Below are 121,684 nucleotides of genomic sequence, written 5' to 3'. Positions count from 1 at the left end.
AAAAAACAACAACAACTTGGCAATAATTCAATTCTGAAGTAGGAAGTTTCTCTGGCTAATTTCAGCCGATTTTAAGATAGGTTTGAAAATGTTGTTTGTATAAACCTATTAGAGCTAAACGAAATAAGTCGCATAGATTTTTTTGTTAAAAAACATCCCTGTTATGTTTTGATTTGCAAAAACCATATCATTACTGATCAAGGCATGGAGGGATGTCAACATCTAGAATTATTGGCAAATTAAAGGATACACACTAGACGTGTTTTTCCCCTATTTATGTCATGTGCCTTTGAAGTTGAGTTTAAGAGATACTTTGCATTGACAGATTTCCTATGCATTTGAAAAATGGCTACGTGATTGTACAGGGTTGTGTCTTTGTACCATTTCTTCTGATAATGTTGAATCGAGTTGCAAAGCACCACCAGTGTCAAAAAGTTTTCCAAATACATGCCAAGTTCACCGCATCTTCACAAAATCTCTTTCAGAAATGTCCAATAGAACTCTTCCCCCTTGCAGTGCAACATCCCAGTCGCCAGGCGTGGCCCTTGATGAGCTACCTCTGTGTGACCGCAGTTGTCTCAGGTGGAGCAGACTCCTGGGAGGCCAGGGAAAGTACACGATGAAGGCCGTGGGAGTCCTACTTAACAGGTGGCAGATGAAGCAGGAACTGGGAGCAAGGGGAGAGACGAAAGAGAGGAGCAGCAGAATTCGATACGAGACCACAGAGGGGGGGCGGCGGGGAGAGAAGGCAGCCAACAACCAGGGAGTAACAGAGCAGATGCTACATGTGGGAGGAGGAGTAAGGGGTGGACGGTGGAGTCCATGAATGCTGAGAGCTGTCAGTTACTCTCTACAAATACAAAGATGGCTCACTGAGTACAGTCCTCTCAGTTCACATTCACATCTGGTCAAAACTTTAAGACAAGTTGAAAAATCACACAAATTAATATTTTGCACTGTAAGATCTTATGAAAGTTCTAGGTAGAGCTTCAAAAGATGAAAAAGGAGTGAGACCAAAAATGAATATGCAGTTTATTGCAAAGAAAAATTAAAGAATATAGTCTGTTAATGAACTTATTGAAAGTTTAAGACAACAGTTTTTAAAAGCCAAACTCTGCTCAAAAATATGGATTCTGTTGGGTATTTACTCTGTCATGACCTCCTGGTGGAAAAGGTTAAAAAGCTTTCTTTCTTTGTAAGTGGTCGGATTGTTGAGCTGCATAAGCCTCTCATATTGCTCCAAAAACACAACAAAATTTAAAGTAATCACAGGAATGGTAGAGGTACTAATTACTGAATACTTTTTTCAAACTTTTGTTTCTACTTTAGGGTATTTTGGGGGTTTGGAGCTGTCGCCTTAGACGCCACATGCGGCTGGGTATCTGGGAAAAACGCTTATATTTTTATACGTTTACACCTGTCATACACACGAAAAACTCCAGCCAAAGGAAAGATTTTGGAAAAGTCCGGTTTCATAGTTTTGTGTGGACGACGATTAACAGAGTTTTCGGTTCTCAAACATCAAAGGTCTTGAAAATACCCGGCTATGTGTGGACATGGCCTCAGTTTAACTGCTTTCAATAAATTTCTCACTCAAATTTTTTGAGTCTCATTCCTATTTTTCTTTCAACATTTTGAATCTTGACTTTGCAACTTTACAACAGTGCGAAAAGTTAATTCTTGCAGTTTTTCAACGGGCCTTCGATTATGATCAGATGTGTATTTACTTTCTCACAGAGAGAGAAATCAAACACTGATTCCAACCAAAAAACAAACACCCAGTCTGACCATTAAGCTTATTTCACTTTATGTATAAAAAGTGTTTCAAACATGCAGTACACAAAAACATGTTGGATGAAACCCTTGGCGTTGACTTACAAGCATTTTTAACAATAAAAAACAATGATTTGATTGCATTTCAATTAAAAGTGACATGTTTCAGTACAAAGTATGATACATTCAAGAATCCAATGCATAATTTAAGAATGACAAATAATTAAATAAAATAACATAAAAGTGGCACTGAAGGTGCTAAATGTTGATTAAGGTTGAGTTATATAAACTTTTTCTTCATAATTATTATAAATTATGTGTATACGCAGCAGTATAAGTTACATATTAAGCATCTTCCTATCAACACACCAGCGCTTCCAGTTGCTTTCTTCATCTGCAACAGCGTTATCGAATAGTGCAACAACAAGCAAGCGTGACATATCTAATTAGCACTTCATTAGCTGAGCTGTTGTTCTCTCATCGCTATACAATTAATGCTTCATGCAACGACTAATTCACTTCTCAGCTGATCCCAGAACTGCCGTGCAGATCGTGTTTCCTTCAGAGCATATGGCTTAAGGAGGAGGTTAGTTGAACCTTGCAGGTCTATACTTACATACTGTGTAATATCTTATAACATGATACAAGGGAGGCGCTGTTAGCGGTGCAGACGTGCTAAAAGGGGGTTTGGCTTTTTGAGGTGCAAGATGGAGAGGGTTGTGTTCATAGTTTAGTGTGTCTTCATCAGTATTATTAGTAGTGTTAGAGCGGCGTTGATAAGTTTCATTCTTGCAGAGTCTCAATAACCTCCTGGTGGTGGGATGTGGACCGCAGTTCCCATGCTCCTCAGATGGCGGTGGCAAACAGGAAGACCTGGATGAGCGGCATCACCTTCAGAGTTGAGAGGTCAGCGAGGACAGCCTGCCAAGAAAGAAACGCGAAATGTCATTCGTCATCAAAATCCACTCTCGTCCCAAGTGGAGCGGCCTTACCTTTCGTCCAGGAGCGGGGCTAAACCCCACCCGCCCCCTCGCTTCGCTTCCCTGGAGACATATTTCAGGATTTAAAAAAAGCCACACACACATGCATGATGATGATGATGATGCAGGATCCTTGGGAAGCGACAATCCTCGCTTAAGAGTACATCGCTCCCCCTGCTCTGTCCCTTTTGGGAGGGGTGGGAGATTAAATTTAGGGAGCCTATCGTGTTTAGAGAGGAGGTTTAAGATTTCAGTTCTAAATATAAAGATAAGGAGCAGTATATTATGATATCCCCTCCTCTGCTAAGGGTGGAGGGGGCAGGTGGTAAATGAGCAAGCGAATGGTGCCAGTTAGCATCCTGGAGGAGCGAGAGCGGGCAGGTCGCGCATCATGTGGTAGTTTAACCCCCTCACCCTCAGGGAAGGGGAGGGGAAGCAAGTCATGGGTTATATGATAGTGAGAGCATGGTATGGGTGTGGTATAGAGTGCAGGCATGCACAAGAGTTACATTACTCTTACTGTAATTATGTAACATGAGGGGGGGTGAGGATGTGCTCTGAAAGCTGAAATTCTAAGCATGGAAAGTGTGTTTTATAGATTTTGCAGCAGTGCACGAAAATCTTTCAGGGTGATAACTTTGTTTTGTTTGCAGACGACTTAGCGACTTCAAAAGTGTCCAGCAAGCCACTTTCTCAGACATGGGTTACTGGCACTGGCTGTGAGTCAACAGCTATTTACAGCCCTCCTGGGGTATGTAGGGGTACATGAAGAAGACTGAGAGAAGCATTTAAGACACACACACACATACAGGAGTCTAATGTGAGATGGACATACCTCAGCCGAGGCCAGTGATGTCACTTCCATCAGGTTCTCGGCGCGGAAGGCAAACACAGCAGCTGCGAGGACTGGAATCAAAAGGTGAAGTGGATTATGGGTGGAATAGTTGGAGAGTGGCTGTTACTCTAGCATCAAGGACAAATCTTACCTGCAACCACTTCCAACGAATCGTAGCCCAGGATCCGGTCCCAGAGAAGGAGCAGCTGGTCTGTGGACAGATAGCCTGAAAAGGCCCGAACCATCCACTTGAAGGCGATTCGCAACCTGAGGACAAACAATCCCATTAGAGCAAGGATCTGGATATCTACAAGGAGTCAAAAAAAACATTTTAAAGCTGGAAATTGATGATAAGGGTTGTATTTTTAATTAATTTTGCATAGCTTGTAATTCTTGTAAATGAACACTAGATGGCAGCAGCTTACAACTACAGGAACAGATGTAAATCTGTCTGCAGTGTTTGTAGCTTCAACTCCTTGATACAGAGATTTAACTCCAGAAAGTGAAATTTTAAACCTATTAAATGAACATATTGCTCATCTATGTTGCTTTTCTACTCTCAGTCACATTAATTATCGTCGAGTGACTCATGTACGCCTCTACACATCACAACAAAGGCTGGAGCATCAGGTGTTTGGCCTACTCACGGCTGCGCCCCAATCTCCCTGAGGTGGTAGAAGAGCTGAGGCAGGTGTGTCTGCAGCAGCCGCTCAAACTGCAGGCACAGAGACACAATACCCTGCAACGGCACACATGCACAGTGTGAAAAACACACGACGGCGAAGTATGCACATTTTATATCTTAGTGTTTTTGTGGAAACTCAGGCTCACCGAGTGAGAGGAGGAGATGGAGTGCAACCTGAAGAAGTATCGGATGTACATTTCCCGGAACACGCTGTACAGCTTGGACGGTTCGTTGTACAAGAAACACAAAGGTGCCACTGTAAAGCCACACACAAACACACACACTCCTTGTTGATGTGTTTGCTGCAGGGGTTTTTTTCCAAGTTCAACATGAGAAGTGAAGCTGTAAAGTATACTCACCATACATTGAAAAGCCGTGGAAAGGGATCACACCTGTTAGGATTCAATGGCACAGTCAGGACAAAGTATCAAAGATTTTTGTTGTTTAGACTCTAAAAAAACACAAATAACAAAAAAAAATGTTTAAATGAAAGAAAACACTGATTACTAAACTTTTGCTAGCTCTTACATTCATACTCTGAGCTAGCAACACACTGTTGTTGTATGATGATTAGTTATTGTATCAAAACTATTTCAGTCTATTAAAGCTGCCAATACAGATACTAGAATTAAAACTGGTATTCATATTGTTTTTTAATATCATGGGATACACATATTGAAAATGCATCAGTATTGGTATTTAAAGAAGGGGTACTTTGCTTTCCCATATTTTAAACATCGGTATAAAGTAAAAATGCTGGATGTTAATACTTAATTTGTGCAAACTTTCAAACTGCTTTACATTCAAATGTTGTAGAAATCCATGAATCTGTCAGTAAACAGCTCAAAAAACAGCCTGTTCTAATAACGAGATCTTAACGAGATCTTTGCCCATAGCTTTTCCTCCCTGATGGGCCAGATAAAGCTGGCCAATCAGAGTGAAGGAGGTTTGTGAAGCAGGGAGTCTAAGAGACAGTAACTTAAACAAAAGTTTCAGACAGAGGTCGGATTGAGAGTTTTCTAAAACAGTGGTTTTCAAAGTGGGGGTCGCGGCCCCCTGGAGGCCACCAGGCAGCACAAGGGGGGCCTCAGAAATTTGGAAAGAAGTAAAAAAAATAGAGTCTAATTATTTTTTCATTCATTTTATATCGTCAAGTTTACATTTATGTGTAGTTTTTTGTTGCTGTTGCTTTTTATAATCATTTGTCCTACAGCACGTAAAGTCCCGTAGTCATCAAGTTTTAATGTTTCCACATCAACCGTGCAGCTCGTGACAGCTGCAATTTTGGCATGACAATGTCAAAATCTGTGTTGACCTGGTGGTTTGCACCTTTTCTTGAGCTATCTATAAAACTGTTCTGAACTTTAAGGCTCTTCCCCTGTCTAACTACTAGCTACATGTAAAAAAGGAGGATCGACCACCTACTTTTGTGAACCTGGCTTTTGTTTGCTTATAATTTCATATTCTAAACAAATGTGATAATTATTGAAAGGTGAATAAAAGTTTTAAAAAAGTTGACATTTCTTTACATATTCGAAAACATTGTATGTTGGTTTCCAGAGTGGGTCCACAGCCAGAAGCAAATGCTGTTTGGGGGCCTTGGTAAAGTAAAGTTTGGGAACCCCTGCTCTAAAACACTACTGTAAGGGAAATAGGGGTGTTTTGAGCTGTATAACAGACAGTAAAAAACTTTTTTGAAAAAGCACAATACCCCACAATACCCCTCTTTAAACAAGATACCAATGTCAGTATCAGATTTTGGGTCTGGTACCAGTCTCGTTATAGGAGCACAGTTCTAATTTTGGGATAGGATATTCATACTGTTATCAAATCCTGGTGCAAATATTAGTAATAGTTTTAAGTATAAAGAATTTTTTATCGGAGCATGTTAGAAATATTTGTATCAGTTCGAATACCAATACTGATTCCATCACATCCCCATATGAGAAAGAAAATATCTGAATTGAAATGTTTAATAAACTCTCTGATAATAAAAGACAGGACAAGTAAGATCCTCATGCAAGTTCATGTGTTAGCCTCATTTACATGAACTCATATGATGTAAAAGTCAAACTGTTGCAGGCTTACCATTCGGGGGATACACAACTGCACATTCTTCATCTCCAACCTTTCCTGTGAACAGACACACTCCAGAAACTTAGTGTGGGCTTCCTCATCACGTCTATGATGTAAATTGTGCAGTCATATGTGTGTGAAAAGGTTGTGTAATGATGTGACGTGTCTGTAAGTGAGTATGAGTGTGTCTTTAATCATCTCACCCTGGATGTAGGATTTGGGCGGAGTGGCACTGTTGTATTTGAAGTGGTCCAGGACGGCCGTGTCCCGGGAGAAACAGAGTAACACCTGCAGAGACGTAGTTTGGGAGATTATGTGTACTTTCATTCTCAAAGATTGAAGATGAGGAGGAAAAGCAGCCAGGACGAAGTGAAGTAGATTGTGACAGATCCGGACATCATATCAAGTGGCAGCGGTTTCCATTTCCGTCTATTAATATAATATATAATTTCCATTTCCACTTCAGAAAAATTACATTTGGGTTGAGGGATAATGTATTATGGTCGAATGAGGATAAAGATCAGGACTATATTACTTGTCTTTACATGACCTTTATTGGTTTCGTTAGGTGAGAGAACAAGGTGGTCCTATTCCCCACCTAGTGTGTGACAGATTGCACACAGGAAGATACTCTATCAGGACAAAGTTGAACCCATGTTGTTCATCCCAAAATGTTTGTCAAAGAGGGTGTAAACAGGCTTCACACCCTTGACGTCAAAGCTCAGCGTGTGTTTTCTAGCCTGATTTCCTCTTTGATAACATCTGTAAATCCACCACGAGTGGATTCAGATTATCTATCAGTCAATACTGTCAGTGATCTCAGCACTTTGTTTTGCTACACCTGTGTTCTCAGGAGTTATGGTGACGTGTGAACAGGCCCTGAATACACTCGGTGATGAGGAGACAGAAGCGGGTTTATCAGATCATTGTAAATAGAGCAGTAAGTACAACAGAAGCTAATAATAACAGGTTGGTGTTTGATGTAGTCCAGGTTGAATCAGGGTAAAGAGGCGTTGGAATAAACAACTTTTGCCTCCATTGGTGCGAAACATTTGGGTCAGTCAGATAATTCATGTAGACTAAAAATTATCCTACAATTAGTGGCTGTAATATAAAGTAAATTATATTAATCATGAGAGCCATGACGTAATGTCAAATACTACCTTTTAAAATAAAAAAAAGTTTTTTTCTTCCTCAAAAATTCATTGAATAAAAAAGATTGTGGCCTTAATGATTGATGTTGCTTCACTGATTAATTTAGCTATTTTTTAACTGTTACTAAATGTATCGAATTACCTGATTTTTTTTTTTTCGTTTTGATCATATTTTTGTGTATTTGCTATGTTATTTGATCATTTTTTGTTGTTTATTTTAAACCATTGTTTTACATTTCTTTTACACTATTGTTCATTTAGCAAACACAGCTCTTTATTTCTATCTAAAGGTTAATTTTTTGATTGTTTTTTTTTTTTCATTTGTTTTGTGCTGTTCCTGTAATTTATTTTGCTGCCATTGGTTTTTTTTTATTAATTAATGATTTTATTGAATTTTTTCCTTTTTTTTCTTTACAAAAAAAGAAAAACACAAATAATATGAAGTATGACATAATCAACTAAATGAGTAATTATGTGAGTAATTGCAAACAAAAAATGACCAAACAAAACAAAAACAAAGAAAAAACATGTTGCATTTGTTCTTACATAATTATGACAGTACATTTGCCATGCCCCTCTAAATTAAATTTCTCCTTCATTCTGTTGTATGTAATAAAGTTGCCATCTTCAAATAAATCATGTACCTTGTCTCAGCCAGTGGTCCCAGTATATTGTCTGTTTACCAATTTTTTTAGGGTGCTGCCATTGTTTTTTCAAAATTTTGCAACGATTACTTTATTTGTTTATCTAAGCAACATTTCATTGCTTATACCATTGGAATTGTTTGTTTCAGTTTTGTGGATACTTCTGTTTCGTCTTGTGCTATCCATCCGTTATTTTTTGTTTTGTTTAGTTGATTTTTTTTTAATATTGGGTAAAATTTGTTTTGTGGCATTTTATTGTTGGTTTGTTTATTTGTACAATTCCCTTTCATGTTTATTTTGAATCTATGTATTTGTGAGTATTTGTGATCTGTTGTTATCTCGAGTGGGTAAATTTGACTTTATCTGCTCACCTTATATCAGAGAGGACAGGACAGTGGATAGAGCAGGAAATAGGCCAAGAGTGGTGAATGACATGCGGGAAACAGGCCACAGGCTGGATTTCAGCCTGATCCACCTGCTAGAGGGCAAACCTCATGGGATACGACTCAGACCCCGGCCATCTGCGCCCCATAAGCTCATTGGCTTTTAACATTTTCAGGAAGCTGATGGAGTCAGTTATGAAAAAACATCTAGCCAATGAATGCTAAAAAACAGGAAAATTGTGTGTTTTCTGTCAAAACACTTTCATAATTACTTTGGTGTTGAAACAATTTGAGTTAAGATTTCTTCTCATGGGTATGAAATGGCTTTTACCAATGTTTTTTTTTTTTTTTTAAATCTAAAACATTGAAAAAATTGTGGAAAATGAAGCAATTTTAATCTTCCATCAGAAACTACTTTCATTTTCAGTTCTCATCAGTACAGGAAATGATATGAAATGATACAAGGGAACAATACAGTGGTCGTTTTTTGAGTTAGATACAATTAAAAGAATAATTAGAGGCTGGAGCACAGGAAGAGAAAATTGTGACACATGAAGAACTGAAATGTGAGACAGAAGACGCCTACCTGATAGAGGAAATCTTCAAAGACAAAGTAGTAGTCGTCATTACTGGCTGTGAGCTTCACATCCTGAGGGGACAAGAAGTTAGAAAAACACTTAAATAGATTAAAACAGACATATTTTAAAATGATAATCTATCAGAGGATAGCTTTGTTTGTGAGTGATTACCTTATAGATAAGGTTGTCCACTAGGAGGTTATGCTGTATAACTCCGGCTCTGAGCTGTTCGTAATGCATCACGTCCTGTAACAACAAAAATCTGACTTATAAGATGAATACAGTAAAGACAAAATACACTGAGGGAAAGTTAAAATTAATTCCTTTGTTCTTTTTGAACACTGATAAATCAATATAATGAGAGCTGTTTTAAAGCAGAAGGATGATTACACTAACTAAATATTTACAACTTCATGTTTAAACTCAAACTCGTCTCCGCTTTGAGACAGATTCTCATAAAAGAACCAAAGCACAGACGCCTGAATGGACTGGATGGAGCAATAAAACCGTCTGCTGTGACAGTCCTGAAGCACCTTGGCAGTGAGAAGCGTTGAGGATGTGAGGAGAACAGAAACAGAGACGGTCATTTTGACAGCTGAAGGAGGACACTGTGAGAACATGGACAATGTCAGAGGAAGGGACCATGGGTAAGTTTGTGAAGTTTGATGTTTTTGCCAGAAAGAACAAACTGCAGGTTATGTAACTTTTTGATGTGTTTGCCTTTGAGGGACCCAGAGCTGTGCCAACATCCCAAGGGCCTGATAACTCTTCCTCAGAAATCAATCTGCCTGTCACAAGCTTGTTTTATGAACTTGGCAGCACTTTTCACACACACAGAGGCATCTGCTGTGTTAAGGCTAACTGTGCTACATCACTAGCTCTTAGTTATCTTGGCATTTGAACACAGCATGAGCTAGAACAAACAGCACAGTAAGAAGAGAAATATCTGCTGGGAATCAACAAGAGGCTGAAAAAGGACATGACTGCTAAGAGAGAAATGACTGCAGTTGATAACAGGCAGTTTGAGAATCAGTGCAGCTGTGTGTGTTCGTCGGCTTTATGACAAACACTGAGAGCTGACAGAAGCCACCAGCAGTGTGTGTGTGTGTGTGTGTGTGTGTGTGTGTGTGTGTGTGTGTGTGTGTGTGTGTGTGTGTGTGTGTGTGCATGAAGTACCTGAGGCTGGTTGGTAGAGTTAAGGATGAGGGCCCACAGGTCTGCACGGAGCCCAGTAGGGCAGCCCTGTCGGCTGTACTGCTGCGCTGCTGCACTGTCCTGCTCCACAAGCACTGGAACAAGAGGAGACTGAGGTTAGACTTAACTGTAACAAGAAGACAAAGATAAGAGCGAGTCTGAGACAAAGAAAAATTTTACTGAAAGAACAAAACTAGAGGGGATTTTAAAAAGTTAGCATTATAACTGGTTGAAACAGCAACGCTGCTTTTCAAAGCCTTGGTTTGAAAAAAAACCTCTCTTTATAATAATAATAATAATAATGCATTTTATTTATTTATTTATCACATGATGATGTCGTTGAAACATAGTTAGGCTAACTATTTGAGCTTTCCAGCTATTTATGCTAAGCTAGCCTGACCCCTTTCCAATCGAAGTGACATACCTAGGCTGGTTGAATCCCTATTTTCCCACATCTTTATGCTACATTAAGCTGACCCTAATGTAGCTGTAGCAATAACCAGGTATGCCAAATCTCTCAGTGCTATGTCTTAATGCAAAGCTAGGCTAACTTTGACAGACTACATTACAGATTATCTCTGTATGCTAAACTAGGGCCATTTCTAAAATGAGTTACCAACCCAGGCTTGTTGATTCCCACCTTTGTCATATCTTTATGCTTAGCTAACGCCAATCCTATTGCAGCAGTAGTGCTAGCCTGGCATGCTCCTCCTTTCTATGTTACATCTCTATGCTAAGCTAGGCTAACTGCCAACTTGCTGCAATGACATTGGAAAGTTCAATCATCCCTCGCTTTCCTACATATTACTCTAAGCTAGGCTAATGGTTTTGGAGTTTCTGCAATACGGGTATATTACCTTTTCATGCTAAGCTAGGCTAACCATCTTCTGGCAGAAGTGACTTTCCCAGGGTTGATCTCCCTCTTTTTATATGTCTAAATACTAAGCTAAGCTAAGTAGCTGTAGCAGTAGCCTGGTATGCTCACCCCCTGTGACATGTCTCCATGCTAAACTAGGCCAAAATTTATTTTTATTTTTTTAACAACAGACAGAAGACTTGAACTACTTTTCTCTTGCTGGGATAAATTAGCAAAGTAGCATGCTAATGCTACATTAATGCTAGTTTTTTTAATCACAGGTTTAATTTTTCAAACTGAATTATTTGCAGTTTGTCTGTAAAATCAATGGAATCAGTATCTCCTACAATCTGGGAGTTTTGCAAGTATTTTAGGATATTTTTATGTATTTTTCAAAAGGCAATTAGGGGAATGATGCGTAAAAATAGGCTACAAATAACAGAACTAAGGGTATGTCCACCAAATTCTGTCTTGATCCTGGTTTTCTGTTTAAATGACATGATCTGTTTTGTACTTCTAAATGGTTGACCTACATCATGACAGAATGTAAAAATCAGTATGTCACACAGGTTTTAATAAGGGAAGGAGGGGGCAGGGTAGTTTTGCTTATATGGGTTTCTGTTTCATGTTTTTCATTCTACCTTTACTGAAAACGTATAAATGTGGTATATTTATAGGTAGACACTCCTATTGTCCACATTGTGGTGGTCACTGCATGATTCTTATCTCTACTCTGCCCTGGATCTCTGACATTGCAATATCTAAAAACACAGAAGCCTTGACTTCAGGTGCCAGATTAGACATCATACACCTATAAATACAGCTTGTTTCTGTAACACTTATACATATACTCACATTTTTCTTCTTTTTTAATAGCAGTGCCTGAAATAAGTACTAAATCCCTTCTCTTATGTACAATTCTTTAAACACTGGTTCAGGATGGGTATTTTTAGCTTTTTTGATACTGATGTCTGGAATGAGATTCTTTTATGTAATAATAAACCATATTTCCAATGCTGGGAACAAAGTTTAAATATTGAGCAAAATACCTAAACACAAGATAGACCTAAGGATAGAAATGTAGATAATTCAAGTTCAACGGAGAAATGATACTGAAAACAGCATCAACAATGACCATATTTAACAAATACAACAGTAGACCTCTTTGTTACTTTCTGTTATGTTAGATTTATGTATATAAATTCTCTGATTGGATGATAAAGATAACAGAGAGGTACCCAAAAAACAAGAACCAAATACGTACCTTTTTTACCGATTTGTACATACTCGTTTTCAAACAGGTCTGTGGAGAAGGAAAATGTTATTGTCAGTAGTTATCTCACAGTGATTCAGTATTTTTCTAACTAATGTTATCTATTAGATTTACAAACACAGAGACGGCAGACACTGCACTATTTAAAGTCCAGACACCGCACTCTAACACTGTTAATACCTGTGTGTGTAACAAAGATACAGACTGAGAAAACCCAGACGGCAGAGTGGCACAGGAGACGAGCACAGGCTGATATCAGAGCACGGTGTTATTGTAAAGCATGAGACACCTCGCTCATCTGGTAAACACATTTATTTTAGAATATTCAGTTTTTAGCGTTGGTTAAAAAAGACAAGGTTTATATCCTGAAAGTGGGATTTTTTGTTGTTGTTGTTGAATGGAGCAAGCAAACCAAATAGAGCATGTTATTTCATAGGAGTCAGAAGTAAATCCCTTCCTTTAAGTCGTAATGCTAAGCTAATTGAATTTCATCTAACATGATTGGTCCATTTTTAGTTAAAAAAAAGTTTACACAATACGTACATGAATCTTTTTAAAATCAATCACGCTATCTTTTATTTATTTATTCATTTATTTTTTGGGCCACTGTGTTTGTGACTGTTCGGGCTCTATTTCCCATCACTCCTCTTACTATAACAAGCCTTGAATTAAATGTCATTTAGCTAATTTAGCTAAATTTAGCAAATGAAAACACATTTCACAGCTTCCAAAGACAATAAGGGAGGAACAAGAAAAACATAACTCTTAATCCTACGTACATTAAAGAAAGGATTAGTTATAAATGAAGTTTAACAAAAAGAAGTTTTTAATTGATTTTTTTATTTGATAGTATTTGTATAATTTTTTGTGGGTACCTGGACGGATGTGTGCATGATCATCAATCCCAAGCTGACCCGTGGTCAGGTTTAGCTCTGAGTAGGCCTGTCTCTGAAAGTCAAACAGAAAATAACATTACAAAACATGGGCATAGTCTTTGTGACATCATTCATATGTTTTCAATTGGGAGTTTTGAAGCCTATCGTCGGCAGAAGCCATATTGGAAATGCTGAATTCAACCTAGTTTTGTTCCAGTCAGGATGAGGTCTTTGCAGACAGCTACAGGATGCCTACCTGTCAGCTACATCAGCCACATGGGCAAAACTTTTAAGCTCAAGAACCCTGAAAATGATGAGTTGTAAAAAAAAAATAGCCTTACTCAAAACAGTGGGTGCTGATAGAGAAGTTAGCTACATTTTATAACCAGATCTGTAAACATTTTTGATGTAGTACCATTTTTTAAATGGGTGTCTATGTAGTTTCTTATGCTTTCTGAACCAGCCTCTAGTGGACTCTCGAAGAACTGCACTTTTAAGCACTTAGCATCATACTTTTAAACCTTAGCTTCCTGCAGACAGAAACACATAAATTCATACATTTAAGCTAACACTTCAACATTAAATTAACAGGAGTGCCCTACCAGCTGTGGGATGTCCCTGACGTTGAGGGGAACCTGGATGAGCCCCCAGTGGCTTCTGGCGCTCACGTCCTCGCTGCTGTCATGATTTGGGTTACGCAGGCTGATTAGCACCTGCATAAAGAATGAAGGTTTCTGTTTTTAGCTTAATTTACGATATAAAACACCCTGAGCTGTAAGAAGTCTGCTTACCTCGAGGAAGTCTTTGGGGGCATAGACGGGCCTGAAGCGGCTCAAATCTTAAAAGAAACAAAGGCGTCAGTGTGTATCCATAGCAAATGAAACAATTCCACAATGTCCACAATGCAGCTTCAGAAAAAGTCTACACTACATATAAAAATCAAACCATAAAGGCAAAATTTTTTAAAAAGTAAGGAGATTTGTGCTTGGTTGATTATTTTATATACATATTTAAGCTGTTTGGCATTGACAAAGAAGATTTTGCACATTCTGCTTTGGTACAACCTACATACTCAGCTCTGCCGCTCATCCAACAAATGAATGTTGCTTACAAATGTGTCACCATTACAAAAGGGAATAAACAGGCTTTACAACAGTATACGATTTGCTGCCAAGAGGCCACAAAGACACATCCTACCAAACATATAATGACTTACTTTTTGTGCTAAGTACAGATGGACTTCATTTTAAACATACTTTACAATGTGAGTGTGTAAAACGACTCAAGTGCGTCTGGAAAACTCAGAGGATGAGTTTTTTTTATGGGACTTCCTCCACCGTGTTCATACGCAGCAGTAAATTCAGGTTTAAAACAAGGGCACACTGAGGTTTGGACAGACGGAGGAGAGCTGCTTGTTATCGCAGCTCAGTCTACCCAGGAGTCTGGACAGCTTCTATATTCACAGACTTAAGTGTTTATAACCAGGGAACGGTACGTTCTAAATGTTATTATACGACTCTGGGCTGTGATATCATTGTTGGGACACAAGGTTACCATGCTCTTTGGAAATTTAGTGGGAAAGCCAGAGTAGTTGGTTTACAGCCAGCATTGAACTGAGGGAATGATTCCTTAGAAACACAATCTAATAATTACCATTTAAGTTTAATCTCTGGCAGAATCAAGCTCTTGTTTCACACCTAGGGTTCAAATGTTATGGAAATGTTGACATTTCACTTTCACATAGGACTAAAACAGTTCAAAGTGTCTGAACTATTGAATTTCTAAGCCAATCACAACAAGGGGCACAGCAGCTCAATCGGATATAAAAATAATAATCTCCACATGTTAATGTTTCCACACTCAATGTGGTATGTGAGTGATCCTGACCTTCAGGGCCTGTGTCTCCTACGGGGGCATTTTGCACTGGCAGTGTTTATTTTCGACATGAAACCAAAGCAGTTCTGAAATGCCCAAAATAGTTTTTATTGCTGTTGTTCTCTAAAATAATCAAACTTCCAATCCCTGAGGCTCTCATTTAAGGTCCCCTCTTCCTCAAAATCCAGCAGTAGCAAAACTTCTGAAATGAGCTTTTATGGCTAGAGTGGCAGAAAATCTAATCCCTGCAGTCACTTAGTGGTTAATTATATGCAATTATTCTTGTTTTTCTGGGTGAACATTTTCCAGATAGTGAAATTTTTATTAATTAAATTAAATATTAATCACACAGAGCAATTGATAACAGACTCTACGGTAACTGCAAAGGGACAGGGAAGTGTGGCAAAGTAGCTTTAATGATCTGTATGAGCTGAAGTATGTGTCACCAGAAACTGAATTTGAATAATTATGTTAAATTTGAAACGCTGAGTTGGAAAAATTTACATGAAAACTGAATTTGAGCATTATGATTTAAAATCAAATTCAGTATTTTGAAATGGAATTAATTTTTTGTGAAACTGTTTTCTGACCTACGTGGACATTCAAGTCCTGATTCTTCCTAAAACTCAAAAGTTCAATATTCAATACTCAACTCTCAAAAATTCAGATTTAGTTTTGAATAAAATGCCACCTCAGGGAGACACACTATGGGTCTGCAAGGTCAAGTAATAAAGTGTAGAATCACAGAATTTGGTTTTTTTTACTTAGTTGTGATTTTAGATAAGGCAACATATAGTCATTTATATGTTTTTTGATGTAATTGTTATTACAAAAGAAAACAAAATTTCAATCAGGTTAACTCACCAAATTCAGTTTTTTAAAGCAAGTATTTAAACTGCACAAATTCAACATTTTTCAAAATTCAGTTTCCAGAGGCTCATGTCTCAGACTTTAGATGAAAACGCTGAAATAAGGTGAAATGAATGCAACCAGCAAATTGCTATTGATTGACACAGACCTTTAACCCCTTGATAGCGTGTGTTGCAATTATGCGACATACCTGATTTGGCACATTGGATGACCTTTGCATCCCACTAATGCCGACTGATTCATATTCTACACTTGTCTCAATATTTTGGTCAGAGGTCGAACTTTAATTATACATATACACACACATACAGTTTGAAAGATGGCACTGATCATAGCAACATGCAGCAGCAGTATGTGTGAATGAATGGGTATCTTGTGTGGAGAACTGTGGTTTTAACCGGTATTCTTTAACTGGTTTTAACAAAGCAGCCGGTCTGAGAGTATGAGACAATGTGGACAAAAAAAGCAATTTTCAAAGCAGAAATTAACCTATTTACCGCCTGGTTCAAAAAACATCTCCCGTCTGAGTCGCTATTTTTTTCTAACGTGGTCGTTCAGAGGATATTAAGATCGCAAGCTCCCCCAATGAGAAGCGCAGCTGAGGGTCACGTGACGGCCGGCGCCCTATGGCTGTAGGCAAAGCTCTTGCCACTACCAATATGGCCGCTATAGCCGATCTGCTTCATTTTCCGTTTCAGAAACAGACGGGTGACGTCGGCGAGACTACGTCCATATTCTATACAGCCTATGGTTTTAACGCGCCAGTAGCACATGGTGACTTTATATTTATTGTGCTATACTTGTTTCTTATTTTAATGCTTTTTTTCTATCATGTCTGATTTTAAATATATGTTTTTAACTCCTGTAGCAATTCAAATTCCCCTTAGAGGACATTAAAGATGATCAATTTTATCTAATTTATATATATATATATATATATATATATATATATATAAATATAGTAAGTGGTATACACAAATTTACAATCTCTACTCATTTTAGCACTTGTAAATATGCAAATATACACAAAACAACCTTTTTTATACTGTAAATTATTTTTTTCAGACAGAAACCTAGAAAAGGTATCAGAAACTATTAAGACATATTTTTTCAGGTTATCTTGTTCAATAATATGTTAGGCTGACGTAAAACATTCCCCTGTTTGAGTGACACGTCAACACTAATTGTTTATAAGAGGCAGACCACTCAGAGCGTAATGTCTAGAGACCTGGTTCATCTGTGCCCATCTCATTCCATTTGTTGGCAAGCTCCTTCTGCTCCACTGCCGGCCTCTGGGGGCAGAAAGAACAGATTTATGTAGTTCACAGCCAAACAGAAGCAAACTTTGGTATGTTGAATGAAAATGCATGTTTATAATCAGTGTACAGCTGCAGGAGTTTCACAAGCTGTCTACAAACAGGGCTCAACTAGCTTTCGGCGATTTAACTTAACCACAGCCCAGTTAGCTTTGAGTCTGTATGATAATTACAGATTATGTAGGATAAATTATGGTAAAAGTATTTAAAAAATACAGTAAGGTTTTGCTTTAGTGAAATAAATCAACATTCGTTGATGTTGAATGTTTTTACCATGCGAGCCAGGGGCACCTCCAGCTCTGTGCTCATGCTGTTCAGGCTTTTGAGGACACGCTTCTCCCAACTGGCCTGTTAAAGAAAAAAACACTCACATTGAAGTATCTGGCTTCAAACAGGATGTTACAAATCTCTAGTTGATAAATAGAATAAAGCAGAAGCTACTACATGAGAAAGAAAAGGAAAGAGGAGGAGTGACAGAGATCGGAGCAGACAGACTGACCTGTGCCTTGCGCATGTAGGCCAGAGGCTCCTTGAGATGCTCGGGAGGAGCTGTGGGATGACTTGGGGGGAGCTGCCTGGAATAAAAGCGCAAAAGAAGAAAATGGGATGAGGAGGTACAGCAGATATATCAAATAAATTGTGTTTTCGTAGGAGTCAACGGTTTGCATGGAAGTGGCATATTTTGCTTTTTTTTGGACAGAGATTCACAAATGAAATCAAAAACAGACAGCTGTCAAACAAAAAGACAAATAAATGTCAAGGATTTTCTCTAAAACTCGCCGTCAGTCACCGCTGAGTCAGAGCAGAACTTTGTCCTCACTGAGCGTGCTCAGGGCAGACTGAGTGACTCAAGGTCTTCAACAAGATTCAACCTAATCTAAACACCTTTAAGAGCACACAGAGACGACTAATGGCCAAAGAGGTATTAGTCAGTGTTATAAGTCATGGTTTAAAAGCATCCCATGTTTCATCTGGAGCCTCGAGAGAGCAATGAAAGTGTCTCTCAAAGGGACAAAAAAAAAAAACACTTTCAAAGCTGTTTATTTAAGATGGAAGAGTTTTCCTGTTGAAAAAAAAAAGAAAAAATATGACCAGTTATAATCTTTTACACAGCTGTGAGATACTTGATTCTTATTTAGTGGTCAATACTATTTATTAGAGGTCTGTTATTTTCAGAGAACAAACATTTGTCATAAAAAAACACACTGATAGACAAAAAGTATGCCACCGGACCTCAGTGTCTTAATCGACAACATCAATGCTACATAGTGGTGTAACTAAAAGAGAAAACATTTTGGGACTTCTGTGATAACATCAAAGCGATAAAGCCTTTGTCATAGCTAGCTTGTTAGCTTAGCCACAACAGCAAGTCAGAAAGTCAGCATTACAGATAACATATCTCAAACATTGAAGCCTTTGCTTTGAGATATCACCTTAGGCACATAAAAATGACACTTTGTGGCATGCCATTGGCAACTTACAGACTACATTCAGTAGTAGGTATGTCTCCACTTTTTCATCTATAAAACAATATATAAAAGTAGTCTCTATGACATCACCTATTTGATTTCAATTCAGAGTTTTGAAGCCTGTCGTCAGAAGCAACCATATTGGAAACGCTGTTTTTGACAAAGCTTTGCACAAGCTAGGTGAGATTAAAAGGCAGCATTTAAACCTCTTTACAGGAAGCTACAAAGTGCCTGCCTGTTAGTCAAGTCGGCCATGCCCTTGCATGGGCAAAGCTCTAAATTTTAATAACTTTAATTAAAAAATAGCTTTAAAAAAAGCACTCACCCCCGTACAGTGTGTTTATCGTCACATTTATTTCTGTGTTTGATACACTACTTTGCTTCATTACACCAAGATACTCTCAGTAATGGGTCATCTTAGTCATTTTGGAAAACTTTAAGCTTCCTTTTGCATGGTTCCAATTTGTTCACTAATTTTATATTTTGAGTAAGCGGTTATCAATTTGAGAGTTGAATGCATCGTAAACAAATCATTTTATTAAATCAATTCTTATACAGGTGTGTGAACTGCTGTGTTGTATATAACTTACACATGCAGCTCCCTGTACACTGCATTCTGTAGCTTCCTTTCCCAGCCTGAAAAACAACAAAACGTGTTATTAATACTTCAGATATTAATTTAATATCTTTCTTACTTTAATGTTTTAATATGTTTGAAAATTAAGACGTGAACGTGCCCACCTGATGTTTTGAGAAAGCTGCGTACGTCATCTTTAAGGGACTCCAGTTTGATCTCTGGTTGATGTAAACAATCCTGAAACATTTGAGGAAGATAAAATTACCTGGGACAGTTTTTGAAAGAAGTGGCTTGTGATCTGTAATCTAGTGTTTGTGTTGAATAAAAGAAATAGAGGTGTTCGCGACACTGTTGAGATAAACAGAAGGCTCTGTATCGTTAGCCACATGCTAACCCCCTCACCAACTCACTTTGGCTTGTCTCTCTATCTGGGAGTGTAAATGACTTCCTTTCAGCCGCTGAACGATTTGAGCGATGGTCAGAGATAACTCGGTGCCCCCGTCCATCCTCCCCAGTGAAACTCGTCAACTTATTTCGTGTAAAATGGCTCCGGATGGTTCAGAGTACGATAGTAGCATCCAATGATGCAGCAGCCGCCCCCTGCAGAGGTTACTTAGCAACTGAGAGAGGACAGTCTGTGCGCGTGCAGGGGAAACAAAGGGCGGGAGCTTTGGTTCCTATGAGCAGACTTGTTTTGTCGAGATTTGTGATAAAATACTGTCCACTACAACTGCTTTTTATCGTAAAAATGTATCCTCCACGGTAAACATACGTCTAAACAACAGGTTTTTAATACGTTGAGTGTTTTTGCCAGATGATACAAGTTTTTAATCATAAAAACCACCATAAAACACTTCAAAAGTATAAAAATATATATTGATTCATCCTCATCTACTGGTATGTTTTCAACCGTCTTCATAATTCTGTTTTTTTTTTTTTTTTTTTTTTTTTTTTTAAACTCTGTTTCTATATTTTTTAGTGCTTTTGTTTGTCTTCAACCTTGATCCTATCCTTTTTTTATTTTTTATTTTATTTTATTTTTTTGTATTTTACCTATCTATAATAGCTAGTATTTAAAGCTTTGGCTTACTTTGACCTCTAAACTGTTTAAATAAATATATATCATTGCTTTAAGTGCACATTTGCCTCTACTTTACAGCCTTTTTATACATTTTCCCATTATTTTAAATATATCAACAAACTGTTTTTGTTTACCGTACAGTGCTTTGAACAGCATTTGGTTCGTATGAAAGGTGATATATACGTTTTTGTTTTTTGATTTGATTTTATTAATCCATGCAGAGATCCATGCAAAAAACGCAGAACTTTACAGGAAAAACATTGGAAAAAGAAATCAAACAAATATTTCGTTTTGTTTTTGTTTTTGTTTTTTTTTTACTTTGTTTTTCACAGTTAGTGTTCTCTAATTAATTGATTTTATCTTATTTTTTATCTATTTCTCCCATTTATTGGGATAAATATTAATAAACATGTATGTAAATACACAAGAGATAGCCAAAAGGCTAGTTTCCATCTGCTAGATGTTAGAATAGGATACACACTGTACACACTTGATTTAAATTTTCTCAATAGAATTGTATTTATAAAACAATAAAAAATAACTTCAACCCTACACCAGTAACTGCAGCTCACCATACAAATGACGCCAAAATACAGAAGCTGACATTATTCGGGGCTCTGAACGCAGCCTAACTCTCCACCCATCACAACAATTACAGCATGGTCAATGAAGCTCCATATTGCTGCTGACATGCTGACATGAGATGCCACAGCTGGCGATATCATGCTCTGAAGTGGGTCAGAAGGAACCACAGACACTGGAAGATATAGCCTACAGTGGATGCAGAAGATAACACTGAAGGCACAATTGTAAATATTGCAAAAATGCTCACCATATCTCCTATAGAGACATTTCTTCATTTTCAAGTCTGTTATGAACCATTATCTCAAATTTAGGCTAAGAATGTTTTTGATGATTCTTATGTCAGTGATGTTTTAAACCAGTTAAGCATCTGCATGTTCTATATTCATCATGCCAGTAATACACTTTGATGTTGCTCTGAAAGTAAAAATGCACCATAATGTCAGTAATCCACCCCGGAGGTCATACTGTATCTTTTAGTCATTGTTGCACCGTACTGTTAAGTTTTGCCTCAAAATATTGTTCATGCATTTGAAAGTCCATGTTGCACCTTAAAGTCAATGATGCACTGTAGTGTTTGTAATGCAACTTGATGCAAAAACCTTAAGGTCAATTATTTATTTTAACGTCTACTATGCACCTTAAAGCCAGTTATGCACCATTATCTCAGTTACGCCCCTTGATTTTGAGAACATGCTTCAACATTTTTGAAGATTTTAATGTCAGTCAAGCCCCATTTTGCACCCTATAGTCACTCTTGCACCTTATAGTCTGTTTTGCACCCTGTAGTATTGCACCTCATAATCAGCACTGCACCACATAGTCAGTTTATTGGATCTTGGCCATACTTGCACCTTGTAGTCTGTGTTGCTGCTTGTAGTCAAAATTACACCTTGATTTTGCTTATGCATCTTTAAATTTCTGATGCATTTAATCAAGATGTGCACATTATAGTCAATATTGCACCATCAGATCACTAATGCACCAAATTTTCAATAATGCACCTCCATGTGTTTCTTTTATGTTGGATATGCACCATTCTAAAGGTGCACAAAATGTGATGCATGTCAACCATGTTTTTTAAAGTCAGTATTGCTCCTCAACCCCAGATATTTTCCCTTTTTTCTACGGTTTTGCACCGTAATTTCATTTCTCCACCTGATGTTAGTTTTGTGCAGTTAGTGTTTTGAGGGTCATTTGTCCATCCCCTGTTACAGATTGCTCTCACTCGCAAAGGGAGGGGGGTATTTATGCTGACACGCACGGGCTTAGGCGGGGAGAGCAAATACGCGCCCCGTTCTCATGCTGTCTGCAGAGACGCTGAGCACTTCAAGAGCGCACCACTTCGCACCCGGAGCGCACAAGGACTTGAGGAAAATTATTTCTTTCTCACAAATCTGCCAAGAAAAAAGATCACATTTCTTTCTTTCATCCTTTCTTTGGATTATATTCCCACTTCACCCCCAAGATTATGACGAGTTCTCCTCATTTGCCTGATTTAACCTGAGGCTGTAGCAGAGAAAGCGAAATGGAGACGTTCACACCGTCTGATATCTTCAACTCAACTGACCTGAACAGGATTTTATGTAGATTCGGGATCAAGAACCTGTCGGAGTGTGAACAGGAGCAGGAGCAGGAGCCGCTCCCTGAACGAAAAGGTACTTTGATTCCATTTATGTCACATTTTTATCCTGATTTTATAAACAACAACAAAAAATCCTTTCTAATAGCCGATCACACTCAGAAGTGGATAATATGCATGCTCCAACTTCAACAGCTTCTCTTCAGTTTCTCCTAAAAGTGCGGCTGCTCTGGGCATTCTTCGTGCGTCAGTGCGCATTACGCACATAGCCCATGTCCCCCAGAGAGCTAACGCAGTGTGTCATGTTCGAGGTGACACATATGTTGTCACTGCACTATCTGACAGCCAATGTCAAGCAAAAAGGCGATGGTGTTATGCAATTTTGACCACGGCATTGACATTTGCATGGCACAAATTTGCGCATTTTTGATGCTGATATCCAAAAAAGAGGAAAAAATGGATGAAGTTTTTATTTCACTGAAAAAATGTATTTTTTCTCTGAGAAAACTTTGTTCAATAAATATTTTTGCTTAAGGAGTCTAAATTTACGCACCAATGAGTCAAAAAGGTCGCATTCACTGCCTTTGTCTCCACCTGTCCCCGTTCAAACTCCTCTCAGATATCGACCAGACGGTGAGGATCGTTCTCTACAGCTTCATCTTCCTCCTCAGCGTCCTGGGAAACAGCCTCATCATCGCAGTCCTTGTGAGGAACAGGCGCATGAGGACGGTCACCAACTTGTTCCTGCTGTCTCTGTCCGTCAGCGACCTGATGGTGGCCCTGGTCTGCATCCCCTTCACCTTGATCCCCAACCTCATGAAGAACTTCATCTTCGGCACCGTCATCTGCAAGCTGGTCATGTATTTAATGGGTGAGGCAGATTGTAACAGAGGGCTCCTGTTTGGGGAAGTCTTTAAAATGAGACACAGGGTGATTTTTTTTTCACCCAGTTAAAAGAAATGATCAATAATTAATTTTTCTTTGCTGGTAATATTCTTAGAAGGAGAGATCTGAAGTCATCTGAGGTCTTTATTTGTGCAAGATTCATTCTCCTGCATGTTCAGATGCTCCTCTGTTTTAATGAGCATGGGCTAAAAATAAACTCCGCCGGTTTCAGGGAAACATGTGTTGTCAGAAATGGTAGTTGTACCTGAGGCTGAATTCGAAGCAACAGTTCACTTTTTCCTGCTTCTTGATTTTCTTTGTTTGTGCAGCTCAAGCTGTTTTGTCCTGCAGAGGGTGCATCCACTCAGCCGTACTCAGAATTATAACTATTGAGGTTAAGAGGTATTCAAGTGTTAAGTGTTGTTTGATTTGGCTTTATGTGCATTATCTGACATATTGCATGCACCTATCATAAGAAACAAGGTGCCTCTTTTAACATTCTGCAGTGTCAGCTCAGTTTCACACACTTTTGGATCTAAGTTTGGTCTCCACCAGCTCAAAAACGGCGCTTCCTTTTTTATGTTAAAGCTACATTTTTCTGCGTTAACTTCCTGCTTCAGGATCTTTGAGACATTTTCTGAGCTTTTAATATTTTAAGAAGGCCTTCCTCTTGCCGGTGTTTATTTCTCGAGAGCATCTGGCGCTCGCTGTCTGTTGAAGAAATAATTTGGCCCTTAGACAAACGTAGTTAATGACCCGTGCTTTAAATTAACTAAAGAAAGTAGACCACAGATCCAAAGAAGTTACTTTCAGCCTGTTAAACACAACTCAAATATAACATTTAAGGCTTAAGCCCTTTGCACACCAGAGCCGTACTTTTCGTGCAAATATTTCGCATGTTGTTTATTTTTTTTTCAATGCTTTCACAGTTTCGCTTGCAAAGAGTACACATCCAACCAATCAAAACACTGGTTGTTGACAAGCCACATATCAAAACATTCAACATTGATTGTGTTTGTGTCCTAGCACCCGGTTCTTTATAGCAAAAGACAAAAAAACAACAAGGGCAACAATTACAAAGACATCGTTTGGAGAATAGCTGGGGAGGTTGAATATGAGGCCTCCAAATTTTTCACAATTCCAGGCTGTTTATTTGCGTCGCCGTTGGCATGCAAAGGCCTTAAGAGTTGTGTCTGAAAAGTGACGTATCCAGACACTGCCAAGGATTTCAAAGTTGCTAATCTGTTAGTATGTAAAAGTTAACTTTTAATGTTGGCACAATATAAACTCAGAAAGTTAAATTGCTGTGCTTTTAAATTTTCTGTTTTGACTCATGTTCCATCAGTTAAGATAGATGAGGCAGGGTTTACCACTTTAATACCCCAGCCAGCCACCAGGGGGTACGATGGCTGGTAGGCGTAGATGATTTGGAAAGCAACAACACAAATCCAAAAGAAACAACACAAGGAAGCACAGCCACAACAGAAGTAAAGAGGTCAGTTATCTTAAAACAGAAAAGTTGTGAAAGGAAGTAAATGATAGTTTTCTTTCTGTTGTGGCTTTTGCATTCGTGTTTTGTGCTTTTGCAAATCATCTGACACTTACTGGCCACCGAAGGGGTACTCTAAAGGTAGTTTCAGCTTTGAAATAATATAATTCAAGACATTGGTTGTTTTCCAAACCGCCTACTACACTAGCAGTGCTTACTATTTTGGCTGAAATTTAGTACGTAGTAGTCAGTATGCGAAAACTTGCAAAAACTGCAGTACGCCAAAAATCCCCGGATGTCCTACTGATCCAGGAAAATTACCTGGCATACTGCTTCCCACAATGCACAGTGCTAAAGCTGTTTGTCAATGTGGATGGTAAGTTCTGGTGAATTACCGCCATCTACTGGAATGAGTCCGCATTACAACTACAATACAACAACACTAACGTTAGACAATCTGTGACAATCCAATTCGTTTGCCCATATAAACCAATAATTAGCTTTTTAAAAAATACGTGGATTAGCTGTACAGATAAAAATTTCATCCCTTCCCGATTTTTTAAAAATAAACGATATATAACTTTTGGTGTAAGATTAGAAATCAAATATGATGATTCTGTTGCGATATGATTAACGACATAACTAAAATGTCATACCCATAGATTGTGTCATTCATTTTTAATAAAGGTGAAAAAAAAAGAATCATCTGTAGCTCCGCCTTCCGAAACTTAAAACTAGAGTAGTATACAACAAAACAGACCCAACAGAACCGTCATACTACATACTCCACTCACACTTGGTATGTAGTAGGTGGTTTGGAAAACAGCCCTTGACTATTAGTTTGTAAGAAAATAAAAAAAAATTCTCTTATATAGTATCAGTCAACTAATTTGAGGTAAGCTTGATGCTGACAACAAAATTTATCTGATTTGGTGAAAGCTCCAATAGGTTTAAGGGAACGACTGTTGAGATTTGTAACAATGCATGTTCATATTAATGATTGCCCTTGACAACTTTTTCATTTTGATACAATTAAATCATTGAAAGCAAATCTGATTTTCATTGTCTTCCACACTTCCTGTTTGTGAAGCTGTGCTGTAAGATCAGGTAATTAACTCATTTGTCCTCCTGTGTATCCGTTAGTGTGTCGCTCCTCTCAGACTCTACGATGTGATTATTTGTGTTTCTATTCTTAGTTTGTCTCATCACTGTTTCTGTGTTAAAGCTGATTTGGTAACAGGGAGCTCAGGAGGTGTCTGTCACTACTTGGTGGTTAAATTTGATGTGACAAAGTGTCCATGTGACTGCATCACAGGCGGTGAAGTCAGCGTGATGACACGTTACCTTTACTTCTTCATAGATGGACACATCTCTAATGTAACTCTGTTAAATATGATGTTTAAACTTCCTGTTCATCAGAGGTTTGAAGGCCCTGAGTAGTTTTTCTGTCACATTTTAACTTGGATTTTTTCACCTGTGCAGGCGTCTCAGTCAGCGTGTCCACATTCAACCTGGTCGCCATCTCCCTGGAGCGTTACAGCGCCATTTGCAACCCACTGATCTCCAGAACGTGGCAGACCAAGTCCCACGCCGCCAAAGTCATCACCGCCACCTGGGTGGCTTCTTTCATCCTGATGCTGCCGTACCCCATCTCAAGCACCCTCATCCCCTTCACCCGCCCCAACAAAAGCCCCGGCCACATGTGCCGCCTGATCTGGTCCAATGGTGTCATCCAGCAGTCCTGGTGAGCTGAAAATAGGTGCAACAGGAAGTGTTATAGACCTGTGATTTCCCAGTGGGGTGTCGTCAAACTCAGAAGCCTCTTTATTGATGTTCTGTGTCTGGTCCTGATGCTGGGAAACAGTCAATTGGGGTAAATCTGTAGCGTGAGGTACTTAAACCTTCAAAATAAAAGCCCACAATTTCAAACCTTTTTAACATTTAAACCCAAATGTTATTTCACTCTTGGCTGTACATATATTTCTGTCACTATTTACTGAAAGCAGGAAATGTCTTCTGATATCAATCCCAAATCAAGGGCAGATGTTTCTAATTTTAGCACAGCAGCTTGGCTCTGGGGTGGATTTTAATTAGATGCATCAGCTTACGTTCCCAAATTCGCCCCTTGCAGGTATATTTCCCTGTTGCTGCTGCTCTTCCTAATCCCAGGGATCGTCATGACGATAGCCTATGGACTCATCTCCCTGGAGCTGTACCGAGGCATCAAGTTTGAGTTATCAAACAGGAAATCCAGCAGAGGTATAAGATGTGTTTCTCTTTCTAAAGGCAGGGCTCTGGTTATTTGTGGTAAAAAAAAAAAAAAAGATGAAATGAAAACAGTTTAAAACAGTCGGTCATTGTGGACTGAAGCAAATATAACCCAGACAGGAGCTTTTCTTTGAGACTATTTTCAGCTGCAGATTGACAAACATTTGATGCTCAAATGATCTCACAGCAGCCAGTTTGTGGATCCTTCTCAAAATATATCAAAGTGGCTAAATTTGTGACAGTTTGAAGGAATACAAATGTCACTGATTGCATTGACTTAGCTTTTTGATGTACTGATTTAGCTTTAAGTTTAGACAAAAAAAGGGAATTCTCAGAACAGACAAAAAGTCTTGTACACTGAGATGGAAAACAAGACGGACCAAACCAACACAGTAAAATAAAATAAAAAACAGCAAAACAGACACTGTATAATATGGTACTATATGATATAATGTGATGCAGCACTTTAAGTTATGTTATCTTGAGTAATGTTATCCTAAGTTATGTTACTTTTTATGTTACCTTACATTACACTTCGTCATGTTATAATTCATCATGTTTCGCTACATCATGTTATGCTAGGTCATGTTACACTATGTCATGTTTTGCAACATCATGTTATGCTAGGTCATGTTACACTACGTTATGTAATGCTACGTCATGTTACGCTACGTCATGTTACGCTACGTCATGTTACGCTACGTCATGTTACGTTACGTCATGTTAGGCTATGTCATGTTACGCTACATCATGTTATGCTAGGTCATGTTACACTACATTATGTAATGCTACGTCATGTTACGCTACGTCATGTTACGTTACGTCATGTTACGCTATGTCATGTTACGCTACGTCATGTTACGCTATGTCATGTTACGCTATGTCATGTTACGCTATGTCATGTTACGCTACATCATGTTATGCTAGGTCATGTTACACTACATTATGTAATGCTACGTCATGTTACGCTACGTCATGTTACGCTACGTCATGTTACGCTACGTCATGTTACGCTACGTCATGTTACGCTATGTCATGTTACGCTATGTTATGTTACGCTACGTCATGTTACGCTACGTCATGTTACGCTATGTCATGTTACGCTACATCATGTTATGCTAGGTCATGTTACACTACGTTATGTAATGCTACGTCATGTTACGCTACGTCATGTTACGCTACGTCATGTTACACTACGTCATGTTACGTTACGTCATGTTACGCTAGTTAGTTGTTATTTTTGTGTAACATGACATTATGCCACCAGATATTATGTTACCTGAAGTCACGTTACATGGCATTATATTACATTGCCTTGTGTTATTATTTTACTCTTCATGTAACGTTACGTTACATTACATGACGTTACATTACATGACGTTACATTACATGACGTAAGCTTAAGTCAAGCTATGTTACTTTTTTGTTACTGTACGTGACGTTATGTAATGCTACGTTACATCATATCAATTTACATTGCCTTACGTCAAGTTGCATAAGTTACCTTGTTTTGTTATGTTACAATATGTAACATTATGTGGTGATTTGATACAGTTTGACATTTTATTATATTGGCACATAGCCTACTGTCCCCTTTAAGTCAAGTTTAACCATGTTAAGTTAAATCATGTTACATTATATCACCTTAAAATGTTGTATGATATGAGGTTTTACAATTCCCTACCAGATAAGACAATATCGTATGGCACAGTGCAATAGGATATGATACAACACAGTATGCTATCCTATAATGTATGAGTTGATCCAGTATATATAAAAGAAATTAAAAAGTTTTGATGATACATGATATACCATATAATACAATTTGTTACATTTCAGTCCAATACTAAATGGTACAGTGTGATGCTATATGGTAAAATACTCTATCAGGTGTTGTGGTATGATACCATTTGGTGGAGTAACGTAGATACAGTATAAATCAATATGAACCACTGTATTTTCCTCATGATATAAGGTTGTGAATTGCCTTTCTTTCTTTTCAGTGCTCTTTTCCTCATCTCCTTGTGTCCTCTCTCCTTTAACAGAAAGACAATCCTGCACTGGCAGCATCAAAACCGGGGACAGCGATGGCTGTTATCTGCAGCAGACTAAGAAAAAAAACAACACAGGCAACATCCCCAGCTCCAGCAGCCAGCCCATGCTGGGCCGAGTGTGTGGCAACAGCTCCACGGCAAACCTAATGGCCAAGAAGCGCGTGATCCGCATGCTCCTGGTCATCGTCTTCCTCTTCTTCATCTGCTGGATGCCTGTCTTTGTGGTCAACGCGTGGCAGGCATTCGACCGGCACTCTGCCCACCGATTAACAGGCGCACCCATCTCCTTCATCCACCTGCTCTCCTACACCTCGGCCTGTGTCAACCCCATCATCTACTGCTTCATGAACAAGCGTTTCCGCCAAGGCATGCTGGCTACTTTCACCTGCTGCAGCTGTTTGAGGAGGTGCGGCGGAGGAAGCGGAGGTTTGGAGAGGTCAACTGGAACTGGAACAGTCAGAGGGGACGGGGGCAGGTTTAAAGCAGGGGGGGAGACCAATGAGCAGAATGGGCATACGCCACCAAGTGGAGCCAGCACACGCTTCACCTACACCGGGATCCGAGCTTCGGCCTCGGGTGGACTCACTTAAACAGGATCAGTAGAAGTGTTTGTACGCTTGCTAGCTTAAAGCTTATATGACTCTTTAGAGAGCAGCTATGTTATTTACAGGACGACACACTTTGGTGTCCCAAAGCGCTTGCAGAGTCCAGGTCCTACAAGAGGGAACAGGGTCAGTAATCACACTTTTTACAACTAGGTGTTGTGCTGCGTCCCATTTGAACTCAGAACTGGGAAGTTGGGAGTTGGAATGACGTCATCTCTACGAGTTGGGCGTTCCAGTTGCCAAGTTGGAAAAACTTGCCATAACAGTATTTCTATATCTAAACTTAGACTACTGTTCCCACTTGAAACTCTGAAATTCCGACTTCCGAATACAAATGGAACGCAAAATTTAAGAAGCTTTAAGTTGTGTTGAACAAAGCATCTCTTATTGTCTCTTATTTCAACAGGAAGTAACAAGAAGATTAAAAATAAATAAATAAATAAATTAAACTTTCCTACCTGTTGTCAAAAGTATTGCCAGCTTTTACCTGCTTAATATTTGAGGCTAGCGACAGATAAAAAAAAAAAAAAGCTATCAAATTTCCCCTGTGCAAAGAGGTTTTCAAATGACGTCCTCGTATCATTTTTGGACGTCTTTTCTACGTCAAATTCAAACTTATTTTGTAACAAGAACAATTTCACATAGCAGATGCTTTTGAACCAGCAACCCACAAATTTCAAAGCCAAGCCCCTGTAGACTGAGCTAAAGCCCCTGCTGGTAATACTGTGGTACTGTGGATCTCACAGATTGATGTTCAGAAGACACTGGAAAATAGAGCCTGCGTCTTCAGGGGACCAACATTAGACGTTCAAAATGAGCTGTTTGCAGAAATGCGTCGTCTGAAGTGACAGTCTGCACCAAAATAAGATGTCTAAAAATAACAGTGAAAGGACGTCCTCTGAACGTCTCTGTGTGGTGAGCTCGATCACTCAATTCTACTTAGACATTTACTTGACATCTAAAAGCAGTTTTCCAGCCAACGTTTAAATGATGAACTGCATAATGACGCCAAAGTGGGGTCATGGTTGGACGTCCAAATAGCAAACTAATAGGCTGACCTCAGCCCTGTTTCCACCAAGCAGTTCAGTTCAGTTCATCTGAGTATGACAAGCATTTTGTGGCATTTCCACAGACTAAGCCCGGGACAGATCCCCAAAAAACCCAACCCCGAACTGCCCCACTTTTTGGGACCCTTCCATTGGGGTGCCAAAATAAACAAATCCAACACCGCAGATTGTTATTTCTCTTGGTGGCCCTCAGTCTTCTCTGAAACAAAGCTTGATTATGCTTTGTATCAAAGAGCCACATGGAAATCACAAAGAAGACGAATTGCTTGATGTCTCCCATTGTTTCTCTTTGTTTATTGCCTGCGTTTTTTCATCTCTGTTGAATTTATCACTTGGGTAAACTGTGTTACGCTGCTATGGCGTCACACTATTATGTAATTGAGGAAGCGCAAACAGGATCAGTCGTAACCGATCCAACCTGTACCAAATCGTACTAATCTAAACTGGACTGCTGGGTGGAAATGGGGCTTATGTTAGTTGGTGTAATTCTAAAACTAAAGTAAATGATGAGGTTGGAGAGTTATTCCCTGTTCGCTTCAAAACTGATCCTGTTCTCTCTTGTTTTTCAGGATCAGCTAATCAGAACAGAGAGTTAGAATAATGGATATGTTTCAAATATATGTTGATGATGACAGTTTACTCCAATGTGTGTGCTTGTATCAACTTTTGATGATGTTTCCTTGTTTTGCTAAGCTAGCCATGAGTTTTCACTTTTGTCTTTTTGATAAGAACTAGGTAATAAGATCAATACCACTTTCATGCATTCGTGTTAAGTATAAAACAAGAGCGTGAAGTTACTTAGCAGTTAGAAGTGGTAGCAGAGTGAAACAGCTAGCTTATAGCATCTATGAACTCTGGTTCTTTTTTTGTATCAAGACTTGTTTGTGTGTGTGCTTTGTGCTGCATATGCTAGGCTAAGCTAACTGCCAACTTTGGCAATTAAGCTGAGAGAGGCAGCAAATTAGCTTAGTTAGCACCTTTTTCCTGTTCAATTCAGATGGATTACAAAGAATAATGTGTTTTCTTCTGGGGGGAAAGTAACACAACTTTTGCTGTCTGGATTTTCTGGGAAACACTTGTTAAAGATAAACAATGACATGTTTTTAGTTCAACATTTAATCACGCATGTGTCCAGTCTTCAGCATTGATATCCTGTCACAGCAGCTTCAAAACACTCTCCAAGTGTACAAACAGAACCACTCCTGTCCTTGACCCACTGTGTGTGTGTCCCTGTGTGTGTGTGTGTGGTTGTCCCTGGGTAAAGAGAAAGGCCTTATCACTCTGAGACTTTTCCCACCTGTATCCTCTGGCTTCAAAGAGAAAATTCCCGGCACCACTCACCTGATTTCCACTAAATCAAGAAGCTAAATATAGAAACATTCATGTAGCAACTTCTTGTTTAAAAATTGTTGTATGAATTTGTACTTTTGTTTTAACGTTTTTATATTTTCAGTGCATGAAAATGTGCCTATTCTGTTCAAAGGTCTCTTAAAAACACAACTGAATGTAATCGCAGTGATTTTTACATCTGAATGTCGTTCTATGAGTATTATTCAGAGCTTTTCCTCTAAAAGTGGAACTGAAAGGACAGAGGGCGGAAAGGCTCAGGCAAGTGATGGAAGACGGGTTGGGAGACAGACAGCAATTAAGTTGGACAGGAATAGCAAGTAAACGCCACTGGATGGCGCTCCACTGTTTCTAGAGGGAAGAAGAGAAATCAATCAGTAAAACATCACAATAAGCAGAAATAATGCACAGATTCAGGTTTGACAGAGTATCAGGCCACTTCTGAGATTTCAAGAACAAAGCCATAATAAAGTTTAACTTGAAACATTTGTAAGTGGATATTTTTTTTCCTCTGGTGACTTACATCTTTTAAATCTACTACTTCATTTTCTTACAAATATTTAGAAATTAATAATTTTTTAAATGACTTTTTTTCCTTTAAAAAAATTTGACTTTATTTTCTCAAGTTATTGCAACTTTTTGTCCATTTAATTTCACTTTATCTCATTCATTTTAAGGATTTTTTAAAAATAATTAAATACTAATTAAATTAATTAATTAAAAAATTTATTTAAAAAAGACTATTCCTTTAAGTTTGTGGGAGAATTGTCACTTCTTATGTTCTCTTTGTAAAATTACAATTTTATTTACTTACATTTGTCCTTGAGTAAAATAACTGCTTTAAAAAGTATTTCCCTTACATTTATAAATTAAAACTCTTGCACCATTTTTCATACATATTTACAACTTTATCGACGTATGACTTTTATAAATATCGAAAAAATGACTTTATTCTATTAAAAAAACTACACTTTACCATTTTTTAAAATAAAAAATAGGACTTTGTAAAATTATAATTTTATCATCAGAAATTTGAAATAAAATATTGCTTTTTTTAAAAAAAAATCTTTTTCTCTAAAAACTGTTTTACTTTTGAAAAAACACTGTAAAAATAGAACTTTTGTCTGTTGAATATGTGTGTTGAAAGAATTATGATGTAACTGTCAAACACTGTTGCATTGTGGTATTAAATATATATATTATGCCATGGCCACACCAGAAGCGAATTGGCTTGGGGAAATGTCATCACTGATTGGTTGCACAGCACAGCCTCACGCGTATTTGTGTCTAAAGTTCAATATTTTCAACTCGAGCGTAGTAGTGTATGACGCGCCGACGCTCCAAATACGCAAACGCGTCTTTGCATTGACTTTGTATGTAATCTCGACGGAAATTCACATCCGGTGTGGCCGTACCATCAGTCGTGAAATATTTGGGTTAATGTAAAAAAAAAAAAAGTACTTCTGATTAAAAACACAACACAGGGTAAAATTTTATATCACTTTTTATTTTTCATTTTTATGCCAGTATTGCAAGTTTTTTTCTCCTTTTTTTCATCTTTTAATGACATACAGATTTTTGAGCATGATCTGGAGCTGCAATATGTACAAAAACAAACTAACGTTATGTTAAAAAAAAACAGAAACAAAAAAAAAAAACAGAACACCGTCCCCTTTGTTTTTTATTGCTAAATGTTACAAACGGCACAGGTTTCTACCATCAGCAACCCTTTGAGCACTGAGTATAACTACCACAATGACACCTCTGCTTACCATTTACTAGAATAATACACAGATACAGTGAGAGTGAAAGAGAGTGGAGAGGAAGAGGAGGAGGAGGAGGAACGATAAAAAGAGTGATCCGACTGTAGCAAAGCTAGCATAACAGGCTGTGAGTTAAAAACAAACGAAAGAAGGCAGAAGGGGGAAACTCCAAATGTACAAACATAAACATGAGCGGTAAAGAGTGAGGATGAAATGTGTGAGAGAAAAAAGAGAAAGGTTAGCGCTCTGTAGTGCAAACAGCCAAATAGTCTTAAGGAGAAGTAAGGCTGAGTGCGACAGAGAAGGGCTCCACACTCCTTTTTTTATTCGTTTAAAGCTGCCTCTCACTCTGCCCTGTTTGTGTTTAGCAGTGCATGAAAACTACATTATAAAAAGACATTTGGCATATTAGAGGATACATACATTGTTCAGAGCTCATTGTTATAAAAAAAAAAAAAAATCAACAACACAAACAGCTGCTTTTGGAAGAGCAAAACATGACCAGACACACAAACAGAAAGAAACCGATTAGCATCGCTAATGTGATAGCGCGTCTTTGTCGCTAGGTTAATGTAGCATGTTTTTGAGAAGTCATGTAACATTTTCTGACCACTTTTTTTTTTTTTCCTGTATCCTCCCGATATCTCTTAAAAAAAGAGCGTTTTAAGAGACGCATAAACTGTAAACCAGCTCAGATTGTCAAGGCGACACATTTCTCTCATTAGCATGCATCACCCTCCTTTGTTAGCTCGAATGTGGCGAAGCTGCTCTGTTCAGACTCGCATGTGGAGATGATGAAGAGGCAGGGGAGTCGGCCTAAAGAGGCGTCCGGACTTGTAAACAAAAACCCCCAAAATATCCAAGCTCTAGGGAAGGCTGGGGAAGGGTGTGTGTGTGTGTGTGTGTGTGTGTGTGTGAGGCTAATGCAGAGGCTTAGTTAAAAAAACGCGCTTCGTTACGAGCTAGTAAACACAGAAATGAAAAACAAAAAAGAAAACACTCAATTAGAAATCTACAGTTAAGATTTTGTGACCTCCATTCTGCAGAGTAAAGGGTTCAGGAAGAAGAAGCGCAAACTTTTATTGGATGCTACACGTGTCGCTGCAGCACCGACGACATCCTCCATGTTTTTTTCCAGGATAGACGAGAAGTGGCCTCTTTTTTAAAAAAATACACTCCCAGGCCAACCTAGGCAGCACGGGCGATAATGCACTTTTCTTTTTTTATTCGACATAAGACAAGGGGAGACTTTGTACCAATAATTTAAAAAATATCAATATTACAATATAAAACATTTAACATTAATGACTGACAGGTGGGCGGGGCTTATTTTCTCAAGCGAATCCTTTTTTGTTCCTATTTCAAGGGTTTGAAAACACTTCATCAAGCAGACATTCAAGTTACAGTATCGTTGTTCGTTCCGTTTTCCCCAGATGAGTTTACAGTCGTACTGTAATACTTTTAAAATTCACGAGTATTGCCTTTGAATGTTTGTCCAAAATTAGCAAACATTTGGATCACGGTGGAAGACAGAAAAACTCAGAGTCTCCGTGTTTTTCTTTGTTTTTGGAGAGCACACTTTGAAAGAAATGGAGCGAGTCTGACTCAAGGGTCCATCACAGCAACTTCACATGAAACACACACACTCACACAATCACGCACACACTCGCACAGATTTGCTGGCTGGTGAAGATCGTGCTCAGGCGGACGAGGACGATGAAATAACCTGTACAATATTGCTGTTATGTTCGGAAAAAATGCACGTTTTTTTTTTCAATAATACACATTTAGAAGGCCTTAATGCTCCGACAGGAGACGCAGCGGTTGCCATGACGAAAGATGAGTGCAACTTACTCTGACGGTGAGTTTAACAATGTACACACGCTTCTCTGTCTTTTTTTTTCTGCAAAGATAATAAAAACCACAGGAGATACTTTTTTTTGTTTGTTTTTTTAAAAAAGAAGGCTGAAAAGAGCTTCTACAGCGCTCGTGAGACGTTGTACCAAAAGTGAAAAGGTGCTGGGCACCCCATGAGAATAAAAAACGGGCGTATTTGTACTTGTACACCACAGAAGAAGAAGAAGAAGAAGAAAGAGAAGAAGAAGAAGAAGAAGGAGGTGTAGACGTCCTTCAGAAGGCTGCTTTAGCGTGGAGACGCAGCAGGTGAGCTCGGCCACAGCGGAGCTCCTGTGATAAGAAGCGAGGCGTTAGCTTGTTGTTGTGCTATGCACAGTTTCTCCCACGGTGAGTAAACAGCAGATAGGAAAATGTGAATGTGTTTTTGTTGTTGTTGTAATTGAAGTTATCAGTAAGGCCACATCAAATTGTCTTTTTTTTTGGAGTTAAATGCCAGCAAAGTACAGCACACACTGGAAGACACCTCGCTAAGTTTCACGATGTTTTCCGATACGTTAACAGCGACCAATAGAGCAACAGAGACGGGATATAAGTGTAGATATGTGACCGGTTCGACTGTGAGCACAGTACGAGAATACAGTACTAAGGCTATCTTTGAAGTACATTTAAACGTGTTTGTAACCGTGGAAGTCGAGTTTCCGACGTTTTCTGCAGACGTCGCTCCGTGTCAGATGTGTGTAAGGAGACGTAGCGCACATAGAGTATTGCAGGCAAGGCAGAGGCGTTGCTTAAAGCTTTTCTTTTTAAAGACTTCATAAAAAAACCAATGATAAAACATAGGCCCTCTGAGGTTAATTCCCCGTTAAAAACAAAACAGAAAAAAAAAAACTGTAAATAAACAACCCAGACTTCAGATTTGTTTTTTTTCCAAACAGAAGGAGCAAAGAGTATCAAAATGAAACGAGAGAGAGTTCAATCCAAAGACTGAGAAAGCAGGCGTTTTGTAAGGTCACAATAACATACAGGCCGGGGTTTGGACCTCGAAAAAGGGGGAAACAAAGCCCGAGCTCAGAGGAAGAATAGAAACTATTTGGTAACAAAAGTGTACTATATGTTTAATACAAAAAAGGTATGGAGAAAAATGTACCTTTACTAAAGCTTATACAAGATCCTTGGTCCATAAAAACTATCTTATCCTCACGTTTTCTGTGTGTCCCTCTGCATCCTCGCGCTCCCTCCAACAACAATACATCCAGCCGCCCGTCAGGGGACCACGGACAGAGGCCAAAGAAAAGAAAACAAAATGGAATATTTATAAACAAAAAGTAGGAGGGGCTAAGAGCGGCACAAAAACCAAACGTTCCTCTCAGGGGGACTTTTTGTACACGTTGGATGTATTGTTGTTGTGGTTTTTCGTAGAAAGGTGCTGGTGCTCTGAGCCTGCAGGAACTTCTCTCATCCCAAACACCAGGACTTGGATAAGCAGGTCCCAAAAGAAACCACAGGAGAGGGGGCGTGGCAAGGAGCACTTTTTTCCTCGTTGTGATGTCACTCCTCCTTCAGATATTCCCCTGCTCCGTTCGCTCGCCAATTTCAGCTTCTTTGTATCCAAAATCCAAACGCAGCACTTGAGTCAGTTTTTCTGTATTATTTCCCATAGTCTTCATACGCCTTGTGGTACGTTTCCTCTCAAGGCATATTGTGATGTGGCGCCCCCTGGTGTGCGTTAGGAGACCACAGCTGCTGCGGCGGTGGAGGACGAGGACGTGACTCCCGCGGAGGTGCTGTTGGGGCCGTAGACGCCGGCGCCAGGCTCCTGGCTGCTGTTAGTGAGCAGGCTGGAGTTCCCGGCCCGTATGATGGCTCCAGCGGCGCTGCAGTGTGGCCGCGGCCCGGGCTCCGGCGTGTAGGTGAAGGTCAGTGTGGTGGAGTAGATGATGCCGTCATTCCTTACCAGCGTGACGGGGACCTGGACGGGCTGCCGCACCCAGCGCCAGCCCTCGCGGAAGGCAGAGATGTCAGGCACCACGCACAGCATGCTCTCCGCACACCTGAGGGGAAGAAGAAGGAAGTCAACGCACAAGTGAAGATCAGATACAAGCAGAGACGGGCAAAGGTTCAGCATCCCTACTGGTCTTCATTCATCTTTGACCTCCAACTTAAAATTCAATCATCACTCATCATCTCATCTCATTGTATCTCATAGAATGTTATGATACCTCACCTCATCCTTTATAATCCCACTGTGTCTCATGAGACCTGTTCCTCCTGAATCTCAGCCTTTCCCATCTGGAAGTATCTTGAGCCATCATTTCTCATCTCTCACTTAATCCCATTGTGTTTTTTTCTCATCACATCATAACTCATCATAGCTTATCTCATCTCATATTTTGTATCTCATCTTCATCTCATGTCTTCTATATTTCTGCATCTCTTCCCTTGATAATCCAACTCATTTTACCCTATCCCATCATTTCTCATGTCTCATCTCCTCCTGTCTTCATTATAACCTCATCACATCTCATTTTACTGTATTGGTAGTATCTCAGCATATGTCATCCCATATCATCACATCGTATCTCATCTGACTTCATCCTATTACATCTCCTGCAAACTTTTCTCATGTCTCACTTTATCGTATCAACTCATCTCATTTTATCTCATCCCATATTATAACTTAGCATTTCTCACCTCACCCTTTTTGATATCATTTCAGTGTATCTCATATTTTATCTAGTCTTAATGTTTTTCACTGTATCTCATGTTATCATATCTCACCTCTTGTCATGACTTATTCATCACCATACCTCATCCTCTCATAATTCAACTTATTTCATAATTTATCATACCCCATCTTCTCTTCTTGTCTACTTTATTATCTCATCACATCTTATACTGTTGTTTACCATATCAACAGTATCTCAGAATATCTCATCTCAACTTACTGTATCTCATCTGACCTCCTTATATCTCATCCCATTGTATTATAACTCAGCATTTCTCACCTCATCATATCTCATCTCATTTCAGTGTATCTCATATATTATCTAATCTGAATGGTTTTCACTGTATCTTATGTTATCTTATCATATCTCACCTCATCTCATGTCCTCTTTATCACAATATCTCATTTTCCTATAATTCAACTTCTTGTCACCAATTTCATAATTTATCATATCCCATCTTCTCTTCTTGTTTACTTTATCATCTCATCACATCTCATATTGTTTACTGTATTAACAGTACCTCAGTATATCTCATCTCATCTTATTGTATCTCATCTAATCTCCTTATATCTCATATTGTCACATCTTGTTTGTCATCATATCTCATATTTGAAATCAACTCATCATATCATCTTATCATGCCTAATTTCATCACTTCCTCTCATAAGAAGATAGTGGTGGACTGGTGAGCAGTACGTGGGTGGTGCAGCTATGAGAAAATGGTCTTCGCTTATCTACTCAAACAACAAAATGTACCTCACAGAATTGGAAACTCAATACAGCAAAAAGAAGATCGGAGTGACACAGAAAATGCACTCTGTGGACTTTGATGAACCTATAAGAGACACCCCAAGCCAAAAAGCTATCTTAACCCCATCAACAGGAAATATCTCAGAGGTCTGTAGTCGAGCAGACAGGGAGGTCTGACAGTCCTCTGTCTCTGCTGCACAGCTCACTGGGTGGTTCAGATAAACACATAAAGTCTAATCAACCTGTAAATCTCAACCCTGTGGAGGCACCGCTGAGGTATGTAAGGAGAGGGAAGAGGAGGAGGAGTAAGTTGGTTATTGGCACAAAAAAGCAGCGTAAAAAAAATTTTTTCACCAGAGACGAGAATTTGTTCCTCTCACCAGGATTTAACGCCTGGTAGTATTTTCATAATTAAAATATTCACATCTCTCACTCACTAATTAAAATCAAAGCCCAGCAATTCAGGCAAAAAGACGAACCTGTACATCGTTTCTGCTTCTACATCTCCGAACCAGACCCGCAGATTTGGAGTGAAGTTCTGTCCTGTCAGCTCCAGCATGGCGACGTCTCCACCACCGTTGAGCTGCGGTGAAAAAGAAATGAGTTTATTTCTAAACACGGCAGGTCTAAAGCTACACTCTGAGACTTTTTGAATCAAAGATAAGGTTGAAATGTTGGGCGCCTCTGACCTGTAAGCTCTCTACCACAGGCACGGGGGTGACAGGTGAGTGGACAGGGCCCATGCCCTCGTAGAAAGTGTACTCAGCCTTGTCTGTGCTGATGATTGTCCAGGAGGCGCCGTCGTTGATCATCTCCTTGTTTGGTTCCTTTGGGCATGGAGTGGCCTGGGAAAGAGGGCAGGAAGACTTGTGAATAAACCTCTTATTTTACCCATCGTGTCTATGCTTTGTAAAGTCTGATTTTGAGTTTCACTAACTTGAAACTGGATGATCCTTTCTTGGGAAAGGCACAGGTACATGCGTTCCGTGTCCTTCAGGAAGAAGGCACACTTGTGGAGCTGGGAGACGGGGTCATCGGCGTCCAGCAGCGCCGTCTGCTTGTCCACTTTACGGATGATCTGAAAGAGAAACAGGAAGAGAGAAGGATGAGGGAAACAGAAGAGGAAGTACAGACATATTTAGGTGTATTTATGGACATTTTGAATTGACTGGTCAGGACAGCTAGCTTTGAAGAGATGGGACATGTGGGATAAAGAGAGCATCAAAGAGAGGGCTGAACCGCCAGGGGACTGAGCCAAAATAGTGGACCAAGAAAGAAGAGAAAGTCCCCCAGTTTGGAACAAAACAATATTTTCGTGAAAAAGAGGGTGTTGTGCATGTTTTGGCCATAGACTGTACATAGAGTTGACAGCATGGCCCCATCATTTATCATTGTACGGTTTTCAAGCCAAATTCCTCCGTCACAGGCGCAGCCCTTGGCAGCAGTTGCAGCCAGAGTCTGCGCAGTTGAGACTGTGAGGGATTCTGGGAGAATCTGAGTGGAGCCGGGTGACAAAAATAATATTTTTTTTTTCTTTGAGAGTCTAATCACTTCTTGACTCAGCCTCCCAACATATTCTACAATCCCCGAAAAAAATACACAAGAACGGCAGCTGTCCATCATCCTTAAACATTACGTAAAACCTTGTTTTTAACCTTGTTTAACTAATGAAAACAAAACTTTTCAGAAAAAAAGAGGACTTGAATACAAGACAGCCAAATGATATCTTCAAATCACCACAACAATCGGACGTAAGAAACAATTCTACGAGGTGTATTAATTTTTTAAAGTTTGACCACAGCTCATCTGAAATGACTGGAAAGCTGGATTTTTTAACCTATACTGCAGCCAGCCACCAGGGGGAGCAGTTTTTCTGGCGACCTCACTTCGAGCCGAGCAAGATGACATCCATTTTTTTAAAAGTCTATGGTTTTGGCACACTTCTGGTAGCTTTACATGAGTTCAGCAAAAAAACTAACAAAACAAAAAGTGAAACAACCATTTTTCCTACACAAATCTGTATTTCAAGTCCTGTTTCCATCAAGCACTCAATTTGGTTCGTCTTAACACAGCACACATTTTTTGGCATGTCCTTTGACTAAAACCAGGACACATCCCCAAACCATCCCAATCTTTGGTCCTGTTTGTGTTTCCACAGCCAACTGTGACGCCTTGTGGTAGGCGTTGTGTAAGCTGGATGCCGACAGCCGCATCAGTAACATAACAGTGTGATGCCATGGCAGCATGACACAGTTAACCCAGCCAATAAATCCAACAAAGAAAAAAAACGCCACACTATAAACAAAGAGCATAGATGGAAGACATGCAGCACTTCATCCTCTCTGTGATTGTCATGTAGCTCTTTGATACAAAGTGAAATCAAGCTTTGTTTCAGAGAAGTCTGTGTGCCGCCAGGAGAAATACAGCAGCTGTTGCACGGTAAGTGACGATTCTTTCGACCAATCAACGGTCTGCAGTGTTGTAGCTCCTCCTTCAGAGATCGATTCGGTTTAGTCTGGCACCCCTACACTACAAAAAACTGAAATCTTATCAAGTGTTTTTGTCTTTTTCTAAATAAAAATCGTCTTATTATACTAGATATGAGCCACTTTCAACTAATCAATCCAGAAAAATGTCTTGTTTCAAGTTATCAGAGTACAAAAATGAGGTTTGAATTGCTTGTAACCAGTAAAAAAATCTGCCAATGGAACAAGAAAAAATTGCTTGAAAATTTCCTTAAGATTAGAACAATGTCTTAATACAACTTTTCTCTTGTTCCATTGGCAGATTTTTTTACTGGTTATGAGCAATTCAGCCCTCATTTATGTCCTTAAATAACTTTCAACAAGACATTTTTCTGGATTGGTCATGTGAATTTGGCCCATATTGAGTCTAGTAAGGAATTTTCTACTGAAAATAAGACAAAAACACTTGATAAGATTTCCGTTTTTGCAGTGTATGGAAGAGTGCCAAAAAGTGAGACGGCTCGTCTCGGTTATTTGGGGATCTGTCCCATGATTAGTCAGTGGAAACGCTGTGAAATGCACGCAGTGCCAAGACAAACTGAACTGAGCTGCTCGGTGGAAACGGGGCTTCTGTTGTGGTGCCAGACATTATGATACAACCCTATGACTTCGTGATGATAACTTTCTTTGTGCATGGAACTTAGCGTCACGAAACAGAGTGAAACTTTGACTGAAACAGAACTGTTTCGTGTTTTTTCTTTTTGCTGTCACCCTTTTACATAGCCTCGTACTCGTTGGGAGATAAATAGGTGATGACCTTGGAATTTCTAAGGCTGGATATCTATGATAGTTTTGGAAACTATCTTGACCAACGTTTTTGCATTGCGAGGAATCATTTGACTGATTTAAAATCGTAAATATTTCCATTTAGAAGCTTGAAAACATCTGTCATGGTTGCATCCTCTGAAGTCACGTTTTGTGAGATTTTCAGTTTTGAGAGTGTGCATTCTGATAGTTGGTGGTGTGTTCATTATATTTTTTGCACTTAAAAAAAATGAATGGATAAATCTGTCTTTGTCGAGTGTGGGATTTCTTGCACAGGATCACATGACTTTTGAAACTCTCTAGAGGGCGCCAACACCAGTGAGCTTCCATTATCGCCTCTGGAGTGATGCGTGTCTTTACCAGTCTGGGCAGCGCCATGCCGGTGACCGAGCACACCAGCTTGACCGTCTGACCGTAGTGGATGTAACCGTCTCTCACAGTGAACTCCTCTCCTTCTGACTCCTCATCATCCACTGAAAACACAGAAGAAGAACGACAGCGTCAGGAACAGCATCCAGTCCCTCTTTTATTTCCAAACCGTCACGACTCAGGGGTGTAATTACTGTCAAACAGTGTGGGTTTGATTTGAAACAAACAAAAGAGAAGCTCTGGAGCGTCTGCTGACTCTTTCCTACGATGTTTGTGGATGACTGAGTTTCTTACACAGGTGGATGTAGAAGGCGCCCCACTGCTGGGAGCTTGCGTGGAAGTTGCCGCCCTCCACGTGGAGATAACGCGTGCTGACCGTTTGAGACCGAAGGCGGTTGAAGAGCGCCACCTTTGTCCCTGATGCAATACACACTGTGGACACACACATAGACTGGTTACATAATGAAACAAACAGGACATGTTGCTCACTTCACATCTGAGCAGAGCTAATACTCAAGCAGAGCTCTGCTGCCATCTAGTGGCTGAACATGGTAATAGCATCAAAATAAGGATTTAAGATTCTGCTTGGATTAAATAGATTAAAAAACAAATTAAAGTTAAGAAATAAAGGATATTACATGACTCCATCAGATCTCGTCTGTATCACAACAAACAAAGTGTGCGCGTCGGGCACAGACTCACGGTCAGCGTTCTTGAGGGACTGCTTCTTTTTGGAAGGCTTGGAGATGACTTTAATCCTCTTGCTGAGGAAGACGCCGATGTCTGCGCTGTTTCCGTAGAACATCTTGACGGACAGCATGAAGTGCTTTCTCTTGTCAGAGTCGGATATGTACAAGGTTTTGGCTGTGCAATAATTCTGGAGGTGACAAGAGAGAAAAATCAACACGTTTAGTCAGTTTCTTCTTTTCGTAAAATCACCAAATCTAGAAAAATAGAAAAACATCATTATATGGATGAAGATGAAGGGGCACTGAAAGCTCACTTATTGGAAGGAAGAAAAGAAGAAAATAGAAACTCTGACTTGTTTTTTTTATTTGTTAGATAAAATTGATTCTGACAGAAAGTCAGAATTCAGACAAAATAAAACTTTATATTTGTGTTACATTCTGATAAAAGATGAGCGTTCTGTTAAATATGTCCAAGTTCTAATTTCCTGAAGTGACTTTTATTGTAAAATCCAAAGATTAAAGTCAGACCTCTTTGATTAAAGTTGGTATTTTACGATTCGAGGCTAAATTCGACAATAAATGTCAGAATTTTATGACTGAAAATTGCATGATGACAGAATTTAACGTCAGAGTTCTGGGCTAGAGATACAAATTTGACAGAATTAGGTCAGAATATTGCAATTTTTTTAGCCAATTGACTCCATGGTGCAGGTCAAGCCCCAGAGGGTTTGTCCAGGAGGGAGGGTGGGTTCAAATCCAGCCCTTGGCCTGCTTCCTCACATCACTCCTTCCCTTTTTCCTTCTCTATTCACTGTCCTCTTAATCTAGTTTAAGGGCATAAAAAGCCCAAAAACAAGCTTGACAGTTCTATGATTTTTTCCCCCTAAATTTTAAAGTAGTCATAATTCTATGATTAAATCGAGATTTTTTTCTTAAATTATCATTTCAGTTTTCAGAGCTTTGAAAAAAGACAGAATTTCTAACCTTATTTTTAAAATTCTCAGGTTAAAGTCCAAACTCTTGTTGTTATATAGTAGAAAAAGTCAGAGTTTTGCGATTAATGTTAGAGCTCTTAGCTTAAAATCCGAATTCTACAATCCAGGTCATTAGTCTATGCTTTTTTGGGACACAAGTGGTCTTGTGGTCTAGGTCATTCCCCATGGAGCAGCCTGAGGCGTGCTTTGTCCATGCCAGTCCCCAATCCCACCCTGTTTCCTTCTCTATCCACTGTCAGTTACATCTGATAAAAGGCATAAAAGGCCAATAAATAAATAAATAGATAAGGTTTTACGAATTTATAAGAATCCTCAGTTAGCATCAGAGTTCTGCATTAAAATTTAGAATTCTTTAAATTTTTTCGAGCTTTAGAAAGAGCTTTGAAAGAAGTCAGAATGCTTTTAATTAATTTGAAAATCCACAAAATAAAGTTAGATTTTTACTATGTCTGATTTCTATGATTAAAATCAGAATTTTGACTTTTTTCCCTCAGAATATTATTATTTTATTTTACTTTATTAAATGTTGAATTTAATATCAGAATACTATTAATTCAGTCAGATTTCAGACTTTTTTTTCTTGGAATTCTGAATTTAGTTCCAGAAATAAGAAAAAAAAAATCACAAAAAAAATCAATTGTTAAAAAAAATATTTAAAACGACATAGGCCTTTTTTCTGTATTATCAGTATCATTCTGTCAACAGGAGAAAAAGATTAAAAGAAATAGCCCAAAAGCTTTCACTAATCTAAAGACAAATGTGACACTTCCTGCTCTGTCACTGTCACTGTCACATACCTTGAGTAAAGGTGTGTCAGGTAAATATCAGACTGTGTGTGTGTGTGTGTGTGTGTGTGTGTGTGTGTGTGTGTGTGTGTGTGTGTGTGTGCCTGTCGTACCTTTCCCTCTAGGTTGAGCTGCTGCATTTCTTGGTCGCTGTTTCCGATGCCGATGAAGGCGCAGGGCTGCGACTCCTGCTCGGAGCAGCCGTCTCGCTCCATCTGCTCCTTCTTTTTCTTCCAGCCGCTGCCCATCAGGTAAACACAGGGGGGAGGGCAGAAAAACCTGAACAGGGGGACAGATTATAAGTAAACCTCTAAATAAACCCCAAACGCTTGAAAAAAACAGCCTAACTTAATCACTAATATTTTTTCCCTTTAGATGCTTAAATAACTTCTGATACTCACATTTTTCCCTGTTACCGTTTATCAGTGTATAGAAAAAAATAAAATAAATTTAAACTATTTTAGATTGTACAAAATGGAGAGGGTGCGTCGCCCAGTTTCCACCAGCAGAGGGCAGAGCTGCACTAATCTTCAGAATGACAATCGGGGAACTAACAAGTCTCTCCTCGAGCCGTCAGGCCTCATTTATCAGATGTTAACATGAGAAGTCCTGCATGAAACTGTTCTGTTTAAATAAACACAGCTCCAAACATTAAGAGTCAACTTTTTTCCGCTCTAAATCTCAAACTTTCCTGCTCTTCTCTCGTTTCTTACACCTCAAAGTGAAGAAGAGAGCAGCATTTAGAAAGAAGGGCGACTTTTGCCCCCTCAGAAACACTCGTCTCCTTTGCAGATACATTCGTGTGCGTCAGTGTGGAACTGGAAAGCGACCTATTTCGCAACACTGCTGTCTGTCTCTGTGGGTGTTTGTCTACTTTCACCTCCTATAAAAAGCGCAGACAGACAAGAGGCGGATGAGCGAAGGAGGAAGAGGGCACATTTGCATTCTCCTTGCGCCCACTTTCTTTTTCGCTCCCCCGTGTCGACGCAGACAGAAGTGGTCGGAGGTGAGAGGCTGACGTAAACGGCGTGAACAAAGTCGGGTTCGGCGGGCCTGAAGGGTCACGAAACTCTGAGTCTGTATATTTGATAAAGTTATCAGAGGAATTCATCTCAGACTCTCTGCTTCTTTCTCTTCTGTTTTTACTCAACTCTCAGAGGATTCTGGGAGTTGAGAAAACAGTCGGAGGATGGAGGGCTGAAGGGTTGTTGCATAACCAGAAAGACGAGAAGAAGGAGGGAGGGACGGGGGGAGGATGAGCTATAAAAAGTGAGAGGTAGAAAGGTGAGAGGAGAGTGACAGGGAGAGGAAGAGTCAAGGAGGAGGAGGAGGAGGAGGAAGGGTCTACGAGGTCTCCACCTGATCGTGGCCTCATGCACGAGGTCAGGGCTCACTTCCTCTCCTGACCTCATGTGATACAGGAGGTCAAGAGGGTCAAAATGCAGAAAAGGGATGTGTTGGAGTGTCTGTCGGGAACTGAGAAGTGTCTTTTGGAGTTTGGGCCAATTTTTAAAAAAGAAGATTTTATTTTCTGGAAAAAATGAAATCTTATCAAGTGATTTTGTCTCATTTTAACCTCTTAGGACCTGGCGTCCACATGCGTGGACATGACGTTTTGGGTTGTATAAACATAATGCCTAATTCTACTCAACTGGGGCCTAACGTACACATACGAGGACGATAACACTGCCATCTGGTGGTGTCAGAAGAGTACAGCACATTACCGGTAAAAGTCAGCATGGCAGAATGCACAAGACAAAGTTAGAGTGGCCACTCGAAATCTAAAAATCGTTGAGGTAAGAAGTCTAAAGAAATTTAATGACTAAACCTTATTTACATAAACTTAAAAGCATTGTTAGTTTACAATTACATGCAAATTTGTCAAAAGTTAGCAACAGTAATGATCTACTATGCTGTTAAACTTGATGTACACTTATGTGGACAACGGGACTTAGTTTTGTGAAAAATGTTCGCATGTAAGCAAAATTATTCATATTAGCATGGTTAGTAAATCACCTCAAAGCTAACCCTGGTGGATCTAAGAAGTTGTACATTGTCCCAAACAAAGAAACAATCAACTAAATAATTGTTATATTAAATAATTATAAAGTAAATAAGTAGAAAATCAATAAATCTTCATGGACTTGTACTTGATACTTTTTTTCATCATTCTATTTCTAGAACATTATTTTTTGACACAAGAACTAGAGCTACTGGGCTTTATTGATGGGGAAAACTCAGACTTGGAAGATTTGACAGACAACAATGATGCCATCGAGGATGCTTATTATCAAACCCCACCACAGCAGCAAAGCAGCAGTAAGGATGAGCAGATGACCCCCTTCCCAGGAGCCTGTCCTTGTTGACAGTATCTGCCAATGAAGCCAAACCCAGTTGGCATAAAGAACTTTGTTTGTGCTACAGCAGATGGTATTGTGCTGGACTTTGATGTGTACCAAGGTGCGGGTGCACTGCTGAAGTAGGTCGAAGAACCAGAGGGTCTTGGGTTAGGAAGCCTGGTCAACGAACGTCTGTGTCAAACTCTGCATCGTGACACAAAGGTGTATTTTGACAGGTTCTTCACAACCATCCAAGGTATGGAATAAATGATGAAAAAGGAGCTGTATACCAGTACAGTAACGAAGAGCCAGGTTGCTGCAGCAGTGCAGAAGTTACCTAGAGGCAAAAACATGAAGAAGGATGGAAGAGGTACCTCAGCCGAAGTTACCACTGAAGATGGAAAGATGTGCATTGTGAAGTGGTAGAACAACAAACCAGCACTGATGATGTCTGTTGTTCATGGTACACAGCCTGAAGATTCCTGCCACTGATGGGACACGAAACTGAAACAATATGTTGCCATCTTGAGAGCGAGCATCGTCCGTGAATACAACTTCGAGATGGGTGGAGTTGACTTGGTTGACAGGATGATTAGTTACTATCACATGAGCGTCTGTTCTAAGAGGTGGACAATGCAGATGCTTATGCACTTCACGGATCTGGCTTTAGCCAACAGCTGGCTACTCTGTCGCAAAGACCTTGCTGTTTGCGGTACACCAAAGAATAGCATCATGCAGTCCCTGGAGTTCTGCATGGAAGTGGTGAAGATCTTCTTGGCCCAGCATGACAGTCAAGAAGACAACACAGACTCTTTAGAATCGACAGACGATGAAAACCTTTCCACAGGTAGGGGAAAGCATTCAGTGGTGGCTGTGCCACATGTCTCAGTCCGCAGGGCTGATGCTCATCACCCCAGAGATGGTCAGCCTGAAGAATGCAGCACGCTGCAAAGCAGCGGGCTGCACTGGGAGAACTCAAATGCGTTGTGTGACCTGCAAGGTGTTCTTGTGCTTGCAAACAGACAACTGTTACACAGCATTTCACACAAAGGTGTGTGCATGTTCCTGAAGGAAAAGGGTAGGGACTAGGGACCCCTAGTTCAAAGCTATAGCTGTTTTAGTATTATTGGTAGTTGTTGTGTTCTTTGGACATGTCAGATGCTTGTTACAAACAATCAAACAAACAAAACATTGGTTTTGTTGTTGCTTATTTTATTTATTTAGTTATTTTTACATAGCCATGTTCAGAAACTAATGAACATCTTCAGGGAGGATGTAAAATGATTTAAATGTTTTATAATTTGTTAAAGGCATGTCATCCAGCAACAGTTTGCACAGTGATGTGCCAGAAGTTTTAAATAGCATGTATGTATGTTTTAATACAAAATACAAAAGAAGTTTGGAAAAACACTGCTGTGTACAGGGTGTAAATAAAGTTTTGCACATTATTGCACAGTGGTGACCTTAGTGTGTTTATGGAAATCCAGACCGAGTGTCCACATATGTGGACATAACATTTCTCTAAAACTACATCATGTGTAAAGATAATGCTTTGGATTTATACTTCTTAGGTTCCAATAAGCCCAAAAAGCAAAGAGACAACAAAAATGCATGCCAAAAAAGAGCTCGGGTCTTAAGAGGTTAAGTAAAGAAATAATTGCTTTTAACAACTTTAAAAAACCTACTGTTGAAAAAAGAGAAAAGTTACTTGTATTAAGACATTATTCTAGTTTTAAGCAAATTTTCAAACTTCTCTTGTTTCCTTGGTTGTCTTTTTTCCTTGTTACAAGCGATTCATACCTCATTTTGTCTTTAATCAACTTAAAACAATACATTTTCCTGGATGATCAGGTAAACGTGGCTCATATCAAGTATATCAAGACAACTTTTACTCAAAACAAGACAAAATTACTTGGTAAGATTTTTTTTTTTTTGCAGTGAAATCATCTTTATTTGACTTTAAATATCAGCATTTAAAAGAAAAAAATCCACTTTACAACTCAATAAAGTCAGACCTCCATGATATTTTAAACTTAAAATCACAGTTTGCACTTAAGTTTAGAATTATTAAAATCAAAAATTAAGATTTTCATGACTTAAGTTTGAGTTTCAAGATTTCAGACAGACGTGTTGAGAGTCAGGATTGTATTATTTATCCAAAAAAAAAAGGGTGGGGTTTACAGAATTTACAGTTATAGGACAAAATCTGACTTTTATGACACAATTCCCAAAAAGAGAGGACTGTTTTTTTGAAAATACTGAGATTTAAGTCAGAATTTGATCCAAAACAAGTTAAACTAAAATTTTAGAATTCTAAAAAGTCAGAATTTTGAGAATAAAATCAAAATATTCAGAGGAAAGTTTGTGTTTTAATTCTTTAATGAAGAGCTCTGACTGGACTCAGTGTTCTCTTTAAAGGCCAGAAGTCTCTGATTAAAGCCAGATTTCAGAGAAAAGAATACAAACTTGAACCCACTAGCATCAACCCACTTTATACTACAAGAAAACTTAATTTCCATCCAGTTGTCATGAGAAACTCAATGTTAAATTTACGTCCTCATGAAGTGCTTTGCTCGGTTTTTAGCCTTGGTCTGTTGAAAATGTTTCGTTAAATAGCTGTGTTCCACTTGAAAAAATTACTTATACACTCAGGAAAGACTATGATACTTTAATAAAGATGTGGCAGCCTTATTTTGAATGTATGGACACATTGTCAGCCTCTCTATTGATGGACGGATTGTAGATTTACAAGCATGTCAGTGCTTTTGATTGTCTACCATGCCTCTTGACTATTCTATATATTCTACTTCATTATTTAATTATTATTCATGATATGATTTATTTAATTTTATTGTGGTTTAGTTACTGCTTATGTTTTCTATCTAATTTTTTCTCTCTTTCTCTCTAGCTGTTAGTGGGTGGGTTGGGAGGGAGTTGAAGTGCTTTTTTTGTGTTTGTTTGTTTTCATACATATCTTGAAAAAGGATGAAAAATTAAATATTCCAAAAAAAAAAAAAAGAAGGAAAATGTTTTGTTTTGAGAAAAAACAGCACTAAACCTCAATGAGATTTTCACAAGACTTGTTGAAATGTTGAGGTCATCGCGTTGATTTGATAGATTTCCAAACAGGTTCAGGAAATATTGAAGAGGTGGACCTCAAACACCAAGGTCTTAAACTTTGCTTCAACTTAACAACTCTATAAACTCAGACCTTTAAAAAAAGAGTCAACTTTTCTTTTTTTTTTTTTTTTATCTTTTTAAAAGTCAAAATAAATGAGTTGGCATTTTTCAGAAACATCCTCGCACTTTTGATGCAATGTAACAAATGTACAGTCAGCAGAATCTTTCTCTGGTAAATCAAGTTATATCAAGCAGGGATGATGATGGATAAACTCCCATTTTAAGATGTAAGGACAGTCAACATTTGCTGATTTTGATAATGCTGAAAACTGATATTAAGTTTCAACTCAGGTTTTAATCTAAAACAGTATTCAGAACTTAAACACGACCGTACAAATCGCTAAACCTAGAGCGGTATTTTCTGTATTTTTAAAAATACAAAGCTTGAAATAAGTTTGATTCTTCTGTATTGAAAAAGATTAAAAGAAAATGTTCCTTCTGAATCCTTGAACATTATCCTGTTGTGGTGTTTTTGCAGAGGGTGTGTCTTAAAAGTCTTATCCTGGAGGGCATGAAACATCAGAATTCACTGATTGGTGGGTGAGGAGAGTCAGCTGTGTGGTGGTTGTGACAGAGGGCGGAGCAGAGACACACACAGAGGCAAGTTAACCAAATCTGACACCTTCCTGTAAGTTTGTGTCAGCGCTTTAAAAGGTCTTAAGAATGTCACGACAGAGAGGATTAGAAAATAACTTTTCATTTGTTGATTTTTAAAGCGTTGTTTACTTTTTCCAGAAAGGACAGGATGGTGGATAGAGATGGAAACAGGGTGGAAGAGGTCATACACTCAAAAGACTTTTTGGAAACTACAAAATGTAAAAAGAAAAGACATCTTGTTGTTTAGAAGTGACAGTTTTGTTAACCTTACTTTAAACCTCTGAGGGCATCATGTCGTCATAATTCGAGCTAATCTTTAATTCCAGATGCTGCTGTCATGACGACACTCACCGTTTCTCATTGCCGTAGGATTTCTGTGCAACTTTTGCGTGCAGGATCATGACGGTTTGGTCGCCTCGCTCCTTTAGATAATTCCTCATCGCTTCTCTGCAGACAGAAACAAGAAAAAGAGGTTTTACTAACACGGCAGCAGATGAGGTGAGGAGATACGGGGTTGTTGGAGCGCGCGTGTGTCTCTGTAGACGGGTGAAAAAAAAAAAGTTAGGTGTGAAATGCGGAATGAGAACACACACACACACACACACACACACACACACACACACATACACACACATACACAGCACACTCTCAGTGACCTCTGGAAAGCCTTGCACAATCTGCAAGCCAAAAAAGCTACGCTGCTCTCCTCCTCCTCCTCCTCCTCCTCCTCTCTCCCCCAGCTGGGTCCATTCGAGACAGGGAGAAGGGGAGAGGGGGAGAAGGAGATGAGGAGGGAGGGTGAACCGTTAATGACCGGCTCAGAGGGACAGCGAGGAGCAGAGGAGGGGGGAGGAAGAAATAAAGAAGAGTCGAAGAGTGGAAAAAAAAGAAACAACAGAGCTGAGATCACCAGCAAAGATTCTTCTCGTGTCAAAGTGTTGCAAGGTCCAATTACTCCTGTCAGCCTCACACACACACACACACACACACCTCCTTTACACAAACATCTCTGCACAGTTGTTCTAATATTTGAGACAACAGAGGATTTAATAAGTAATCAGGTCAGAGGTCGCACCACAAAGACGCTGCAAACATGTGAACGTTGAAACATCACGGCATCATCGGCGTACGCGCACAGATGTCAGTGACACCGGACACGCCGGGGTGCTCTGAGGGCTTCCCACTCACACACACTTTGACTCTGCTTATACACAATACTGAGCCGCACGCTCGGGTTAGACCAGGCTTTTGTTATGAGAAGCAAGGGGCCCCCTCACGGTGCAAATGTGTGTGTGAGGGAGAGTAGGGTGCAGAAGAGGAGGAGGAAAGCTGATAGGGTTTTCTGATTCATGCATTTCATAATGGAGTCAGTAAGTGTGGGTTTTTTTTTTAACGTTTTATAAGAAATGACAGTTTGTTTTTGGAAAAAAAAAGCTTCAATAAATCCTCAAAGCTGTGCAGAATTATTTATCAGCATTTATTTAACTGCTCAAAACTGAAACTAAAGCTGAATCCTTGAATTTCAGACTGATCCAACACAGTTTTGGACGATTCACAAACCACATGGTGAAAAGGTTTTGAAATAAAGCAGGAAAAACAAAAGCACCAAACTAAAGCCAAAGCTTTAAAAAAGCAGCCACAGTTTCTGCTCAGGCTTTCTGAGGAAGTGAACGATACTCCGTCCAGGGTCACTCACACTCAGTTACCCTCAGGACGCTCCGAAGCTGACACAGAGCAACCTCTCAACCTCTCAATCTGAACCTGCTGGTGTCCGGCCTGCAGGGCGCGTGACACCCGACACCTCCTGATGACTCCCAGGAACAGTGACATCACACACACACACACACACTATGTGCTGAAATGAAGCTGGAGTCATTACTAGGAAACAACAGGTCTGATACAGCCAAGACAAGAAAGTAAAATGTGTCAAAGATCTAACTCAGATTAAGTATGTGTAACCATAGCAACCATTTTGACAACATTAGCGCATTTTTTTCTTGTCTTATTAAAGAAAAATAAAGCATATCAATCACTGTTTGTTTTCCCCCCAAAAGACAAACAAAGATGTGTCACACTATCAGATTTTCAAAAAGGAGGGTAGAAATACATGATGACCCTGTATGCCGATGATCTATGCTTCTATGTGTAACAGTCCATAAAGTTCAAGTAGTGTCTGTTTAAAGTCGACTGTAACAAAGTGGAGACACAAATCATGTCCAACTAAAGTCTAAGGGTTAGAGGGGTTTGGGATTCAGATATTTGACACGGTTGGCACATAGACTGTATAATTAATGGATGTAGTCTCATCGACGTCTCCTTTGTTTCTGAAACAGACTTTTGAAGCAGATCGGCTATCTTGGCCATATTGGAAATGACAGGAGCTTTGAGTACAGTTATAGGGCGCTTGTCAGTCACGTGACCCTGAGCTGTGCCTCTGATTGGGCGACCTCACAATCTTAATATCCTCTGAACAGCCAAGTTAGAAAAAAATTCACCCTCCGTACAGTGGGCGCCGATAGTGGGATTAGCGATTCAGACGGGAGACATTTTTTGAACCAGGCTGTAAAAAGATTAATTTCTGCTTTGAAAACAGCTTTTTTTGCTTGGTGTGTATGTGACTTCTGGTACTTCTGGAGCCAGCCTCAAGCGGACACTCGAGAAACAGCAGATTTTAGCACTTCAGCATTGTCTCATATTCTTAGACCAGGGGTTACTGCTTGGTTGGCACAAGTGGAACGGCATGTATTAGCATATTCAGCAAACTGCATCCATATACCTTTTCTGTCCCTACTTATCAAATCTACTTAAGTGTCTTGTTTTACTCAGGTGTGTTTATACTTCTTAGTCCACTTAGCTTGTTTCTTTAAGGGATCCACATGAAGACATCCATAGTGGTCATCTGACTGTTGAGACAAACTGGAGAAGTCCAGCCTCTCAGATGGAAGAGAGCCAATCATTCATGTTGACATATTTCTTAAAGTGCTTTTTCTAATGCTTAATTCTGTCAATGTAGTATCCAGTGGTAGCTTGACCTGATTTACGGCGCACAAAAGTCAGTTTTTCTCACATATTTCGGCTTCTGTCTGAAACACTTTGTTTAAGCTGCTGTCAAGGGCCAAGGTTAGGAAAGACCTTAGTGTTTGAGGCCCACCTTTCAATATGTCATGTATTAGGTAGGAAATTTGCAAGTGATGACCAGACCATGTGAGCAGAGTTACGAGGTTTGAAAAGAAAGCAGAGATGACCTCATCATTTTAGCAAGTCTTATGAAGATCTCAAGGTATTTTCCTTTTTTGTTTTTTTTAGAACAAACTGTTTTTAATGGACCCAGGGCAAAAAATCAGGCCAAGCTTTCGACGGGGCATAAATCTGTGATTTCTTTTCTTCAGACTTCAAGATGGATATCAGATGTTTAGAAAGTTTTCTAGTATCAACCAAAAGTGATGCTGTTATAAGAGGGAAAAGTGGGCTCTGAATACCCCAAACAAGTTTCATGTTTCCAGAAAAAGCCAGTTTTATTTATGAAAAATGTATCCAAATGCATCTTTCCAGACCTCCAAAAACAAATATTACTCATGATTTAATTCCCCCCAAAAACAGAAAGTGGAATTAGTCACATAGCTCTGGCTCTAAACTCGAAATCATCCACTGTTTTGGAGCCAAGCTGTGTGTGAATATCCAAAAACATTGCTTCATAGTTCTGTCATGACAGCAGAATCTCACAGTAGTGAGGGGATGGTTTCGTGCGACAGCCCTGGCTTGTGGTTAACACTGTTTCGCTGCTCGACAAACCATTCCAGACCACTGTGGCTAACATGGGGAGAGACCACTCCCCCATCGACACAGACATGCTCCTGCACCCTAAGATTACGCTTTCACTCGCAGTCGTTCTCAATCTGTCATAGTCTGCACTGTCTTACAATCAAAGCTTCACCCTCTGAACACACACACACACACACACACACACACACACATGCAAACACTCAAGTGAAACTGAAGATCCCGGACTCAAACCAATAACAAAAATCCAGCAGTGGGTCCATCTCTGTAAACTGGCGTTGTGCTGCCAAGCATTGTTCAAACCCGCAAAGTTTCAAATTCAGATCGAGAGGGAACACGAGGTTTACACAGATACCAAATATGTCAGGATGGATTTGGAGGAAATGTGTCAAAATGAAAGAAAATATTTCCATTTGATGCAACGCTGAAGACACGAAAATTTAGGGAATCTTGATTTTGTAGTTTTTATGAAACAAGAAAATTTCAAACATTTTGAATAAACAAGAAAAGTTCATGCAGACTGATGCTTCCACGAGCCAATGATAATCTGCAAATCACCAAAATCTGTATCCACATGCTTTTCATTTACACAGTTTATAAATTTTTTCCTTCTATGTTTTGTACAAAGAAAATTCTGAATAATTGACTCAAACTTTATTATTTAAACACTTTCAACACTTTCTGCAGCGAATGTAGCGTAGCATCAGAAATGAGCAAGTACTACTTTCTACTACAACAGTTGAACAATGAAGGAAAACGTCAAAAAACCTTTTCAGAATTTATTTTCTAACAAAATTCAGTTTTCTAAAAAGTTTTCAGACCTGCACAAAGTCATACCTGTGTGAAATTTGGGCACAGTTTTTTATACTTGAGCCCAAAAATTAAATCAGTGACCATATTTATTCAAATATTGGTCTCAAAAATCTACTTTCCATTTAATTGGGAACACATGTTTCACTGCTCTTCCAAGCAATTATCTGATCAGCTGGTCACATGGCAGCTGGTCAATATTTATTATGAAATTGATTTTGGACGCACTTCTCATTTCAAGAAATCTCGAGGTGCCAGTTCAATGCATTCAGTCATGTAGACAAGGTTGTGATGATGGTTGTCTGGGGTTCTTACAACCATCTCATCTCATCTTACAGACAACAGTCCCAAAAAGTGAAAACACCCAGTGGGCAGCTGTCCTCTGCTGGGACAAGAAGCCTTCTTGATGTCAGCTGAGAACAGGAAACTGAGGCTAAAATTCACACGGGCTCGCCAAAACTGGTCAACAGAAGATTGGAAAGTTGTTTCCAGATCTGATGTGTCTGGATTTCTGCTCCACTTTCAGGTAGGATCTGGATTTGGAGTAAACAACATGAAAGTATGGATCCATCCTGCCTTCTCTGAGGTGGGTCCGTGAGGGTTTAGGGCTGTCCCACTGTCAGATTGTAAAGTGTGTGAGGGATCTTGCGCTGAATTTTTGGACCCTAAATGCACCTTTTACTGAAAGTGGGCATGTTTGCAGACTTCACCTTGATGAGGTCTGCGCAGCTTCATGTGGACAAATGACGTTGGCAGCCTCGTCCCCTCTCAGTTTTCTCAAGCGGTAAATTTCTGCGTACTCTGAGCACATCTGAAAAATGTCTGACTTCCACACATTTCATACACTTCCCTTTGGCGTGAGGGAATTACCCACAGTTCATAGCAATGTGATGTGAAACTGAGGGTTCCAAGGGGAAATCTGCAGACAGAGCAGGGTTAAAGAACGAAAGTGGGGAATTTAGAAAGAGACGTAAACAAGAGTCGTGGAAATTGAAACTAATGTTGATGCTTCAGAAAAATAAGTCCACCTGCCTTCAAGGATCAATGTAATGAAGTTTTTTTTTCTTTGATTGAGATTTTTTTTCATATTGATAAAGCCTTTTTTATTATTTCAAACTAAAACTTGTTCAGTAATAATTCATGCTGCTGCTCAGGTGAGCTACATGATGACATGTTGGTTTTATGAGAAGCAGAAAAGTGCTGTCACATTACTGCTCATTCTGTTTGAGCCCCTGCAGACTCGTGCAGTAAACCACCTTCCTGGTGATGAAAATGAAGTCTGAAGGGGTTTAGGATTTATGGGACGCTGAGATTCAACCAATGGATTCCCTGGCTTTCCTTTTGGGATGTGTGAGAATGGGGGTTTCTCATCATAAGGGGAAGCTGACAGATCTGCAGCAAGTCTGAAAGACCTCATACACAAGTAGCCAAGTATTTTCAAAAAGCGAATATCCTCATTCTTTTTCCACACATGACCAGCTGGATAACCAGCTTATAGCAAATACACTGCCTGGCCAAAAAAAAGTCACCACCTGGATTTAACTAAGCTAACAGGTACGAGCCTCCTATTGGATAATTACTGCATGGGCGATTATCTTTTCGATTTGCCAGGGAGCAGAAAGATTGGACTCTGGAGCAATGGAAGAAGGTCATGTGGTCTGATGAGTCCAGACTGAGCCTGTTCCAGAGTGATGGGCCATCAGGGTAAGAAGAGAGGCAGATGAAGTGATCACCCATCATGCCTAGTGCCAACTGTCCAAGCCTATGGGGGCAGTGCTATGATCTGGGGTTGCTGCAGTTGGTCAGGTCTAGGTTCAGCAACAGTCAGTACTTTAAGAATGAGATCAGCTGACTACCTGAATATACTGAATGACCAGGTTATTCTATTTTTTTTTCTCTGATGGCACGGCTATATTCCAAGATTGTGAAAGAGTGGTTCAGGGAGCATAAGACGTCATTTTCACACATGGATTGGCCTCCACAGAGTCCAGACCTTAACCCCATTGAGGATCTTTGTGCAGCAGTCAGACTCTACCATCATCAATGGAGATCTTGGTGAACAATTAAAGCAACACTGGATGAAAATACATCTTGTGACATTGCAGAAGCTCGTTTAGACAATGCCACAGCGAATGCAAAACATAACCAAAGCTAAAGGCGGTCAAATGAAATGTTAGCGTTTTTTGGTGGCAACTTTTTTTTTGGCCAAGCAGTGTTTCTTACAAATCTGTTTCCACATAAGTGGGTCAGCTTACACATTTGTGGATCAATTCACATAGTTGTGGATGAATTTACACACACAAATAAAGCTCCATACAGCTTGAAGCATGCTGAACCAAGATGACAGAGTCCTCTAGGGCGTGAAACCTGTGCCAGCCAATCAGAATGAAGCCTCCTCATTCAGCTGTAACTTGAGAAACAAAAAAACTCTGTTGTCAGGCGTTTTCAGAAAACATCACTTTTAGTGACTAACAGTTGCAGTTTTGTGTGGATGACAGGCTTAAACATTTGGAAATATATGAGGTTTTCCTGATCCCAGGCTACATGTGGACATGGTCTAGGACAGCAGTCCCTAACTGGACCGGTTTAATGTCAGACCATACTTTGACGGACCAGCTCTTCTTCTGTCTCCTCACTGGCTCTTTTAGCCTGTCCAAAGAAACTTTTTAAAGATGTTTGTTTTTTGTCCATTTTGCTAGCTTAGGGGTTTGGCATCAAGAATGAGTCATAGACAGGTATGACGGAGAGAATCTGGTCATTTTTCAAAATAAAACATTCAGAATCAGACAATAAATCAAACTAAAATAAAGTAAGATGAGATTTTTTTTATGTTTGGCCCAGTACCAATTGATCCACAAACTGGTAGTGGCCCTAGGCCCGGGGGTTGAGGACCAGTGGTCTAAGAAATATGTCTGAGTCAAAGTCTTTTTCAGCAGGAGACTAAGGGAAAATGTTTTTTTTAAACTCTAAAAATTAAAAATTCCAACAAACGTGTCTGTAATAAAAAGACGTAACATCATCCAGGAAGGACGGGGGAAGTCATGCACTGCTGACAGGATGACAATCGCAGGATCAATGATGCTGAAGGGGATAAAAGGACGTCTGGGTGATCACTCATCTTTACACATGCTGAACACACACACGCACACACACACACACACACACAACGAGGATAGAGATTAGGTCTCTTCCTGAGTGCTGAAAGGAAGCAGAAGTGAAAGAGACAGTGACCAGTTCACGGCTTGACTTCCTTTGAAAGAGTGAGCGTGCAGACACGCAAAATGACACACACACACACACACACACAGGCGTGCAAACACTTCACCATGAAAGAACAGAGTAAGACAGAAAGAGCTAAAACACAAATAGAGGAAGAGAGGAGAAAAAGAGGGTCATCAAAGCTCAGTTTCACAGATTTTATCAGTGTCAGGAAGTGGGAGCAAGGGTGAGCATGGTAACAAACACACCAACAAACACACCAACAAACACACCAACAAACAACACATCCACAGTTTACATTTTTAAAAGTGTCACACAGCAAAAAGGTCCAACTGAAACCAAGCATGCTAGCAAAACAAACACAGAAATTCAGGTCTAATGTGAGACAAAAACCACAGAAAGTCAACGCAAAGTGACACACAAAAATGAAACGACATTTAGATTTTTGGGGGGTAAAGTCAAGGTGAAAAAAAACACAAAAGAGAAGAAGGAGAAGAAGAAGAAGAAGAAGAAGAAGAAGAAGAAGAAGAAGAAGAGGTGACAAACGAGGAAGGTCAGAAAATAATGGGGAATGCGTGACAAGTGAGACAAAAATGTACCAGACAGATTTAAAAAGGACACATTTTCAACAGCAGGCACTGCAGGGGTCTGGATGTGTGTGTGTGTTTGTGTGTGTGTGTGTGTGTGAGTGTGTGAGAGCAGAGGGGGTAGGTTAAGCCAGGCTACAGATGCAGCCGAGCAGACAGGCATCTGTCCCATACATCTGCCACAGCGTCTACAGCGGCGCGGGGCCCGTCACAAGACCCCTTGTGACCACACACACACACACACACACACACACACACACACACACACACACACAGGCATGATAGCCCACGTGCACTGTGTGAAATAGCTCAATTAAGATGATCAGACTGCGAATTAGCGTGCGCCCGTGTGAATCACAAAAGCTCGATTACACTCGTGTTTAAAGACGTTCACACTGGCGCTCCTCGCTGCTGCTCGCCGTCCTTTGAAAACCGTTTTCTATATGTGAGCCCAGGAGTGACCCATGACAAGAAACCACTGTTCAATGTTTAATGAATGACCTCCAGTCGGCCTCTGTAGGCCAATATAAATCAGCCTTAAACAAACAGGTTGGTGCAAAAGCATGTCAAAGATCTCACCTCTGATAACTGAGAACTTACTTCCTCATACAGACGAGGAAAAAAGACGAGTGTCAAAAGACACAGAGAGGATCTTAAACTTGTCTTTTAAACAGAATTTTATATAAGTATCTACATTAGAGCTTAAAATTTTACTGTACAAAAAGAAAAAAATAGGATGATTATATCACTAGTTTCATGCATTTGTGAACCAAACTGTCACGACAGACAAAAAAATTGGGGTGGAAGATAAAAACTGATTGGAATAAAGTTACCGCTTTTCTCCAGCAGGGGGTGAAATCTTTTTCTCTGACTTATTTAATGTGCTTCTTGTATGAAACCTGGCTCCTGATAAGGTCTATAGGGATGCAACAATTAGTCAACATAATCGACTTTGTTGGCTATAAGAATTAATTCATGCAAATTATATCAGTGGATGTGTCGTATTATTGTTTTTATTGTTTTTGTCATATGGTGAAATGAAATACCAGGTGGTAAATGCTCATCTGTAACTTCAGTTCACTACATGAGGCGCCACGTTAACAGATACTTTAATGGGAAAAGATCACCAAGTTCATACACGAGGAATATTGATGAGGAAATATCTCTGCGTGCATCTCCAGTTTTTCAGGATATGAGTCACAAACTAGTGTCAAAACTCCCCTAACTTTTTTAAAAGAGAGGACATTTATCCGATGGAGCTCTCACTCTCAAGCTCACTCCGCACTGGTAACACTCAGCGAGGCGGAAGCAGGGAGGAGTGCGTATGAGCGAAGTGGAAGTAGCACATGTAGAGAAACGAAACCAAACGCGTTGTCATGGAGAGCTGGGAGAGAGTCCAGGGGGATCATACAGAGAGCAAAGCAAGGCCCAATAAGCAAATAAACATCAGAAAACAAGCCCAAAGTCACTAACAAGCAGACCAACTACCAACTAACACTGCAAGCAACAACTTCTTGATGAGAACCTAACTCTGGGTAAATGCAGTGAAAATGCAACACACAGGTTGAATTTTAAAGGTCTGCACATGTTAAAGGCTAAATTAGGTTGGAACACAAAATAATCATGATTAATCGACTAATTGAAAAAATAACCAATAAATGAGTCGACATTGAAAATTATTGTTAGTTAGAGCTCTTATAGTCTGTAGACATCATCATACGGTCTGATGTCACAAAAGCAAACTAAAGCACAAAAATCAGAGATTTCAAAAAATCTAAATCAAATCAGCACCCCTAAAATGTGTTGAAGAATCCAATCAGGAGAAGAGGGTATTGTCCCAGCCATAATAAAGGTATCATCTGAAAAGGGTGGGGGAAGCAGGATGGGCTGGGCTTTGTTGCGTTACACGGACACAACCTAAAACGCTAACTTTTGAAAACAGCCTACAGAGTGGAATTTTTCTGAAACACTGCCAACTCCGTTGCCATGTAAACAGTAAGCCAGCGTTTTTAGTGGAAACGCTAACGTGACACTCCGCTTCAGGTGAGCACATACAACAGGACAACAGTACCATTGTTGTGCGTGTGCTGCTGTATCTGCTGACTGTCTTACCAAAAGTGGCTTCTGGACAAGATGGTTATAGCGTCACCTACAGGCCTGGCATGCTTACTACAGCGTTTTCAGATTTTTTTTTCACTGTGTTTTACACTGCAAAAAATGGAAATTTATCAAGTGTTTTTGTCTTATTTTCAGTAGAAAATGTCTTTTTAGACTTACAACGAGCCAAATTCACCTGACTAGTCTAGAAAAATATCTGGTTTCAAGTTGTTTAAAGACAAAAAATAAGGTCTACATTGCTTGGAACAAGTAAAAAAAAATCTGCCAATGGAACAAGAAAAAATTACTAGACAATTTGCTTAAAACTAGATTAATATCTTAATACAAGTAACTCTTCTTTTGTTCCACTGGCATTTTTTTTTTACTCATTTGAAGTGATTCAGACCTCATTTTAGTCTTTGAACACCTTGAAGCATGACATTTTTCTGGACTAGTCAGGTGAAATTGGCTTGTTTTAAGTCTAAAAAAACATTTTCTACTGAAAATAAAACAAGCATATGACAAGATATCTATTTTTTCCAGTGTAGTTTTCAGATGAAAACAGGGCTTTAATGTCAAGTAAATTCACATTTGGCGCTGTCATATTAAGTACCTGACTGCAACTTATACACCTGGTCATTAGGCCACATAGAATCATATGTCAATACATAATACATCCAGTTTTAAAAGTATTTATCAAAACTTTTTTGCACGAATATAAACACCAAAAAGCAGCAGAAATTTGAGTTTATTGCCTTTTTTGTGTCAAACATCAGTGGAGGCTGCAGTTGACGTGTTTAAAACACTACAATACGTTACATTTTTATTAATGCTTTCGTCTGAGTAACTCATTGCTGACATTTTTTACAATTAACTTTTGAAAAACGACTCCCTGCAGTCCCCGAGAGTAACCCTGGAGGAGCTAATCCCAGAGGTTTGGGAGCACTTGTCAACCTGCCCACGGCTTCATCGCTGGCCGTGGAAAGGAGAAAACAACTGTTTCAGATCGAATAAATAAGGTTGATGTGGCGACGGCGAGGAGACAGGTTTATTAATACGCTGTGAGACAGAAAAACACAGAGACTCCAGCTCTTAAAACCCTGAGATCAGAAGCTCCTGGAACTGGGGAGGCAGCTTATCCGGCCTGACCGTTCATGTGTTGTGTCTGAGTCTTATGCGACTGTGTGTGTGTGTGTGTGTGTGTGTGTGTGTGTGCATTTTCGGTATATGTGTGTCATGTATTGTATTTCCAGTCGAGTAGCCTTCCTGACAGGGTGGCCCTGCAGGACCCCGAGCTCCAGCTGCCCTAAAAAGCCCCTTTAGCTGTCTGTGTTTTCTGCCTGACAGAAAGTCATGATGCTGTTGTTGCTTCAGAGCGGGGGACAAGTGTGTGAGTGAACATGAGGACACGGAGGAAGAAGGAAAGAGAGGATTAAAAAAAGAGTGAAGGAGTCGTAGTTTGAGCTTTTAGCCCGCAGTTTTGTTTCTGTCATATTTCTGGCCATCAAAACCATCGCACAAACGAAGAGGCCAGCGTTAGCCAGCCAACTGGCAGCACATGAATGAAGAGGGGGACACATCAAAAGGTGCTGAGGCCCCCTTTCTTTCCCCAAAACCACGCTCGGCTGTTCCAGGCAATAAGCAACCCCTCATTTGCCCCGCTGAGAGCCACGCGCAACAGACGAGCACATGTGCACACACACCAAAAACAAGCAGGAAAACCGATCCCTAGCTCACAGTAACAAAGAAAAACAACAAACAAGTGCACACACACGCGCGCGCACACACTCAACAAAAACCTCCAGAAGCCACAACATCCATCAACATTATGTGTTTACCCAAAACGTCGCTCCGAATGAGTTGGAGCGTACATAAGAGGACAGAGATAATGAAAAACGTGCAGCGCTGCGGTGCATGCAGAGTGCAACTCTGACAACAAGTCCTCAGAATAAGGTGAGTCATCGTTTTCCGGACTGTTTCTCTTCAAAGCGCTGCAAAACATGGCGCTCATTTCTACACGGGGCTCACTTAAACACGTCGAGTCCAGAGATCCGTCAAAGACGCGAGGAACAGCAGAGCGGGAGTGATGTAACACAGCAGAGGTCAACAGATAACAGCTGCTCGGTGTCAGAGTTTCTACAAACATGCTGTTGTTGTTGTTCATCTGGCAAAATCACGCAGAAAACGGAGCGTATTTATTATGAGGTCATTAAACACGCATATTTAACCGATTACTACTTCAAACTCCACAGATATCACTGAGGAAATTTTATTGGCCAATAATTCTGTTATGTTTAATGAGTTGTTATGCATAAGGTGATTTCAGGGGAAGGGACTACCATATTTTCTGGACTATAAGTTCCACATTTTTTCATAGTTTGGCTGGTCCTGCTTCTTAAGGCCGGTACACACAGGGTAATGGGGCTGATTTCTTTCCTGATCTCCCCCTTATGGTCAAAGCCAGCAAAGGCATGATTGTTGGATGTTTGCAAATGACATCATGTGTGATTTTCCTGTGGCGTGGAGTGTGTTAAAGTGATGCTCCGGGATGGAACAAGTTGGGTCCTATCACAAGGTTTAGGGCAGAAATTACCCCTACAGCAGTGTTTTTGTGCAGCAGAAGCCCAGAGTGCACACACCAAACACCCCCTCCCTGCTCCTCTGCAGGTTTCCTCTGCACTCCGACGGGGCCATATTTTACTTGACCAAAAACACAAATAAACTGATATCGGTCTGCATTCACACTTTATTCAGAGAATTTTCAGCACGTTACTTTCACACAAAAACACCGCTTAATAAGGCTCTAGTTCTCATCGTGTCGTAAAACGGCGCTACCTCCGCTGCAGAGCCACAGCAGGCTACGAGGTGCTCGCGCGCGCAGCCAGATATAAACAAAAGCAGGTAGTCTACCAGGACGAAGAAACACGAGGAGAATCAAAAAATAAATCCTGCCTCCAGGGATAGGTACCAAGTTAGATACTTCTAAAGGTACCGGCCAAATTCTGTCAAAAGTACCAGGTACCAGTTCACATAGAATCAAAAGGTACCATGTTTTTCCAGGCGATTTTCCATTTTCTCACACCTGTTCTTCTTCCATTTTTTCCCCTTCTTTCAATTTTTAGGCAATACATTGGATTTGATTTGATTTTCCCCCCATTATTTTTGAGATTACTCTGGGCTTCTGGGAAGTGTAGTTCTTTTTTCTTGAGTTACAGTGTGGGCTTATTGGAAATAAACCACAAAATGTCAGCGCATGTGACACATTATATTTAATCTTCCTGATTGGTTCGCACTCCTTTCTGCTCCCGTTAACTTTATATCCTGTACCGTCTCAGTTCTGTGATTAATAGTAAAATTGACTCCCATCCCATAATGTCAGCCTCCAGTGTGTGAGGGGCTCCGAGCGTGTACTGTGTACCAGAGCAAAGCCAATCAAGACGCGAGCTGACTCAGCTGACTGACCGAAGAGGAAGTAAGAAATCTATCTGTAATAATTGTGGCGACTTTACTCACCTCCAACTCAGATTGTTATTTATACAGCCCATATCCCTGCCGTCTCCACAACTTTTTCCATAGTCGTTTTTCTTTTTGTGTGTTCCTTTTTAGAAATTTTAAGAGGCTGAAAACAACCATCATTACTTTTTTCTGTTTGTCCATCATGTTTGATACACCCCAATCATGTTTTACTATACGAGATTTGGAATATTGAGAGTGAAGGAGCTGATACTCGTCTGGAGAATCAGTCAGTGTGTGGAGTGCACACCACCCACTTAGAGATCAGTGATGTTGTGTGAAGGTTTAAAGAATCCTGTAATGTGCGCCAGCCTTTATCTACTCAGGATCTAATGTCAAAATTCCTGTAACTTTTTAAAAGTTCACGCTGCACCAGTCTGGGGGGGGGCATGAGCAAAGTAAATGCACAAAGAGAAGAGAAACTGAAACTTAACTATGGTCACAGAAATGTGGTGCCATAAAAACTTTTAAAGAATGTACATCAGGCTTTTTTTAACTTTGTAAACAAAATGGAATAAAACATTCAAACCCACCTAACCAATTTCCTTCATGCTATTTTAGCTCTGCCTAGCAAAAATGTGCAGATCTACCTGATGTGTGCACTTGTTCTGTCACACTGATGATGAACATACATGTTGTTGTAACCACAGAGGGGCATAAAAATGATCCATGCATCTATTACAAAACAGAATTTAATGCATTTCTTGTTTTTTTTTCGCTATATGCACATCCGTCTCAATGACTCAGAAGTTTCTATGTGTTCGTATCAAACCTCTGTTTCCAAAACCCCGTGTACAGTCGGCACACAAGCAACCAGACAAACACCCCTGTGACAACAAAACGAGGTGTTGAGGGAGGATTATGCTGAGTGTCAAACATGTGTACTCACCTTGTTAGGCGCTGTGGCTGAGGGCGCTCCCCGAACTTCCTGCAAAGACACAAAGTGAGAAGAAAAACATCAGTGGGCTGGTTACTAACCACAAACACACACACACACACACAGAGTAAACACAGCAGCATACGGGGATGCAACTTAACACAAATACACCTTAACACATGTCTGACACTTTGGCTCCATGAGGCAGAAAGGTCATAAAAAGGAAAAAAGCTCCTCTTGTTGTAGATTTATTAAACCATCACACAACCCTTCAAGACTAACGAGTGGAGAGCATCAGGCTCCTGCGGTTTCACAGAGTGTTCAGACAATGACATTTCTTTATCTTGGTTTACTTGTTTTTCGTGACCTGCAGCTCCAAACAGTCATTATGTAGTAGATTTGTGGATGATACACACGTCATTGTTTGACAGTACGGCAATAAATCCATTAAGCGAAGAGGACACTAATTAAACGCTCTTAAACCGATAATAACATCAACAGCTTTTGGGCATCAGATGTGCTGATACAGAGAGTAAAAATAGAACAAGAGTGTGACTTGATAATGTCTTGATGCACCTTCCAGTTCACTGGAGAAAAACAGCCGAGGGTCGATTTTGCTCTGTCTGGGGCTGAGATATCACATTTTATCATTTAAAGGGTTTTATAAGCTCAGGTTCAGGTACAGAGGTAGTGTATTTTTTTTTCTGCAGTAAGAGGAAAGAAGACCCTGCTTCATTTAACCTTAGTGTTTCACATCCAGTTTCAAAACATTAGCGATAACATTACAATATAGCTAATCAAACATTATAGTAGCTGATGTAATTATTGCTAGGCGCCTCCCTGTTGGCTATGGCTGCATTTTGCAGCAGCTCTCTCTTCTTTCTCAGTTTCTTGTCATTTTTTTTCGTCTCTTTTTCTTCATCTTTGTATTTGGAGTGGATCATCACTTTGTGTGGCTCATTTATTGGTCATTAACACCAAACTTGCAGCCTGTAGCATGTTAATGCTAACTGGTGTAAGGCCTGATGTTTCCCACAAGGTGAGGAGAAGGAGGTGAGGATGACGTGCTGGTTCTCAGGTGTGAGCTAAAAAGTGACGACATGGACCTGTCCTTCCATCCATCGTTATTGGGATGTAAGATCTATCTCCAATAAAATGGACAAGCTAGCTGTGCTAACCCAGCAACAGAGGGAATACCAGAGGGCAGAATAGCATCATGCTATTCACAGACATGGCTAACGGAGCTAACATCAGACACCGACGCCATGTTGGAAGAGCTTCACCTGCTGTGAGCAGACAGGATCCAGGAGACAGAGATGGAGCATAACTGAAGAAGCTCAGTCCTGGACCCTGTGGAGGCGGTGGCTGGCTAACTGGACACTGATAGACAAGCTGTCATCATCTATTTTCTTATGGAGCTTTTTGCACTTTCTCAGGTGCTTGGGAACTCTGGGAAATGTGCTAACACTACATGTCACAAAAGGCTACAACTGAAAAATAGACTCAACTTCACACAAAGCATTTAAACAGACCTTTAAAGCGTCTTAGGGTGTTACAAGAAAAAGAAAGTGCTGATCTATGTAATCAAAAACCAAAACAGTGACGCAAACACAAGCGTGGTTTCCCGCCATGTTCTTCAGTGAACTTGAGGTGGCTCCTTACATACCCGTTAAACAATCATTTATTTACGCCCCTGTGTCATACACCTTTCTCCTCTTCAACACATGGTCACACAACTTTTGAGTAAATTTCAGTCATCTGGACGTCTTAATGTAATAGAAATCGGTGACTGAGTCAGAAGTGAAGCTCTAAGTCATCGAATGCATTGAGGAAACCACCTCCATCACCACATGAGCAGAAACTGTCTGTAGACTTGAAACACATCCCTGATGAGATGACTATTTTCTGGTCAGTTGCTTTGTTTTGATGGTAAGATAATGACGTTTGTGACACACTCAAAAACACACCAAAACAGAAAGAAAAAAGCAAAATGAAGCTATGAAAAAGTCAGATAGGAAAAACTGGAAACCTCAGGTAGCCTTATGTTTACGTCAGTTTTGTTCCTGATGTTGTTACTTAATTCAAATAAGATAATTCTGCTTCCAGGAATGATGATGAAAAAAGGAGATTTTATTTAACACACTGCACACTTTTCACATATTCCTCTGCTCTTAAAATGTTCTTATCGTTGCAACCAACACCACTCAGTAAAAGGTAGTTTCTGAACAAACAGCATGCAGAAATATTTCCCAGAGAAGCTGATCTTTAAGTATCATGTTTTGAACAACAAGGAGCAAAAAGAGGAAACAACTCTTTTAAATCTGATAGATATAAGAACAGAAAAACACCAAATCAGCAGATTTGAGAAAAAAAAAAGAAATTCATGGTTCTTGTTTTCTAAAGGCTTGTGTGGGTTCAAGTCTAATATGCTGCCCCTTCCTTGCATGGACATCACTCCCCACTTTCCCCTGTCCTGTCCACCAAGTTAGACCTCCTTGCAAGTTGAGGTCCACTACCCTGGTTACCCTGGAATTTTCTGGAGCCATTTACTGAGAAAAATGCAAGAAAACACAACGAAATATCATTTGCTATCTGTGCTTGTTTAGATCTGGGTAGTAGAGCATTACAGAATTATTGTAGTCATAACAGCCTTGACAAGCAGTTGGTTTATACTTCTGCATCAAACCAACAGTATAGCCACCACCATGGGTCTACGTAGCCCTTTTTAGGCACAAATCACCAAAACACGTCTTGACAATAGTATTTCCTGCATTTACATCATTTCCAGAATCACTCGACATCGTTTGTAACTTCCATTTCCTTCAACATCTCCTTTTTATACTCCCTGGAAAAAGTTGCTAAATGAGAAAAGGCAACATGTATCACCCTCATTATAACATAATGTGCTCAAATAGCAGTAAAAAATCAAACTGGAAAACAGGTGATCAAACAGAACACACTGCCACCATGTGTTCTGGAGGAATATTACATCATAAGTACAGATGGGTACCTTTCCCAATACCATTTCCCAGTACTTGGCAATCGGTATCGGTACTCAATGGTCGTTTTTTTGGTACTTTTGTGTGGTAAAAAATATCAATTTGTTTAATAATAAAGTATAGATATTTTTCCCAATTTAACATATTTATTCCTTAATATATAACCTTGCAATGCTGTGTTCATGTCCAGTATGGAAAATTGCCTACTCTTCCACTTCCTCACAGTCACAATGATGCATTTAGGTACCTAAACATGGTAGCTTTTAATTTTAAGTATATAGGTTCCCGGTACTTTTGACAGAATGTGGTACCCATCCCTAGTCATAAGGTTGACGGATTGACGCATGAGTACACACTATAGTATAGGGTCAACATAGGAGTGTAAACCAGGTTTTAAAGACAGTATAAAATCAGCAAATAAGCTCCACTTTGTCCACAGAGAGGCGCCAAAATCAACACAGTGAAAGTCCCTTACAAACTAGCTTAGAGCTAAGGTAAAATTTGTTCATGCGGCCTTTATTTTTACAGCAATGCCCCAAATAAGAAAGACCTCAATGTAAAGTAACAGCGTTTTGGTTTATTAATGCTGGTGGTGGTGTCTGGATTGCAGGACAAGACCCTTGTTTTATACTTAAGTTGTCCCAAACTTGTTGTTTCTAAATATTGCAGGTATTTTTGGTTTAAAGTTGAGTCGTCCATATGAGCTGTTTCTTGCACATGGATCACGAAGACACTGCAGATGAGACGCACATGGTGTGAACTCAAAAAGATGTGTGTGAATTATGTGTATGTATGTGTGAAAAAGGGGGGGTTGACTCGAGGGTTTCCTCTTTGATGAGCGTGTCGATACTTCTTCCGTGTCTTTAATGCACACACTAATCATAAGTCACGATGTTGGTTTTGGTACGTAGGCAAAGTGTGAAATTGAGGAAAGCAAGGATGGATAATAATAGCAGAAATAAGAGAGGAAGAGGGCGCAGGAGCTGAACGCGTGATTGGCTGAGGAGGCAGAAAGGAGGGAGCGGAGGTGGAGTGATTAGAAAGGAGGGCGATCAATAAGGTTCCCACAGAGAAACACTGATGCCTCCGCTTGCTAATGGATTCCAGACGGCTCTCTTCTCCCCCTGCTGTAAACCTCACCCCCCTTTACCCCAGCTCCCATGAGTTAGGGGAGCAAAGGAGGAGAATACAGCAGGAGGGGGAGAGGGGTAAGATTAAAGGGAAGGAGAGAATGGGAAGTACGCGGGGATGAGGGCGAGGATTTGGAGGGGAGCGTGTGAGGAGAGGAAGGTGAAATATGAGGAGAAAGGTCTGCATCTTTAAATGCTTTTCTCAAACATCCTTCAATATGAACACAAAACAGCTGTTTGCATGAAACAAACAAATTCCTTATCTCCACTTTCTGGCCAGATTTCATGAGAACAGCGACAGTGTAATGGTTTTATGGTGTAGAAAATGTACACTAAGCTGGTCAGGAGTGTTAATGATTCAAGTTCTATGAAAAACCACCTTCACACCCACTTAAGACACACACACACACCACCCAGAAAACAAAGAAGACAAACACAGGAAAACCACAGACAGATACAGCTGCACACAGTAGAAAGGCTCGATGCTCTGATAAGGAAGAAGCAGCACTCTGAACTGGCAGGCGTGGGAAAAGTGACTTATTTAAAACTTTAGATGATAATCTTCTTGTAGTGTAGCTGGGGCAGAAGAGGAGCTGTCTCCTCTTCTCCTCCTGCTAATGCTGCTGCTATCATTGATTTTACCGAGGAGAGGAGGGAGGGCAAACACTGCGGACTAATAGCCGTGGAGAGAAATCAAACAGCAGGATACAATTCACTGTCATGAGACGCATGGAGGGGGTACTACAGCAGGGAGATGTTAACACAGGCACGCGCATCAAGCTAGGTACACAGCTGAATCAGCAATACTCAAATGAAGAGCCACGGAGAACATCTGGACTTTGTAATCAACTTCTTAATTCTCTTTGTTTTGATTTCTTTCTTTGATTTGTTTGAGTGTTTTGAGAAGCGCTTTGAAACAAAGTGCGTTTACAGGGTTGTATAAGCAACGAGATCAGTTTTAATTAAACACCTGACACGGTGGAAAACAAACGTGGTAAAGCACAATGAAAGCTAAACATCAACGTAAATAATAACTGAAGAAGCCCTGAAAGAACAACTTAAACTTTCCACCACATTTTCACATACTGTTAATTAAAAGATAAAACTGCCCTGTATTGTGACATATAAGAGCAACATATCTTATGTAATTAATACATACTCCACTGTAACATTTATAGCGACATTTTACGCTGTCAAATACTCTATCATATTTTTAAAATATATTATAACTCACTGTATTGTAAAAAAACGCCACTGCATTGTATAATACCACACTTTAAAGTGATACTCCGGGATGGAACAAGTTGGGTCCTATCACAAGGTTTAGGCCAGAAATTACCTGTACCGTGTGAAAGTAACATGCTGAAAATTCTCTAAATAAAGCGTGAATGCAGACCGATATCAGATTTTTTCGGTGGGAGTCCGTTTATTTGTGTTTTTGGTCAAGTAAAATATGGCCCCGTCTGAGTGCAGAGGAAACCTGCAGAGGAGCAGGGAGGGGGTGTTTGGTGCAAGCGCTCTGGGCTTCTGCTGCACAAAAACACTGCTGTAGGGGTAATTTCTGCCCTAAACCTTATGATAGGACCCAACTTGTTCCATCCCGGAGTATCACTTTAAAGTATTTAACTTTTAAATATCATGTTGTAATATCTTGTATTGCAGTGTAATGAATTTTCACATATTATCTTGCATCTTTTCGCAATTTAGCGTCATTTTGAAATATTATATGTTATAATGTCTCTTATTTAACAATCTGTACTGTAGCCAATTAATGTGTAAAGTTTCCTATTTTAACATTTAAAATTTCAACTTTTCATATTTTGACATATAATGTTGTAACATTAGGGTCCAGTCACCCACAACCCTGAACAGGATAAGTCGTACAGAAAATGGATGGGTGGATATTGTGATATATTGTTTCGTAGTGTTTCATATTTCAGTAAACTACCTCAATGTTTTGATTCCAACATGTCACACTATAACAAATTGTATAAAAAAATATTGTTTTCTTACTTTCTGTTTTGTAATGTTTCACATAAGAACATTAAGCATTATAGTAATTTTTAACATTGTAATATATGTTTTCGAACTTTTCATATTCTAACATTAAGTGATGTAGCGTGATGTATCTTGTCAACATTTAATACCAGAAAACTGGAAGTAAATCAATAAAAACATACAAAAAAACATCTAAGCTGAATACATTTTTGTATTGCATCATTTAAAAAAAGGGCTGAACAATTAATCGAATTGAAACCAACATCGCAATGTTACAGAATGTAATTTTTTTAACTGCAAAGGCTACAATTTAAAAACAAAACAAAAAAAAAAGTTTAATGTACATGGACCTTGAGGGAATATAGTAACTTGTACTCGCTCTTCCTAGAAACCATTGAATCAATCAGTTTTCTACCGTGATTGCACCAGTTAAATAAAAATATGCAATCAGGGGTGGCCAACCAGTCAGTGACCAAGAGCCACAAAAATGACCGTGGTACTACGGAGAGCCACATCACACACGTGGTCTTACAAACACACTTCCTCTCACACATAAACGAAATGACATAAAATGAAAATCAATACATTTCCAATTTTCAAAGCGAGATTTATTGTATTTGTAAATGCATTTAAATTTGTACTAGAGAAGAGAAACTGAAACTTAAGTATCAATCCCAACTGATCCCAATGTTGGCATCCATATATATATAGTTTATATTGATCAGCACACCACTACTCATAACTATAAATATTTTTTTATGAATGGAACGAAAAGCCACACACTGAAAAGCAAAGAGCCACATGTGGCTCGCGAGCCACAGGTTGGCCACCCCTGGTATCAATTTATGCATTAATTCATCTGATTTCATCATAACATATAGGCCTGGCCTACAGGAAGAAACTATTTATATGTTGAGAAGATAAATTAATTTAAGCAGATAAATCAACAAAAATGTTTCTCTTGACCCTTATAGCTATCAAACCTCTTCCTCTCAGGTGTGTTTAGGAAGCTTTTAATAGGCCCTTTTTACTCCGTCTCTATCCCATTAGGAACCTGATAGGTGAATTAAATCGCTCAGCCAGCTCTCTGCTGGCTTAGCCTGGCATGGTTACCACTGGGTGAGTGTGCCAAGGCCGGTGCAGGGAGGCGGATCAGAAAACAAAGTGTTTCCATTTACAGTGAGTGTGAGCAGCGGAGGAAGAGGAAGTCCTGACTGAGCCTTCACTGGGAACTGAGGGTGATGTCACTGCTAGGCAACAGAGGAGGCTGTGACTTTAAATCAAAAATACCAGCAATATTGTCCTGCAATCCAGGCACCACCAGCATAAACAAACCAAGTCCCCTTTAGTCTTCATCAAGGTCTTTCTTATTTGTATTTGTCACACACGCTTTTTTACACTTTGCTTGATTTATAGTAGGGCTGCAACGATTAGTCGACATAATCGACGACGTCGACGAAAAAAATTCATCGACGCAAATTTTAATAGTCGACGCGTCGTATTATTGTTTTTATTGTTGTTGTCACATGGTGAAATCAAATACCAGGGGGTAATACTCATTTGTAACTTCAGTTCACAGCATGAGGTGCTGTGTTATTGGATACTTTTATGGGAAAAGATCACTAAGTTCATACGTGCGGAATATTGATGAGGAAAAACTCCACTACCAGAGAGCGCTGTGCGCTGACGGAGGCTCTGACGGAGCCTGTCAGCTCCCGGAGTTTAGCGCCTGATAACGTGATCTAGAGAGTCTCCTTCACTCTCTGTTACAGACAGTTTTTCAGGATCTGAGCCATAAACTAGTGTAAAAAATTCCCTTAACTTTTGAACAGAGAGGAAATTTATCACTCTAAAGCTCACACTGCAGCGGTAACACTCAACGGGGAGGAGGAGGGGCGGAGTGCGAATGAGCGAAGTGGAAGTAGCGCATGTAAAGAAACGAAACTTAACGCGTTGTCATGGAGAGTTGGGGGAGAGTCAGACGGGATCGCACAGAGAGCAAAGCAAGTCCCAATGAGCAAATTAACATTAGAAAACGAGCCCAAAGTCACTAATGAGTGGTCTGTCCAACACTGCGTACAACAACTTAATTTTCCTGTTACCTGCTTCATTCAGTTTGAGATTTAGCCTATTTATTTTTTGTATAGCCTAGTACTTATATTTTTTCACGTCATCATGAATGAAATAAAGACAAACAAACAAACGTGACACAGGGCTGACCAATCAGAGGTGAGAACCTAACTCTGGGTAAATGCAGTGAAAATGCAACACACAGGTTGAATTATAAAGGTCTGCACCTTTTAAAGGCCAAATTAGGTTGAAACTCAAAATAATCGTGATTAATCGACTAATCGAAAAAATAATTGATAGATTAGTCGACACTAAAAATAATCGTTAGTTGCAGCCCTAATTTATAGCATTAGAAACGCGGTAGAGAAGGTTTCATCTTCTTCTTTTCTGTATTACAGACGACTGACAGAAGCACCTCTCTTTGCTCCAGCTGACTGACAGCTGACTGACAGAATGAGGAAACTTCCCGACACGGGAAAATCTCTGACAGGTGAAAGTGCAGGCGACACAAACACACACACACACTCACACTCACTCTTGTGGTGTCATCCGTATGTTTGCTTGAACACACAAACATAAAGCTGAGACAGCGAAGCGAGCATTCGTCATGTAGTAAAAGTTTACAGCCCGATTTGAACTCTGATGCAACTTTCCGAGCTGAGATTGTCGGCTTCACTTTCACGGTGATGGATTACACTGATGCTGGTTTGGAGCTCAACTTTATCCTGAGACTCATGGGAAAATAGATAAAAAGCTCCTTCGTTCTACCAATATCAATACTGTGCATGGAAAATAAAAGCGTGTAATGTGATTGGACATATGACTCTGTTCATTCGATTTTTCTTCAATAATATTTCTTCTCAGTTTTTTGCCTCTTCTCTGTTAATATTTTCATTTTACGTGCACCATCAGCAGATTCGTACACCGACCCCAGATTGATACCTGATTTCTCAGCAACCAGAAGGTGACAGACCATACCTCTGTAGCGATTAAAACATCACACCTCTAACCAACACCAGATATGACTCAAGGATACACAGTGACTCACTGAACCTCCCCTCTCTGGTCGCCTCTTTGCCGAGCACACAAATAAAACCACAAACACTTAGGTCATGGCGAGCGTCACTTTGCAAAGAAATAGTTGCTGATCAGATCTGAAGTCGAGCAGGCTGACTGTAAGAGAAAACAGACCAAAGGAAGCTCTGCAGTCACAACTTTCTTATAATCTACTGAGTTTCTCTTAAGACTGAAACGGCCAAGAAAAGATCAGACTAGCTCAACGAGATCAAAGTTTGAAAAGCAGACTCAATTTTTGTCAGGCATTATATTGAAGTGCCAAAACCATTGAAGCTTTTAAAGACAACACCTGAGTAGTGATTATCAAATAGTTTTAGAAGCTTTGATTTAATTGCTGGCTAACTAGTTGTAGCTACTGGATTTAAACCAGATGTTTATTAATGAATATAATAATATAAGGTTCTGTTGGTAATTCATTCTTTTTGTGAACTCTTACAAAAAAGTACAACCCCATGACCATCAAAATGTCCTTTTAACTCAAAAAGTCTGACCAATATGTGCCACATTTTGCAAATACTTGTATGTCACTATGAACAGGACAGGACTTAGAATAAAGAGGCATCAAATAGAGAGTTACAATACTCGTGCATGTCAAAAAATCAAAACATTGCGTGAAATATTGTTTTTATATCTACTCAGAATGAGCAAGATACTTTGGGTTGATTTATTTTAATATAAAACAGGTTATTTTTATTTATTTATTTATTATCATTATTAATTAATTAATTAGTTATAAATTGTATTTATTTTTTTATTTTTTTCTCCTTTTTTTAATTTATTTATTATTTTTAGATAGGACATCTGAAGAGACATAAAACATTTGGGAAGTAAGGGGTGAGGGTAGACAAGCAGCAAATGACAAAGGTAGGGACCTAAACCTGTGATCTCCACAACAAGGACTTTAGCTTCTGTTCATGGGGTACATGCTTCAAGGGCTAGGCTGACAGCACCACTTTAAAAAAAAAAAAGAAATGTGTCTTTTTAATTTTGGGCTTTTTGCTGCTTTATTCAGAGAGTAAAAGAAAGAGAAAAATGATCAAAACACTTGAATTCACGTACGATGAGCGTGTAATGTAAATATAAGTAAAATAAATATAAACAGATCTTAAAACCTGTTTCTATTCTTTGGCTTTTAACCCCAGCGAGACTTAGTTTCTTTGCCTGGTCTTACTCTCTTTTATTTTCTTTTTACTTGTTTTTTATTTGCTTTTAGTTGTTTCTACAATGTTTTTCTTTTATGTGTCTGTTTTTACTTATCTGTTTTTATCTTTTTAATTTTATCTACCTGTACAGCACTTTGTCTACAGCTGTGGTTGTTTTTAAAAGTGGTCTACAAATAAAGTTGGTATGGTGTGGTGATGTATTTACTTTTCATGATGAAAAATACTGAACTTTCACAATTTTCTAATTTGTTGCTATATACAAGTAAAAAATGGACGGTTGGACACAAAAGATAAATTAGAAAACAAAAAGACTTGTCAGGCTACTCCTGAGGGTAAACAAATATATCTCTATTATCCACTGAGTCCCACCATTGATTTTAGTTGACAGACAAAACAGGGGTCGGAAATGCAGGATATCATGACACAGTACCCCAAAGATGATGCCTAATTCCAGGTAACTGATGATGTCATCCATACGTTCAATGTCTCACAGCACATTGCATGAAATAAATGACAAGTTGAAAAGTTAGTTACTTGATGATGTGTCATGATACGTCCCAATACAGTGTTATACATCACAATATATCATGATTCATTCTGCTTAACCCATTGTTGCTTTTAAGCAATAAGACACAAATTTTGTTAAAATTTGTAAAAGTCTTGTCAGAAGTCTCTTCCAGCAAACAGAACATCAGAAGAGGATCAGAAACGCTCAGATCCACCGACTGAAGAGTGAAAAGAATAAATTAACCTCTAAGTGAAGCGTGTGTGGGGGGGTAATCTCTGGGCTCCTCTCCACGTTCTCTGACAGGTACTGTGACACATGAGGTATTGGTGACAGTGAGGGATGGCAGTTGCTATGAATAGAGCATCGACCACCCACTTCCACATGCTAACACACAAACACGCATCAACACACGCACACGCAACAGGGGGCTGATTGAGAGAGTGTGAACCCAGCCTGCCGCTCATACGGGGATGTGTTTGACAGCTGTGACTGACAGCCCAAACAGAGCGGAGGAAAAAGAACACACATCAACACCCAGAGGCTCAGAGACACACACCCTGACATGTCCTCAGCGCTGTGTGCCAAAGTTCTAATAAATCACAACAAGTGCAGAAACACACACACACACACACGTGCAGTTTTTGCTCTGTTGCTCGAGCAGTAGCGTGATCCATGTTAAATAAATCAAACATGAGCAAAGTTCAGATTTCTCAAGCAGACTTTTCCGAGCTGTAGTATTCAGAAGGGATCCTCAATCAAAAATGAAAGAAACACAATTAAAACCTGAGCAAACAGTAAAGAAACTTTTTCAACCACTGAGCCCTTCAGCTGACACAGGACGTCTGGAGAGGGGGCTGCTCACCGAGCTGTAGCTTCTGTTCACAGAGGAACGAAGGAACGTTTCTCTCTGCTACAGGTGTTCATTTAAACCCAGCTCATTGGCTGTGATAAATACTTGATTCTGATTGGTCAAAACACAACAACAGCAGTTGTTCCCTAAAACACCTAAAGCTACTAATATGATCTGCCAAGGACTCCTGATAAAAACGAGCCTAAAAACGCTGCACTGACAAAGTCATTAACATCTGGAGATCAGGAAGGATGAGAGAAAGAAAGAAAGGAAAAATGAATACAAGAAAGAAAGATATAATAAAAGACGAAAATAACAAATGAAAGAAGTTACAGTTGAACAGCCAAGGAAAGAAAGAAAAAAGAAGGTAAAAAAATGAATGACAGAAGGGGGAAGAAAGAAGAATAGGAAGAAAAAAAAGGGATTAAAAGAAATTAATGAAAAGAAGGAACAGAAAAAACAGAAATTATGGAGAGAAAAAGACGGAAAGACAAAATAGAGAAAGAAAGAAAGAAGGAAAAAAGAAAGAAAGAAAGGGAAAATAAATAAAAGAAAGTAAGAAAAATAAAAATAAGAATAAGAAATGAAGGAAAGGAGTTAAAGGAAAAATGGAAAAACAAAGAAAAAAGGAGGTAAAAGAAAATCAAACGATCAACAAAAGGGAATAAAGAAAGAACAATAGAAAGGAAAGAGGGGAAAATGAATGAAATAAAGAAAATAATAGAAAGAAATAGGAAGGAAAAAAATAGAGAAAGAAAGAAAAGAAAGAAAGAAAGAAAGAGAGAGAAAGAAAGAAAGAAAGAAAGAAAAAGAAAAGAAAGAAGACATAAAAGAAGGAAAGACTTAAAGAAAGGACAGAAGAATGAAAGAAAGGATTCCAGACAGAAAGGACGAAGGAAAGGAGGAATTAAAGTTTGGACAAACAAAAGAAAGAAGGGCTGAAAGAAACAAAGAAAGAAAAGGAAAGAAAGAAAAGAAAGAAAGAAAATAAAGAAAAAAAAGAAAGAAAGAAAAGAAAGAAAGAAAAGAAAGAAAGAAAGAAAAGAAAGAAAGAAAGAAAGAAAGAAAGAAAGAAAGAAAGAAAGAAAAAAGATAGGCCGATAGTGTTAGAAAGAAGGAAAAGGTAAAAAGAAAGAGATGAATGGAAAAAGGAATAATAGAAATAGAAAGCAAGAAAGGACAGATAGAAAGAAAGGAAGGGTGGCAGGAAGAAAGGACCGAAAAAAATATGAAAAAGTAATAAAGAAGGAAAGAGAGTTTACACAAAATGAAAGAAAAGTGATGGATTAAGATGATTAGGATGATAAATGATGGACAGATAAAAAAATAAACAGATAGATGACAGAACAATCATAGCATGTGTCTTGCTCACCCTGTCAGGATTTCACCTCAGACAAACACCTGCTCAATGATCATGATCCTTTACATGAAACCTGGAGGTTCAACCCAACAAATTCCTCATCTCATCTTTAAAAAAAACATCAACACAACAAAAACCCCTCTTCATGGAAACTGGGCAGCATCTAACAGGAAACCAGGAAGTTGAGACACAGTAACCGTCAATCTGAGCTTTCACTACCAATAATATGAGAGTGAGAACTTTAAGAAGCTCTGAAATGAGTGTACACAAGATTTACACCAACTGCATTTCATTTCAGCTGACAGAAACACGTCCTGATGGGGTGAAACATCTCTGCATTCAGCACATCTGTCCACACACTTTCATGTTGTGTCTAGATTTCACATCATTTGTAGACCAAGCGCTTCCCAGGAGACCAAAACACAACTGGCAGACGCCAGACGCCATCACTCATCTGTTTCAGGTCGAGGGTCGGGCTGTGACCTCAGAGGTCAGTGTGTTCATGCTCTGCTTCTGCAAGAATAAGAAGTAGCTAGAAACTGCTTTTAAATAAAGTTTTCTACACAGTTTGATTCAATGAAAGCAATAAGTCTCAGTAACAGATTCTTTATAGATTCCCTCATTAGTTCCTCTAGCGGATTTTCTCTGTACAGTCGGCTTTACAGGTTTTCTGTGTCAACATTTTATTGAGTTCACAAGTAAATAAATATGAAATTGGCCAATTAATGTAGCTTTCTCTGGACATGAATAAATGAAAATAAGTAAAAATCTCATGTAACATGACATCAATGTCTTGTTTTGTTATATGTATTGACCTAAGAAGGCCATTGAGTGTCTGCTTTGAGTCGTAGTAACTTTTTTACTCTCTTCCTGTCCGGAAAACATTTAACCTGTGAGTATTTCAACATTTGGATTTGTCGATATTGTTAAACAAAGACAAACTGTGATAAGTTTCTGTGCTGAAAGTTGAAATTCTGAGTGAACACCAAAGTTTTATTGATGTCTGCTAACCACTAGCATATGAATGCAATTTCCCATACACATTAGCATTAAGCTAACATTATGTTTTCTCTTTCATTTTTGGTACATTAGGAAATAAAACATGTTGAATGTTACCGTCCTTCTTATGTAAAACTTCAAAGCAGAAATCTTGAATATGCTAAGCTAAGATAGCAGGGGAAGAATGGACAACGAAGTTGAGTGGGCAGCCAGCAGCAGGCTCATGTGTTGTAAAGATGCTTTGCCGTTGGTCAAAGAAGAAGGCAGAGTTTAGAGGGTGTTTGTTTACGAAACAGCTCGTAAAATAAAATGCTTAAGAATTGTCCGTGTTAAGAAATGAGATCACAAACACGTGTGAATCAGGATCACGATCTCAAACAATGGGGAATCAACGTGAACATATTAGTTGCAAAATTTATAACAATCACAATAAATAAGAAACCTCTGATCGCTGAGGCTCTAAATCATAGCTCCGCTGCACTCAGACAAAGGTGCTGTACGAATATGAAACCACATATCGACTTTGTGTGTCGATTTTTATACACACACACACACACATTCATAGAGCTCGAGGACAGCACACAAACAGCAGCTCTGTGTGTGTGTGTGTGTGTGTGTGTGTGTGTGCGTGTGTGATGGGGGAAGAAGAGGGATTAGGGCCTATAAAAAGGTGTCTGGTTTCCCAGCCTGAGGGCTGATAGCAGATATCACAACCCCTGCGAGTGGCTGTACACCTCATTATCGACACCGCACTCAGCTTCACCCTCACAGCTCCACGGCCTCTGGAGCCACAGGCCGTCTCACAGACGCCAAATATAAGAACACAGCTCAGACCAAAAGCGGAAAACAAGTTGCCCATATCTGCCGATTCATTTACTGGTCGATGAATCTGAAACTGCATTTTCTGTGGTCAAAACACTGATATAACACAGCTGAACAAAAGGTGGAAGATATGACGGTAAAGATAAAACAGGCGGTGAGAGAACTGATGATCAAACTTTGAGCATTTCTACAGAAGCCGATTAAGGGCCCTAAAATATAATCATAAAGCCAGTTAAAAAATACACTTTTTTTTTTTAAATTCTGGCTTTAAAGTAAAAATTCTGAAAAAAATCAGATTTTTTGTGAAAAAATTTGAAGAAAAAAACGTCTGAATCCCGGAGTTCTGGCAAAAAATACAGTTGATTTCTCAGAATTCTTACTTCAACTAAAAAATTCTGTTGTTTTGATTTGTTTTTTCTAAGCAAGGACCCAGAATTTTGTACAAAAGAGTCAAATTCTAACATCTGTGACAGAATTCTTCTTTTTTTGTTTCTGTCTTGCAGAATTCTGACATTTTAAAAAAAACTTCAGACAATTTCTCTGAATTTTGAAATTTTTTTTATTTTAAAATTCACAGGCCTGCCCTTTTTAATGAATGAAGTCAGAATTTTAAACCAGAAACAGAAATTTCTCTAAAACATTTCTGCTTTCTTTTTTCAATCTACAACAACACTGTTATGTAGGAAAAAAAATCAGACAATTTCAGAAAATTGTAACTTGAAATTCAAAATTTCTGACTTAGAAAAAAAAAAAAAAATAATAAAAAATTTGAGCTTTAGGGCAGACTCAACTTCTATGGCAGAATTATTTTCTGTTTTATTCATCTAGCAAATTCTTACAAATAAAAATTAAATTACATACAATTTCAGAAAACTTTGTCTTCAAACTTGAAATTCTGACTCATTTCTAAAATATTCCGTTAAGTCCGAATTTTTTAAATAAATAAAATAAAATTAATATGGAGTCCAAATTTTGAACTAAAGAGTCAGAATTTTAACAACAGTTACAGAATTCTTCTCTCTTTCATTTGTTTGCAGAATTCTGACATTTTAGAAAAGCTTCAGACAATTTATCTGAATTTTTTTTTAATTATTATTATTTTAACTTTTTTTTTTTCAAAATTCACAGGTCTGCCTTTTTTAATAAATGTAGCCAGAATCTTTACTTCCATAAAATATTTCCTCTTTCTTCTATCAATCTAGTGCAACTCTGTTATGTAGGGAAAAAAAATCAGATAATTTCACCAAATTTTGACTTTAAATTCAAAATTTCTGACTTAAAAAAAAAAACAACAGAATTTTGAACTTAAGAGACAGACTCCACTTCTATGGCAGAATTATTTTCTGTTTTATTCATCTAGCAGAATTCTGACAAACATAAATTAAATTACAGAAAATTTCAGAAAATTTTGTCTTTAAACTTAAAATTCTGACTTATTTCTAAAAGATTCTGTTGAGTCAAAAACAATTAAATAAATTATAAAAAAATTAATATGAAGACCAAATTTTGAACTAAAGAGACAGTCTTCGTCTAGCAGGATTCTGATGTGTAAGAAAAAATTCAGCCAATTTCTCTGAATCTTCACTTCAGAGAACTCCAACTTCGAGGTCAAAATTCTGCGAAGTCTAAAACTGGGGAGAAAAAAAGGCAGAATTCACTTTTCTTAGAATTTCGTCACCAAAGTCAGCTGTGTCGTTTTTTTTTTAGACTCAAAACCTGTTAAATTTTTTTTTTTTCTGAAAGTTTTCTTTTAATAATCAACAGTAGGGACTTTCCTTTTTCTACTGAGACCAGTAGTAGCTCAAAGAGTGAAGCATTTGTAACACCAGGTACAGGAAGTATGCAAGTCTAAGGAGGAAGCTGACAACCACCTGACAGTCTGCACGAGCTGACAGATAAAAGATCGTTTATATCCACCAGGTAGAACGGATAAAGTGCAGTTTAGGGGAAAATAAATATCTGTTGTGTTTTTAGAGACAGTGCGCTCCTTGTTTCAGTTACCTGTGTGTGACTAAACCTTCATGAGCAGATGAAGAAAACCAGTCGGAACAACAAGTCTCACCATGCAAGTGAGAAGAAGTCAGACTGATTTAGAAATTCAAACCTTCTGGCTACATCAGCCTTGGCAGCCTTTTAAAAAAAGAATACTTGTGAAGTGATGTCATAACCACATCACACTTTTTTCATACAGTTAGCACAAAGCAAGCATCAACATTAGCTTTTTCCTCAAAGACACACACACACACACATCCTCTGCAGCAGCGTGCCATGCTGTGTGTGGCCCGCTGCAAAGGGTACAGCACACACATCTTTCAGGCATGTATTCAATCATTGAGAAAAAACTGTCGCAGAGGAGGCGGCCAAGTTTGGGCACTACGCGCGTGTCCTGAGTCAACCCCGGAAAGAGCGCGAGGTGGAGGCAGCAGGGACAAAGAGAGAGAAAGAGGAAGAGGAGGGGACCTCTACGGAGAAACGGAGATGTGGTTAGAGTTGGAGGCTCGCGCTCTGCTTGGCACCGCTGCAGGCCATGTGCCAGCGTGCATGCCAGCAACTGCAGCAGCAAGCGAGGAGCGGTGAGGGGAGAGTCACTGTAGCAGAGGCCAGACAGCTAACAACATGAGACAGGGGCTGAAGGAGAAACTTTGTGCTTGCCGTAGTTATTTCTTAAAAGAAGCATCACTGTACAAAAAAAATCATCATTCCCTACGGAAACTGTGGCAACCCGCACCGATAATTTACATGGTTATGACATTAAAGCGAATACATGTGACGCTAAGTAGCAACATCAGGAAGATCTCCATGCTAACTTCCGTTGTTAAGCTAGCAGCACAAACAGGTCATGTTGAGAGTTTCAGTTTTAAAAAGCTGTCATCTCTGATTTTATCACACCGTATGACTCATCTTTCAGCTGAAAAAGATGCATGATCCTGATTGGTCAAACAGAGCTAAGGCACGTTTAGCTAGGTTAAACCATTAGCATCTCATTAATAAACAGTGAGGCTAAAATGTTAGTTTCAGTTAGCAGGCAGCAGTAATGACTTAAGTTCAAATTTTGTTGTTGCACTTTTGTGGCTTTGACAGTCATCTGTTTTCTTTGATGTTGTTTTAGCTGCTTTGATCCTCACTTCAAATAATAAACCAGGTTGATATGACACATAACGTTTAAAGAAGGAGTATTAGGCTGTTTTTCTGACTCTGTTTTTAATGCTTGAAGCTCGAAAACACTTATAAAAAATTCCAACTTGAGTCTGACTGAAGCATTTCATCTGGCCAAACTGTCTAATTTTCACATCTTAAAGTACCCTGGGGCAATGCATTCTAGAAGCCTCCTCCACTGTTGCCATGCTACTTAGCCGTCGTGAAGTTAACTGGTGTTTTTTAAGGGATGCACTGACCCAACTTTTCTGGTTCTGATACCGCCAACACTGGGCTTTTGGTATTGACTGATACCGATAAGGGATACCGGGATAAGCCTGGTAATTTTTGGGGTAAAAGGCACAAAACGAGTAGATGGTGTAACGCAGGGGTGGTCAACCTCTGGCTTGTGGCTCTTTGCCTTTCGGTGTGTGGCTCTTCGATCCATTTATCAAAGAAAATATATATAGTTATGAGTGTGCCGATTAATCTAAACTATAAATATGGATGCCAACGTTGGGATCAGTTGGGATTGATACTTCAGTTTCAGTTTCTTTTCTCCAGTACGAATCTAAACACACAAACACAATAAATCTCGCTTTGAAAATTGGAAATGTATTGATTTTCATTTTACGTCATTTCGTTTATGTGTCAGAGGAAGTGTCACCACATGTGTGGCGTGGCTCTCCGTAGTACCACGGTCATTTTTGTGGCTCTTGGTCTCTGACTGGTTGGCCACCCCTGGTGTAACGACCCTGACATAGTGTGATAGGCAGGGCCTTATTCTTTTTCCCCACAGACCGTGAACGGAGCGTGGAGCCAGATTGGCATAAAATAGGCACTGCAGTCCAGTTCGGGTGGGCTCTCACCTCTAGGTTTAAATCTAATAAAAACTGTTGTTGAAGCCGACCCGATGGTCCTTTTCCTTGCCTTGTCGTGGCAGCGGAGCCAGCAGTGACAATTACTGAAGTTAATATTCATTTGAACTATAAATTATTTAAATGTTCAGCAGCAAAATAAATCTTAGGAATGTAGAGATTCTGTTGAATTGTAATTCTACCCTGTAGACGGCTGATGCAGCAGAAAACAAAGTGTATGAGAGGTAACATTTCAAAGCAAGTAGCCAAAAGCACAATTAAAAAAAAATAAAAGGTATGGAGCTGGTTGCCTAGATTGGCTGCTTCCCACCAGGATCTGTATTGGTACATCCTTAGTGTTTTTTCATTTAAAGAGACAAATAATGAGACACAGTGACATGTTTTGGACCCTAAATCTGACCCTGAAACTTATCAATTTAAAAAGTTTTATAATGTACCTCCCAATCTGAAACTTTTCTTAAGTTTGCTACAATGAAATAAGCATTTACAACTTAAAAAGTTTTGGCCTTGTAACTTTCCTACTAAATTTCATAATAATGTTTCTGTACAGTGTCTGCTGAAAAGTGCAGAAAATGAAGTGCCTCACTGACCAACAATACAGTGCATGTTAGACCTGATCTGTAACTGTAAAACACACACACTGCATCTTCACATTCACCCTCCATGGCCTTATTCGACCCCTCTTCCTGTTTCGAAATATGCTTCAGATATCTTTGATGAGGGCGGATGTATCAAACCATGGACTGAAAATGAGTCAAACAATCCTCTGGTTAACCTAAAAACTGCTCTGAGAGGACGACCAGATGAAACAAAAGCATAAAGGACGATGTGATCAGAATCACAAAGAGTCAGAAAATCATCCTTTAGAGGAAGTTAAATGTTGTATGAGCAGAAGGAGAGGAACTTTACTCGACGTGGGGAGGTGACTGCTGATGAGCTGTCCGACCCTGAAAGCCTGACTGGCTGCAGATGGCAGAGGTCTGGTTGCTGCCCCAAGATGCCCCGCTGGAGGCAGAATCAAGGGCAGGGCCGGATTCTGTGCATGTGTGTGTGTGTGTGTGTGTGTGTGCGTCGTTTTGGGTGGGTCACATCAGTCTGCACTTGCCTTCAAACGCACATGCACACAAATATACACACAGGGCACCAGCTCCATCTGTCTTTGACATGGGAGAGCTTAATGACAGAGGCAGAAAAGCCAAAGAAAAGGCCTCCACGCTGTCCTCCTCCTCCTCCCTCCTTCTTCCCTCCATCCCTCTCCCTCTTCACCGCACGCTCCGATATAAATGCTCCATATGTTTGGACTTTTTCAAACTCGGGTCTGGCATGCAATCAATAAGAGATCTAGACATACACACACCAGCACGCCGTCTGTACACTGTGTAATCTGGCATGGAGGCTGGAACGAGCAGAGTATAACACAGTACGTCCAGAACACGCTAATGAAATTTCCAGTGTGTGTGTGTGTGTGCAGCAGAGCCGACGTAGACCTACACCTGTAGACAAATGGACACACACTTGATGCGTGTTGTATCTTTAATGAAGTCTCCTTTGTGATGTGTGCTCTGCCTGCCACCTGGCCCCATTCAGTCCTCAGATAACACAGGTCCTAAAGCAGTCCCAGAGCTCTGATCCCTACCAGAGCTTAAACAACAGATTCACTTCTAGATCACTAAAACTCATCAAAGCATCACTGATAGGAAAGAAAAGGGAAATCATTCAAACATTCGAATAAAGCTGAAGAGGTTTAACTGAGTGAAAGTTTCAGGTATGTTAAGGAAAACATGACGTTTTATTTCTTCACTTCCTCAAATGTTTTTTTTTTCCATACTTCCCTTTGGTAATGCCATGCAAGTCATTTTAACATTATTTTGAATCAGGATGTCGATCTTTATGGAACAAGATAAGGGCCACTGTAAATGTTTTTTTGTTTTTTTTTTTTCAAAATGCCGAAAAAAGTCTAAACTGCTGAAAGAAATCAGTTCAAAGAGACTGTTATTAAAAGATAGCTCATGAGTGCAGCAGCTCTTTGCGTTCTCACTTGGTGCAGCTTTAGTTAGCTTTTGTCTTTGTTTTATTGCAGCTACCTCTATTTTTGTTGCTTTACTTTAATTACTCGAATAAAATAGAACAGAATAGACTAAAATAAAATAGAAAATACTTTATTCATCCCCGAGGGGAAATTCAGGAAAAAATAAAAATAGAAAATAACTTAAAATTAAATAATGATAAAAAATAAAATAAAAATAGATAAAAAATAAATAAATAAAAAATAGATAAAAATTTGGTAAATTTTGTAAAAAAAAATTACGGTTAAATTCAGGATTTAGCCTTTTTAATTTATTGTATTTGTCAGAGTTTATTGTCTGCCCTACAACGAAAGAAGAATTCTGCCTGAAATTCAAAGAAATTGACATTTTTTTAAAGTACTTTTTTTTTTGGTTCAAAATTCCCCCAAAATTCTACAATTCAACCTTTTTCTTCTAACCAAAATTTTTGGCAATTTTTACTTTTTTAATTCTTTGACTTCCAAAGAAACATTGTCCAAAAGTTGGAAAAAATCACGTCTCATTCATAAGATTCGTAAGAAATTTTAAAACATTTTTTTAGAACTGTGATTTTTCACAAATTCTTTTTTTTCCCTTTTTTCTCATTTTTTTACAATTGTGACTTCCAGAGGTTTATTTTCTAAATGAGAGGGGTCCATTCTTCCTTTTTCTAGAAAAATCTCACATTTGACATTGCGATCTCTGTCTTTTACTTCAGTTTTTTTCCCCAGCAAAAGGAGTTCTTCCGAAAATACTGTTGGGCATTTTTTAATTTCTCACTTTTTATTTATTTAAATTCTGATTTTCATTCTTAAATTTGACTTTTTTTTCTTAAATTATTTGACTTATTTATTGAGAATTTTAGTTTCCTTTATAACAGACTTCCTCAGAATTGGCTAACAGAAAAATTCTGACTTTTTGAAAAAACAAAAAAAACTGAATGTTTTGTAAATTCTGAGATTAAATCAAGAAACCTAATATGATAGCTTTTCTTTTTCTGCAACATTTTAACTAAGTATTTGAAATTTCATTCTTATTTTCATCTTTTAACCTTCATGACTAGTAGAATTTCTAATGAAAGTGACTGAAATTCAGTGACAACAGATATAGGAAAAGTCTATGGACAAAGCAAACAAAAGAAAACCTCCAACTGCCCTGAGACTGAGAGAAGAGTAAAAAGAAGGAAGAGGAGCAGAAAGTCATGCAGGCTGTTTTAAGTAAACACAGCCACAGGAGACGCAGAGCAGAAATGTTTCAGGCCAAAGACACAAAGCAATGTGATCTCATAAAATTAGACATTCACAGTCAAAAAGCTGCACTGATGTGACAAGTGTGGCTGTGGCCAAAGACCGGCGCAGAGCGGCCCGGGTTCAGGGTCGAGACGGGTCAGGTGCTCGGGGGAAAACTGTCAGAGGAGAGAGAAGAGCAAGGGGAGCCTTGAACCCTGAGTGAACCGCCCTCTTCCCGCTCCAGCCCCCCCTCCTCCACCTTCTTCTCACTCTCTGCTGAGCCGATGACTCACCGCTGGAACGAGAGGGAACCCAGAGGTGGTGGTGGTGTTGGTGGAGGGGGGGTCGACCACACCGCAGCAGCGCGTGCTCTTGAGCACAGGAGTCATCAACGTGGGAGCAGGTGGTGTGATAACTGCGCTGGCTGCTGAGAGGATCAAACGTCAGAGTGCTGCCCAATCACAAACTCTGATCCACAACATCCTCAATGACAACAAAGAGGCATTTCAAGGCTTCTGGCAACATTAGAAGAGAGAGTTTCCAACTTTTTTGGTAGTTTTCAGAATGTGCTGTTGCTTGATTCTGATTGGTCAAAACCTGAAAACAACAGGTGATCAAAACTTCAGAAAGGAGCTTACCAATTTTCCCTCTACCTGTTGACACTGTAGCAAAAACTAATCAACTAATGTCAACATAGCAGAGGCGAGTGATTTTAACAAGCATCATCTGTAAAACAGAAGTCTTCTAAATGAATCTCTGTTCAGCTCCTTCAGCTGAGGCAAACCGACCAGCGTCCTGCCCTGCCCTGCCCTCGCCTTTACAAACCACCAAGACGACCTTCTGCTCTGCACCGAGAGAGAAAATAGAATTCCTGGCAGAAACAGAGAGCGAGACGGAGCAAGAGTGAGACGTGACCTTTAGCCCACATGTTGTGAGATGATCCTTGACAAACCAAACCAAAGAGTCTGCAGCGTGCTTGTGTCTGTGCGTGTGTTGTTTGGCAATGACTTTATCTGCGCGGGAGTGTTGTCTGGTTTTGGGTGTTCTTCAGAAACGTGGTTTAAAATGTCGTTTCATTTACAAGACGAGGGACAAAGGAGGGTTTCATTATCTCGATCAAACACTAACTGAACAGAATCATTCAAAACACAAACAATGCTTGATTTTGGTGCGCGTAACTGATAAAAACTAGGTTATTTTTCGGGATGTCTTGTTCTGATACACAGATAAGTATTGGCGCCCGATATGGCTATTTTTGAAGGATCGGATAGCATCGGATTTTGTCACATGATTGATACGGATCAAGTTTTCAAGTGTTTTCGGCACCGTCACACTTTACGGCTGCTGTAAATCAAACCACATTGTAAACATGTCCGTTGTGTGGGACTACTTCTTTTAGAAAGCAATGATAGTAAAACAGCGTCTTGCAACATTTGTAAAGCGAGTGTTCCTCAAGGAGCTACCAACAGGGCTCACTTTGATACAACACATGATTCGTCATTTATCAGTATGGGATTTATTGGAGAAAGGTATTGGTAATAGGACAACTAGGGGTGCACCGATCACAATTTTCCGGCCGATGACCTGCAGATACCGATTTGGGCTGATACCGTTTTTTTTTTTTTTTTTTTATAACTGACAGCATATACCTTCAATGTTCCAATCTTATTTTATTGAAAATCATTGAATAATTCCCATGAAACAATAAAATCTATATGTTTTAGCTTTAATAACCAATAAAGTGTCCTGAGTTTTAGGTCTCAGAGCAAAAAGCAACAATGGCTGACTGTCAGACCTTCAGGAGGTATATAAGATCAGTTTCATATGTAAGGATGGACCAATCAGCGATCTCTGATCACCGATCCCTCAAAATTAAGGACACTGGCACCGATCGATTTATAAACATATCATAAAAAATCAGATTGGATCAGAAGTCAAAAAATCTGTATTGGGACATCCCTGGTTATTTTGGGCATTGAAAGCAAAAACAAAATAGTCTGTGCTAACTATCAGATTCTTTGAATGGTTCCCCGAATACTTCTTTGTCCATTTTCCCATAAAAGTTTCTTGGAAAACTCACTGACACAACAAAAGTCGGTGTTTTGGGAACTTCATTTATTGTTAATTCGGAATGTTTTGAACTTATTTGTGATAACTGATTCTCTATGTATTGAACAATTACTGTCACATCTTTGGACTATTTGTACGGTCATTAATATTAGGGTTGGGCATTTCAAGCAAAAGAGCTGTTCCATATTCGCTCGTAACTATTCAAAAATTATTTTGAATTATTTTCCCCTAAACCCTCCCTTCTTGGGTGTCAAAGCTTACCATTGGCTGTTGATCTATGGACTAGATATGGGTAACTTTTCTAGTTTGAAACGATACAGTACCGATTAGGGGTGGGTGAAAATATCGATGAATCGATGCATCTTAATATCCCCCAATTCAATATCAATTGAACTGGCAAATGGGGGGAGTGTGCGTGTTATTCCCGTTGTGTGGACGAGAGCCACGAGAGACCAAACAACAAAAAACTGGGAGCCAAAGCAGCAGCAGCAGAAGCATAAAGCCAGATCCTTCAGCTTTAAAGTCTGATGTTTGGGTTGTTTTATTGCTCCAAAAGGTGAGGTGACACACAGCATATGCTGACATGGGGCATGAAAATTGATTATCAAAGCATTTAAATCAATATCGAATCAAATCGCAACCTAAAGAATCAGAATCAAATCAAACCGTGAGGTTCTTTGCAATACCCAGGCTTAATACCTATGCCCGATACTTGGAAATTGGAATCGAATTTGGCACTCAACGGTACCAAATTTCTGTACTTTTTTTGTGCTTCTGTGGTAAAAAAAATATCAGTTTGTGTAATAATTAAATCTCAATTTTTTTCAATTTAACATACCCATTCCTCAAAATATAACCTTGCAATGCTGTGTTCATGTCCAGCATGGAAACCACCTACTCTTCCACTCCTACAGTCACAAGGATGCGTTTAGGTACCTAAACATGGTACCTTCTGCTTCTACAAGAATCAGTACCTGGTACTTTTGACAGAATTCAGTTCGTCCCTATAAAAGTACCTAATTTGGTACCCATCCCTACTAAGCCTCCCCGTCACATGGCTGCGCAGTTGTTGACGACTTGTGATATGCTGGACTAACTTTGTAGTGTTCGAATTGCACCTCATTTTTGTTCATTTTTCGAAGGAGTTCCCACACTTCCCAATCAATTTTTGAGACTCTCCTCATTCTTGTTTTGGCTGTAAATCCTCCACCCTGTTCATTTCTGGTCAGGCCTCGTTCATTACGTCAGTTAGTTGCCATTATCAAGTTAGATTCGATCTGGTTTGGACATGGTTTGTTTTATTTTGAAAGTCGTTGGACATTTTAGATGGTTTCCATGCATAACTTCCTGTCCTGCTCAACCTGTTTTTTTTTTTAATGAAATTGACGCATAACAGCTTCAGTGTGTTGCATAAAACTGCAATCTGCTGCGGACAGAGGACAAAGCCATCATCACATGTACAATTTTGTTAATTTGATGTTAATGGCTATTTGAATATCCAAGAATCGTCACCCATCCCTAATTTATATAACCATTGTTGTGTGAGGGTGGGTCATATTTTTTAAGATATTTTATTTTATCTTATCTGAAAGGTCACTTGAACTCTTCCATTTTGCATTTATTACACAGTTATTGGGATACAAGAAAACTGCAACGCCATACCTTTTGTGATTCTCCTTTAGGGCAGCTTTCAGTGAGGGTTAAAATATCTCAAACCCATTTCTAACCGAACCAGCAGGATGATAAAGTGGGAACTTCTGGTTCCTTTTAAGGTTAAACCAGAAAATCGAAAGGAATCAAGTTAGTTTCCTTCCTTCCTTCCATGAGCTCATGTAAAACCTCACAGACCATCTCCAGCAACGTTGGAGAACATCAAACTGCAGCCACAAGTGCAAGACGATCGACCACAACACGAACAACCTTCTCCTCCAGACGGAAAAAAAAGCATTGTTTCCCTAACCACGATCAATAGACTTGTTCCACAAAATGACACACGCGTCCATTACTTCATTGTGATTCTAAAGCAGAGGCCAAAACCTCCTGACGTCAGCGGCCACAGGAATGCCACCAGGCGGATTCTTCAGCCCAACTCTCCAGCAGCCTCAGTTAAACAAGCAGACAATGCAAAGAAACATTTGGAGATAACAGCATGCCCTTCCTGGAATCTACACTCTTCGTTCTTTCCCCTTTTCCCCTCAGACACTTGATAACTCCTGCTCGTGCCCTTGTAGCTTGTGCTTGACACCTTTCTCTCTTGCAGAAGGAGGGGGGGGTGCAGGCTGTTCATCTTCCCCGGGGAGGCCATCGCTTGCCTGGGCAAGTGCCAGTAACAGTAGTGGTGGCCCTGGAGGCTGCAGGCTCGAAGAAATCAGGATGAAATATTGAGTCAGAGTCAAAAAATATGAGATTTTCTGACACCAATACTGTCACCAGTGAAGCCTTGTACTGCAAAAATAAAATCTAAGCAAGTGTTTACATCTTATTATCTTTAAAAATTGTCTTATTAGACTTAATTTGAGCCTCTTTTATTTGACAGGTCCAAGAAATGTCTCAATTCAAAACGTTAAAAGACAAAAATGATGCCTGATTTGCTTGGAAAGAGTTTTAAAACAATCCAATGGGGTAATAAAAATGTATTTAGAATCATCTTTACATGATATTGTGCACATTTTAAGTCTATTAAGTAGGTCAGTTGTTTGACACCAAAGCCTACGCACAAAAAATGTGACTAGATGTCAATTCATGGTAGATCCAAAGCTCTGTGATTGGACTGTTTAGCGGTATCATATTTTTCCAGAATCGCTACACATAAGCGGTAAATTTCATCCCCATTCTTCCTTGCAATAGTTGCTGTTTGATACACAACAACATAGATCAGCGTCATTATAACGTAATACGCTAATAATCGCTGTGAAACAGCAGAAAACCTCCTCCCGACCTACTCCCCTCCCCGCTGCTGTTCAGAATGCCAAAGTTTAAGAGCCATCACTGCTCTGTTTTTGGCTGTAAACAGCCACATAGTTCCATGCACAAGCTTCCCATCTCAGAAGAAAACAAGACTAAGTAGCTAGAGTTCATTTATCAAGGAAATGTGCCAGCTACACTCAGTAAAACTGTGCATGTGTGTGCTAGTCACTTCACGGCCGTCTGCTTTTCCAACTTTGGACAGTCCAACAGAGGGCTAGCCAATAGACTGGTCCTGAATCCAGGCGCATTACCAACCATCCACCAACAAACCTGGGACCCTGGAAATGTGAGTATTCTAAATGCTGTGTGCTGTGGAGCAGATGTAAGAGCTTTTCCTCAGTGTCCCCCCTGTCTCTGTGTTAGCTTCAGGGTGCTAACTTTAGCTGCTGTTAGCCTGTTGTTTTAGCCTGTAATGTTACGGTAAACGAGCTTTGCTGTTTTTTAAACATTGTGCACTCGGAGCTCGTGGCGCCGCTCTCAGTGACGTGGAAGAGTGGGGCGGTATCAGCGGTGGCTCATTTACATATGAAGGCCACGCCCACTAAATCAGAGGGTTCTGAACAGAGGGGCTATGAGAGCCTGGAAACAATGCTGCTGTGCTTGATTTATTGGCTTTTTGGACCAAAACATGTTACTAACATTTCATGAAGACATCAATGATCCATATTAAACTGCAGAAAAGGAGCAGAATACGGGACCTTTAAAGTTTATGTTGGATGCTAGGCCTTTGTATGTCTTGCAACTTCACAGGTTTTCACAATTCATGCATCTGAGAGCTAAATAAGACCAAGAATCAACTTTGTTGAAAATTTGTCATTTTCTCCCGCTTTACTCATTTGCAGGCACTTTAATAGATGCCAAATTATTCGTAAAGGTCTCCTCTTGAAACAGATGTGGTGATTAGAGAAAAATCAGTTTCCTTCCAACACTCTTTGGCAAAAACAAAACACAGAGAGAGTTAAGTATGAGGGGGGAAAAACTTCATACTGATCAGTTTTTCTTGGCTAGAAATATTTATTAAAGATCAATGATGACTCGAGGGAAAACTGGAAAACAATAGAAAGCTCTTGGCATTCGTTCATTGTATGTATTTCCTGCATTAAACAGAGGTTTACGCTGATGCACGCAGAGAGACAATGAAACCAATACAATGACATGCAGATGGTAGTTTTTCAGAATATTTAACTGGTGTCGGATAATGATAGTCGCAGCCAATTTGGAAATTAGAGTATTTGAATTGGCAGGGAACAATGAAATTCAGAGTGTATTCATGCATGGAAGGTTTGGAGGAAAAAGAAACAAGTTTGCAGAAAATTAGTGTAAAAATTATAAAAGATATAAAATGAAAAAGTCATAAAATGTGTTAACATCAACTCAAAGGCTTCCCAGGATCGATCTGACAAGCTTTTCAGGGTCGTTTGCATAAAGAGGATGCTCTGCACCATGCTCAATTTGACGCCACAAACCGTACAGAGACGACTACAGCATTTTTTTGCCTACTCCTCGCCACTCCCCGCTTATCTAACACAGTGATAGCGGCGGTTGCTTCCAGGCGTGGGAGGCCCGCTTCGTTAGGGGCTTTCCCAACACGGGAGATCCTGTGTATGTTTGTAACCTTCCTCTGAATGGATGAGCCATCAGGGAACAGACAGAATGTTCTGGCATCGGGGAGACACTCGAACAATGCTTTGAGCCTTCGCGGCTACTGCTGAGAATAACAAGGCGACTATCTGCGAGCACGGAGGAAGAGAATTAACCTTGTTTTACCTGAACAGGCGCTCTGATTTATCCTCAGGAGGTACGAAGAGAGTTATTTAGGAATCAGTACAATGAGAGAAAAACAAAAGGAAAGAGGAACAAACATTTGAGTTAATAATGTAAGTATTTTTTCCTCTCAATTTCAGCTGCCTCAACATAGGAAGTAGGTAAGAGTGTGCTCACTGAGGCTGAATGAAAGCAAACAGGAGTCAGACGGAGATTTAGCTCATGTTTTCTGAATGAAACATCCTGAATGTGGAGGGGACGGCGAGGGCAAAAGCTGCTGACACCGTGAAAAAACCACTGCTCCCCTGGCGCAGCAGCATTTCAACAAACAGTGCGCAGAGGAAAAGTGAATGTCAGGGCTGAGGAAACTCTCCTGGAAGAGGAGAGTGATTGGAGGAGGACAACGAGACGCTCCAAAACAAGAGTGGACGGGTAGGTACGTGCTTCCAGCGCCGTTTGTTTGCCTCGTGTTCACTTTCTGCCTCTCCTGTCTGAGCTCAGCAGCGGAGGAGGTGCCAACAACAACACCCAGAGGACTTGGGCTCTCTCGAACGTGACGCCAGGGCTGTTTTCAAAACCACACTGGGTTTAGATTTACATGAGAATGATCCTTTCCGTCCTTCAAGGGGAAAACAGCAGAAAGATCTTGGAAGTGTCCGAGATTCAAAACCCGGGCAAGAGCAGGTCAACAAACGTCTCCTATGACGTGGTTTTTGTGAGAGATATCATCTCTCTTATCAGGCCTCAAAGTGGCATAACATACTGAGATTTTCAAACTGCACCTCTCCTGAATAACTGAGCGAGTGTTTCTCAAATATTTAGAGATGAAATCTTTCAAAGATTTTTTAAGTCATTAAATAATGTTAGACCTTTCAGTCATCAAAACAAAGACCATGACTACATTTTTACAGATTGCTGAGATTGCTAGGCCTGTTGGCTATGGCTGTCTTTTGCAGCAGCTCTCTTCTTTGTCCGTTTCTTGTAATTTTTTTGTCTCTTTTTCGTCATCTTTGTATTTGCAGTGGATCATCACTTTGTTTGGTTCATTTGTTGGTCATGGACACCAAACTTTTTGTGGCTTCTGTGACATTTTTACTACTTTTTCTCCTGTGTTTGTCTGGAGATCCTACATGTAACCATGGCTGCATTGTTTGCATGTGAAATCAGCTGTTAGCAGCCTGTAGCATGTCAATGCTAACTGGTGCTAGGCCAGATGTTTCCAACAAGGTGAGGAGAAGGAGGTGAGGACGACGTGCTGGTTCTTAGGTGTGAGCTAAGAAGTGACGACATCGACCTGTCCTTCAATCCATCATTATTGGGAACGTAAGAGGACAGAGTAGCATCATGCTATTCACAGACATGGCTAACAGAGCTAACATCAGACACCAATGCCACATTGGAAGAGCTTCACCTGCTGTGAGCAGACAGGATCCAGGAGAGAGAGACTGAACAGACTGCTGAAGAAGCTCAGTCCTGGACCCTGTGGAGGTGGAGGCTGGCTGAACTGGACAATGATAGACAAGCTGTCAGCATCTATTTTCTTATGGACCTTTTTACACTTTCTATACACTTTCTTACTTGTGTTTTCTTGATTGCTGCTGTGACTTCAATTTTGTTGTACGTGTTACAATGACAATAAAGTTCTATTCTATTCTGTTTTATTCTATTATTTTCTTTTTGTACTCAAATCTGCTGAAATCTCCTCAAAAATTCCCGAAAATGCGTTCATATGACCAAAAGCTTTACCCCTCTAACCTTTACCCGGTGATATTTCCGCCCTGTGTCTGAGTAAAGGCTTGACGAGAAACCCCTTGATGTATCAAAACTTTATGTTTCAAGAGACCTGCGTGGAGAGGAACTTGTCGAACATTTTTGGGCTGAGCTCTTGAAAATTTCAGGAAAATTTAAGGGAATTTCACTTGAAAATTTCTGGGATTTTTCTAGACTGCATGTGAAAGAGACATTAGAAACAGGTCAAAGACTGACTGGAAGATGTGCCTTTAACTTCCTTTAAGAGCAACATGTACATATCTGAGAATTTTCTGGGTAAATTTCCAGAAATTTCTCCTGAAACTGCATATGAAAAGGGTCAAAGACCGACTTTAAGATGTGAATTCAGGTCCCATTGACTTTTTAGTCACTGGAAAATTTGGGAACATCCTGAGAAGTCAGCCAAATGTCACACAAAGCTGAGTCATTAGTTTTCTTACACTGCTGTGATAAACAGTTTTAACAGACAGAATCAAGCGTCACGGACAAAGAGCTTGCACAATATGTCAGCTATGATTGACCAAAGGAAAGTTACCAGTTGAAAAAGATACAGGACCCAAGAGTGGCCCTTGAGGAACACCCTGGGTGAAGTACAACACAAAGGATGGGGTTTTCCAGCAACAGAAAAGATACTTGAAGACAGCTTGGTCTCAGGGAGAGGATCATCAGGTGACTCACAAAACGATACCTGATACATACGGTCCTCAATCTCTACAACTCTACATCACAGGGATTCTGCTTTATTCAGCATATTTTCAGAAATCACAGTGAAACATCAGGATATTTGACTGACTGAAATGAATAATTTTCTGTTTTTCTTACTGGTTTTGAAAGTTGTTTGAGCAAACTATCAAAGTTTCTTTTATCAGCAGCCAACTTCCAACCATCTTCTTCTGTTGTCCTGCTGTCGATCTGTTGATCTGGCTGAGTGACTTCCACTGCAGTAGTAACAGCGTCCTTTCACATCAACACACGTGCCGGTTATGGTATTGCACGAGTCAGCAATTTATGTTTCACTTCAATCTAGAAAGCGTCTTTTCCACAATGTCTGAAGACCAGGGACTGAATAACTAGGTCTGCTCGAAACTTTTCACAGTATCTTCACATCCAAGACCCACAAAAAGTTTACCTTTCAAGTAGATTGAATACAATTTCAAAGCAAATAAATTCTACTTCAGATAATGCTTTCACAATTCAATTTAATAATTCATATCAGTTTCTGGGGGCAAAATCTTACCAATCCCTTTTTGATAAACAAAAACTGAGTCATTCAAGAATAATGACGTAGTCTTTGCCTAAGGAAACAACAGCATGTCACAAGCACAACTGAGTTTCAGAATACTGTGTTTTTTCAGGTGATGACATAAGGGAAATGTTTAAGTAAATTGGTAGAATAGTGGACCTAAGATTGACCCTTGAGGAACACCAGGAGTAAAATTAATAACTGATTACATAGATAACCAATCAGTAGTACTGTTTATGGGTAGGGATGTACGATATATTTGTATCAATATTGGTATCGGCCAATGTTGGTCATTTTTTTAACATATCTGTATCGGCCGATATTTACTCATTAGCTGCCAGCTATTTTCAGAGCATCTTCATCAATCTTTCAAGACCCAAATATTATTGTTTTCTCTGACGAAGAAGAGTGGCCAAGGACAAAAAGTTTGGAAATAAAAGGAGATATAGAAAAATTCAGTTTGAATGATTTTCAGGATGCTCACAGCTTGATCATCTCAAGATTGTTTTGGGTTTTTTTTATAGATATTGATATCGGTAAATATCGGTTATCGGCCATAACAGCAATATTAACATCGGATATCAGTAATGGCCAAAATTTTTATATCAGTATCTGTGTATCGGTGCCCCCCGAAGCTGGATCGGTATCGGTGGGTGGAGATCTATGTTGCCGACCCCGGTAAACAGTTCAATGCCTTTTTTTTTTTACTTTGCTGTTTTAAAATGTTGCCTCTGGTGCACTTGCTGCATTAGGGATAGGTACTGAATAAGTTACTTTTATAGATACCTACTGAATTCTGTCAAAAGTACCTGGTACCAATTCATGTAAAATCAAAAGGTACCATGTTTAGGTACCTGAATGCATCCTTGTGACTGTAAGGAAGTGGAAGAGTAGGTGATTTTCCATACTGGACATGAACACAGCATTACAAGGTTAAAGAATAAATATGTGAAATTGAAAAGAATTTGAATTCTATTATTCAAAAAGTAGACATTTTTTAACACATAAACACAAAAAAGTACCTAAAATTGGTACCGCTGAGTATCGATACTGATTGCCAGGTACCGGGTATAGGTACCGTATCGTTTTAAATGTGAAAGGCACCCATCCCTACATATACTCATTTTTTGTCTTTTACCCAAAACATTACCAGTCTTTACCCACAGCAGGGTATCGGGTCAGTATCGGTCAATACCAAAGTCCCGTATAGGAACCAGAAGGGTGAATTAGAGCATCCCTGTGTAAAATCTGTCTACGGAAAGAGGGAGTTCATTGTGGTTATAATAATTTGAAAAAGACCCTTTGAGATTACCACAAAAAAACAAGAACCTAAAGAAAAATGCAGAAAGATGCAGTCCGCTGTATCTAAAAACCTACAACTGACTGAGTATTGGTGACGGTCTCAAAGGAGTGGGTCATTCTCTACTCGTTTCTATTTACTATCAATAAGGAAATCTGTGCTATGTCCACAGAGGAGAAATAAAAGCACAGAGACGTGCAGTGATGCTATATCTGGCTTGCGCACACACAAGCACGTGGCTGACGACCAAGAACAAGGAGCGCCAAGCTGGCGGCCGTCCAAGCCAAATTACTCAAAAATGTGCATTTCTATCCCCTTGGGTGTCTCCTGTGGTTGTTCCCTTGAGACAGTCTGACACACACAAACAGCCTAAATGAGGAAACAAGAGAATGAAGCCACTGAGTCAACCAGGGCGTGTGTGTATGTGTGTGTGTAGTGCTATAAGAGGCCCAAAGTCACTCGAGCAAACACGTTGAATCTGAACCCTGAATGCAGCTATAGGCTCCAGGGGATGTTTCAATCATGTGAAGTAATGGATATGCATGAACTCCCAAAACAATAGGCTACTGTACGCAGGAGAATAAATCCCCCAGAAAGATGTCTGGCGGTGGCACATTCACTTTGGTGCTCTGCCTGTGACTTCTGTGCAGCGCGCCCCCGTGGCTCGTCTCCACCCCCCAAAACATGCCACACACTTTGAAGCTTTTCACAGCTCAGAGGACGGCTTTGGGAGCTGCAGGATACTGAGGTGACACACAGATCAGGTGGCTTGTATCATCTCCATCGTTAACCTATCCATCCAAGGCAGCAGAGAGTGTGTGTGTGTGTGTTTCTGTGTGTGTGGGTGGACACAGAGCTGCCGCTTTGAGGGCCAGAGGGGAGGCGGGGTAACTCGGCATGTCTTTTAACTCCAACCCGAGCCTTTGCCACCATAAAGGTCAGCGCTTCGACATCTGCTGCTCCCTCTGAACCTCTCCTTTCATAAAGAGACGCAGGGAAGAGGAGAGGACCCTGGGGAGCTGATGCACGTGCACACACACACACACACACGTCTGAGCGCACGAATCAACTTTTATGTCTAGGTACACTCCACACGCGCGTGTACACACTTGCTTGATCACCTTCCACATAGCCGCAGAGCTAAAACCGCACACTCGCGCTAACAAACACAAGAACACAGGGTTTAGAGGGAAAAGGCTCACTGGTATCATTACACCGGCACTGAGACGTTTGGCTTTTGGCCTGAAAGACTCAATCCTTCTTCTTCTTCTTCTTCTTTCTTTTTTCGCAGAGGGATAGAGGGGGGAGAGCTAAATGGAATCCCGTCCCCCAGGGGCACAGCAAAGGCAGCGCGGTGTTGAAATAAGTGATTCATGCTTTTATCATCCCAGGTGAACAGTGCTGCTCTTTCAGCTATCAGTTCATCGCTTTCTCTGGCACAGGCCGGGAAAATTTTTGAAGAGGAACTCTGTTTTTTTTCTTTCACTTGTTTTGGATTTGGCTCTCTTACACACATGAATGGTGGAGCTACGAAGGTTTACACCAGTTGTTATCAATGCAGCAAACTGCAACAACTTAAGATGGACCAAAACATTGTGCAAACATTAAGTGTTTTGCCAACTTATGAAGGAAAGAGTTCTGTAGCTGCCTACTGCGCAACATCTTTGTATCAAAGGTTATTCTTCAACCTAAGCTTTGTAGTTACACCTTGAGTAAAAATAATGTTATATCTATATAATTAAACCCTCTCAGCCTCTATTTAAGCAAAGAAAGTCAAACATTGCTTGTTGAAACATGAAAAACTGAGATTTTTTTTGGTCACTGATTTGTTTCCTGGTCCTGGTTCCAATACCGATGCCTGGGCTTTGGGTATCAACCAATACCAATACTAATCTGATACCAGTGTTAGAGCAAAAAATGAGTACATAATTACTGAGATTAATATCTATTTAAACTATAAGTGATTGATATATTTTAAAGGCAGTTTGGGTTAAATAGTTTAGCCTTAATATCAAGCTTGGACCGATTCTTTCCTGCCGATACCTGATCCAGCTTTAAAGTGATACTCCAGGATGGAACAAGTTGGGTCCTATCACAAGGTTTAGGGCAGAAATTACCCCTACAGCAGTGATTTTGTGCAGCAGAAGCCCAGGGCGCTCACACCAAACACCCCCTCCCTGCTCCTCTGCCGGTTTCCTCTGCACTCAGACGGGGCCATTTTTTACTTGACCAAAAACACAAATAAACGGACTCCCACAGAAAAAATCTGATATCTGTCTGCATTCACAGTTTATATAGAGAATTTTCAGTGCGTTACTTTCACACAAAGACACCGCTAAATAAGGCTCTAGTTCTCATCCTGTCGTAAAACGGTGCTACCTCTGCTGCAGAGCCACAGCTGGCTACGAGACGCTTGCCGCTTAGTGTATCAGTCCGCGCACGGCGTGCTAGATATAAACAAACGTAGGTAGTCCTAACTCGCCACGATGAGAACTAGAGCCTTATTTAGCGGTGTTTTTGTGTGAAAGTAACGCGCTGAAAATTCTCTAAATAAAGCGTGAATGCAGACCGATATCAGATTTTTTTCGGTGGGAGTCTGTTTATTTGTGTTTTTGGTCAAGTAAAATATGGCCCCGTCTGAGTGCAGAGGAAACCGGCTGAGGAGCAGGGAGGGGGTGTTTGGTGCGAGCGCTCTGGGCTTCTGCTGCACAAAATCACTGCTGTAGGGGTAATTTCTGCCCTAAACCTTGCGATAGGACTCAACTAGTTCCATCCCGGAGTATCACTTTAAGGAACTTTAATGGGCCTAGTAGCAATACCTAGTAGTAATACCTAGTAGTAATACCTAGTAGCAGAATCAGGTTAACAACCAGCGTATTAAATTTAATAGCGGTAGACCCCACAATTACAGGTGCTCATGTTTATGTGTTACCATTTAAAACAAAATATGCAAAAAGCATAGATATCTAGGGATCAAATGGATTCTTTTGGGAAAGTATGAAAGTGTTGAGATGTACAGCAGATTAAGGTCATGTCCACCATAGCCAGGTATCTGGGAAACCTGTGTCATCCACACAAAACCGCAGCTTTACGTCATTAAAGACAATGTTTTCTGAAAACTGGCCAAAGTAAAGATTTTGGATTTTGTTAAATGGTTTTGTGTAGACGTCCGTAAACAGAAATTTCGGTTCATAAACATCACAGCTGAACGACAGGTGGTCATTCTGATTGGCTGATATGGGTTTGACATCTGGAAACGCTGCCAAATATGGGTTGGGATGCTTCAAGGCACACTTATTTTGAAAATGCCCGGCTATGTGTGGACATGGCCTAAGATTTAGGAGACACAACATTTTTCATTTTTGTTGCTAATTACACAGAGTATGTATGCACAATTTGAATTCGTTGGGCAGGGGTTTTCAAGGAAGTTCCCCAGACGTACGACATTCTGCACCTGCTTTACTTTCATGGTGCAATTAGCCGATCGGCCAATTTTTGGCAGTCATACATACAGTACTACAGCTGTTGGGAAACAACAACTTTTGTTTGGTTTCACTGCTTAGTTTTCATAAGCATAACATGCTCTCTTCACTGTTTCTCCATGTAACTTGTGCATCACTGCTGTGCGTCTTCTTCTTAGTTGAAAAAATATCACACCAATCTAGGAACTATGTTTTCCTGCAACCATCTCAAACTGCTGGATATAAAAGCATCAGATATTTTATGGTTTTACTGTTATACCAACTGGAATCATCCACCCAGGCTACTAAAGGTCCATTTTCTTAAATGAATAAATTGTTGGTTTCTTAATTTATCTTTTTTTCTTCAGACTTTGATCTTCTAAAATAACAACAACAAGCAGAATAAGCTGTTTGGCATTGACAGAGAAGATTTATTAAATGTTTTATGGGCCCAACCCACGTTCTCAGCTCTGTTCCTCATCACACAAATACATGTTCCTAACAAATGTGGCACCATTTAAAGGATAAATAAACAAACTTTCCAACAGATTTATTTCCAAGAAGCATTGTTCCTTAACAAAAATGTCATTACTTTTAGGGCTGGGTGTATTACTTGAATCATCACACTGGTTTTGAAATAATCAAGCCAAAAATCTAAAATCTAAAAATGTACAAACTCAACGCAATTGACCGTGAAGTGAATTAAAAGCTGCAAGTTTAATTCAAAGACAGGAAAACACAACCACAGCCTCTCTGTAATCCTAATACCAGAGAGTCAGAGTACCACTAACAAGCCCTGGTTGTGGAGCCCCTCCCAGTATAAAGCCAGAATCATTCAAACAGTACATGAAGGCTGTGGTCAGGCTCCGACCGTTACTGTGAGCACAGCCTGCCATCGGCTAAAAAGACCCCTTATGGCACTTTAATTTTCAGAACACACCCCATCTTCCCCTCACAGACAACACCCCCCTAAGCTCCCATCTCCCCCCCACCCGCAGAAAAAAAACAGAGATGAATTTGGAGATATCATCTGGACAGGTGGCCAGCCACCCAGACCTGACCCGCCTGCCCTCTAGCCTGCTCCCTCCCTCCCTCCTTCCTCCAGCTACTCCCCCGCCATCATCCCCCCTGAACTGAAATCAGTTCAGGTCTGCTGGAAAGCCCCAAATGAACATGCACATCCACCCCCACCCCCTTTTCCTACCAACATACACACACCTCCAACAAGCACAGCGAATGTCTGTCACCCACTGAGCTGTCTGCAGGGATTACAGCCTCAAGAGTTAAAAAAAAAAGAGTCGGTGTCTCGCTCATGCGCTGGCGAATTATTTCAGTCAGGATGAGCGCCACAATGAGAGCAAAAGCAGTGAGACGAATGCGTTCCTTGAATGCAGCATCAGTTCCAGACTCCAGCGTGTTTATGCTGAATAATACGGTCACTTCACTGATGATGCAACGACCGAAGCGCTGCTCGGAAATATGTCCTTGACATTCTTTGAATATCAATCCAAAGGGCTGTCAGAGACGCTAACAAAGACCCTTTTCCACATTAAGGCCTCTGCTGACACACTTATCACTGACGCATTATCTCGTAGCAATTACTGAACTCTCGCTAAGCCTAATTAGCTCTTTGAAAAGTAGAAAATGTAACTGATTTGGAGATATAAAAAAAACTTTAAATTTGATTTAGGAAGAAGTGTTTCGAGCTCATTGGAAGGGCAGAAAACATCACTTTAATTATAAAATGACTTTCAGGAAATACTTGACTGGTTTTCAGTCATTAAAGAGTTAAAAAGACACACTGCAAACTAATTTTTGTCTTATACGCCTGTTTTTTATGCATTGACAAGCTAAACAATTTCTGTTTTGCATGCATGTCCATGTAGGGCTTCTGTACACTAGGTACGATGGTTAACAAACGTGGTTCAGAGTTGTAAGATGGGGTTTCATTTGTATTTAAGCCCCAAGCAAACATAAAAACTTAAGTTTTTTTATTGTATTTTACTGTTTTTTCAAGATCTCGAAAAACTAACTTCTTGAAACATACCATTTTTAATGTAATGTCCAACAAGCTTTATAATTTCCAATAATCATACACTAAAAAAGTCACCATAACTGTTAAAGGTCTAACTACATTGCCCACAATGCAGAGACAGGTCAAGCCTCTTTCTATGTTTGCATATATGTCCACTTCGGGCTCCCGTACAAATAAGAGCTGCTTACAAAGTCATTATAGAGCTCAACAGATACAAATGTAATCAAAAGATGCAGTCCATAGATGTAGAACGGGGTTTAATTGGCATGGAAGTCCCAAGTCAACATAGAAACATGTCTTATTTAGCACATTTTACTTTAAAACTATTTGAAATATTGTAAAGCTTTTTTAGCCACAGACTATTTCATCTTAAAATTTCCAAAAAAAATTTTTTTCATTTTTCATATATCTCTTTATGGTTTTATATTTACTTTTTTTTTCAAACAGAAATAATAGAGAAATCACTGTTTTAGCATCTGAGTGTTATAAAGTCATACTGCTGTTGCCCACAAAACTGAAACAGGTTTAGCCTACTTCTATATTTGTTTTCTACTTTCACAATTCTTGGAATACAGAGTAGTTATCGTATGAAACAAAACAAATAAAATGCATACGTGCATGTCCACTTAGGGCTTCCATACGTTAGCGAGCTACTTGCAGAGTTTACATGCAGTAGTATAAGTAGTAAACACTATTTTTCCGCATTGTCGTCAATTTCAAGGTGGCTCGAGTTCTAAAAGTGTACGCCTGTGCTTCTGTGAGCGTAAATAATAACAGGTGAAAAATTAAGTAGCAACTAATGCAGTTAAATTTTTCAAAACACCACCAAAAGGATGTCTTGCTCACAAAGCCGCAACGTGTTTCAGTTACATATCGTTAGCTTGCTTCTATTATCGGACAGCTAGCAGTGGGTCGTGAATCCTATTCGTAAACGTGCTGCCCGGCTAGGAGGGAGCACGTTTCGAAAACAAATGCAGCATCAAAAATAATAGCACATTTTAAGGTGAAAAGACTACTCATTTAGGGTGTTTTGCTTTTAAGGCATGCCTTACTACTTGTGTTTAGCGCACTGGTTAGCCTGGTAGCTTTTAGCTCGCCGTTGTCTGGGAGAAAAAGACCACCGAGGGTGAAGTTAGCAGGGGCTAGCTCACAAAACACTGCAGCAACAGTCAGTGAAGTAACGTTCACTGGCCAAAGAAAAAAACACACTCGCACGCAAACACATTGAGACAAAGAAATGACTTCCAGAGATCAAACCAACGGCAAAACACAGCAGTGCCTCCAGGCTTCAGCACACAGGCTGAAATTCAACAGTTTCGTGATAATAACTTGTTTTCCCCTCAACTCCGCTCCCCACCACCAGCCCCGAACCTCATACTCACCCTGTCACAACAGGCGCCATCTTCCACAAACTCTCACCAAAACTCCAATACTCGCGATATCCTTTCCTCTCCCACAGCCCAACAATCCGCCGAGACAACAGAAAGCAGACTGGAGGTGTAGGGACGAGGGAGACGGAGAGAAAGGGGGTGGGTGAGGAAGACGGAGAGAAAAAAAAAAGGGGAGGCGGCGGGTAGCGGCAGCAGAGAGGCAGAGAGAGAGTGAGCGAAAAGGGCAGACGCCACAACAACAGGCGTGGGAAACTTCGAAGATCACGCGAGATTTGAAAAACTCTCACAATAGGCGAGCACAGAGGGAGCGTCCCTTATCGCGAGACTTGCGTGAAGTGGAGAAGTTGTTTATCTTGTGGCGCTGAAATACTATTCCCACGTGTTTACCGGGTAATAAATTACAGCACCGATTGGTTTGGGGAAAGAAAGGCTTTGGTTTCCCAGGCTCATGCTGGATTTGTAGCATGAACTCTGCTTTTTAATGGTGTCTCTGCAGTATCCAGCATTAACATCTGCATGTAATTACACCTAGATAACATCTTTTTGTTTTGTAATTATTCCCAGGAGTAGGGGAGACTGGGGGAGATGGCTCATTCTGAGTAAGCTTATCTGAGATCCTCATCAGAATAATTAGATAGAGAGCACTGAGCATTTAGTGCAACACTTGTTTTCAAAGAATTTTGATATGTTACCACACCTTATACTCAACCTTTGAATGATTTTATTAAATAGTGACTTGGTTCAGATCCCTTTAGTCTAGTTTGTAGACTACTTTTGCTGGCGTTTTTATATTATAGCAGGTATAGATGCGTGCTTTATAACAGAATGATAATCTTTTTCTTTTTCTTTTTTGTCTTTTTTTTTGCTTTAGGATATCAGTAAATCATCAGTCTTTAGTGTAAAAAAATACAGAAAACAAAAAAATAACAATAATACATTAAAACTTATACAGCTAGTAGCTAGCGACCTGTTTTAATTTTAGTTTTAGTCTAGTCTTTGTGTCAAACTATTATTTTAGTTTTTATCAGTTTTAGTCACATTTATACTCCTTTTAGTCAAGTCAAGTTTCAGTTGACTAAAAGTCTGAGCATTTTAGTCTTATTGTAGTCAGAATCATCCAAGATTATTTTTGTATGGTTTTAGTCAACGAAAACTGATGACATTTTAGTCTAGTTTTAGTCAATGAAGAAGTTGTCGTTATACTTAACTATCAGTAGCTCCGTCTTCCACATAATGCCGCGCGAGTGGGGGGATAGAGGAAGTGACGTCGCCTGCGTCTGCGCAGTACGACCTGATGCAGCCGCTGAACTGCGACCCAGGAAATGGAAATAATACAAGATAAAAGTGATACTAAATAACGCAATGACATTATGTCCCATCTCGTTTTGGTTAACCAAAATGAAGACGTATATTAGCAGAGTTTTCATCTTGTAAACCACATTTAGTCCCATTTTTATTCTTCAACAATATTACATTATATATTTAATTATAGTTTTAGTCACATGACCACCATTTACATCCCTTCTCCTCCCATTTCCGTCACGTGATAAAGGTTCGTTGACGTTGATATTTAGTCATAATTTTCGTTGACTAAAGCAACACTAGTTCTAGTATAAGGTGCAAAGGAAAAGTATACTCTGCAAAAATAGATGTAAATAAGTGAAATATATGTTTTTTTAGCAGTGTAAAAAGTGCAAACATGTCCTCAATTTTATTTATTTTTTAATACAAGGTGGGTCTATTGCAGTGTTTAAGTTCCAGGAAGCTGTTCTCTGGAGGGCAACTGTTGCAAGTGTATGCTAGTGCTAGCTTAGCCTATATTCTGGTCCAAAAAAAGACAGTCAAAAATTTTTTTTTTCTCAAAGAAAAATAGGAATGGTATACAAATGATACTAAGAGATATTGTTAAAAAGTTTCTGTTTGTAGTGTAAAAAGCTGTCAAATTTAGTGCCTGTTTGATATTAATTTAACACATCAAACAGCAACTGACAATACATCCTTAACAGACACGTGTTATTTCAATATGCTAAGATTTAATTGGAATCCTCCAAATATCCTTAGGGTGACAAAGATCAAAGTGTAGCAAACGTCCCCGGTCCCCCCTATTGACAACAAGCACAAGACGTGATAAAACTACAAGGACATGCTGACTTTAAACAAGAGCAGGAATTAATGGAGGGTTTCTGCACACCAAATTTATAAATCCCTTGGGTAACATAGCAGTTCCTGTTTAGAATGTGGAAACAATGGTGTGAACACATGTGAATGGGCCATGCAGGGCAGATTAGTGCACTGCCATCACATTGGGGAGCCCCATGACCACCCTCCACACAGCCCAAACCTCAGTCTAAGCACAAGGGAGGCTATTATTTAGAATGATCATGCCTGGAAATGTGGCATGGGATTTATAAGCCCTTCTGTTTGTGTCTGCCGCAGTTTCTCCCTCTGAGCCAGAGAGCAGGTTAGAAAAGTTTTGTGTGCTCGACCGGGCCCTCTTCCACAAACAAGGCAGGTCATTCTTGTTTATCTGGGAGGGGTCAGAAAGCCGTAAACCTTCATGTAGGTCCGTGTGTTGTTGTCTCGGCAGCCTTCATTTAAATATGTTTGGCATCTTTGTTCACCTTTCAAGTGACTTTGAGTAGGAGTTTTTTCTGACTTCAAAGGGAAAGTGAAGGCTTTTGAGACCACACTGGTGGCAAATCAGCGCTCTCATCTGTCAGATGTTGTGTGTGTGATTGGCCTGTGGCTGTTTTGTATGGGAAAAAGTGGTTGAATGAAAAGGCCTAAAAAGGCAAATACAAAACGAAAAGTTGCCACAATGTTTGACCATGAGTGCTTTGGAGCTGATTGGTTAACTGCTTCCAGGTTTTTGGAAAATCTGAAAAATTTGCTCCATTGTGAAAAATCATATAATAATAGACAAAGCACATTTTGATATTTTACCCTTTTGTATAATCTTTTGTAGAATTAAGAATACGGTAAATGCCATAGTTTTGCCACCATAGGTTGCTCAACTGCAGGGTTAAAGCTTTGAGTTTGATATTTTATTATTTGTATTTCTCCAACAAAAAGTCACCATATATGAAGGTAATAGAGGTTAAACAGGGATACACAAGACATGAGTCAACAAGTTCTACTGTTTAAGTCAGTTTTTCTTGTTGAAAATTAAATGAGTTAGTTAAGCCAGACATTGTAAGTACTTAAGATACACATCAATAACCGCCAGTGTTCAATTGTGCCAGAATTTGAGTAAGTTAAGTGGTACAGTGTACTACAGTGTAAGATACATGTTTAATATCAGTAGGGCTGGGATGATGTTTTTTTCTTGCAATTCGATTTTATTACGATTTTTGTAGGGCCAATTTGATTGTAATTGTGATTCTTTGATATTTATGATTTTTCCTATTTTTAGTTTGTTTTTGTTTTTTTTAACACCAGACCATGTGAAAGAGTTAAATAATGATGATGTCTACAGATTATATCAGGAGCCTCATTTTCCCATAAAATACACATCACAGGAATGAGAGAGAAACGTTTCACCCTCTGCTGGAAAAAAATTGTAACTTTTTCCTAATCCAGTTTATACACAAAGGCTGTAATGAAGAATTTGAATGAGAAAAAAAAAAAGAAGACAAAAATTGACAATAAATCACGATTTTGATATTGTCCAAAATCCTGCTCACCAGGTTAATTGGTCACTCCAAATTGTCCCTAGGTGTGAGTGTGTGTGTGAACAGTTGTCTGTCCGTGTGATTGACTGGTGACCAGTCCAGGGTGTACCCCGCCTCTCGCCCAATGACAGCTGGGATAGACTCCAGCCACACGCGACCCTGAATAGGAGAAGGGGTTCAGAAAATAAATGAACAAAAAACAAACAAACATTGGTTTAATGGTGAATTATAAACTAAGCTTGGCAGTACAATTATTAAATAAAAATTAGTACCATAAACATGTTTGATTCCAACAGAAAGTGCTAGACAAAAGGATTCCTTGGGGATTGACTCACTTAAGCAGCCAGCCCCTTGTGGTCATTTGAGGAACTGCAGTTTAGGCACTTTGTCTATTGTTCTTTTTACCCCAAAGTTTGAAAATTGCTTAGCACTAAACCATGTCAAAACCTTCATATTTTTGGTCTTTAAACCAAGCTCATATGGCAGACCACAAGATTTAACTTTGTATTTATGAAACAGTTGAAACAGGTGTCAGTGTTCTTTTCGATATCTTCACATCAAAGTTTATAAACAGACTTTTAGGTCTTTAAGGTTATATATATATATGTGTGTGTGTGTGTGTGGGTACATGTATACATATATAAGGAGCAATTATGTATAAAGACAATGATTTACAAAGTAAAAAGTCACTCTATACATAATGTTGTCATATAGAAACACATATTTAGTGAAACGTAACAGGCAGAGTGATTTATGATTGCAAATTTGCATTTCTTTCATCTCATTCACATCATTCACTCATTCATCCTTATTAACATCTCCATGTTTTCCTCCATTATAGGCTCATCTCCGAGTGTTCTCTGCAGAAAAAACACACACACACACACATTTCAGATTTTTCAGACACGTAATTCATTTTTCATGGAGCTCCAGTGTTCTGCCTTAAGGACAAAAAAGGGAAGGAGGAGAAAAAAAAAGAGTTGCAGGCATGAGGTTTTGCATGAGAGTGTGCCTGGCCTGCAGCCCGCGCTGTGAAGACACAGAGACGAAGACCTCATCCTGCCCTCAACCATTTTTCCTTTCCTTCTCTCTTTTTTATAGCCGGCGGAGAACCTCCAGTTACACTCTGGGCTTGAATGTGGAAGCATAAAGTTTCCTCAAATGTTTTACAGCTGAACACAGAAGAGAGTGAGAAAAAAAAGCAAGACTACACAAGTGCAGCTTTTCAGAAAATGGGAAAGAAGAGGAGGGCCTTTATTGTACTTTCAAATTAAAATGCTGATAAGGATTTGACCTTTGACCTTTTTGTCTGTGTTAAATATCTACTTTATAAGACCACTCAAACATTTGGTTTAAAGCTTTCGTGTTAATTTTACAAACATCTAAAATCATGTGATTGTTGCTGAATTAAGCCATATTCAGAGCTTCTATTGAAATCAGTGAGCATGTCGTGAGTCTTCCCCCAATGGGCTGTTCCCTCATTAGAACTTAAAACCATTTATTTTAATTGAGACGGGGCCAATTCAAGCAATCGTGTCTAAGCCATAAGCCTCAGGTCTATAAATCCGCTCACTTGACTGCTTAAGCTCGTGGCTCAGACAGCGAGGGAGATTGAGATGGAGCGATTCTTTGCTCTTGTGTAGAAAACACCCCTTTACTGTAGATCATAAGTTTCATCTGTGAAGGTTTGGCCTGAGACGTGTACAACAAAGGTCACAAAATGAAACGACATTTTTTATCAGGTTGGAGTCGTCTGATTTTAAAGGTCCCACATTATGCAAAAATCACTTTATTAAGTCTTTTAGTGAAATTTGTGGGTCTTTGGGTTTTCTCCCAGCCCACAAAATGTGATATTTAATGACAAACGAGCTGTTTGGAATTTGGGGGGTTTGCCGATGTCAGCGATTCCTTTTTTTTGACCAATCAGGTGCAAGTCTGACCTGATTGGTCCAGAGAGAAATCTCTCCAGCAGCGGGGAGGAGAATGCCAAAGTTGAAGAGCCATCACTGCTCTGTTTTTGGCTGTAAACAGCCACATAGTTCCATGCTCAAGCTTCCCATCTCAGAAGAAGACAAGACTAAGTGGTTAGAGTTTATTTATCAAGGAAATGTTCCAGCTACACTAAGTAAAACTGTGCATGTGTGTGCTAGTCACTTCACGGCCGACTGCTTTTCCAACTTTGGACAGTACAACAGAGGGCTAGCGAATAGACTGGTCCTGAATCCAGGCGCATTACCAACCATCCACCAACAAACCTGGGACCCTGGAAATGTGAGTATTTTAAATGCTGTGTGCTGTGGAGCAGATGTAAGAGCTTTTCCTCAGTGCCCCCCCGTCTCTGTGTTAGCTTCAGGATGCTAACTTTAGCTGCGGTTAGCCTGTTGATTTATCCTGTAATGTTACGGTAAACGAGCTTCGCTGTTTTCTAAACATTGTGCACTCGGAGCTCGTGGCGCCGCTCTCAGTGCGTCATCAGCGGTGGATCATTTACATATGAAGGCCACGCCCACTAAATCAGAGCGTTCTGAACAGAGGGGCTATGAGAGCCTGGAAACAATGCTGCTGTGCTTGATTTATTGGCTTTTTGGACCAAAACATGTTACTACCATTTCATGAAGACATCAATGATCCATGTTAAACTGCAGAAAAGGAGCAGAATATGGGACCGTCAAAAGTTGGGAAATTAGCTCAATTTTCACGCCTGTGTTTCACACTGCAAATAGGGGGCTGGGGGATTGTTTCTGATTAATTATTTTTGAGGTTAAAAGAACAAAGGAGAAAGTGACCAAATTAAGGAAGTGCAGTTTGAGTTTCCTGATAAGCAGCCCTTTGACTTAAAGTCATTTGGTTCAGCAGAAGTGTGGTGAAACTTCCTGAAATGAGACAGACAGGTCCAGAGATACTGGGTTAGACGTCGGAGGAGCTGATCGTGTCATTTCTGAGGACTGGCTGAGTCAGACAGGAAGAGGAAGACGAATCTGAAACACAACTCCTGAGCTGCAAACAACTTTTCAGTCCAAGAAGCAAATAATTCATATCGTAATCCCTCTGTGAATGTAAAAAGATTAAAAGTCAGGAATCAATCAAGTCTGGCTCGTGTTAGTCTGGGTTCACAGCTGAGGGAAGGGCGTCTCTGTCCGTCCATCCGTCCGTTATGTCCATCTGTCTGCCACAAGGGGAAACCCAGGGGTGGACGAGGGCAGACAGCTTGACGAATGGAAAGGACGAGAGGGGGCACGCCTTCGTCCCCCCTCTCCTCTTCATCAAAGCCTCCCACTTTTTATCACATGACTGTCATTTCAATTAAGTCTCTAAGACATCACAGTGCCGTGGAGAGGGGGGGGGATGACAGGGTGATAAGTTTGCAGACTGTCCAGGGAACTACAGCGTCTGTTTTGCAAGCGCACTCCTCTGAAAGAGAGTCAAATGGGAGTCATGAGGAAAGAGACGTTTCCCCTTTCCTGCAGCGGAGAGGTTCACGGCGAGTTCAAGCTGCCAAACGTATAGAAGGTGAGAGCTGCTCCGGCGCGCTCTGGCAGCTTCGACACTGCCTGTGTATTACATCAGAAAGTAAGCAATGTGATATGATTGACTGGGGGATAACTCCAGGAACAGAAACCAGTAAGTTATGGCTTTATAATGAAAGTATTTACAAGCTGTCCGGTTTTCGTGACGCCTGATAACGCCTCAGATTCATAATCAGGAACGATCAAGCCTCTCCATATTTTACTGCTTTTTAATACTGAGGCAATAGAGAAAAATCATAGGCCTTCACACGCAAGACACATTTGCAAAAACCAATAAATCCATTAATGTGATGCTTATCAGCAGAAACAACAAAAGCAGACAGATAAAGAAACCGAAATGACCGGACTGGAACGTTTTTCATGAAATCCTCATTCAGAGCTGGCTCGGCTCCGCGTCTTGTCATCGTCTCTTTAAATCAGATTTCGCCTCAGGGTGCTTTACTTTGATTAAAAAAGCAGAGTTGATCATGAACTCTGAGGAAAAAAAAATGTTGAATGAATTACATTTTGGAAAATATGAAGGCAGCCAGTTTCTTTCATTCCCCAGCGATCCGTCTCTTCAGATTCTGACATAGACGGAGGGAGTTAAAGTATGCATGTGGGGTTAAATGAGGTGAAATACCTCTTTTATATGACACGCAACTTTATCAGAGGGAAAATACCTTGTGTGAAGTTGTACACTGAAAAAAATGGAAATCTTATCAAGTGTTTTTGCCTTATTTTTAGTAGAAATTGTCTTTTTAGACTTAAAACAAGCCAAAATCACCTGACCTGTCCAAAAAATGTCTTGATTCAAGTTGTTTAAAGACAAAAATGAGGTCTGACTTGCTTGAAACAAGAAAAAAAAAATCTGCCAATGGAATAAGAGAAAAGTTTTTTTTCTATTAAAACATTATTCTAGTTTCTAGTAAATTTTTCTTGTTCCATTGGCAGATTTTTTTTACTTAACTCAATAAATTCAGACCTCGTATTCGTCTTCAAACAACTTGAAAAAAATATATGCTTCTGGACAAGTCATGCAAATTTGGTTTGTTTTAAGTCAAAAAAGACATTTCGTACTGAAAACAAGACGAAAACACATGATTAGGTCTCCATTTTTTTGCGTGTACAAAAGCCTAAAGAGTAGGTACCAACAGGACTTGTTTCTTTAAAACAGAACATCTTTATCAACATGCCTATTTGATGAGTTAGCATCCACTGCTAGCAATACAGCCAAAGTTAACCTTATAAATTGGTATTTATTTGAATTAGAAATAAAGAATTGATAGAAACAAACTTTTATGTACCAATATCGTTGCCTTGGAAAACATGGAGCCATGGCTAACAGTCGTTAGCTTAACGTAACATAAAGAATTGCAAAAGCATATCCAACCCAAACTTCCTAAAGGCTGATTTATGCTTGAAATCTCGAAAAAAAATTAGCCTGACGCACGGAAGATGGCGGAAGAACAGGATCCCCATGGTGGTCAAAGTGAAGAAATACAGGCATCTGTATGACTTTTCACTCAGAGATCACCGTGACAACCGAGTGCTAAATAATTCATGCCGTGATATTGCGACCACGCCTGGCAGAGAAGAGAAATCTGTTTAAAAGACCTGGAAAAATCCCCGGGACAGATATGTCATGTTGTAAACAAAAGGCAAACTTCCTTGGCTCTCTTTACTACTCTAGTAGACGTATGTTTGTGATATACCGCCCCCTGCAGTATGGGATGGACACCAATGGACGCCACGCGGGGTGTTAAAAAGCATAAAAGCCCCGTGCATTCTCTCACGCTGATCTTGATCGTCTGATTTCTGCGTGTCACGGTCGCACGGAAAGTATAACACAGCCAGAACTGTGTTTGTAGGGTTAGCTCACTTATCACAAACTAGCAACAACTCAGTTGTTATGTTTCTGGTAGCTGGTATTTTCATAACTAGCTAGTATTTTTAGCCTTTCCTGTACTTGCTTCATAGAACTGTTTAGCTCTAATAGCATTGTCAAACTGGGATTAAAACACCAGAACAATGCTAGCTATTTTCCTCTACTATAGACTGACAAAAAATCGAAAACCTAACCTGATAGTAGCAACAGTGTGACATGCTCTAAGCAGCTAGAAGTTTCCAGTCTTTGCTATGCTAGCTTAAGCTAGTCTCTCAGCAGTTGGAGAGCTTAGCATCAGGGGTGTAGCGTCAGCAGTTTGTAACTGTTAACTCTCCCACGTCAGAAAGACCCAGGCCAGGATGACGAGGTGAATCTTGCTCTGTCAAGTTCTTGAAACCCAACAAGCTCTTCAAGAAACCATCAAACACTACGGGTAAGAAAGGAGACATGCTCTAACAACATCTCATGTATCATGACTGGACTCGGTTAGTTCTTCAGATTTTACTTTGTTTTTATGTCCCATGAAAGCTACGCTATGCTAGCCATTTACAACCTCTCTTTAACTCTGATAAAGTGAAATGGGAAGGCATGTACTTTGTCTTTTTGGTATGCTTGAAGGTAATGCCAGCAGTTTCTTGCCCAATTGCTTTGCTAGCTTTTGTGAACTTTTCAGCAGCTGGTTAAGTTAGCTTAGCTTTCCTCAACATTACATTTCCAAATTTGATTCCTAGGACAGCTATAATGTCTCTGTAACAAATACTTGGAAACTTCCAGCGCTCTCACAGGTTTGAATGGTAACCTTTAGTTAAATGGAAGCAGGGCCAGGCTGACTTCTTTCCTCTGAGTCGAAACAGTTAGGCTTATCATGTTATTTATCCAGTTAACTGATTTTCTCCTCTTACTCTTGAGTACTTGGCGTACTCAGAACCTGAAAGAGTTGGTTCGGATGGGAAAAAGTTATCGACTAAAGCCAATCCTTTAATTACCACAGAGACTCCCTTCAGCAGTGTATCAAGCGTAAATCTCTGTTTCACAAGTCTTGTGTAAAGACATGATGAACCAGAAAATGAGAGTCATGACTGTTCAGTTTTCTCTTCAAAGATGTTGTAATGCAGGCACATATGATCAGAACATTACCACTTTCAGGGCCTGTTTCCATTGACAGCTTTTCTTGCTATTTGAGTTCCAAAGTTAAGTTTATTAAAAAATGCTGTTGGAAAAAAAAGTGTAGCAAATTTCTGGACCTTCTTCATTTTTGTTGTCAACTGTGATGTCAGAAGTCGCACCACTTCTCAATCCCAAAGCTGACATACACTCACCGGCCACTTTACTAGATAGACCTTGCTAGTACTGGGTTGGACCCCCTTTTGCCTTCAGATTCAACAAGGTCCTGGAAACATTCCTCAGAGAGTTTGGTCCATATTGACATGATAGCATCACACAGTTGCTGCAGATTTGTCGGCTGAACATCCATGATGAGAATCTCCCGTTCCACCACATCCCAAAGGTGCTCTATTGGATTGAGATCTGGGGACTGTGGAGGACATTTGAGTACAGGGAACTCATTGTCATGTTGAAGAAAGCAGTCTGAGATGATTCCAGCTTTATGACATGGAGCGTCATCCTGCTGGAAGTAGCCATCAGAAGATGGGTACACTGTGCTCATAAAGGGATGAACATGGTCAGCAACAATACTCAGGTAGGCTGTGGACTTTAAACCATGCTCAGTTGGTACTAAGGGCCCAAAGTGAGCCAAGAAAATATCCCCCACACCATTACACCAGCAGCAGCAGCCTGAACTGTTGATACAAGGCAGGATGGATCCATGCTTTCATGTTGTTGAGGCCAAATTCTGACCCTACCATCTGAATGTGGAGCAGAAATCCAGACTCATCAGACCAGGCAACGTTTTTCCAATCTTCTATTGTCCAGTTTTGGTGTTGCTGTGTGAATTGTAGCCTCAGTTTCCTGTTCTTAGCTGACAGGAGGGTCACCCGGTGTGGTCTTCTGCTGCTGTAGCCCATCTGCCTCAAGGTTGGACGTGTTGTGCGTTCAGAGATGCTCTTCTGCAGACCTCGGTTGTAACCAGTGGTTATTTGAGTTACTGTTGCCTTTCTATCAGCTCCAACCAGTCTGTCCATTCTCCTCTGACCTCTGGCATCAACAAGGCATTTTGTCCCACAGAACTGCCGCTCACTGGATATTTTCTCTTTTTGGGACCATTCTCTGTAAACCCTAGAGATGGTTGTGGGTTAAAATCCCAGTAGATCAGCAGTTTCTGAAACACTCAGACCAACAACCATGCCACGTTCAAAGTCTCTTAAATCACCTTTCTTCCCCATTCTGATGCTCGGTTTGAACTGCAGCAGATCATCTTGACCATGTCTACATGTCTAAATGCATTGAGTTGCTGCCATGTGATTGGCTGTGACAAAGAACCAGCTGATGCAGAGGAGACACTGAAAACCACAAATCACAGTCACCCTTCTTTAAGTCAACACAAAACTAGTTTCAACTGAAGACTTCGCTGTCAATCCTGGAGTGCTGAATCAGATTTGTGTTGTGTTGAGTGACATCCGTGTTCCAGTTCAGGAAATCTGAACTGACACATGCATCCCCCAACAAAGCCTTTTTCAACTTCCTTTCTATGCCCATGGATCCAGATCTTGATGAATGGAAATTACCCTTTAGCTACCTCGTTTGTTATCACGTTGTGGTGGAAACATCATCCCCTGGACCTAAAGATTTGATACCACGGTTGGTTAGGCGGAACAAAAAAGACCAAAAACCAAAATTTGGCCCCCTGGGGGACTAATCAAGAAAAGGGGTCAAAATGTCAAAACAGTAGAACCTTCCAACAAAAGTAAAGCTCTCCACTTTGAGAAAACCCTGGTGGCATTTTCACATCCAGCAAAATAAGAGCATAAGTCGTTTAGCTTGGCCGGCCGCCCCTGTCAGTTAGAAAGCCAAAGCTCGGTGAAGGCTGACAGCAGAAGTGGGTTGATAATGTTACAGTGCTGAATGTTTTTCTAACAAGAGTGGACGACTGGCTGTGTTCACTCACAAGGACAAAGTGATGGACAGTTATTAGAGATCGTGAAACCCTTAGGTCAGCTCCAAACAAACCCAAAAAATACACTTTCTGTTCCTCCAATGCAATAAAAATCCACTGAAACTGAAATCCGAGGAAGTTATCTCTCATTTTGTCTCCAAACCATGCACTCATGAGCTTGTAGAACATGATAAAGTGTATTTATATGATTTGTTTTAAATACTAGGCTCTTATTGCAATGGTTTGTAAGATAGTGCTTGGATCGACAGCTCCACTTTGTTAACCACAGCATATTTGAAAAGAGGTGGTGGGGGTTGGAGGGAACAATCCCGAGCCAAGTGGACCTCTAAAACCTTGACCTTTACTTCCCGCACACCCACGCACTCTCGCTTCACTCACACACACACATTCACAAAAACTAACAAACAACGCTGTGTCATCCGCAAAGAGAAATCCTCTCCAACACACAGAGGGGTAGAGGTGATACAGTGCAAGATACACTAAGACGCCTACACACTGCACACACACACACACACGTTTAGACCGAATGACTGCACCGCTAAGGCCGTGACCCCCTGTGCCCTCCCCCTCCTCCTCCTCCTCCCAGGCTGTCTGTCTGTCTGGAGGCTGATAGAAGCAGAGGAGGCGGGGTCAGAGCGAGGCAGGAAGAGGACTTGTGATTAGGATGGTGGAGAAGGGGGGCATTGGGTGGTCGAACATACGCCTGACCCCCAGTCCAGTTCTTGGCAGCTACCGTGCTGCTTCAGGAGAGAAGAGCAGAGAGAGGGGAGGCCCTGCAAATATTTGAAAAGGATCCACACCCACTGATTAGATAGTGGATGTCTGCACTCACACACAGCGGCACGGTGAGACAAGCTAGCTGCTCTGTGGTAGGTGGTGTTGGTCAGTCTTTTGAGGATAGATCCTTTTAAGTTTGTTTATCCCCTACATCTAATACTATCATCAAATCTAAGAAAAATGTTTGACAAAGTGAAAAAACTGCAGTTCCTGGAATGTCCACTTGTGACTGGCTCCATAAGCCAGCAAAGTCCCATTGACCACTGTGTTAAAAGACCGATTTCACTAGCAAACTTCAACATGTTTACAGTGTGGTACAAAAAAAGATTTCATCTTTTCTGCAGTTTGATATGGGTCATTGATGTCTTCATGAAATGGTAGTAACATGTTTTGGTCCAAAAAGCCAATAAATTAAGCACAGCAGCATTGTTTCCAGGCTCTCATAGCCCCTCTGTTCAGAACGGTCTGATTTAGTGGGCGTGGCCTTCATATGTAAATGAGCCACCGCTGATACCGCCCCGCTTTTCAGCGTCACTGAGAGCGCCGCCACGAGCTCCGAGTGCACAATGTTTAGAAAACAGCAAAGCTCGTTTACTGTAACATTACAGGCTAAAACAACAGGCTAACTGTAGCTAAAGTTAGCATCCTGAAGCTAACACAGAGACAGGGGGGACACTGAGGAAAAGCTCTTCCATCTGCTCCACAGCACACAGCATTTAAAATACTCACATTTCCAGGGTCCCAGGTTTGTTGGTGGATAGTTGGTAATGCGCCTGGATTCAGGACCAGTCTATTCTCTAGCCCTCTGTTGTACTGTCCAAAGTTGGAAAAGCAGTCGGCCGTGAAGTGACTAGCACACACATGCACAGTTTTACTGAGTGTAGCTGGAACATTTCCTGATAAATGAACTCTAGCCACTTAGTCTTGTCTTCTTCTGAGATGGGAAGCTTGTGCATGGAACTATGTGGCTGTTTACAGCCAAAAGCAGAGCAGTGATGGCTCTTCAACTTCGGCAGGGGAGTGGGTGAAGAAGGGGTTTGGGGGTATCTGCTCCGGTGGACCAATCAGGTCAGACTTGCTCTTGATTGGTCAAAAAAGGGAATCGCTGATGTCGGCAAACCCCCAAAATCCAAAAAACTCATTTTAGGTCAGGATTTTACATTCACAAGCACTACTAAGTACAGGTTTTGTCATTAAATATCACATTTTGTGGGCCGGGAGGAAAGACAAAGATCCACAAATTTTACTAAAAGACTTAATAAAGTGATTTTTTGCATAATATGGGACCTTTAAATACAGTTATGGTGAAAAGTCAAAACTTTGCTGTAGATTTATTTTGTGCGTCATGCAACAAATATTTGTGAATGATAATTTAAAACATAAAAGGGAAAGAGAAGGTTGTTAGAGGCCACAGTTAAAGTAAGCAAAAATTTCAAACTAAAAGTTGGGTTAAGTCATTCGAAGTGACTGTTTTTGAACATTTAGTCGTCACCTTGTGATTTTGTACATGAGCGAGTGAGCTGGGCCGGATACTTGAAGGAGTGAGTGAGTGAACTGTGGTCGTAGTGTGAACAGACGGGTGAGGAAACAGGGTGGCAGCCATTCAGGCGGGGGAGCTTTAGAAACGCAGGTGCCTTAATTGTCCTCCCATAAAGCCTCGGCAAGTGGGCAAAACCTGTGAATGAGTGTCTGTTAAAGAGAGGGATGAATGAGGCAGCACATGAGTGAGTGAAGGAGTGACTGAATGAGGGAGGAGAGCGGCTGGAAGAGTGAGCGCTCTGCGGGGAAGCCGGGGGAGACGGTGGATAAAGTGGGAGGGGGGAGCTGGAGGAGAAAAGAGATGTGATGTATGGGAAGTTGGAAAAGGTAGAGAGGAAAGGAGGGATGAAAGGAAGGTAGAAGAGAAGAG

General features: G+C 39.9%; 3 protein-coding genes across 3 annotated transcripts; 1 reads left to right on the top strand and 2 right to left on the bottom strand.

Annotated features, from left to right (window-relative positions):
* Nucleotides 1-1,945: 1,945 nt before the first annotated feature.
* tbc1d19 (TBC1 domain family, member 19) lies at nucleotides 1,946-20,045 on the bottom strand. Its single transcript, XM_074662399.1, has 21 exons — nucleotides 19,824-20,045; nucleotides 19,578-19,650; nucleotides 19,427-19,472; nucleotides 17,867-17,942; nucleotides 17,641-17,715; nucleotides 17,280-17,343; nucleotides 14,098-14,144; nucleotides 13,909-14,019; nucleotides 13,307-13,379; nucleotides 12,423-12,461; nucleotides 10,285-10,397; nucleotides 9,280-9,354; nucleotides 9,117-9,179; nucleotides 6,553-6,637; nucleotides 6,362-6,406; nucleotides 4,633-4,665; nucleotides 4,420-4,529; nucleotides 4,236-4,327; nucleotides 3,740-3,855; nucleotides 3,589-3,659; nucleotides 1,946-2,694 (listed from the first exon to the last, which is right to left on the bottom strand). The coding sequence occupies exons 1-21, from the start codon at nucleotides 19,917-19,919 to the stop codon at nucleotides 2,620-2,622; spliced, it is 1,578 nt and encodes a 525-aa protein (XP_074518500.1). The 5' UTR covers nucleotides 19,920-20,045; the 3' UTR covers nucleotides 1,946-2,619.
* Nucleotides 20,046-22,383: 2,338 nt separating this feature from the next.
* On the top strand, nucleotides 22,384-32,826 carry cckar (cholecystokinin A receptor). Its single transcript, XM_074661889.1, has 5 exons — nucleotides 22,384-22,734; nucleotides 23,278-23,529; nucleotides 26,515-26,776; nucleotides 27,164-27,291; nucleotides 29,346-32,826. The coding sequence occupies exons 1-5, from the start codon at nucleotides 22,605-22,607 to the stop codon at nucleotides 29,942-29,944; spliced, it is 1,371 nt and encodes a 456-aa protein (XP_074517990.1). The 5' UTR covers nucleotides 22,384-22,604; the 3' UTR covers nucleotides 29,945-32,826.
* Nucleotides 32,827-35,086: 2,260 nt separating this feature from the next.
* Nucleotides 35,087-107,015, bottom strand: rbpjb (recombination signal binding protein for immunoglobulin kappa J region b). Its single transcript, XM_074699379.1, has 11 exons — nucleotides 106,852-107,015; nucleotides 66,609-66,647; nucleotides 52,065-52,160; nucleotides 45,711-45,876; nucleotides 43,831-44,005; nucleotides 43,423-43,560; nucleotides 43,120-43,232; nucleotides 40,407-40,547; nucleotides 40,159-40,314; nucleotides 39,949-40,052; nucleotides 35,087-38,044 (listed from the first exon to the last, which is right to left on the bottom strand). Exons 1-11 carry the CDS (start codon nucleotides 106,869-106,871, stop codon nucleotides 37,720-37,722), a joined length of 1,473 nt encoding a protein of 490 aa, XP_074555480.1. The 5' UTR covers nucleotides 106,872-107,015; the 3' UTR covers nucleotides 35,087-37,719.
* Between the last annotated feature and the right edge of the window lie 14,669 nt (nucleotides 107,016-121,684).

The sequence above is a fragment of the Halichoeres trimaculatus genome, unplaced genomic scaffold, assembly GCF_033239565.1.
Source record: "Halichoeres trimaculatus isolate MK-OKI-2021-1 unplaced genomic scaffold, fHalTri1.1 fHalTri1_scaffold_22, whole genome shotgun sequence".
Taxonomy (NCBI): Eukaryota; Metazoa; Chordata; class Actinopteri; order Labriformes; family Labridae; genus Halichoeres; species Halichoeres trimaculatus.
This window is presented reverse-complemented; position numbering and strand designations above follow the sequence as displayed.

Excerpts from the sequence above, each read along its gene's own strand:
- tbc1d19 (XM_074662399.1), bottom strand. The coding sequence starts at position 19,919 with ATGGACGGGGGCACCGAGTTATCTCTGACCATCGCTCAAATCGTTCAG. Across the intron at positions 17,344-17,640 it reads AGGTGCCCCTGGCTCGCATG|AGGCCGGCAGTGGAGCAGAA; the intron begins GTAAAAACATTC and ends TTCTGCCCCCAG. Across the intron at positions 3,856-4,235 it reads AGGGAGATTGGGGCGCAGCC|GTTGCGAATCGCCTTCAAGT; the intron begins GTGAGTAGGCCA and ends GTTTGTCCTCAG.
- cckar (XM_074661889.1), top strand. The coding sequence starts at position 22,605 with ATGGAGACGTTCACACCGTCTGATATCTTCAACTCAACTGACCTGAAC. Across the intron at positions 23,530-26,514 it reads GCTGGTCATGTATTTAATGG|GCGTCTCAGTCAGCGTGTCC; the intron begins GTGAGGCAGATT and ends TCACCTGTGCAG. Across the intron at positions 26,777-27,163 it reads GGTGTCATCCAGCAGTCCTG|GTATATTTCCCTGTTGCTGC; the intron begins GTGAGCTGAAAA and ends CGCCCCTTGCAG.
- rbpjb (XM_074699379.1), bottom strand. The coding sequence starts at position 106,871 with ATGGCGCCTGTTGTGACAGG. Across the intron at positions 45,877-52,064 it reads TCCTACGGCAATGAGAAACG|GTTTTTCTGCCCTCCCCCCT; the intron begins GTGAGTGTCGTC and ends CCCCCTGTTCAG. Across the intron at positions 43,561-43,830 it reads GTCCCTCAAGAACGCTGACC|TGTGTATTGCATCAGGGACA; the intron begins GTGAGTCTGTGC and ends GTGTGTCCACAG.